The following is a 144,179-nucleotide window of genomic DNA, read 5'->3' on the forward strand; positions in this document are numbered from 1 at the left end:
ACCTCGGGGAAGATCAGTTTGGATTCCGTAGAAATACTGGAACACGTGAGGCAATACTGACCTTACGACTTATCTTAGAAGAAAGATTTAGGAAAGGCAAACCTACGTTTCTAGCATTTGTAGACTTAGAGAAAGCTTTTGACAATGTTGACTGGAATACTCTCTTTCAAATTCTAAAGGTGGCAGGGGTAAAATACAGGGAGCGAAAGGCTATTTACAACTTGTACAGAAACCAGGTGGCAGTTATAAGAGTTGAGGGACATGAAAGGGAAGCAGTGGTTGGGAAAGGAGTAAGACAGGGTTGTAGCCTCTCCCCGATGTTATTCAATCTCTATATTGAGCAAGCAGTAAAGGAAACAAAAGAAAAATTTGGAGTAGGTATTAAAATCCATGGAGAAGAAATAAAAACTTTGAGGTTCGCCGATGACATTGTAATTCTGTCAGAGACAGCAAAGGACTTGGAAGAGCAGTTGAACGGAATGGATGGTGTCTTGAAGGGAGGATATAAGATGAACATCAACAAAAGCAAAACGAGGATAATGGAATGTAGTCGAGTTAAGTCGGGTGATGCTGAGGGTATTAGATTAGGAAATGAGACACTTAAAGTAGTAAAGGAGTTTTGCTATTTGGGGAGCAAAATAACTGATGATGGACGAAGTAGAGAGAATATAAAATGTAGACTGGCAATGGCAAGGAAAGCGTTTCTGAAGAAGAGAAATTTGTTAACATCGAGTATAGATTTAAGTGTCAGGAAGTTATTTCTGAAAGTATTTGTATGGAGTGTAGCGATGTATGGAAGTGAAACATGGACGGTAAATAGTTTGGACAAGAAGAGAATAGAAGCTTTTGAAATGTGGTGCTACAGAAGAATGCTGAAGATTAGATGGGTAGATCACATAACTAATGAGGAAGTATTGAATAGGATTGGGGAGAAGAGAAGTTTGTGGCACAACTTGACCAGAAGAAAGGATCGGTTGGTAGGACATGTTCTGAGGCATCAAGGGATCACCAATTTAGTATTGGAGGGCAGCGTGGAGGGTAAAAATCATAGGGGGAGACCAAGAGATGAATACACTAAGCAGATTCAGAAGGATGTAGGTTGCAGTAGGTACTGGGAGATGAAGAAGCTTGCACAGGATAGAGTAGCATGGAGAGCTGCATCAAACCAGTCTCAGGACTGAAGACCACAACAACAACAACATGAGCTGGAATGAGCACATGAGTTTGGTGATAGGTAAAGCGAATGCTTAACTTCATTTTATTGGAAAAATTTTGGGAAAGTGTAGCTCATCCTTAAAGGAGACGGCGTATAAAACTCTATTGTGACCCATTTTTGAATGCTGTTCGGATTAAAGGAAGACATCGAAGCAGTTCAGGGGCATGCTGCTAGACTTGTAGATTCGATCAGCACGGAAGTATTACAGAGATGGTTTGTGAAGTCACTAGGCACTGTAGTGGGAAATTAGAGAACATGCATTTGAGGGTGTCTGTAGAACTGTTTCTGCCTCCGCCACCATACATTTCGCGTAAGGGCCACGAAAATGTGAGAAATTATTACGAAGATTATTAGATAGTCGTTTTTCACTCTCTCTGATTGCAAGTGAAACGGGAAAGGATTGCGCAGCCCCTCCCGCCACTCGAGTCCTCTCTCGGGCACGGGTGTGTGTATTGTTCTTAGCATAAGTTAGTTTAAGTAGTGTAGTGATGACCTCAGCATTTTGGCCCCTTAGGAATTCACACACATTTGAACATTTTGAGAAACTTCGAATTGTTTAAGAACTGCCACCCCAGGTGTTTAACAACTGGTTAATGTTGCTTAACTTTTACTTCGAGGAGAGATTGATGACTTGCTAAAAAATATGTCATTGGCCAGCACTTTTCAGAGCCGTTGTCATTGAGGTCCAAGAATTGCGCAGACTTACAAAGTTCAGAACGGTCTTTTTTCCTGAGAGAGAGAACACTTCCTCGGTTGTGGCGAGAGAGAGGCCGCTTCTGGTCGAGGCATGGTGCAGGGCAGATTTATATTCGAAGGCTAGAAGAGAAGACTTGACTTGAGGCTCCAGTGGATGCGTTGCTGTTTGCAGTAGATCATGGCGCCCACTTCCCTTCCACTCCCGAGAACTGAATACGATGAGAAATCGCAGTGTTGGTGAGTAGGATGCGAGAATTCACGTGCATTTATCGGCACACTGTTAGGAACAGCCATATTTCAGAATTAAATGCTTTCGAGAACGTCCGCAGGTTCATTATAAGTCAATCGGAAACGTTAGTTGCATGTGTAATCCTTTCAATCTTCTGGCAGACACAGGTAATAACTGCACGAACATCGCAGATTCACTTCTCCATAAATCATGTGCGTATTCCAGTCTTCTCCCGTCCACCTAAATTATCCAACCTTCGTTGAGGATTTCATTCGTTAGATCTGTATTGAACCTTCTTAAAAATTGAAAGTTTCCTTTTTCCCTACATTGCTTGTCGTTGAACTGATCCTGTAATAATTTGTGATTCATGTATGTCTGCAGAGAACTTTGTGATAAACAGGGATGAATGTGAACAATCGTTTTATTTCATAGCTGGATGAACACCCTGTTTGTTATCTCTTGTGAGGTACAGCATACACGTCTCATCTTTGCTAGGGCCACGTCTGTCTTGTTAGTTATCCAATCTGCAACACCTTTTTCATTACATACATGTGAGCCCGTGGGGCGCGATATGAATAGAGGGCAGTAGAACTGACATCCACGAGGGTGTGTTGAAGCATCAGCCACACCCCCACACAGGAATATGGTGATGATGTGGAGCCCATTTGATGTCTCCACGTGAATTCCAATCTCAGATACATGATTTGCAGTGCGACACATGTGAGAACTGAATAGCTGTCTATGGAAACTGCACAGATTTTCAAGTGGAATCTGACAGAGAAAATCAGTGGAGACGTGTAGGACATGAAGGTTGTACTTTTTTATTGTAGTCAACGTGAGGTACTTGGTTTTCTTTTCATAATTCCACAATTTCATTTTGTTCTATTGCACCGTGATTTATTTATTTATTTACTAGCGATTCATCAAGAACATTAACACATTTAATTACACTATTTAAGCATCGAAGTAGTTGCCAGGGAGTAACTGATGAAATCATAACCAAATTCCTGTTAACAAATGGGAGTTTCATTCACTTTAATAGTGCCTAAAAGAATTTTCGTAAAAGAAACATTCAAAATTATAATCAGAAAGCACCCTCTAAATATCAAAGTTACAATTTATTCAGAGGCAGAACGAAACAAGTTTTGACTGTATGAGCTTTCGCCGCTCCCTTTTGACACGACCGTAGTTACGACCGCTCACAACAGTCTCTGAAAGACCACACTGGTGCAAATCTGCAACAATTTACACAAGCGCACAAACTATGCACCCCCCGTAGGAGGGATGGAAATGATACAAAACACTAATAATTAAAATATTAACCTTGCCACTGAAGGTGCAACTTGATTTTAACTTCTAAGAAAAATCTTACGGTGAAATGGTGGCAACTTTATATACTAAAATGATCATTTAAATAAAAGCCCATGAAATGCAATCTTATATAAAATTCTACAAGGTTGGCCAAACAATAGTCAAGATGCTCTACAGTGCACAGATACCGCCTCTCAAGATCATAGGCAATAATATCAAAGTTTCCAAAGATCAAAACATATTTCAGGTATTAGGCCGTTACACTCCAAGCAATAAATTCGTTAACACACCAAATCCGACAAACATGACGGAGGCAGCTACTAACGTACGGTAGATTGATAGGGAGATTACCGAACAACCCGAACCGCAGGTTGCTCTAACCCGCCTCTACTCCACAAGGGAAAAACGGACCACCCAATTTATAAACAACCACCTTCCCGCCGTTGGGCAAACGGGGAAGAATAGTGGGACGACCCCAAAGCAAAACGGCTGGTGGGTTGGGTTGTGTGGGGGAAGAGACCAAACAGCTAGGTCATCGGTCTCATAGGATTAGGGAAGGACTGGTAAGGAAGTCGGCCGTGCCCTTTCAAAGGAACCATCCTGGCATTTGCCTGGAGCGATTTAGGGAAATCACGGAAAACCTAAATCAGGATGGCCGGACGCGGGATTGAACCGTTGTCCTCCGGAATGCGAGTCCAGTGTGCTAACCACTGCGCCACCTCGCTTCGTAAAACGGCTGGTGGCCTCACCAAGAAAACAAGTAGAATTTAACAAGAGGAAATCAAACAAGATATAACGAATCACTTAACTTCTAATAAACTGCGATTTCCGGTAAGACCTGGTGCTGCACCCCCAAATCACTCTCCCGAACCGTCCGCTGCCAGCCGCTGCAACGGGCGCAGGAAGGCGCGCCGATCTCCCGTCTCACGGCTTCGCAGCTCGCACCGGCCAGACTGATGTCGTGGGTTGACTCCTGTTACTCTCGTGTCGACCGCGAAGTCACTACCCCTCGCTATAAGCCGCGGCCCACTGGACTCACGAAGCGACCTCACATGCGCCGACACTCAAGACGGACAAGTCATCTTGTGTCTCAGTGCGCGACCGACCAACCAATCGATCCAACCGCCAATGACCATCGCCTGAGCAAACTCGAGCAAACTGGCGGCCTAACGCGCAAACTCAGATGCAGGAACTAAGCCCCAACCGGGCGACCACTCGCTGAGTTCTCTTACTGGCGGAGTGGAAAGGTTGATCGGAACGGCAGACATACTAGCACTCCGAACGACAGACAGACACTAACTGCCTAACAAATGCAGACGAGAGACAGGCTAGCAAGCTGGGGACGAGAGACTGACCCACTGGCGAGCTCATAGCGCCCCTTAAATGCACATGAACAGGCAACCTTTCTCCTTTCCCACCAGAGGGAGACACCAAAGCTGCGATTGCCACATCGGCGCCACCGCCAGAAACGGAGGGCGACTGCTTCACACTACGCACTGCGGCGCGCTCTTCCAAACAGCAATTTTTACCACGGCTCATCTATATTCATAAATAACAAAGATGCAGTTTTTTGTAGTGACCAATAATAATAAAGGTACAGTCAAGTATCTCAACAGGTAACTGATAGGGGACTTTGTTTTTTTACTATTTCGGATTTCTTGAGTCTACTGGATTGAGTAAGCCAGAATACGTCAGTTAACAACATGCAGTCCGTCCCACAGAAAGAACAAGTGGTCTTGTTTTTCAGCCATCGTTATGATGCTAAGGGAATTTCCTAGTGTTTACAGCATGATAGAACGGTAAAGGCATGTAACACAGACTACAGGCTCGTGACGGTCTTTACGTATGTGATGTACAAAACAGTTTATAAATAAGTATTTGTTACACCGAGCGTCCAACAAGCGAACAAACAGCAGTAACACGAATGGCATGTCATTCATGCCACTGTATAGATGTGTTCAACAGTTGAAATACATTATTTGGAATTTTTTGTATTTTGGGTTAATATCCTTCTGTGATCGTTTGAAATTTGGAATATATGACGAGAAACCCTGTACATTTGCAGCAACTGACCACAAGTTCCCGTTATTCTACAAACATAGAGATAAAACTTTGAAAATAGTTATTTAGTTGGTTCTTGGTAACAGTTTTACGAGTACATTCAATAAGCTGACATATGACAGGTAATTAGCAGTACAATGTCGTTTCGATTTCTTCAGTCACAAAAGTCTTTAAGATAGATCTACAATGGAGACTATCGTTGACAAAAGTAGCTTATCTTGAAACGGCGACTACGTTTGGAAGAAAATTTAATACTTTCGTTCCCGAAACATTGAAAGCTGTCAACAAAGATGAGATAATTTCTGTACGTGTGGATTTCCGGAAGGCTTTCAGCACGGCACCACACTGTCGGCTGATAAAGAGAGTGCTTTCGTATCATTTACCGGCACTGATAAATGGCTTGCAAAGACGTACTTGACGTGCACAACTCAAATGTTATCTTAAGAAATAACTGTCCGTGTGAAACTCAAGTCACGTCAAACACACCAAAGGAAGTCGTGATTAAGTCTAGCTTCTCACTGGGGCCAAAGATATACATTACACAATTACTATCAGATCGTTAGCATGAAAGGCTCTTACTGGCGGTGAAATATTACTACCGGAAGCTTATTTCAGTGATTACGGTATCATGAAGGAAATTTCCATTCAGTTTTCTGCATCAGATACAGATAAATGCAAAATGCTTGAATAAATATTAGGTAAACTCAAGTTGCTTATAAAAGCAGCAATCAGTATATTTATCCACGTGGATGGACAAACTATTGTTGGTAGCTAACGTGCTAAGAAACGGTCTAAACTGGGAATATCACAGCACGTTTCGGTTAGTTAAAAGATGTCTAAGAAAGCGCAAATTCTTTTCTAAAATACAAATTTGACAACTTCTGCAGCAGCGGTGAACTAGTGACTTACATGGTTACTAGAAAGAGACTGAGCTATGTTTTGCACAGGTCTAACAGTGGACTTTCATTGCACCGCCAGTTTGGTTCATCTTTCGGTTCACTCATCCTGATTTAGGTCGCTCGTAATGTGAGAATCTGTGGAAAATGTCATAGTGGTTACATGGGCAAGATATCGGGTGAATTCTTCCAGACCCCGGTAAAAATATAGCTACTTCTCTGTCAGTTACAGATTCATTGTCGACGATATTTCAGATTATGATTCCGTATTTCGTTATTTCTTTGCATTATCTGACATCATATCGAAATGCAAAGATCAGACTCCCACTACTGAATACATGTGCATACCAGGTAATTATTAAGAGAGAATCTACAGAAAGATTACAAATGTACAGCACAGAATTCCAATTCAAGCTATGTCAAGATCGGGTTCTGTAGAGTTTTAAGTAGCATATTCAACGTAATAGTTACTCAGTTGAAACGAAAGACATTTTATATGAGGAATGGTTTCGGTGCAGTCATGGAAAAACACCGTCCAGCATACTCATTCCTCCAGCCCAAAATAATGATCCTGAAACTACTGAGAGAAACTGGAGGCAAATTGAAGCTCTGAAATGAGCCTCGTTCTGGTACGGATGGCTTGAGTTACTGTCCAAACTGTACGCAAAGGAACTAAAATAAGGAAAACTAAAACAAAGTTACAACCATGTTAGAAATTGCTTAGGAGCGATTCTGACGATAACACGAATTCTGCAAATGACGCGTCACCTAAGCCTCCATTCTCAAAAATTTGGCTACAATGACATATTTTCTGAAAGAATTTACCCTTGTTCAGTAATATGAATCAGATATTTTAACATTTTTTCCTCAGCTTACTTTCTTCTATCAATACACTTACGTCAGAACAGATTCTTAGATTAAAAAGGGAACAATGTAAGATTACTTTAATTTCATTGTAAGAGTTGTTACCCATCCATCATCATCTGCAACAGAGAAACGAGAGCTGTACCAGATTATTAGCACAAACTTGAATGCTGTAGCACAAACTGAGGTGCGATTCCATTGGTAACTTTGCTCAGTCTCTCTCGTATAAATTCGTATTGCGTAGTAGATGCCTGCGATAAGGGTTTGCGCAGTGTGCGTCTACATATGAGCGTGAAAGAAGCCATGTATGGTACCACCTGTAGAACAGCATCAAGATGGCTACAGAGCTTAACGTATGTGTCCGAAAGAGGGATGTCTACAAAACATTCTCTCATGACCACTGTCCATGAGGTGATACGGAGGAGCTGGCGATTTCATTCGGGTCATCTGAAAGTAATTTGACGATCGGACTATTCCGTTCGTTGGGGATCTCGACCTCAAAGATGGATAAAACTAGGAGGATTGAGTGAACAACACGGTCTAGTAGTAACGGCGTCCTGAAACGATTGATTTTTTTTTTAAAGTGTGTGCTTGTCCATAGCCTCAGCAAGCTCAGTGTCAGACGGTAGCATTCAAAGTATTGAATTAAAGTTTCCACACAATTCCTATGCCATTATGCCTTTGGCAAGACTGATGAAGAATGGAAACGAGATAGTGACAACTAGAGAAATCGTAGAAGAAAGACAGTTAAATGAGGTAAGTACCCTCTGTGCAACAACTATGTGCAAAATGTGGGTGCTAAGCGAATCTTAGTTCACCTTCCATTTATCTTTGATGACTCTCGTTCGATATAGACGTGAACGCGATTAAATTCGAATCTCCATGCGCAACAGATATAATTACACAACATTAGCAATTGAATCTTACTCGCTGCAGACGTATCGCAATATCAGCGAGCGACACCAGAAAATAATGAAGTAGATGTTTCCCTGCTGTCAGTTACTGAATAGTTCAAATGGCTCTAAGCACTATGGGACTTAACATCTGAGGTCATCAGTCCCCTAGACTTAGAACTACTTAAATGTAACTAACCTAAGCACATCACACACATCTATGCCCGAGGCAGGATTCGAACCTGTGACCGTAGCAGCAGCGCGGTTCCGGACTGAAGCGCCTAGAACCGCCTGGCCACAGCGGCAGGCAGTTACCGAATGTTGTGAAAATAATATCACCTAAGACATGAAAGGGTACATTTAGAAGATAGTTTTCATGTCGAAAGTTCCCTTTCTGATTAATAAGCTAGCGGCTTTTCCGCTCGAAATAGATTACGTACGTAATTACCTCATGATAGCTGTATCATGTATGACGTAATAAGTTTTAATATATCTCTGAGCGGTTTGCCACTTGATTGGTTGTAGTCTCTGGGCGATTTTATAGACCCTTGCATTGGTTTATTGTATCTGGAATTGTGATTTTAATCCAATTTTTTGACGGATCTAGATGAATGCTGTGACGATATTCAAATTACACAACACTTAACATATTACGTAACGAGCGTAAAACATTTTGCATCTCAGAAGACTAGGATTTTGCGACAACTCTTCTATTTTTAAAATAAGAATTTAAAAAAGCTTGATGTAAACTAGCTTTTATCGTTGACAAGTACGATTCATCTTATGGTCACATTCGTCAAACCCCGAACAGCGTACATAAGACAGTATTTATAGAAGGTACAGTCACATTATGTGACCAGCTATCAAAAGCCTGAATAACAATCTCTTGCAGTGAGAATGCGCAGGAAGAAACTCGCAGAGATTCTGGAAGGTACGACAGGGATGTGAAGCTTGCCGAATCCAGTGCTGTGGCCATCTGCGCTATGTATCTCGGTTGAGGATCTACATCTACATACATACTCCGCAATCTACCATACGGTGCGTGGCGGAGGGTACCTCGTACCACAACTAGCATCTTCTCTCCCTGTTCCACTCCCAAACAGAACGAGGGAAAAATGACTGCCTATATGCCTCTGTACGAGCCCTAATCTCTCTTATTTTATATTTGTGATCTTTCCGCGAAATATAAGTTGGCGGCAGTAATATTGTACTGCAGTCAGCCTCAAATACTGGTTCTCTAAATTTCCTCAGTAGCAATTCACGAAAAGAACGCCTCCTTTCCTTCAGAGACTCCCACCCGAGTTCCTGAAGCATTTCCGTAACACTCGCGTGATGATCAAACCTGCCAGTAACAAATCTAGCAGCCCACCTCTGAATTGCTTCTATGTCCTCCCTCAATCCGACCTGATAGGGATCCCAAACGCTCGAGCATTACTCAAGAATAGGTCGTATTAGTGTTTTATTAGCGGTCTCCTTTACAGATGAACCACATCTTCCCAAAATTCTACCAATGAACCGAAGACGACTATTCGCCTTCCCCACAACTGCCATTACATGCTTGTCCCACTTCATATCGCTCTGCAATGCTACGCCCAAATATTTAATCGACGTGACTGTGTCAAGCGCTACACTACTAACTAAGTATTCAAACATTACGGGATTCTTTTCCCTATTCATCTGCATTAATTTACAGTTGCCTATATTTAGAGTTAGCTGCCATTCTTTACACCAATCACAAATCCTGTCCAAGTGATCTTGTATCCTCCTACAGTCACTCAACGACGACACCTTCCCGCACACCACAGCATCATCAGCAAACAGCCGCACATTGCTATCAACCCTATCCAAAAGATCATTTACGTAGATAGAAAACAACAGCGGACCTATTTGGGAACCAATCCCATATGCTCGTACCTTAGTTAGGAGTCTGGAGTGGGGCACCGAGTCATACGCTACCCATGACGCGAACAATCCGATTGAGGTGGTCCCACAGGTTCGCGATTGGGTTTAAGTCCTATGAACGTGTTGGTCAGGGGAGTTCGGTAAAATCATCCTTGTGCCCTTCGAACCACGTACGTTCACTGTGAACTGTGTGACGCGTTGCGTTGTCCTGCTAGTTGATGTCATCGTACCGAGGAAAAAACAAACTGCATGTAGGGGTGGAAGAGGTCCCAAAGGATAGATGCTCACTTTTGTTGATCCATTTTTGCTTCCAGAACGACGAGGTCACCCGGCGAATACCACGAAAACGATCCCCAGACAATAGCGCTCCCTCCTCTGCTCTGGATCCTTGCCTTTCAGGCATTTTACGCCGTGCAGGCCAACGCCCATCTGTCGGATGGGGCTTAAAACGTGATTCATCTGAAAAGGCCGCCTGTCACCAATCTGTTGACGTCCAGTTGGGGTAATGGTGTGCAGATTCCAGTCTTCGTCGCAGATGAACAGCAGTCAGCAAGGGTGCATTAACCGGGCGCCTGCTGCGGAGGTTCCTACGCAACAATGTTCGCTAAACTGTGGCTACCATTGGTAGCCCCATGCTTCATCTGGGCGATCAGCTGCTTAACACTTGCACATCTGTTCGCCCGTATACTTCACCGCAGCCGTCGTTCACCCTGTCATCTAGGGCCCGTGGTGTGCCACAGTTGCCTCGGCACCCGCTTTGTATAGCTCCATTTTCTCATGCATGGTATATACGAGGGTCACTTCAAAAAAAAAAAAAAATGCACACTATTTTTTTTAAAATCCATCTTTTATTCTACATGTTTGAAAGTTTTACAGTGCGTAGATACATCCTTTAGGAACAATATTTTCATTTCTCCACATAATTTCCATCTCTCTCAACTGCCATACGCCATCTTGGAACCAGCGCCTGTATACCCGCACGGTAAAATTCTGGACCAACCTGTTGGAGCCACTGTTTGATAGCGTGCACAAGGGAGTCATCATCTTCAAACCTTCTTCCACGAAGAGAATCTTTCAGTTTCCCAAAGAGAAGATAGTCACATGGAGCCAGGTCAGGACTGTAAGGCAGGTGTTTCAGTGTTGTCCATCCGCGGTTTGTGATCGGTTCCATGGTTTTTTGACTGATATGTGGCCGTGCATTGTCGTGCAACAGCACAACATCCTGCTTTTGCGATGTGGTGGAACACGTCTCAGTCGAACTTGAAGTTTCTTCAGCGTCGTCACATATGCATCATAATTTATGGTGGTTCCACTTGGCATGATGTCCACAAGCAAGAGTCCTTCGGAATCGAAAAACACCGTAGCCAGCAGAAGGTGTGGTTTTGAATTATTTTTTTCTTCTTGGGTGAATTTGCATGATGCCGCTCCACTGATTCCCTCTTTGTCTCTGGTGAGAAATGATGGAGCCATGTTCATCACCTGTCACAATTCTTCCAAGAAATTCATCTCCATCATACCGTTTTTCTTGTTTCTTTATGAGCCACTGTCAACATTCTGGGAACCCACCTGGCACTAACCTTTTTTAACGCCAACACTTTCAGTATTCTGCAAACACTTCCTTCCCCTACCCCAACAATTCGTTCACTGTGATGCGTCTGTCAGCAGTCACCAATTCGTTAACTCTCTGCACATTGTCTGGAGTGTGTGCAGTACGAGGCCTGCCGCTGCGAGAACAGTCCTCAATATTGCCGTGCCCGCTTTCGTCACGTAACCTGCTTGCCCACCGTCTAACTGTACTGTGATCGACAGCAACATCTCCATACACCTTTTTCAACCTCTTGTGGATGTTTCCCACTGTCTCGTTTTCACAGCACAGGAATTCTATGATAGCACATTGCTTCTGACGAACGTCAAGTGTAGCAGCCATCTTGAAGACATGCTGTGACGGCGTCACTCACTGGAACAGGTTGAACTAAGTTTGAAAACAAGCGGGAAGGATGTATCTACACACTGTAAAACTTTCGCACATGCAGAATGAAAACTATATTTTTAAATTTCTTTTGGAGTGAGTCTCGTAATAACCACGGCAGCATGCCAACAGTTTACAAACTTAGCCGTTTCGGAAACGCTTCCACCCTTGGCCCTTAAGCCAATGATTATAACCTTTTGGACGTCATCTAAATCGCTCCGTTTCCGTATGACGACAACAACAGCATTGTTTTCCGCGTCCTCCCGTCTTCGACATGCTTTATATAGCCTCCCTGGCCAGTGCTACCACCTGACGTCTGTGAGTAGTTATTCACGTTGAAGTCGAACCTTGGCGATGGTCACGTTATTGTGACGAGACCCGGTCGTGGTTCATGGTTCACAAATCCCATTTGAGGCTAAATGCCTTCAACGGGCACAAAAATTTTATTTCCTGCAACTATTGTCCGCATTTAAAAGTTTAAAATCCTCTTATACTCTCCTCATTAAGGGGAGACGGAAGGTAATTTTTATCCTTATACTGCCAATGCTATTTTACCCCTTGAATAAGAACACTTTTCAAAAGAACCATAAGTGATAAAACAATGAAATTTTTACTGCATATATATAACATATATGCCTCAATTTACAAGTAAAATGAACATAATACCTCCCATGGTTTTGAAGAAAAAAAATTTTATTCTTTCACTACTAAAATTTAACTTTTTGTACGTTAATTATTATAAAACAGTTTCTGATTGTTTGGTGGTTTTCAATTTACTTGAAATAACTTATTACCATCTGTAGTACAAATTGACCAAATTTCATGTTTCTAACCCCATTAGATTATCAAATAACGCTACCTGAAATTTAAAAAAATGTAGTTTTGAGAAAAATCCATGTAAAGTTTGCAATTCTAGTACAGTTATTGATGAGAATTACTTACCACTAAAATTTTCCTGCACGATACTGAGCATCATCTGAATCTCACTGTTCTTCTTTTCTTCTCTTGGTCCCTCTTCTTTTCCGTCTGGCTTCTTTTCTGCATTTTAAATTAGCAATATCTGCTTCGCGGTTTCTTTCTTTATCTATTTGCACCTACGATTTTGCAGTATTTCCACTTGATTTAATGCCCAATAATTCCAAAGCATCTAGTTTCCTAATTACACCTTCATTGAAGCATAAAAAGGCATCATAAACATCAAATTTGAGGGCTGTGAGCTGAACGAATACAGTTTTCGGTAACCGGTTCTAACTGACAGAATTCACACATTCATTTCAATTTTGTGTTTTCCCATGAAGACATTTCTTCAACAAGGTATCTTTACAAAGGTCTCTAAATATGGGTTTAATTTCATTCATTACTGATGCAGGTAAAGAATATTTGTCATCATATCTGGCACTTCTCCTGTACTTGCACCAAGTGCCAGGATCATTCGGGCAAAGACCGTGCGTCAGCAAAACCATCATATCTCACGAAAAAATGGTCGTATATATATAAAACAAAAACTGTTTCACGCAGGAAAGATCAGTCATATCGAATATGATAAAACCTAAAAATCGAATTTTGAAGCCTTCCGTCTTCCCTTAAAATAGGTATAATCTTATGTTAAGGATTTCGTACAATAAAACAAATATTATGGCTACAAACGGTGTATATGCCTTAAGGCAATGCAACTTATTGCGCGCAAATACTCAGATTAAACACTTGAGAATGATAGCACTTAGCGACTTCCAAAAAACTATAATAACAATTTGAACCTTTATAAAAGTGTTTCCCACTGACACTCCCACAAAATAATGAAGGGAGAAAAGTTTATCGTTTACTACATTTTCGTTGTTCTCGCAGTGAAACTTCAGCATCAGGCATGCCGTTTTAATTTATTGCTTCATTACTACTAGCTCTGTTCCCAACAAATTATCCAGACAGTATCCACGCATACCAGTCTATGTACCTGCAAAGTTGTATCATTGTACGACAAACAGTTCGGGAGACACTACGTCATAAACAATGAGATGTGTGAAAAACTGGCTATTGCTTAAAATGGAGGGCAAATTACGAAGATTACTTTCAGCCATTGTTTATCAGCGGAAAAATGCTCCTGCCGGAGCACAAAAGAAGCGAATACGTTCCTCTTTAAAAGAGTGACATGAAAATAGGGGAGACAGCTGCCTCAATACTTATTCCACCTTCCTCGCCAAAAATTTTGTCATGCGATCATATTTGCGCTCTTTTAGCATAGAACATTCTAAATCCTGTCGCCCATTCTCTCTTCGTAGTTAAGCATTCATACTCAGACTCCCGTCTCACTACCGCTGAATTGCAGTATTTTCCACTACCACTGTCTCCTCTGACACTTAACAATGCATCATTTTGTCTTTCTCTCCCTCTGCCACTTTCTCCATCACACATCGGCACTCAAAAATTTGGGGGGGGGGGGGGGGGGGGTTAAACTTATTTTTCCACTTAAACCTACTTGTTCAAAATTTTGGTCCAAAATGCGCTCTCCTCTATGCTTACGTGTTAAAGTTCTGGGGGCGTCCAGACCCCCCAGGCCATTGTATGGTCCCCAATCATCTCCATTTCTCATTTCCACAGTCTCCTCTCTCTTTTGGTCTCACTGCCATTGTCTTCATCCATTTCTCTTTCTCTTTCATTGTCATTATTCTTCTCTCACCGCCCTTTCTCTTTCTCCTCCACTAGCACTAACTCCTCTTCCTTCAACCGTCGCTGTCTTTCCTCTACTCTCTCTCAGCGCAAGCGAGGGAAATATGTCCGCACGCCAAATTTTTTTGGTGATGAAGACAGAATGAGAACTGAGGCAGTTGATTCCCCACTTTTCTGTTGGATTCTTTCCACCCCGCAACTGTACACCAGGGTCAGTCTGAGCTTGGAGTCTGTGCCTAGAGATTTTTGTTTGTCACTGTCCATGCGCCACCGCACATATACAGCACGCTGCCATCAATGTACCCGAAGAGCCAAAGAAACTGATACACCTGCCTGATATAGTGTAATATCGTGTAGGGCTCCCGCGAGCACGCAGTAGTTACCGCAACACGACGTGGGATGGACTCAACTAACGTCTGGAGTAGTGATGGAAGGAATTGACACCCTGAATCCTGCAGGGCTGTCCATATATCCGTAAGAGTACGAGGGGGTGGAGATCTCTTCTGAACAGCATGTTGAAAGGCATCCCAAACGTGCTCTATAATGTTCATGTCTGGGGTGTTCGGTGTCCAGCGGAAGTGTTGAAACTCAGAACAGTGTACCTGGGGCCGCTCTTTAGCAGTTCTGACCGTGAGGAGTGTCGCATTGTCGTGTTCGAATGCACAATGGACATAAATGGATACAGGTGATCACACAAGATACATATGTGTCACCTGTCAGAGTCGTATCTAGACGTATCAGGAGTCCCATATCATTCCAACTGCACATGCCCCCACCATTACAGAGCGTTCACCATCTTTAACAGTCCTTTGTTGACATACAGGGTTCATGTATTCATGCTGTTGTCTCCATACTCGTACACGTCCATCCGCTAGACACAATCTGAAAAGAGACTCGTCCGACCAGGCAATATGTTTCCACTCGTCAACAGTCCAGTGTCGGTGTTTATGGGCCCACGCAAGGCTAATGCTTTGTATCGTGCAGTCGTCAAGGGTACACGAGTTGGCCTTCGGTTCCGAAAGCCCATATTGATGATGTTTCGTTGAATGGTCCGCACGCTGACACTTGTTGATGGCCCAGCACAAATCTGCAGCAATCTGCGTAAGTGTTGCACTTCTGTCAAGTTGAACGATTCTCTTCAGTCGCTGTTGGTCCCGTTCTTGCAGGCTCTTTTTCCAGCCGCAGCGATGTCGGAGATTTGACGCTTTACCGGATCCCCGATATTCACAGTACACTTGTGAAGTGGTCGTACGGGATATCGCCACTTCATCGCTACCCCGGAGATGCTGTGTCCCATCGCTCATGCGCCGACTATAACACCACGTCCAAACTCACTTAAATCTTAATAACCTGCCATTGTAGCAGCAGTAACCGGTCTAACAACTGCGCCAGACGCTTGTATTCTTATATAGGCGTCGCCTGTTTGTATATCTCTGTATTTGAATACGCATGCCTACACCTGATTCTTTGGCGCTTCAGTGTAAATTCAGAACTGAGTGAGACCTAGTGGACGACGGGTGTTCGAAGTTGTGAGATATTGTTGTTCCTTGAAATTGACACAAATATTTTTTGAAGGCTCGCTGTGACCTTGAAATATACATCGTTTAAATTTTCTGTCGCTGAGTGCGAAGCACATTTACGTGAAAATGGCAAGTAGAAATGATATTTTACTAACAGAAGAAGCTATAGGGGAAGCGTTGTTAGAAGAACTCAATCGTGAAAGTGACGTAGGTCACTTTCCTGACGAAAGTGATTCTGAAGCTGACGCTGCCTCAGCAGTTATAGACATTGCCGACACTGATCAGTCTGCCGAATCTTCAGAAAGTGATGAGGAAAATACAATCGTCCACAGTAAGAATGGTCATTTTTGGAACACAGCTGTCTCTAATAGAAGAGGCAGACCTGTTGCCGGTAAAGTTTCAATCCGTTTTCCAGTTGTTGAAGGCAATGCAAATAATGTCAAGTCAGAAAAGAAGCGTGGAATTTACTGATAGACCAGTCATTTGTGGAAATAATTGTCATATTCAGCAATCAAAACATTTAGGGTGCTAGTGTACATGGTTCTGTTTAGAGCTTTACTCATGTTACGACTCAGGATGAGATTCTTGCTATCAGAGGCTCACGTTACGCCGGGAGACTACCCAAAAGCAGTAAAAACTGAATGTGATTTATGGCACGAAGATGCTCGGATAATAAAGTTTCGTGCAACAATCAGCCTAATGCGCTTCAAATTTCTCACAACTTACCTTAGATTCGATGATAAAAGTACAAGGGCAGAAAGACAACAACTACATAAACTAGCTTCTGATAGGGAATAACTGCAAAACATTATATAATACGCATGCTTACTGTAATGTAAATGAGAAAGTTGTAGGTTTTTGAGGCCCTTGTCGCTTCAGGGTGTGTATCCCACAGAAACCAAATAAATATGGCATGAAAATTGTAATGATGGATGATGCCACGGCATATTATATGGTAAATGGTGCAATGTACACTGGTACAATACAGAAAGAAACAAATGAATCTGTACCGGAAAATCATGTGTGAGAACTTTCTCAACTTATTTCACGGTACAAAGCGAAATCTGACCATGGGCAACTGGTTCACGAATGCACCAATAGCAGATCGTATGCTCGTATCTTACAAACTGACAGTTTTGAGCACGCTCAGAAAAACAAAGCGAAACACTGTCTTGATTTGTTTCTAGAAAAACCCGAGGGAACATGTCTTTATGGTTTCGATCAGAAGAAGACCCTCCTGTCTAATACATCAAGAAAGAATAAAGTAGCCCTGCTTTATTGGACCATACCCGGACACATCACTACTGATGAAGAAACTGGAAAACCACAGATGATGGTTATGTACAACATGACTAAAGCAGGAACTCATACCTTTGACAAGCTATGCAGCACGTCTTTCGTGGTGAGACAAACAACACGTTTGCCGCTTCGCCTGCGGTTCGCCATAGTGGACCAGGCAAGTATCACTGCAATGATTGTGTACAGAATGGCCAATCTCTGTTGTAAGGATTCGAGACAGCAGTTTCTGAAGAATCTCTCTCTAGCTCTGTGCAAACCATTCGTCGAAAAGAGTCCCACCTCGAGGTACGCAAATAAGAGCGACGAGAAGAATTTTTCAAGTTTCTAGACACTTCTGAAACTTCATGTATTGTAATTTCAAAGTGCAATGGGTGTTTCCATACACCCATATGCATAGGACAGGAAAAATCATTTGGTACGCAGTAAATGCAACAAATCTTTCCGCCCTCAACACAGTACTGAATTATACGAAAAGTGTGGAAATAATAAACGAATGAATGAATGGATTTATTAAAAATTGAAAACATCTTAAAATATTTGTGTAGAACGTGTATTTTATTAAACGAATAGCTCTTCATCCACGTAACCTGCAAATAAAATCATTAGAGCCGGATCAGTTTCAAGTTTCATTATTGAAAGGCTTCTACGACAGTTTCTTTCTTTGTCACGAATTTCGGATGCATTAATGCTAACATTGACTGAATAACTCCATGGCATACGTGAAATAAAATGGGTTTAGTATGTGACAGGCCAGTTTCATTACAAAACGTTCTATGTTCAGGCAACTGCTGCAGCAAATAATTGAGGATCAGTGTGAATTTAGTGCACAGCTCGCGTGACAGTTTCAGATGTGTACACTAATGGGGTTAAAAAGGAACATATTCGCCTATACGAGGGTTGGAACTTAAATAGTGGCAACTATTTATTCACAACCGATACAAAAGAGTCACATGTTTGCACCTGTTACTGTCCTTCAAAGTAGTCACCAGCGTTGTGTAGAAGCCGTTGCCAGCGATGTGGAAGGTGTAATATACCGTTAGTAGAGCCTGTTGTGTTGGTGGTGCGAATGGAGCGGCCTACTGCCTGTCGAATCTCTGGACCAATTCCGAAGCGAATGTCGTGAAGTGATTCCTTCATCTTTGGAATCAAATCCGAAACAATCCGGGGAGTATGGTGGATGGTACAGTACTTCCCAGTCCCATCGACCGAACAGAGCAGCCACAGCTTGCGCTGTATGTGCCCGCGCATTGTTGCGCAAAATGATGGGTGGGTTGCGCAGAAAGTGTCGCCGCTTCTTTCGCAAAGCTGGTCGCAGGTGATGCTCCAAAAACGAACAGTAACAATGTGCATCGCTGGTCTGCCGTGGAGGAAAGTAATGCGTTAGGATAACACCATCACAGTTGTACACCATAATTACCATAACTTTAGACCGCTCCATTCGCACCATCAACAGAACAGGCTCTGCTAACGATATACTACGCCTTCCACATCGCTGGCAACGGGTTCTACACAACGCTGGTGACTACTTTGAAGGACAGTAACAGGTGCAAGTCCTTTGTATCGGTTGTTAATAAATAGTGCCAATATTTAAGTTCCAACCCTCGTATTTTGTTCCGACAGCTGCATTTTTTTCGCTGGTTCCCTCCTTTTCTCTTCTACAGCAGGGTGTGCTGCTTATGTAAAACGAATCCTATAGGTCAGCAAAGTTTTGACAGTTTATTTACATACATCTACATATTTAAATATTTTTTTACGCATTAAACACGAATAAGTGCGAGTAATACAAGCGTAAAACGAAATCGTTCGCTTTACATTTTTTCCTGGTTGCTCATCGGAAACTCCCGGCTTACGATTTGTACTTTAAAAGAGGAAAAAATGTTGTTGGATATATTTTACAGCGTTTTCAGTCCTTCCAGTTTTACACAACTTTTGGCAGTCATTTTAAGTTCTTTTAAGGCATGTTAAGAGCCTTTTTAGCCCATTTCTTGTCACTGTGGTACCACTTCGGGCGTATTTATAAAGGCGTGAAAAGCCCATTACACACAGACAGCGCGTCGTAAAGTTTTATTGGTGAAAAGTGCAAACTAAGAACATAGTTTGGTGATCTCAGAACCCTTGTGATGAACCTAGAACCCTTGCCATGTGTTTGCTACGTCACTTAAAACTACATTTTCGCCTCAGACAGCATATTATGTGCATATTTTGCGTCATTAATCTTCTGGGTCTAGGTAACGGATTACAGCATCCGAGAAGACGTCATCTTAAGAACATATGGTAAAAATATCGGCTATTTGCCATGAACAGAACTTACAGAAACGCTCATCGCCACATTGCGAGCTTTTGGTACCCAGAAATAATGGTATTTAGGGGTATCTTGATAACGGATACAGATTTTCGAAAAGTTTAATTTCTAAAGAACGTACAGTTAAAGCTTGAGCCGTTTGCTATGGGTAGACAATTGCGACCCACGGTGTAAAAACGGTTAAAACAGTTTTTTGCAGTACTTCATAAATACGGTAAGTTTGAAACTCTGGATCTCGGTAACCGATAATGATTTCGAAAAAAGTTTCTAATTTACCCTATAACATAATCTTAAGAAAATATGATAAAAATTTTGACGATCTCCCATGAATAGAAATTACAGAAATGGCCATCGCCACGATTGTTACATTTCGTACCCAAAAATTGTGTTTTTTCGATTTTTTTAAGAACCGACAATGAACAGTGTTGCTATCTATAAGACACGAATGGTCCATCCAAGACCGCACCCAAAGTAAGAGGACCAATCGATTTTCTCAGTTTGCCATTGGGGCTTACTGGCACTAATATACACTGATGGGAAAAAAAATTGGACACCAAGGAGGATTTGCGCGACACATAAAAAGTGGGTAGGCATGTTTCGACATTCTAAAGATGATGTCTATTCAAATTTCGCATCAGTCGCCAGTATGAAGATACAAATCGGTTTGCTTTAAGTACACGCTATAACGATCGTGAGTTACTTACCTTTGAGATTGGACGTGGTGATTGACGTTAGTAGGAACTGCCCTTAAGGTGACAAAGACGTCATTATCAACGCCTCACTGTGTTTAAACGAGGTCGTGTAATGCTCTACTAGAAGAAGAAGATGCCGTGTGGCTAGGGCCTCCCGTCGGGTAAGCCGTTCGCCTGGTGCAAGTCTTTCGAGTTGACGCCACTTCGGCGACTTGCGTGTCGATGGGGATGAAATGATGATGAAAGTCACACAACACCCAGTCATCACGAAAGGGGATGTTCCTTCTGCGATACTGTAGAAAGACGTGGCGGGAATAATAGGCACTGTAAGTGATTGTTGGCAGCGGTGGCCTCGGGAATGTACGGTCGCAAGGAGGCCGTGGTCCGGACGGCCAGGTAGCATTACCGAGAGGGAAGAGCATCCTATTCGGCGGTGGCTCTGGAGCATGGTACTGCATCTACAGCAGCAACATGAGCAGCAATTGGCACCACAGTGACACAACTAACTGTTACAAAGCGGTTACTTCAAGGACACCTCCGAGCCAAACTTCGTGTTGCGAGTATTCCACTGACATGGCGTGCAGACGATATATATATATATATATATATATATATATATATATATATATATATATATATATATATATATATATATATTTCCTCAGTAAAAAAATATCTAACCTCTGCTTGAACAAGATGTATGGTGTGGTCAGCTGTCTGAAAAGAGCAGAAAATGAATAATACTCTAACGAACGTTATTCCCATTCCTGTAACTCAGATCTTGGGTCTCGCTTAGCTAGCGAAAATATTGATCCGTGCTGACAACAACCTACAGCATTCAATAACAGCGGATAGCTGACTATTACTTTCAAAAAGGCTTCCTAACATTGGAATTTATCTTTGATGTTAGCATGATTATCTTGAGAGAAAAGCTGTCCTTGCTTTTGGCAGTCTACATTTTATGTCCGTTTCACTTCTGCCGCCACCAGATCGTTCTTTAATACCTATATAGCAAACCTCCCCTCGCCCTGCATCGCCTGACTTAATTCAATTACAGTTTATTGTCCTCCTGTTTATATCTATACATCAAAAGAGCGAAAAGTTTCATCTGCACATAACATTTACTGCGTGTTAGCTCAGGAAGCTTCGCCAATAAATGCGAACAGCGTCTGGTGAAGGAAGTTTTCGATCTGCAGTGCACTTCAGACAGCAAGAAACAAAATAATAATATTAAGTACACCAGGATAATCTTCTTGAGCGTAGGTATGGTTCACGCAGTGCCCAGCCTGATTGCTCATAAAGGCGTTATTAGTATGAAAATATTGGATACTCATATGAGTATTACTGTTGAACATACAGGATGTTACAAAAAGGTACGGTCAAACTTTCAGGAAACATTCCTCACACACAAAGAAAGAAAATATGTTATGTGGACATGTGTCTGGAAACGCTTACTTTCCATGTTAGAGCTCATTTTATTACTTCTCTTCAAATCACATTAATCATGGAATGGAAACACACAGCAACAGAACGTACCAGCGTGACTTCAAACACTTTGTTACAGGAAATGTTCAAAATGTCCTCCGTTAGCGAGGATACATGCATCCACCCTCCGTCGCATGAAATCCCTGATGCGCTGATGCAGCCCTGGAGAATGGCGTATTGTATCACAGCCGTCCAGAATACGAACACGAAGAGTCTCTACATTTGGTACCGGGGTTGCGTAGACAAGAGCTTTCAAATGCCCCCATAAATGAAAGTCAAGAGGGTTGAGGTCAGGAGAGCGTGGAGGCCATGGAATTGTTCCGCCTCTACCAATCCATCGGTCACCGAATCTGTTGTTGAGAAGCGTACGAACACTTCGACTGAAATGTGCAGGAGCTCCATCGTGCATGAACCACATGTTGTGTCGTACTTGTAAAGGCACACGTTCTAGCAGCACAGGTAGAGTATCCCGTATGAAATCATGATAACGTGCTCCATTGAGCGTAGGTGGAAGAACATGGGGCCCAGTCAAGACATCACTAACAATGCCTGCCCAAACGTTCACAGAAAATCTGTGTTGTTGACGTGATTGCACAACTGCGTGCGGATTCTCGTCAGCCCACACATGTTTATTGTGAAAATTTACAATTTGATCACGTTGGAATGAAGCCTCATCCGTAAAGAGAACATTTGCACTGAAATGAGGATTGACACATTGTTGGATGAACCATTCGCAGAAGTGTACACGTGGAGGTCAATCAGTTGCTGATAGTGCCTGCACACGCTGTACATGGTACGGAAACAACTGGTTCTCCCGTAGCACTCTCCATACAGTGACGTGGTCAACGTTACCTTGTACAGCAGCAACTTCTCTGACGCTGACATTAGGGTTATCGTCAACTGCACGAAGAATTGCCTCGTCCACTGCATGTGTCCTCGTCGTTCTAGGTCTTCCCCACTCGCGAGTCATAGGCTGGAATGTTCCGTGCTCCCTAAGACGCAGATCAATTGCTTCGAACGTCTTCCTGTCGGGACACCTTCGTTCTGGGAATCTGTCTCGATACAAACGTACCGCGCCACGGCTATTGCCCCGTGCTAATCCATACATCAAATGGGCATCTGCCGCCTCCGCATTTGTAAACATTGCACTGACTGCAAAACCACGTTCGTGATGAACACTAACCTGTTGATGCTACGTTCTGATGCGCTTGATGCTAGTACTGTAGAGCAATGAGTCGCATGTCAACACAAGCACCGAAGTCAACATTACCTTCCTTCAATTGGGCCAACTGGCGGTGAATCGAGGAAGTACAGTACATACTGACGAATCTAAAATGAGCTCTAACATGGAAATTAAGCGTTTCCGGACACGTGTCCACATAACATCTTTTCTTTATTTGTGTGTGAGGAATGTTTCCTGTAAGTTTGGCCGTACCTTTTTGTAACACCCTGTATAACACGTCATCCTCGGTTGCAAATAGAAACCAATCTTTACCTAGGTTTCAGCCGAAATAATTTGACCTTCAGAAGCTAGTGGCACTAAACTATTGCATGCCAAAGTTTGGCCATGTCAAGTATAAAACTGTAGCACCGTAGTCCCCAGTCATAAATCTACATTACTTAGCTGGAGAGAAGCAGCAGGCCCCATTGCGCGAACGAGCTCTCGCGGCCTATCGACCTCGTCTGCGCAGTGGAGCCTGATGTTTCTCTTCAGCTAAGTAATGTAGATTTATGACTGGGGCCTACGCTGCTATAGTTTTATAGTTGACATGGACAAACTTTGGTATGCAATAGTTCAGTGTCACTCGCTTCTGAAGAAGGCCAAATTATTTTGGCTGAAACCTATGTAAAGACTGGTTTCTATTTGCAACTGGGGCTGACGCGTTATATGTTTAATTATCACAATTGCTGACGGGGCTGCACGACGTTAAAAATTCTTAAATTACTGTTGAGGTCTAATCGTTGAAGTTTTGGGCTAATCTTAATTTCAGCCCATACCGAAAGGAATCTGAACTTCTCACACTTTTGCGTACTTCGTAGATTTCGTAAACATTACGTCGTCTGGCAGCCAGAACATAATGCAGACGTGCAGGAAGCACTCCATTGTTGTACAGCATCAAGTTCTTTAAGCTGTAGATTGTTCCTTACAGCGAGTCGAAAATAAAGAAATCTGAAATTTAGAGAGCACAGTTTCTGGCGCTAGACTGGTTTTCCGGATCCTGTCATGCAGGGTTCCAGCTACGAAAACTCGTTCTTCTTGTCACTAGAATAGACAAGACTTTACAACGTCTTAAGCTTTATTTACAAACTCTCTTGTCACAACAGTGATTTGTGCATGTGGGACTGATTCATCCTGCTAAATTTGCTTACATTTTGTTCTCATATCGATTAAACATTCTGAATCATTCCCGCTTAAGATATTACATTGAGTTAGTAAACAAAACTTTTTTTTATTCCAAGAAGCTCGTTTCATGCGTAAGGTAACCCTTTTCTCATCTCTCACGATGCGAGCCATCTACCTCAGCTACGATTATGGCCATGAGAGAGTGTTTACTGCAGTAATGACTTGTAGTCGGAGTTGTAAACTACTCACTTTTTTAAAACAGTAGCTACTTTCGAAATCAGTTCCAATTTTCCCCAAAAACTTACCTTATCACTTCCGTTGTCTAGCACTTGAACTGACCTGCTAATTGTCGCAAGTATTTGGCGAATGTTAACCTTCTGTGTCACCAATCTCCTGGGAACCTCGAGGTGCCGCCATAGTCGTCTGCTTCACGAATGCCAACAAAACAAGACAAAGTCTCTGAACAGATTCGAAGTAAATATCAGTGACAGGAATCTGTATTTTGTTCAGTTTCTCGGTATCAAACAAGTCGGGAAAATTACGGAAGCAATAAACAAGCTTCTTAGTATACGTTATATGTGATAAATCTGAAGGTGAAAAATGTGTGAGGGCCCACAACTGTGCTTTCGCCTATTTCTTCTGTTTCGTTGCTGCTTAGATAACCATACACTCAGTTTTTTTCTTGTGAATTCGCAATTTAATTTATTAGTGTGTGGCATCGATGTATTAGTCTATTAGCCATAATATTTCCACATTTTGTGTATGACACAAGATCGGAGGTAGATACAGTCTGTTGATGATGGCGATATTGTTAATGATCTTGGTGTAACTTCCATGTACTGCTGCTGAAGCTGACACAGCTTCGATTTATCAGAATCTGTCATGTTTAAATCCACTGATGGAAGATATTCACTTTCTTTGCTCGTTGTCAAGGTGGCAAAGCGCGCTACCCGCTACAGCATTCTCCGGGTGACACTCTAGCAGGTAAATTTTATTTGAATGATGGAGTAGCACTTTGCTTTTATTCTCGTGACAACCTAGGTGTCCAGACAGATAAACCGTTAGTCACACACACGGTACGCTATTCCGGGCGACGTGATTCAGGGATCGGCCCAGCCTCTTCCATGACTCTCCGTGCGGAATGTTAACGGAGCTGTAACCGGCTAGCTATTCGTGCTGCCTGTCTTGTGCCGTACCGAAGGGCGGCCGATACCAAGGTGACTTACCATCTACATCACGATCGGCCACAATTTAAGTGAAACTCACCCAAGCAGTGGGACTACCGGAGAGATATTAAGAAAGATAATTTAATGTGTGCTTGTAGATCCGTGATAGCCTTAAATAGCATTTCTTTAATAAGGATCAATGGATCAGACACTATGGATGTCATGGTTTCAACCGATACTGCATCAGTACCCAAACGTAAAACCTTCAAAATTCTCTGCCGACAATGTCAAGCGTGAAAAACACTCGATTACACTGTCAAAACTACAAATAAAGCAACAAGTTTCGAATATATAAACTCAGACTTTAAAAAATATACAGATGATATTGTAAAGTTCAAACTATATCTCCAATTTTTAAAATTTTTTTGATAGGGTAGCACTGTCAATCAAAGGTGGATAACTGCAAAAGTAATACCAATCTATTAATAAAAAATGATGGAGCCAAATGCGATAACTTTGGAGAAATAAGATTAAAAATTCCAGCATTCAGGTACTATGCTGAATTTTTTAACAGCAGGTTTCATCATTAAATGAAACAATAGTCATAAAGGAGCAAAATCGATTAGAAAAGATCGTTCTTAATCAGATGATATTTTCTTTGTCCAATACGCAAACGAAAAGCACCGGGATTCTATTAAAAAACTGTATTTGACATTCCTTTGCTAGGAAAATACCTTTTAAAGTTAAGTATATACATAGATATAGAAAGTTAATTACATATATAGATAATATAGACTTTGGAAGGTTATCAGATATCGAAAGAATGGAAACAGGGGTTTCAAACATAGCAGCGATGTGCAATGAAGAAAATATAGTGCTAGAAATGGACACGCATAGACTAACAGAGACGATACACGCGAAAAAAGATAAAGATGCAAACTTACAAGTGCTGTTTTCAATACATATTCATAAATTGTAAAACAATACACACTAAAGTTACAAATATAAACAGCCCGCAGACTATTAAAATATTTTACTGGGCGATGCGAAAATTATACTGCAAGGATCAGATAACGGTCTTCAAGGAGCACTCACGTTATGTCCTGAACATCATTGCTACGCATAGACTAAGAAAACCACGATGCTCTCTTTCCACAGAACAATAATTTTCACTGCTCACTTGAACTGGTATAACACATTAATAAAACTTTCTGGACAATATTTTACAAAATGCAAACAGAAAATCTGCAAGCAAGTTAGTCTCATATCCATCAACCTTTGCAGTTCCAGTCCTTAGAAGTAGGTGTAAGAAATGACTATCAAGAAGAAATAAAAATACAGTCTGCTGAACTATCATTTTTAAGAACAGTCAGTGGATTTACAGGAACAGGCCGTATTAGAAATGAAAACATTCACAAAATGTTAAATGTCAGACAATTGATACACACTGTACAAAATATAAATAAAAATGCTGCTCCCATCCTCAAAAAATGTAAGAAGAAGCCCGAAATATTTAATGCGACGCCAACCAAGAGGCAAAAGAGATGTAGGTCGACTAAGAAAGCAATGGGCATAGGAAGTCGTAGTCTTATCTAATCTATAATTGGAAATTTATGACGATGAACAAAATATATTTTTGCTATGGGTATTAAACAGATTTAATAATACGTACATAACACTCGCCTCAATATACATGTTTTCAGAACTTGGTGTTTCATTGTCCAGATTTAGAGGTATTTAACAGCCAATGTAACCTCGGCGGCACACAAATGATACATGTCTTATGACCACTGCTGAGTACGGTGAAGATGTTGGACGTCCTACATCATCCCCTTTATGACCTCTCAGTGAATGTGGACTGCCCTTGTTCTTGCTCCACTCTGTGGATGAAATTCCCAATTTGTTATTGTATCCGTATCTGCATCTGTTCTCTGCAAAACACTGTGAAGCGCGTGGCAGCGTACCTTACCATTGCAGCATAAATTAGGGTTTCTTCCCGTGGCATTCACATAAGGAGGGCAGGAAGAATGACTGTTCAGACACATCTGTGTGCACTGCAACTGAATCGCCACATGCTGGAAGGGCCTTAGTCATTCCAATCTAGTTTCGAGAAAACTAATAAAAAGTAATTACCCTAAAGCCATCCATTCTTTCTTTTCTGCTAAAAAATATCAATAATGTGAAATATTGGTGTGAATATCAAGGTTTGTTTCACAAAAAGTTAGAAAAAAAGTGGACGCAAAAAGTTTTAAACTCCCATGACTGAGGTCGTTTTAGCACGTTTCAAGATTTCCTAGAGTAGAGACTGTTTTCTCTCTTAATAACTGCGTTCAGAAGTGGTTTTAATAATAGCCAATAATTACAAATTATTTGCCACATAAATTTTTGACCTGTGCTGAAATGTATTATGAGCTTGGCTAGTTCGTATATCGTATAGAACCTGTCAAGTTTTCCAAATTCTCTTTTGATTACGCTGAAATCCCTGTTACAAAGGAGAAACGAAAGATATCGTTCAATTTTCCCAAATCGGTTACACGTCAGTCAGTGCCACTGGCATTCTCGATACAACACATTTTTTGTTCTGTCCTCACAGCCCTCGGAATATTAGTTTAATTCAGTGACTAATGGAGGAACGCCCTGCAAAAACTTATAAACTGCATACTTCGTTGGATCCTTGATTTCTAATGCCTCCACGACACATACACAAATGTGACAATGTTTTAAATGTCATGAATGCAAAACAAATCAGTTGTCACCTATCGCAGATAAAATGTATCCCGGACAGGAATCCGTGGGATTTGGACATTTTGCACGTACCAGCAACTACGTGGGGCTGGCCTGCCCCTTCGGTTTCTTCTGCATGCTTGGTATATACTTTTTGGCTCCTTGTCTTGTGAGCCATTGCCTCTAGAGTGGCACATCGTTTTACAACATCGTTTATGTGAGAGCTTCAAATTTCACCTTCAGCTCTTCATATGTGCAGCAACAGTCTATTTGAGGACGTCCGAAATGCAAATTGAATTTTTCCTTGAAAAATGTTGCATAAGATGACCTTTATCTTGTAATGTTTCTCCTTAAATAACTCATACATTACTAGAATGTTAAGTCTGGTATCTAAATATTTTATATCCTTACCAGTATAAAGGCTTTCCTTTTGTGGAAAACTTTCAGTGTGTTGCCGGACAGCTCCTATTTTTTTCTGTTGGAAGGGCTCCTTTGAAATGCTAGAAGAGCTTCAGTCACATACTGAAGTCCCTATAGTCCATAACATGATTTCTGTAGCATCTTTTCCATCATAATTAAGCATCTGACTGAGTGCCTGCTACCATTAAAAAATTCGGCTACATTAAAAAATTCGGCTACACTTCAGCAACACGTCAAAATGCTTAACTCCATTTTGAGTATTTCCTGAGGCCCATTTAGCATGTTGCGATTCAATTATCCTAATCTTACCTTCACGGTCTCTACAGAAGTGGTACGTAGAGAGCTGTACTACAGTGCTAGATTCTTCGTTTAATACTGTTTCTTGAAACTCTGCAATAAGGATTCTGCAAGATAGTTATCGTCTCCCTTCAAGCGTGTGCCTGTTCAAGTTTTTCACCGTTTTCCATGACCTTCTCCAGTGGGTAAAACAAACCTGTGACCTTTCGTGCTTTCTTTGTATACGTTCAGTATTCATGTGAGTATTATTTAGTATAGGTCCTATACACTTGAACAGTCTTGAGACTGGGTCCTTCGAGTTTGTGTAAGCAACCTCGTTTGTAGACTAACTGCGTTCATGCAGTATCCTATCAATGAACTGAAAACTGCACCAGTTCTACTTACAGTCGACCCAGTGTGACCATTCCATTTCATTGTTGCGTAGAACAATTATTTATTCTCTTTATTTTGAAATTAATTTCAAACAGCTGTGATTGGTGATATTAATTTATCACGATCGATTTCGACGCTCTGGTGGCTCCCATAATCAGGAACCTAGTCATAAGAGTTTCATATTCAAGCGGTTCAAATGGCTCTGAGCATAATGGGACTTGACATCTGATGTCATCAGTCCCCTAGAACTTAGAACTACTTAAACCAAACTAACATAATGACATCACACACATCCATGCCCGAGGGAGGATTCGAACCTGCGACCGTAGCGGTCGCGCGGTTCCAGACTGTAGCTCCTAGAACCGCTCGGCCACGCCGGCCGGCGCTTCATATTCGATGGTAATAAATTAACATAACAAAATACAACTATTTGGGGTTAATTTGAAAAAAAAGGAAAATAAATCGTTATTCCACACAACAATAGTATAGCAGCTGGTGCTCTCTCCTCTTCAGCAAAACAAGATGAAAGATTCGATTTCATACCCTCACAAGTTACTACTCTCAGATTTTCGTGTGATTTGACTGTTTCCACCTTTGAATGATTAATATTGTAGTCGTGGGATACTACTTTTCTGGCCATTCCGAATCTCACAGATATACGTTTCTGAACATTTAAAGCAAGACGCCAATCTTTGTACCATTCTGAACTCTAATCAAGGCTTCACTGGATACTTGTGCAACTTTTTTCCAGATTACGTTTCTTAGTAGATAGCTTCATCATCTGCAAAAGTCTGAGGTTATCATTAATATTGTGTCGCAGGTCAAAGAAGAACAGCAAAGACCCCAAAAACTTCCGTGGGACACTGCTAAAGTTAATCCTACACATGTCGATGACTCTTCACCCAAAATAACGTGCTGCGCTTCCTTACCTAGAAATTCTCTATCCACTTGCAAATTCAGTTTGATGCCCTAAAAGATTGTACTTTTGGAAATAAGTATTGGTATCGTGCCGAATTAAATGCTATTCGGAAGTCAAGCATTGTGTATACACTAACTGGTTTGATTCATTGCTTTCAGAAAGTCTTGTGAGAAAAGCGCGAGTCTGGCTGCACAAAACTGATGCTTTCGGAATCCAGGTAGGTTGCCACGGTGGATCTCATTCTGTATCTCATTACGCCTGAGCTCAGAATATTTTTTAACCAACATTTTAAAACAGATGGGTTCCAAAGATATCGGACGAGAGATTTGTGGATCACCTTCTTGTAGGCGGATGACGGATATAATGCGTGCTTTCATCCAAGTACAGCGCACAGTGTTTTGTTCGAGAGATTCACAGTATATTTTTTGAGAAAGAGAGGATAGCTCAGAAGCAGATTATGCATAGAAAACGATGTAGATTCTATCAAGGCCTGGAGTATTCTTCAGTTTTAGCGATTTTAGCTGTTTCGCGACGCCACTGATGCTGTTATGTACCGCATCCATGTTTGCAGCGATGCGAGAACAGAACTGGGGTGTATTCCGCAATTTTCCTTTGTAAAGCAAAACTGAAAAACGGAGTTCACCATTTCTGTCTTTACTTTGCTCTTGTCAGTTTCACTGTCTACGTCATCCATGAGTGTCTGAACTCCAACTTTGTTGCCACTGATAGCCTTTATGCACGATTAGAATTTATTTTGGTTTTGTAAGAGATCTCTCAGTAAGATTCCGTTGAAGAACGTACACCTCTTCATCTCGTCTGATGGCCAAATGCATTTAATTTATCATCTCTCTGTACAGAGTGGAACATTTAAAACTGTTTTTAGAAATATCTGGGAAACTATAAATCGGGTTAAAAAAGGGTATAAAGAAGTTGTTCGTCTCCAAGGCGGATATCCAACGACAGCAAACTAGACCCCTTCCCTCCTGTTACGCCCACAGGGGGTGGAACGGGGGTCAGCTTTCAGTCTTAAAGAGGAAACAGAATTTTTTATTGCACATTCGGATTCTCCGCAACAAAATTCGTAACTTTTGTAGTTAGCATTGTTCTCCTTGCGTGATGGATGACGCTCTAATCACTAAAAAATCAGAATGGGTTAAAAACCGTTGAAAAATGTCGACTACAACGAAATCAGTGTTACATCTAAAATGTATGTACTTTTTCCCACAAAATCCGAATCCGCAATAAAAATGGTGTTCCTATTTAAAATTTCAAGGCTTCCCCCATCTCGTTGCCTGGAGGTGGGGTAGAGGATCGAGTTTGGTGTCATTCGACATCCCCCTTCGAGACGAATAACTTTTATTACAACCTATTTTTAAATCGATTTCTAGTTGTCCAGATATTTCCAAAAACAGTTTTAAATGCCTCATCATGTATCACCCTATGATCTGATTTTGACCTATCGTACAGTACTCGTTGTCTGTTTAGAAATTACTTTACAGAGCCTATGTACCAAGAAGTCTGGGGGGCGCGGACCCAGACTGCGGTTCGCGGGGAGTCCCAGTTTATTATTGTCTTTTCAGAGCCCTCGCAACATATTACTTGCTGTCGCCCTCGCTTTTAACGTCCCGCAAATGTGTTCGATTTTTATAATGACAGCAACAAAATATATAAAATATTTTGATACAATGATAGTAAACTGTTTAATTCCTTTACAATATTTTAGTGTAGTGATAATATTAACAAATACTACTATTATCTGTTTATTTATTTACATCAGTGAATAGTACAGTGCAAGAAACTGCAGTTCAGAAAAGTGTAACCTTTCAAAAGAAGACATAGGAAAATTTAGGAAGTACATGTGTCATGCGATTAATTTAAGAACTAGAGTTGCACTAGTCTCACCCGACTTTGATAACGTCATAATTTACACATCATAAAATCGAAGCGTGCACTTACAGTTATCAGCAGTTCAGTAAGTTCTACGATTTTAAACATTGGTCCGCAAGCTAAAGGTAAACAAGCGTTAAATGGTGGGGAATGCTGTTTCTTTCATCCTCTTCCGTGTGCGTTAGGGAAGGCAGCTCTCCTGGATTTTGTTTCTTGATGTTGTGTCGTCCCTTAACTACCTGTAGTTTGCTTGTATTCCTTGAATGAGGAACCTTGTCGGGTTTGTTTTTGACAACAGGTAACGTCAGGCAAATGCTTTGTGATCAGGCAGCGTTTGAATGTGCACCGTTACCTGTCCAAAAGGTTCCCTGCCGGCGGCCAGGTCGCAAGCTCTTCCATGTGGGCTGGTGTTCGCTCAAGTAACTGACAAATATTCGATTTTAAAAATCGCTTCTAATTGCCGGCATTTCTTGCCAATTTCGAGGCTTATTTTTCAAGCACTTTATTCTCAGAAAGTGAGATGTGTGATTTGGAAACTGATATTTGTAGAAATAAAATCGAAACGATCGATTTATTACCTGCTGCGAGACTCAGGCTTACCCTCTGCAAATACGTAGGAACCAGTACCAGCTGGTGAGGAAGTGGAGGCAGCCATCAAGAAGCTGAAGACCTACAAGATCCCTCGAATGGATCTAATACAAGCGTAACTCAATAAAAATGCAGGAAAGGAGTTTGTGAAACATTTCCACAAGCTTGAAGTTAATATCTAGATAGGTGAAAGGTTCCCTGATGATTGGGATTAGATATCATACCCGAAACACGTGAAAGGCGATACTATGATGTGCTCTGACTATAGAGTAATTCGTCTATTATCTACAGCATATAAAATATTCTAAGACATGCTTTTTTATAGGCTTACACGCTATGTTGAAAATGATGTTGGTGACTATCAATGTGCGTTTCGTCAGGGAAGATCTACTGTTGATCAGATCTTCACAATAGAAAAATACAAAAACATCTGAATTGATACACATCACCTCTTTATAGACTTCATATCAGCCTACTACAGTATTGACAGAAGGGAACTGTATACAGCAACTGGAAGAGTTAGACATTGCTAATAAACTGATCGCCTTAGTGAAAGGTACTATGGAAAGCTGACGGAGTCTAGTTAATATACAGAACATGTTATCAAGTGCTGCGATCGCAAAAGAAGGAGTAAGATAGGGAGACGCTTTACCTTGCCTTCTGTTCAATATAGCCTGGAAAAGGTTATAAGACATGCGGGTATCAGTACAAGAGGGACTACCCGGTATAAATCAGTTCAGGTGCTGGTGTATGCAGACGATATAATTGCAAGAAAGCCAAGACCAATGAAAGAAGCCGTTACAAGTCTTGGAAGAGCTGCTAGAAAGATGAACCTACAGATAAATGAAGGGAAAACTAAGTATCTGCCTATATGTAAGAAAAATTATCCTAATGAGCCCCCATACATAGAAAGTGAGTCATATAAGTTTGATGTCGTGTGTCGTTTCACTTATCTCGGATCAGAAGTAAACTGTAAGAACAATGTTTTCTCTGAAATCCAAAAACAAATATTGTCCGCCAGAAAGTGCTACTATGGCCTCAGAAAATGTCTGAAATCTAAGTTGCTGTTCAAGAAAACTAAAGTTAGGAAGCATAAAGTTATAGTACATACAGTGCTGAAACATGACATTAACAAAATATGATGACAAGCAACTGGGCATATTTGAAAGAAAGACCTTCAGACAAATTCTTGGGAAATTGTAAGAAAATTGCGTCTGGAGGTGGAGTTTCAACTATGTATTATATAATCCGTACGCTGAACCAGCTATTGTCAGCTACAATAAGATTAATACTCTGGAATGGGCAGAACATGTACTGAGAGCAAACTACGGAATGATTAAGAAGATATTCAGAGCAGTGCCTGAAGGAACCAGCAGGCTAGGAAGACCATAGCTAAGGTGGCAGGAAGGTGGCAGAGAGGACATAAGGAAAATTGTAATTCGAAAATGGAGGACTTCCACACTAAACAGGGAAGAATAGATTAATCTTCTACAGAAGGCCAAGGCTCACAGAGGGCTGTTGCCCCAACATTGAAGACGACAATTAGACTAAGTCTGGGTTTGTTCGGGCCCTCTAGTGCAAGTATTTCTATTTGACTTCACTTCGGCGATTTGCGCGTCTTTATGCTGAAGGTGAAATGAAATGATTTGTTCGTCACAAATACGCTGTCCCCGAATGAAGAAAGTGTTCGGCTCGGTAAGAAATCCCATCCAGGACTCGGTGATCAAGAGGCAACGATGCTAACTACTAGATACGACCTGAGGACTTCAGAAAAACATAAACGCTTCTACTAACTTTCTGTGGGAATGGCTCCCAAGGCCCCCTTTCTTCCTTCCTTCCCCCACTCCTGCCAATGGATCATCAACCGTAAATATCTCTCTCAACATGAACTGTTGTACTATTAGGTTGGTGCATAAATTTGTAGTTTTTTGTTTTGGATGTTGGTTTATCGGTTGCTACGGGTTTATTTATCAATTGTCGCTTTTTATTTGTAGTTAAATGTTGCTATTTGAGTATACTTTGTCACTTCGCCATTTTAAGATCGTGAGTGGAGGTGTAGACGCTAGAAAATCGAGTGACAAGTAGAGAAATCGGAACATTCCCGCCGTATTCTTATGTTTGAGTTCAATACAGGGTGTGACACTAGCAGAGGCAGCCGGAAACACTTGCGCCCTCTATGGGAATAAGCTGTTGAACAGAGAACGGCAATAAAACTGTTTTCTCGTTTTAAGGAGGACCGTTTTGACATTAGTGACTTTGTACGTCCAGGACGACCTTCAGGGTTTGATGAAGGTCGTTTAAACGCATTAAACCACAATGGTTTACGTCAGTCTATTCGAGAACTGGAAAATGTGCTGTAATCATTCCACCTTCGTGCGAGATTTGCGTGCAATCGGGAAAGTTCAAAAACCAAGTATGTGAATACCGCACGTTCTAAGCCAAAACCACAGAAAACAGAGGGTGACTTTATGCGCATCTGTGCTTGCTCATTATCAACTGGCTTGCGAAAAAAATTGACGATTCCTATCTTGTATCGTTACTGGTGATGCGAAATGGTATCTTTATCTTAAACATAAGGGAAAGAAACGCATGGTTGAGCCCAAACATAGCGGCAACTAGCGCGAATCCATAAATGATAACGCTATGCATCTGGTGGACACAGAGACGGTGTGCTGTACTAGGAATTGCTTCCCCGTGGTGTAACCATCACTGCTAACATTTATTTTTAAAACTGAAACGTCTTGCAGACGCAGATCAAGAACTACAACCAGAAAGACTATGCGAAGTGACGCTACTCGATGATAACGCCCGCCCGAATTCTGCTAGACGACAGCAAACACTATACAGGAGTTGGGTTGGGAAGTCATTCCACACTCACCATATTCACCTGATCTTACGCCCTCAGGGGTTCACCTTCTCCGCTCCCTATCGGACAGCCTTAAAGGATCTTCCTTCCCGGATGAAAATGCTCTTCGTACATGGCTCAACGAGTTCTTCATCTTAAAATCTGGTGATTTCTACAGTCGCGGAATGGAAAGCTACCCCGGCGATGACAGAGTGTTGTAAATAGGAGAATATTGATGACTAGAGTCTCTGTTACGTGTATCTGTTGTGTTTATTAAGCTCATGGAAAAACGCTACGAACTTATGCACCAAACCTGTTACATATCTGTCCAGTGCTTGCTCAGCTATTCTCTACGCTTGAGGAACAGTTCCTAAATACGCTCCTGTCCAGACCTAAATGCTTCGAATTCCTCCTTGTGGTATGACGCTGCTGTCTCTTTATCTATAGTCTACTGGAGATGTAAATCTTTCTAACTGTACTCTGTAACATGTGTATGACTGTGGTGAGTACTGGTGCACTTCAGTGTCGTGTTTGCGATATTGTAGTACAGAATGGAACAAAATGAGTGGATAATGGGAATCCCGCTGGAGGTATGTCATCTGTTTCTCTCGAATAGAATCGAGGGCGCGTAACAGCCCATCTAACAGCTCACATGCTCTTACTTTTTACAGACTGATCAAAGTTTTGAAATTTACTCCGGGACATTTGCTCACAGTGTGGATCGTTATCGTTTCTCCACTTTCCGGCCAAGTGCTTGTGATGAAAATTATATCGCAGCTATCTACCTACCGATCTGTCGCTAGAGCACTACCATGCGGGACCAAATCAGATGAAGACGGCTTATGACTGCTGAGATAAGGTTCTCGAACTTTTCATAATCATGACATTTCCATGACAGTCATTCTCTCATCTTTGTACACAATTTAGAAGGAAATCTCTCCAAGACAAATGTAATAATTACAGTTCCAAATAAGCAGGTGCTGACACATGTAGACGTTACAGAACTATCAGTCCAATAAGTCATTATTGTAAAATAATGACATGAACTGTTTACAGAACAATATGGAATGACTAGTAAAAGCCGACTTCGGGGAAGGTCAGTTTCATTTCTGAGAAACCTAGGAACACACAAGGAAATACTTATCTTACAAGAAAGAAGACAAGCTAGATTACAGCATTTGTGTTAGGAAAAGTTAGTTAGAAAAAGTATTTGGCAATGTTGAGTGGAATACTCTCTTGGAAATGCTGAAGGCAGTAGGGATAAAAAACGGAGAACGAAAAGCTATTTACAAGTTGCACAGAAATCAGACGGCACATGAAAGAGCAGCGGTACATGAGAAGGAGTGGAAAAGGATTGTAGCCTATCCCCGATGTTATTCAATCTGTACCTGTAGTAAGTACACTACTGGCCATTAAAATTGCTACACCACGAAGATGACGTGCTACAGACGTGAAATTTAACCGACAGGAAGAAGATGCAGTGATACTCAAATGTTTAGCTTTTCAGAGCATTCACACAAGGTTGGCGCCGGTGGCGACACTTACAACGTGCTGGCATGACGAAAGTTTCCAACCGATTTCTCTTACACAAACAGCAGTTGACCGGCGTTGCCTGGTGAAACGTTGTTGTGATGCCTCGTGTAAGGAGGAGAAATGCGTACCATCACGTTTCCGACTTTGATAAAGGTCGGATTGTAGCCTATCGCGATTGCGGTTTATCGTATCGCGACATTGCTGCTCGCGTATTCGAGATCCAATGACTGTTTGCAGAATATGGAATCGGTGGGTTCAGGTGGGTAATAATGAACGCCGTGCTGGATCCCAACGGCCTCGTATCACTAGCAGTCGAGATGACAGGCATCTTATCCGCATGGCTGTAACGGATCGTGCAGCCACGTCTCGATCCGTGAGTCAACAGATGGAAACGTTTGCAAGGCAACAATCACCTGCACGAACAGTTCGACATCGTTTGGAGCAGCATGGGCTATCAGCTCGGAGACCATGGCTGCGGTTAGCATTGACGCTGCATCACAGACAGGAGAGCCTGCGATGGTGTACTCAAGGACGATCCTGGATGTACGAATGGCAAAACGTCATTTTTCCGGATGAATCCAGGTTGTGTTTACACCATCATGATGGTCGCATCCGTGTTTGGCGACATCGCAGTGAACGCACATTGGAAGCGTGTATTCGTCATCGCCATACTGGCGTATCACCCGGCGTGATGGTATGGGGTGCCATTGGTTACACGTCTCGGTCACCTCTTGTTCGCAATGACGGCACTTTGAGCAGTGGACGTTACATTTCACATGTGTTACGACCAGTGGCTCTAGCCTTCATTCGATCCCTGAAAAACCCTACATTTCAGCAGGATAATGCCCGACCGCATGTTGCAGGTCCTGCACGGGCCTTCCTGGATACAGAAAATGTTCAACTGCTGCCCTGGCCAGCACATTCTTCAGATCTCTCACCAACTGAAAACGTCTGGTCAATGGTGGCCGAGCAACTGGCTCGTCAAAATACGCCAGTCACTACTCTTGATGAACTGTGGTATAGTGTTGAAGCTGCACATGGGCAGCTGTACCTGTTACACGCGATCCAAGCTCTGTTTGATTCAATGCCCAGGCGTGTCAAGGCCGTTATTACGGCCAGAGGTGGTTGTTCTGGGTACTGATGTCTCAGGATCTATGCACCCAAATTACGTGAAAATGTAATCAAATGTCAGTTCTAGCATAATATATTAGTCCAAGCAATACCCGTACATCATCTGCATTTCTTCTTGGTGTAGCAATTTTAATGGCCAGTAGTGTATTAAAGGAACGTAAGGAGAAATGTGAAAATGGAATGAAAATTCAGGGAGAGGAAATGCCCAAGCATCGATAGGAGTAAATGGTCATAAATATATTGCTTGTGTAGATGCCTCAATGAGTTAGAGTGTTGTTTTTCCAACGACCTACGAACATGAACTTGAAAACTTCGAGTAAATGCAAAAGCGAAAAATAACGCCGAATCGACCCCTTTTTAATGACATAACACGGAATAAGCGGCTTTTCTGGAAAGCTGTGAAATTGGTCATTTTCCTAGAGACCGTGTAAAAAACCATAACTCTGAGGACAGCAGTTTTCTACTATTGATAGCTCCTAATTATGTGGCACTGAAGTAGGATGAAAGCTCTTATTTTAAGGCTAAGGTTCGCGGACAACCACAAAATGACGGTTGATTTCTTGCGTTAAGAAATGAACCACTACAGTAGATGTGACAGCTGAAAATATCCAAGTTCCAACGACGTCATATTTCGTGACGCTTTAGCACATGAGATCGCAGAAAATGACGTGTTGTGGTGAGATCTCTAGTGCAAATCATTAATTAAACTGCGTATTTTGTACAAATCAAGTATAACCATTAACTATAGTACACTAGTTTTACAGACAAAAAAAAGAAACAATATGGCGCCTGCTCGGTTTGCATCTATCGGTTAATCACAGCACAGGATAAACCAGGTTTTTGATACAAATTATCGGGAAATATGGTTTTTGAGTGTAAAACTTTTACCTCTATTCTGAGTTTAAAAGGGTTTGAAGGTGTCTGCAATACTGTGGGAAAAGGAATTTTTGGCGATGAAACCAGAATGTTCCCGAAAACAGGAATTCTCCCATTAAAAATAAAAGAAACTACGAGACGTTCTGGATTGTGTAGTTCAACTATGGTTACGGCCACAGATCGACGCATGCCTGTGTTTAAAGCCCTAGGTAATTGTTTCAACTCCAGAATGAGAATGCTGACATGGCAAGCAGTTGTTTATGTGTACCTGGATTAGCAGGTCTCAGCAATATAGACATTCACAATTTACTAGAAGAGGAATTTTCCATACCAGTACGAAATGTGTACATCGTCATATGCTCGGTATTTCGCTGAATGTAGTGTTCCGTGTGCGAATATGTAGACTGTGAGTGGCTGTTTTCATAATGTAGTAATGAGATGATAGATCGGCTGCATAATGTGATGTCAATGAATATAATCGTGAAACATGGATCTTGCTGTTGATGGGGAGACTTGCGTGCCTCAGCGCTACAGATAGCAGTACAGCAGGTGCAACTACAACGGAAGGGTACCTAGTGAGAGGACAGACGAACGTGTGATTCCTGAAGAGGGCTAGCAGCTGTCTCAGTAGTTTCGGGGGTCACAACCTGGGTAATTGACTGATCTGGCCTTGTAACATCAAGCAAAGCGGCCTTACAGTGTAGGTACTGAGAACTATTGAAAACGAGGGGAAACTACAGCCTTGATTTATCCCGAGTGCATGCAGCTATACTCTATGGTTAAATAAGAATGGCAGCTTCTTGGGTAAAATAGTCCCTCATTCGGAACACGGGGTGGTGACGACTTAGGAGGATGTCGTCATCAGCAGAAACAAATATAGCGTTCTACGGATCGGAGCGTGGAATCTTAGATTCTTTAATTGCGCAGGTAGGTTAAAAAATTTAAAAAGGGAAATGGTTAGGGTGAAGTTAGATATAGTGGAATTAGTGAACTTTGTGGCAAGAGGAACAGGACTTGTGGTCGGTGAATATAGCGTTATATATACCAAATCAAATAGGGGTAATGCAGGAGTACGTTTAATAATGAGTAAGAAAATAGATATGTGGATAATCTACCATGAACAGCATTGTGATCATAGTATTGCAGCCAAAATTTACCGCAGTAGTACAAGTTTATATGCCAACTAGCTCTGTTGATGATGAAGAGATTGAACAAATGATGATTAAAAGAAATAATTCAGATAGTTAAGGAAGATGGAAATTTAATTCTGATGGGACTAGAATTCGCCAGTAGGAAAAGGAAAGGAAGGAAAAATAGTAGGTGAATATGGACTGGGGGAAAGGGATGAAAGATGAAGCTGCGTGGTAGAATTCTGCACAGAGCATAACTTAATCATGAAAGAAGATTGTATACGTGGAAGAGATCTGTAGACACCGGAAGGTTTCAGCTGGATTGTATAATGGTAAGGCAGAGATTTCGGAACCAGATTTTAAATTGTAAGATATTTCCAGGGGATGGTGTGAGATCTGACCACAATTTATTGGTTATCAACTGGAGATTAAAACTGAACAAATTGCAAAGAGGTGGTAAATTAAGGAGATGAGATCCGGATAAGATGAAAGAACCAGAGACTGTTGAGCGTTTCAAACGGAACATTAGATAACGGTTGACTAGAGTGGGTGAAAGGAATACAGTAGAGGTCGAATGGGTAACTTTGAGAGGCGAAAAGAGAAGGTGTGTGAATATCAAGCGCTCAGAAGGGGAACCTGAAAGGTGGAAGGAGTACATAGTAGTTCTATAAAAGGTAGATGAACTAGAAGGCATTGTTATAGAAATGTAAGAGGACGTAGATGAAGATGAGTAGGGGGGCATGATACTATGAAGAGGACTTGACAGAGCACTGAAAGACCTAAGTCGAAAGAAGACTCTTGGAGCAGATGACATTCCGTGAGAACTACTGACAGCCTAGGGAGAGCCATCTGGTATGGAGGATGAATGAGACAGACGAAGTACCATCAGATTTCAAGAAACATGTAATAATTCCAATTACAAAGTAACCAAGTGTTGACAGGTGTGAATATTATCGAACTCTCGGTTTAATAGATCATGGGTGCAAAATATTAATACCAATTCTGTATAGAATACAAGAAGAAACTGACAGAAGGCAACCTGGGGAAAGATCAGTTAGGATTCCGGAGAAATGTAGGAACACGGAGGCAATACTGACTCTACGACTTATCTTGGAAGATAGGTTAAAGGAAGACAGACCTACGACTGTAGCATTTGTAGACTTGGGAGAGAAAGCTTTTGATAATGTTTACTGGAATACTCTCTTTGAAATTCTCAAGGTAGCAGGGATAAAATACTGGAAGCAAACGATCGTTTAAATCTTGTACAGTGATCAGACGGCAGTTACATGAGTGTAGGGCCATGAAAGGGAAGCAGTAGGTGAGAAGAGAGTGACACATCGTTAATGTTATTCACTCTGCACATCGAGCAAGCAGTAAGGTAAACCGAAGAAAATATGGAGTAGGAATTAAAATACAGAAATAAGGAATAAAAACTTTGAGGTTTGTCGATGACACTGTAATACTGTCTGAAACAGAAAATGACTCGGAAGAGCATTTGAACGGAATGGACATTGTCTTGAAAGAAGGTTATAAGATGAACATCAATAAAAGTAAAAGGAGGATAATCGAATGTAGTCGAATTAAACCAGATGATACTGAGGGAATTATATTAGGAAACGATACACTTAAATTAGTAGATGAGTTTTTTGTTTGGGCAGAAAAATAACTGATGACGGCCGAAGTACAGAGAATATAAAATGCAGACTGGCCATGGTAAGAAAAGTTTTACTGAAAATGAGAAATTTGTTAACATCGAATATCGACTTAAGTATCACGAAATCGTTTCTGGAAGTATTTATCTGCAGTGCGGCCATGTATGGAAGTGAAATATGGACGATAAACAGTCTATACATGAAGAGAGAGAATATAAGCTTTTGAAATGTGGTACCACAGAAGAATGCTGAAGATTAGATGTGAAGATCACCTAACTGATGGGGAGGTACTGAACAGAAATGGGGAGAAAAGAAAATTGTGACACAACCTGAATATAAGGGATCGGTTGACTGAACACATTCTGAGACATCAAGGGACCACCAATTTAGTATTGGAGGGAAGTGTAGGGGGTAAAAGTCGTAGAGGGAGACCGAAAGATGAACACAGTAAGCAGATTCTGAAGGATGTAGGTTGCAGTAGTTATTCAGAGATGAAAAGACGTTCACAGGATAGGGCAGCATGGAGAGCTGCATCAAACCAGTCATCGGACTGAAGACAACAACAACAACAGTAGATGTGTCGCCAAACGAAAATATCCCAACTCCTACGACGTCACATTTCATGATACTTTAGCACATCTAATTGTACCGAAACGATGTGTTCTGGAGAGCTCTCCAGTGCGGAGCGTTAATGAAACTGCGAGATTTCGTACAAATCATGTAAAAATACGAAAACCACTAACTGTAGTACTCAGTTTTTCTTCAAGCAATAAAACAGTATGGTGTCTGGCAGATTTTCATCTATTCGCTAATCAAAGCACAGGATAAGTGGCGTTTTTGATAGGAATTAATTTGCAAAATTATTGGGAGGTATAGTGTAGATGTGTAAAACTCTTACCTCTACACCAAGTTAAAAGGGTTTGAAAGTGGCTTCATTATTATGGAAATAAGAATTTTTGGTGATGAAACCAGAAAGTTTCTGAAAAACATGAATACTTCAAGCAAAAATAAAGGGAACACCGAAACCCTTAGGTTCTTGTTGCAACTCCAGGATGGGAATGCTGACATGGCAAACAGTCCGTTGTGTACATCCGGAATAACAGGTCTCAGCAATGTAGATATTCTGAATGGGTACTGATCCCTTCAGAATTTACCAGAAGACGAACTTTCCATGCCAGCAAGAAATGTGGAAATGGTCAAATCTTTGGTGTTCTGCTGAATGAATTTGTCTTCCATGTGCTAATATATAGACTGTCTTAATACTGCCGTAAAGAGTTGACAGATTGAAGGCGTACTGTGATATCAATGAATATAATGTAATTGGTAAACATATTTCCATTTTCGATATAACACTAAAAGGGGAAAAAAATGTTCAAATGTGTGTGTGAAATCTTATGGAACTTAACTGCTAAGGTCATCAGTCCCTAAGCTTACACACTACCAAACCCAAATTATCCTAAAGGCAAACACACACACCCATGCCCGAGGGAGGACTCGAACCTCCGCCGGGACCAGCTGCACAGTCCATGACTGCAGCGCCTGAGACCTCTCGGCTAAACCCGCGCGGCAAGGCGAAAAAATACGTCAAAAATAAAGAACGTAGAGTCCTTGGAAAATCGGCACAAAAAACGGAAAACTGGAGCAATTAAAGTCAAAACTAGCAATAAAATAAAATAAATTTGCAAAAATAAAACTGAAATTGGGCATAAAATAATGATGTTTTTCTCTTCCTTGCTATCATTATTATATCCTCGTGCAGAGCTACTGTCGAGTAATTACGGGTATAGAAACACATGTGAGGCGCGTCCAGCGGAGCCTAAAAGTATATTATGAAATCTCTATACGACTCCACAAAGATTTAGCGACATATTGGGACTCAGATACCGCCCACACCTTTGCAGCGCTCCGATAATTCGCACTTCCGGCGCAGAGGACAGGAAGACATCTTTGCAAGCTCCACTGTGGCAACAGCTCTGCTTGGTAGTGAGACGTGGCACCGCCTGTTGTGACTCACCACGCAATCTATTCTCGTTGGAGAGGACCAGCGGCGTCCGAGCTGTGGATAACGGTCTCGCCCGAGGCAGCTCGCTCACCAAACACCACTCGCTATGCTTCTCTAACACGGCTGCATCACTGTCACCACTGTATGTGGGAGTACCGCGACACGGTGTCTAACAACGCCAGGTACAATGCACTTAAGGTCCAGTCGAGATGAGACTATAGAAATCTTGAGGGCATTAGTCGTAGCTTGCGTATGGATAATCTAACACATTTCCTGGGACCAAGTTGCGCGTGAAGTTTACACGTGTATCTACAACTATATCTACATGTCCATCTTCATCTGCAGCTATATTTTTCAAGTCACCTTACAGTGCGTGGCGGAGGGCACTTCCGGAACCACTATCTGTTTCCGCATTTCCTGTTCCAGTCACGAATGGCGCGTCGAAGAGATAACTATCGGTAATCGTCCACATTGCCTCTAATTTCTCAGGTTTTCTCGTTGAGATCATTTCGCAAGATGTATGTGGGACATACAGTGATGGAAAATAGTATTCATACACCGTTATTCATGTAGAATAACTATATTAATTAGAATTCATAAGCAGAGAGCAGAGCTCACAATTGATTCACCTCTTACTTTAGCAACAGGCAGAAAAAGGTCATTATTCACAATGTTGATAACGGCTGTGATGTGGAGTCTGAGTAGGTGAGTAGGGTACTGTCATGGGGGGGAGGGGGGGGGGGGGTAGGGATCAGTGCTGGGGCCACTCCCGTTCCTTATTTTATTTACATAAATGATATACCCTCTAGTATTACGTGTAACTCCAAAATATTTCTGTTTGCTGATGCCACTAGCTTGGTAGTAAAGGATGTTGTGTGTAACATTGGCTCGGTTTCAAATAGTGCAGTACATGACCTCAGTTCATGGCTTGTAGAAAATACACTAACGCTAAACCACAGTAAGACTCAGTTTCTACAGTTTCTAACACACAATTCAATAAAACCTGACGTTTTAATTTCACAGAATGGGCATTTGATTAGTGGAACTGAACAGTTCAAATTTCTAGGTGTTCAGATAGACAGTAGGCTGTTGTGGAAAGCCCACATGCAGGACCTTGTTCAAAGGCTTAATAATGCCATTTTTACTATTCAAACGTTATCAGAAGTGAGTGAACGTTCGACACGAAAATTAGTCTACTTTGCTTATTTTCATTCGCTATTGTCGTATGGTACTATATTTTGGGGTAACTCTTCTCATTCTAAAAGGATATTTTTGGCTCAGAAACGGGCGGTTCGGGCAATAAGTGGTGTTAGTTCACGAACCTCTTGTCGACCTCTGTTCACGAGTCTGGGTATTTTGACATTGGCCTCTCAATACGTATATTCTTACTGTCGTTCCCAAGAATAAGCAGCTTTCACTCGGTTAATACTCGGCAGAAATCAATCCTGCATTTGGATCGGACTTCCTTAACTCTTGTGCAAAAAGGTGTGCAGTATACTGCTGCATCCATTTTCAATAAGCTGCCACTCGAATTCAAAAATCTTAGTAGTAATCCACGTGCTTTGAAATCGAAACTGAAGAGTTTCTTCATGGATCACTCCTTCTATTCTGTCGAGGAGTTTCTTGAAAAATTAAGCTGATTTTATTGTATTGCTGATAGCGTTTACTTAAACTTATGGACTGACTTTTTGAGGTTCATGAACATTAATTTTTATCTGTCATTACGTTTATGTTGTAATTTCATGTACTGACACGTTCCATGACCTTGGAGATTTGCACCTCAATTTGGTCCTACGGAACTTGACGAGTAAATAAAATAAAATAAAGATGTTATTTGGTAAACTAACAACATGGCATTTTCTTCCTAATCTATTCACATAAAAGGATTAACTAAAGTAGACTTCGTCTGAACACGCCTTGGGGGCTTAAGGGTCATCCTTGGCCGACAGGTGTCACTAGTTACTGATATGGAGGTGCATGTGGTCAGCACAGCGCTCTCACGGTTGTTGTCACTTTTCGTGACCGGATGCGCCACTCCTCAGTCAAGTCGCTCCTCTATTGGTCTTACAGGAACTGAGTGCACCCGCTTGTCAGAACAGACGGTCACCCACCCAAGTGCTAGCCAGAGAGGAATTAGAGTTTTGCAAATGCTGCCCCAAATATTATTTTTTTCCGCACATTCGGATAAGTTTGGGTCAACATTTGTAAAACTCTAATTCCTCTCTCTCAAACCTCACCCTATGGGGAGAGAGGCAGATTTTTAGTTTTAGCGAACCAAAATCTACGAAGTAAATAAGTATTTTTTATTTATCCGTAACCATTTTCCTCGCAAAAATGAGAACATGGATTTTCTTGAATCGTAGTGGTCGCTCGGTTCCAGGCTGTAGCGCCTAGAACCGCACGGCCACTCCGGCCGGCAGAATCAAAACAAATGTTTAAGACAAAATGTACGTAGTTTTTTATGTAGAATCTGATTCTACAATGAAAAATGGGGGTTCCCATTTGAAATTTTAAAGTTGCCTCCCGCCCCACCCCCAGGGGGCTGGGGTGGCGGGCTAATTTTAGCACCAGCAGATGTCCCCCTCGAAAATAATCAACTTTGCATTCTACACATTTTTTCGTGTGAAGCTTATATTTCGAGTTACTCTGGTTTGTCAACTTAAAATTTAGATCCTGTATATTACTTATGCTTAACTGTTTCAGTATTTGGGTCGTCTCCACACCAAATGTCTGCCATCATTTACTACTATGTATTGGTAAATGATGGCAAACTTTTTGGTGTCTAGACGACCAAACTACTGAGCTGGATCTCACACACTTTCAACCAATAGTAGAACACTGAGGTGTATGAATTATGGTACGGGGATCTGTGGCTACGTCTGGCGTTGGGCAACCTGTTTTTGTTGAAGATAACATGGACAGATGTTAGTATTTAAATAGCCTAAAGGCAAATCTGCAAAAGACCGTTACTAGCTTGGGGCTAGGCACAGATTGCTACTTTCAACAAGACACTGATCCTGAGCACAAAGCGGAAATTTTTCATCTGTAGTTGTTGTACCATACTCTCCATGTACTAGCCTTTCCACCGCAGAACACAGACCTTAATCCATTTGAACATCTTTGGAGTACGCTTGGAGCAATTATCCGAAATCATGAAATACAAAGTAAGACTGCTCTGACGCAATGTCTGTGCCATGAAAGGCAAAATATTACCTCAGAGACTACCAAAACAGGTTCAGTCCATGCCAAAGATTTTAAAATAAGTCGTACATACAGGAGGAACGACTACAAAGCACAAAAATTGTCATTATACTTACGTACATTGTAATTTCCTTGGTACGTATGCATACATTTTCCCCCCTGTGTGACGGCAACCGGTACAGGATATTTAATTATTTTTTGGAGAAGGTTAATTTAGTTAATCTTTTTATATGTACAGATTAGAAATGAAACACCGTACTGTTAGTTTATCAGATAACATCTCTGGTTGTAATCCTTCGTTCTGCTAAATACAGTTACTCTACGTGAACAACGTGATATGAATACTTTTTTCCGTATATCTCCGTATGTTGTCGGACTCTTGCCGAAACGTACTGCCTCGAAATCTCAAAATTAGACCTCTACGTGATGCACAACTCCTCTCTTGTAGCATCTGGAGTTCTTTCAGCATTTTCTCCTCGTTAGATCTTTTCTGTCTCTCCCACTAATCCAACCCCTTAAAGGCCCCAAACTGATGAGTAATACTACAGAATCGGTCGAACAAGTATTTTGTAAATCACTTCTTTCATGGATGGATTACATTTGCTTTACATTCGGTTAAGACTATTCCTATAAATCTCTGCCTGACATCTGCTTTTCCTACAATTTGTTTTCCGTGGTTATTCTACATTAGATCGCTACTGATGGTTAAGTCCTGGGTATTTTACGATAGTTCCATTTTCCGGTGACTTGTCACCAATAGTGTAATCGTGTGGTAGTGAATTTCGTCGCCCAGTTAATCGCAGACGTTACATTTATTTAGTTTCAGTGTCAAGTGCCAGTCCCTGCACCAAGCATCATTTCTGCTGGTCTTCCTACGGATTGTTATAGTTTAACAGGCGTGTATGTGTGTGAAACCTAATGGGACTTAACTGCTAAGGTCATCAGTCCCTAAGCTTACACACTACTTAACCTAAATTATCCTAAGGACAAACACACATACCCATGCCCGAGGGAGGATTCGAACCTCCGCCGGGATAAGCCGCACAGTCCATGACTGCAGCGCCTGAGACCGCTCGGCTAATCCCGCGCGGCTTAACAGGCGTTGGTATCTTTTTAGAGACAACATCATCACAGTTTATCAGCAATTTCGCTTCCAAATTTTTCTTTAGTTTCATTCGCAGCTTGCTCAATGTTCTGATAAGTTTCTAAAACGCTTACAAAGACTGAATGATTTTGTAAATGGATCTCTGCAATGTGGATATTCTTCAGCATACATGACATGGGCTAGGCAGTTGCTTTCCTTTGCCAGACCGGAAAAATAGGCTTCCAAGTAAAAGCATTTCACAATCTTATCGAAAAACAAATTAGTTCCATTGAAACATACCCAGAACTATGAATATGATTTACAGTAACAGCACTAACAGGTGTTAACTGCATGCTGTATCCATGCAAAACAGCAGAGGAATGTGTCGTTATTCGATTACACCATTCTTTAGGTCGTTCGTAATAGCAAGGACCTTGCAGTATAAGAGATGTGTTCAACAAGAGCGAAGATGAACAAGTGCTCATGGCTCTTATAGTACACTGACGGAAAAAAGATCGCAGCGCCAAAATGTAATTAACGTAGCGTAATGAAATTTCGGGAATACATTTGTATAATTACCTTATTCAAGTGATTAACAATACAAGATCACAGATTAATGCAATCGCGAGATAAGTCATTCCAAATGTGAAATACTGTTACATTAATAACCAGTGTAGTCGTCAGAATGTTGAATGCAAGCATGCAAGTGTGCATGCATTGTGTGGCACGGGTGCCGGATGTCAGTTTGTGGATTGGAGTTCCGTGTCTGCTGCACTTGGTCGATCAATACAGGGATGATGAATGCTGTTTGTGGATGATGCCGGAGGTGTCGTCCAGTGACGTCCGATATGCGTTCTATTGGTGACTGAAATGCTGATCCAGCAGGTCAAGGCAACATGTTGACACTCTGGAGAGTATGAGCGAGCGTTATACTGATAGAAAACACCGCCTGGAATGCTGTTCATGAATTGTAGCCAAACAGCTCGAATCAACAGATTGCCTTACAAACCTGCAATCAGGGTGCCTGGGATAACCTAATGCTGTCATACGAAATCACACTTCAGACCATAATTCCATTTTTAGGCACACTGGACTCGCATTCGGAAGGACGACGGTTCAATCCCGCGTCCGGCCATCCTGATTTAGGTTTTCCGTGATTTCCCTATATCACTTCAGGCAAATGCCGGGATGGTTCCTTTGAAAGGGCACGGCCGATTTCCTTCCCCATCCTTCCCTAACCCGAGCTTGTGCTCAGTCTCTAATGACCTCGTTGTCGATGGGACGTGAAACACTAATCTCCTCCTCCTCCTCCTCCTCCTCCTCCATTTTTAGGTCCAGAGTGTCTAGCACGCAGACAGGCTGGTTGCAGGCCCTCAATTAGCCCCCTTGTAACCAACACACGACCGTCACTGGCACCGAGACAGAACCAGCTGTCATCAGCAAACACAACAATAAGCTCTCGCTTGACACCACTGAAGTCGCAAATGGCAGTGGTTTGGGGTCACGGCGACTGGATCTAAGATGTCCTTGAAGTGGCCGATTTATAACAGTTCGTTGTCTCACTGTGGTGCCAACTGCTGCTCAAACTCATGCTGCAGATGCAGTACAATGTTCCATAGCCATACGCCGAATTGGATGGGCTTTCCTTTCGTTAGTGCCATGTGGCCGTCCAGAATCCAGTCTTCTGCCGATCGTATATTCTCGTGACACCGCTGCCAGAAATCTTATACAGTGGCAACAATCCCGTCAAGTCTTTCTGCAGTATCGCAGAAGGAACATCCGGCTTTCCGTGGCCCCATTACACGACCTCGTTCAGACCCAATGCGTTGTTGATCAAGGCGTCTTTGTCGCCTAAAAGCATTCTTGACAAACATCAACTCACCACGTCCAGTCTCAAAGGTTAACTAACGCTCACGACCGTTACAAGGTGTATATAAAAGCAAACCTGACTTGGCTCCTCACGGTGGCGCTACTAACACCACTCTTATGCGACTGGTGCGAAATTTGAATAGACATGATCTTTCAGATGCAGAAATAGGCCTACCAACTTTCATTCATGTGGCACAACTCCTTGGTGTAGCGATTTTTTTCGCCAGTGTATACAGGGTCTTACAAAAAGGTACGGCCAAACTTTCAGGAAAAAATCCTCACACACAAAGAAAGAAAATATGTTATGTGGACATGTGTCCGGAAACGCTTACTTTCCATGTTAGAGCTCATTTTATTACTTCTCTTCAAATCACATTAATCATGGAATGGAAACACACAGCAACAGAACGTACCAGCGTGACTTCAAACACTTTGTTACAGGAAATGTTCAAAATGTCCTCAGTTAGCGAGGATACATGCATCCACCCTCCGTCGCATGGAATCCCTGATGTGCTGATGCAGCCCTGGAGAATGGCGTATTGTATCACAGCCGTCCACAATACGAACACGAAGAGTCTCTACATTTGGTACCGGGGTTGCGTAGACAAGAGCTTTCAAATGCCCCCATAAATGAAAGTCAAGATGGTTGAGGTCAGGAGAGCGTGGAGGCCATGGAATTGGTCCGCCTCTACCAATCCATCTGTCACCGAATCTGTTGTTGAGAAGCGTACGAACACTTCGGCTGAAATGTGCAGGAGCTCCATCGTGCATGAACCACATGTTGTGTCGTACTTGTAAAGGTACATGTTCTAGCAGCACAGGTAGAGTATCCCGTATGAAATCATGATAACGTGCTCCGTTGAGCGTAGGTGGAAGAACATGGGGTCCAATCAAGACATCACCAACAATGCCTGCCCAAACGTTTACAGAAAATCTGTGTTGATGACGTGATTGCACAATTGCGTGCGGATTCTCGTCAGTCCATACATGTTGATTGTGAAAATTTACAATCTGATCACGTTGGAATGAAGCCTCATCCGTAAAGAGAACATTTGCACTGAAATGAGGATTGACACATTGTTGGATGAACCATTCGCAGAAGTGTACCCGTGGAGGCCAATCAGCTGCTGATAGTGCCTGTACACGCTGTACATGGTACGGAAACAACTGGTTCTCCCGTAGCACTCTCCATACAGTGACGTGGTCAACGTGACCTTGTACAGCAGCAACTTCTCTGACGCTGACATTAGGGTTATCGTCAACTGCACGAAGAATTGCCTCGTCCATTGCAGGTGTCCTCGTCGTTCTAGGTCTTCCCCAGTCGCGGGTCATAAGCTGGAATGTTCCGTGCTCCCTAAGACGCCGATCAATTGCTTCGAACGTCTTCCTGTCGGGACACCTTCGTTCTGGAAATCTGTCTCGATACAAACATACCGCGCCACGGCTATTGCCCCGTGCTAATCCATACATCAAATGGGCATCTTCCAACTCCGCATTTGTAAACATTGCACTGACTGCAAAACAATGTTCGTGATGAACACTAACCTGTTGATGCTACGTACTGATGTGCTTGATGCTAGTACTGTAGAGCAATGAGTCGCATGTCAACACAAGCACCGAAGTCAACATTACCTTCCTTCAATTGGGCCAACTGGCGGTGAATCGAGGAAGTACAGTACATACTGACGAAACTAAAATGAGCTCTAACATGGAAATTAAGCGTTTCCGGACACGTGTCCACATAACATCTTTTCTTTATTTGTGTGTGAGGAATGTTTCCTGAAAGTCTGGCCGTACCTTTTTGTAACACCCTGTACAGTGGCCGAAGGATACTACACGGAGAAATAAAAATTTATTTTACTGAGTTTTTATTGAGCTATAACTGTACCGTCGCAGGTGCGGTCAGATTGTTAAAAATGTACTACCGTTTCTGGAAATCGACAAGATTTTGTATCACGTAACCACACGCACAAGTACGCTATGAACACCCATAGACGCTACGAATGTTCTTCAAGTTTTTCGAGATAATGGCGGTGTATTTAACGTCAGGCGCTGAGAATAACTGACGCAAGATTTCGATCATAGGTGGCATGTTTCGTTACTGGCCAGAAGAGCCAGGCATAGCGTTGCCTTGTGGCACGCGTCCCCTACTGATGTGCTGCCTCAGATAGCAACAGCGAACTCACCGCCGGGTGTCCCAAAATTCACTTCTTATTTTCTGTTCTGTAAGTAGTTTGCAGATATTCCATGCACAGAAATTCGTGGGAGAGCCGGCTATGACAAAACTATTCCACCAAATATGCAAGATATACGAGACACGCGAAATGTTATCAGATTATAAAACGAATTTCATAATTGCCAGTCCAATCAATGCATGTGAAGACAAGCGTGAATACTACAGAACCCTGAGTGTAGTAAATGATGGTTGCAAAATAGTAACATGAGTTATTTGCAGATTAATCGAAAAAACTGATAGAAGCCGATCTCGGGAAAGATCCGGTTGGGTTCCGGGGAACACAGGAGGCAATACCGGCCTTTCGAATTACAGATATATTAAAGAAAGGCAAAACTACGTTTATAGCATTTATGGGTTTAAATACAAAACAAACACAACATTTCCAGAATACAAGAGAACTCACAAGCTACAAAACTTACAAACACACTCAACAAACACACACAATGACAACACCACACAGAAAAGAACCAGATGGTACACCATAACGTACACACATAAATTAACACACAGAGTTGCAAACATCCTAAAGAGACAGGGATTCCAAATAGCGTACAAGACCGGGCAAACACTCCAATTACACCTAAGCCAACCAGCTACCGAGAGGAACAAATTCCAACAACCAGGAATATATAAACTTAAATGTCAAAGTTGTGATGCAGTATACATAGGCATGACATGCAGGAATTTTAAAACACGATGCAAAGAATATATCAGGAGTTTGCAGTACGAAACAAACCATTCCACATTTGCAGAACATTTAAAACACCGTGACCACCATCCTACAAACATGAAACAAGAAATGAAAATAACGAGAATAAGCAAAATTGACAAATGTCTTACACAAATTCAAGAAAACTTCCACATTCAGAAAGCCATCGCTCAAAACAAACATGTGATAAATGAACAAACACACATCAGCACAGGCTCTCTACTACACTTAACAAAAGAAAAGATAAGATAAAAATCGTCCCTCACACAACCAGAAAAAAAATCCCCTCCCCCCCTTCGCCTTCTGGACACATACACGCACACACACACACACACACACACACAGTCCACAATATATATATCACACCAAAACACACACACACAGCCCACATAAAAAATGCATACACTAACAGATCACAGGGACTTCAATAATTACACTCGAAAGTTGGCAAAGACATTCGATCTTTAGCAATAACATATGACAGTCGGCAATACAAACCAAAACAGTGCATCAGAACAAGTGTTCAGTTCCTAATGCTGTGAAATATGAGAAAAAACGGCAAATTGACATTTATAAGAAGAGGAACAACACCAAAAATGCAACAGGAGCGTAATATGTAGAAAATCGTCCTCGCAACCTGTAAGTACAGTTCAAAATATTACTACATAATAGAAAAAACAAACAACCAGAACTGTTTCAGTTGTAGTCAGACGGTCCATAAAGTAAAAATTATCAGTATACCGTAATACCTCTATATATTTGGGCTCAGAACATGTCCTGAAATTCTGCTAGAAATGGATGTCAAGGATACTGGACGGTAGTCTTATGGATCACTTCTGCTGACATGTTTATAGACAGGTGTGACCTGCGCTTTCTTCCTGCTACTGGCCACATTTGCCTGTTCGAGGGATCTACGATAGATTATAGTTAACAGAGGGGCTAACTCCATCACGAATTGGGTGTAGAATATGATAGGAGTTCCGTCAGGCAGTGGGGTTTTGATCAGTTTTATCTACTTCAGCCATTTCTCAGCGCCACCAACATTTATTTCACCTGTCTATTTTCGTGAGTATGAGACTTCAATCTGGACAATACTCCTGGATTTTCCTTTGTAAAGGAACATTTGAAGATTGGGTTAACAATTTCTGCTTTTGCTTTGCTACTCTCAATTTCTGTTCCATACTCGTCCATGAGTGACTGGACACTAACTGTGGTGCAACTAACAGCCTTTACATATGACAAGAATGCCATTGGTTTTTGTGAGAGATCATTTGACAACATTCTGCTACGGTAGTCACTGAACGCTTCACGCATTGCTCTCTTGACCGCTAAACGTGTTTCATTGAGTAAATCTCTATCTGTAGCCTCACGGTTTGCCTTATACCTGTTATGCATTACTCTCTGCTTCTTTCGAAGTGTCTTTACAGAGACTGTGTACCACAGAAGATCTCTTCCACTATGAATTGTTGTACTGGGTACATATCTATCTAGTGCATGATCCACTGTTCATTTAAACTTGAGCCATAATTCCGCTACACGCTCCTATCCCGAGCTAAAAGTTTCAAGTTGCTCATTGTGATATGGCGCTACTGTTTCACAGTCTAGTTTGCTGAACGTATAAATCTTCTTGCTTGTTTTAGTTGTACTTTTTGTTTTGATATTACTTGTTGCTACAATTGGCTCATGGTCACTGCCGCCAGTTTCCATGTGGACTCAATCAAAGAAATCAGGTCTGTTTGTTGCCGTCAGGTCTAATATTTATCCATTATGAGTGGGCTTCTGAACTACCTGCTCAAGGGAGTTTTCAGAGAAGGCACTTCACAGGATGTCTTGTCACGCCCGCCACTAACAAAACTGTAATTAACCCAATTGATTGTTTTATCATTAAAGCCTACTCCATTGATTACAGTATTTTCACAAGCACCTTCACGAAGCACACCCCGGTTTTGGCCGTTCTTGCATCTACACGTAATTTTGCTTCCGCGAAGGTCTCGTGGTAATATTAGTCTCTGTCCCTTCGCCGCTCTTTTTCCCCATGCTCAGTACGGATTCAGGAAGTATCCTCACAGATGAAACAATTCAGCTAGCATTTCTTAAGACTTTTGAATTGTGTGTGTGTGTGTACACAGTGACATGTATACATACGAACAGATCAATGTGACATGTTTAACCACGTTCGAACATTGAACCTGCCTTAGAATGACATACTCCTAGATTTGTTTTACCAAATACTTCACTTTACATAATATAGTGATATCTTTAGAATATTTATTAAAAACAGAAAGGTTGCTTTGCGACTGGCCAAAGACTACCACTAAATACAGGCTTTTCAGAATCAGGAGGCAATTTGTTTTGCAAAAGTGCGAGAAGGGCACCTAACGGTGGAAAAGTATCACAAAGTTCCGTCGCCGAGATACATGTAAGTCATAATGCTTATTTGTCGAGTAGCATTATTACTTTATGTACAAGTTTTAAATGATATGCTTGTATATCCACTCTCAGGTAGAGTCGCTCATTGGTGTGAATATACGACGTAGCCACAATGACAAATTGAAGTGAACCGTGCTGTAGTACGACGGACAGACAAAAAAAAAAGGCTAATCAAACTCTCCACTGGATTCTTCGTCATTAGAACGATCTACGCTACAGTCTAATGAAAATTAGATATGGAGAGCAGGGAGAATGCAGTGTGTATTTGAATGCCTAGCCCTAAAGGCCGCGCGGGATTAGTCGAGCGGTCAGGGCGCTGCAGTCATGGACTGTGCGGCTGGTTCCGGCGGAGGTTCGAGTCCTCCCTCGGGCATGGGTGTGTGTGTTTGTCCTTAGGATAATTTAGTTTAAGTAGTGTGTACGCTTAGGGACTGATGACCTTAGCAGTTTAGTCCCATAAGATTTCACACACACACACACACACAGCCCTAAAGGACGTAACATGTTGTCAGGTCCGGGAATTGTCTTCAGCCAATGGTGGCTGAAACATGGCCGATGACGATGTGATGACGGGAAGCCCCGCTGCCATCCCATGTATATTTTTAAATATGCGTGCAACTTCGTGAAAAACAAGATCCACAAATACAGAAACCAGCATATTTTTGTATAACTTTATTTGTGACAAGAGGTGTTTCGGGGTCTCACCCGTCTTCAGGTGACGTGACACATCATCTCTCCATCAACACAACTTTTTAACGACATTATTTTTAACGCTGCAGCTGTCCTGGACACATTAAATGTTCATTTTCCTACCACGTTTCTTAGGAAAGTTTTCTTGGGTTCTATATTTGAACGTTTAAGATGTCATTTGGGACAGTGCACTCGTGGGAATTAATTTTTTTTCTTCAGCTAGGTTCGTGCGCTTGCCTTTGTAGCGCAGGTGAAGTATTTCTAGGTTGTATTTGAGTCCAACTTCAGCAACACCTAAAGCAAAAGTAGATTCGTTTAGGTTTTCTCAACGTAGAGCATCCGTATGTACAGAATCGTATACTGAAATTTCTTCCTGTTTGGTCTATGTACAAATAACAGTACGTAAACTTAATATTAATTGAAAGTAAATAAACAACTCGGGAACTGTCATAGGCAAACGAATGATTATGCACAGGTCAGCTCCAGCGTTCAAAATGCTGTCGACAAAACAGGTATACAAATATATTACACCAACTGAAGATGTATGAAATCCCGAAGCGCTTCTTGGCGTAAATAAAGCTCCATAAAGTGGCTGGCTGCTGTGTGTTTGCAAGTAATTTAATTCACAGCAACGGAGCTCAACCACCATCAACATGGGTAAATTAATGACAAGTCTTCAATTATACATAAGAGATGTTTCGAACCATCCTATTCGTATATCAACCATGGCATGCTGATTTCTATCAGCTGGATTCACTATTTAAATGAAGAACGGCGAGGCTGCACCGTTCCGAATCACCAAACTGAACACCACGGTCCCAGATTTAAGTTCAGATCCCTCTGCAGTGTATCGCGACCTGATACCAAGCCGCCTTGCGGATGGTGACAGAAGCGGTCGTCTTACGGTCTTCGAGAAGCGTAACACAGCGTTTCGCTGTCTTCCAATCAATAAATCTCTGTAGAAGTACAAGAAGAACGCTACGTATGTTAACGTTATATAGTAATACACCACATTGTAGTGACATGTCAGAAAAGGCAACGGCTAATCCTGTACACAACAATGAAGTCTCGCTAGCAAAGTAGTATTTCATCCCAGTCAATCAGTCAGCAGAAAAAGTCCCTTATTAACGTGAAGCTAATTATGTAATATGTGTAGTTTTTCAGGCTGCGATATGTTGTTGCTGCATTCTTTCCCCAGTAGACTCTCTTGGCGCAGCTTTCCAAGACTGACTATTATCTCTGCAGATCTACTCCAACCTATACCCATTTGAAACTGGTTACTGTGGTCAAACATTGGTCTTGCTCTACAATTTTTACTCCCCCCCCCCCTTTCCAAAAAAATCTTCCCTCCATTACCATCTTCGAAATTCCTGGATGTCTCAGGGAGCGTGCTATCAACTCATCCCTTCCTTTAGTCAAATTTTGTCACAAATGTATTTCCCTCCAAATTCCATTCAGTACCTCATCATAAGTTATCCAATCCATCCATCCAGTCTTCAGCATTCATCTGCAGTATAACACTACAAAAGTTTTTACTCTATTCCTGCCTGAACAATTGGTTGCCCACATTTCACTTTCGTACATGGCTACACTCCAAACAAATTATCCTTAAACGACGTTCTGACACTTTACTTTATACTCTTTGTTAACAAATTTATGCTTTTCACATATGCCTTTCTTGCTGCTGCCAGCCTAATTTTTATATCCTCCCGATCTCGACCATCGTCAGTTATTTTACTGCCTGAAAAGCAGAACTCATCTACAAATTTTAGTGTCTCGTTTCCTAATCTACTTCCCTCGGAATCGCCTTATTTAATTAATTTTGTTGATATTTATTCACCTTATAACCTCTTTTCATGATACTATTCAATTTCATTCAACCGATCTTGCAATTCTGTTGCCGCATGTGACAGAATTGCAGTCCCATCGGCAAGCGTCAATGTTCTTATTTCTTCTTACTGAAATTTAATTCCCGTTACACATTTCTATTTGATTTTATTTGCTGCTTGGACAATGTACATATTCAATAACATCGGCATTACAATCCTCCCTCTATTCCTTCTCAATTACTTTATGCCTGGCAGGGATCTTAACTTCATTTACATCTCATTTCAAAGTTTTAGTTTGTTACTTAGCACTCGCAAATTGATTTCGACTCTGTGTGCGACCTCGTCGTGGGCCAGGAGATGTCTGCTATTACTTCACCGTCTTTCGTCTCAAGTGTTACGAGAACGTGCAGTCGTTGGTAGATCCCAAATCACGGAGTGAACTCACGCTTATGATCAACAGCGTAGAGGAAGATAAAATTTCAGTTGTACAGAATCTCTTGCTGGCCGGAGTGCCCGAGCGGTTCTAGGCGCTTCAGTCTGGAATCGCGGGACCGCTACGGTCGCAGGTTCGAATCCTGCCTCTGGCATGGATGTGCGAGATGTCCTTAGGTTAGTTAGGTTTAAGTAGTTCTAAGTTCTAGGGGACTGATGACCTCAGATGTTAAGTCCCATAGTGCTCAGAGCCATTTGAACCATTTTGAACAGAATCTCTTGAAATGACGTGGGAGCTTACCATCTTGTCATTATACGCAAGGAAACAGTTCAGGGGTACAGGCAGATTCCATATTCTCAGATTTCCGTAAAGTGTTTGGCATAGTGCCCCAACGCAGATTGTTAACGAAGGTACGAGCAGACGGAATGCTTCCCTGATACGTGAATGGTTAGAAGAGTTCTTAAGTAATGGAACCCAGTACGTTGGCCTCTACGGCGAGTGTTCTTCAGACAAGCGTATCGTCAGGAGTGCCCCACGGAAGTGTGGTAGGACCGCTCGTATTCTCTCTGTACACAGATGATCCTACACAACAATCTGCAGCTGTTTTCTGATGTTGCTGTGGAATACGGGGCGATGTCGTCGTTGAGTGATTGCAGGAGGATCCAAGACGACTTACACGGAACTCCTACTTGATATGATGACTGGTAGCTACCTCTAAGTGCAGAAAAATGTGTGTTAATGCTGATGAGTAGGAAAAACAATCCTATAATATTCGAATATAGCGCTGCTTGACATAGTCACGTCTGTTAAATATCCAGGCGTAACGTTGCAAAGCGATATGAAATGGAATGAGCATGTCTGTAGTAGGGAAGGCGAATGCTCTACTCAGGTTTATTGGGAGAATTTTAGGGCAAGTGGTTCATACGTAAGGGAGACCGCATGTAGGGCACCAGTGCGGCCCATTTTTGAGCACTGCTCGAGTGTTTGGCAACCTCATGAGATCGGATTAAAGGAAGACATCGAAGCAGTTCAGAGGCGAGGTGCCAGATTTTTTACCGAGGGGTTCGATCAACACGCAACTACTACGGAGGTGCTTCGTGAACTCAACTGAAGGGGAGACGATCTTCTTTTCGAGGAACACTCTTGAGAAAATTTAGAGAACCGACATTTGAAGCTGACTGCAGAACCATTCTACGGCCGTCAACGTATATTTCGCGTAAAGACCGCGAAGATAAGAGAAATTAGGGCTCATACAGAGGGATATAGCAGTCGTTTTCCTCTCGCTCTATTTCGAGTGGAACAGGAATGGAATTGGCTAGTAGTGGTTCAAGACACCGTCCGCCACGCGCCTTATGGTGGCTTGCGGGGTACGTATGTAGGTGTAAATTAGACAATGAACGAAAAATATAGGTCATAGGCTTTTGAAATCGCTACGTTGAAATCAGACTGAAATAATTTACGGAAACCTTAATCACAACAAAGAGCAGGTGAAAATAACCACACACCTCCAAGTTACTTGACCGCTGCCTACGACGCTGCCAGAGCCCTCTCTCGTTACCGCTGGAAGTAATCCGAGATATTGTACTAATTTGGGCACTAAAGTACCTCTGAATATGTGTATTAACTCACAAAGTAACAAAACAGAAATGTGTATTCCTGTCTCAGGACTGAGCGGTTCTGGATTTCTTCTACTACCTCCTGCAATGTAGATAACGATTTGCAGGTAGGACACACGAAGGAAAGAAAATGAGGATTATATTGTACATTCGGTTGACAAGATCGTCAGATAAGCGGAAGTCAGGGCTGGGGAAAAAAGAGAAAAATAACGGGCTCGAATGTGAATCCTTTGTCTTAACCACTTATGCCACTTGGCTCGGTACGAAAACATAGGAACTTACATTTACAAATACAAATAGGCATTGACAAGGTACTGCACGAATTTTAGCAACAGACGTTGTCTATAATATGACTGAAAATTAACTTCGGACTTAACTATTACTGGCAGTATGTGGAAGACGAGTTGCCCACATGATCAGCTGTCGGCGTTGCTGACCTTTGAAACTGCCACAACAGCTGTGACTCATCTGAGAGAGCTGCACAGTGATGAAGCTAGCTTTCTGTGCCCCGGCCGCGTGTACAAACACAGGAAACGTGCAAACACGAGATAATGGGTTGGACAAGGACTGTCCGCACGCTTCGGTGGCCAGATATAACTCGGAAAAGCAACCTACGGACCGGCACTGAATAAATATCTTCCACTGCTATGCGTATCAGTCTGTCAGGATGAGTTACTTTCTGGACATTTGTTTTATTATGGAGACACGCTCAATTCAACCATACAGTTTCTGCAGTTCAAAATCTTAGAACCATGTTCTGCTAAAGGGACAAATAACTAAGAGCTTGCCGGCCGGAGTGGCCGAGCGGTATAGGCGCTACAGACTGGATCCGCGCGACCGCTACGGTCGCAGGTTCGAATCCTGCCTCGGGCATGGATGTTTGTGATGTCCTTAGGTTAGTTAGGTTTAAATAGTTCTAAGTTATAGGGGACTGATGACCTCAGCAGTTAAGTCCCATAGTGCCCAGAGCCATTTGAACCATTTTTGAAGTAAGAGCTTACGTAACGCAACTCTTTTTTCGCAGCTGCTGCGTCTGTTTTCCTTTTTAATCTGTCGAGCTTGCAATGAAGCCGCCGTGTGGCCACGGGAGCAGGGTGGGAGTGCTACATAATGTGGCGATTGCACGAACACGTCCGCTACTGCTCTGTTAACTGTGTCAAATCTCTGGTACAGACCTGAATGTGAACCACAGTTTCGTTTTGATACGAGTGACGTCAAGTCAAAAAGTGATTCAACCGGTTGTTCACGACCAGTACGACGAGAAACGGACAACTGTAAAAGATCGTGTTGCGTCAGGTTCGGATTTACGCACGGGCTATCAAGGATTCGGCTTATGCGACAGCAGCACAAATGTTTTAAATAAAATATGTCTTCGTTTCATTACTGTGGTGGCTGCCCATCTTACGGTCGTAGACGAAAATATTTTGTGCTTGCGTATATGGCTGAATTTCTCAGCTGGTCTGCATTCAGTCAACATTCACTTCTCAAACCCCAGCGGTTTCTCACCTCAAATTCCCAGTGGCACCCGGTCAAACGAAGGCACCTCATTTGGTAAACTCCATAAGACTTGTAAAATAATAGTCAACGGAATTTTCGCGGTCTGGAGAGAGTTCGGTTTCGCGGATAGTCGAGTTCCCTCATATGATGATTTCAGCCAAAACAGAAGCCACAATTTTTTTATTTATTTGTTTACTTCCCATCGCCAGATACGGTCTCTAGGGCTCATGAAACTGGGCAGTAATGTTTTCAGATATCTTTCTTCGGCAGCAAGATAATGTGGGAAATGCACAAAATGCCTTAAGACCGACAGCGTCTGAAGAGACTTTATTGATGTCACGCGATCACCGTGAGCGATTTAGCGGGAAAAACAGAAGACAAATAAACAACCGCACTTTCTTTAATATAATTTTTGTTGTTGTTGTTGTTGTTGTCGTCGTTGTCTTAAGTCCTAATATGGTTTGATGCAGCTCTCCATGCTGTTCTATCCTGTGCAAGACTCCCCATCTCTGCTTAACTACCGCAGCTTACATACATTTGAACTTGCTTACTGTCTTGAAGCCTTGGTCTCCCTCTAAAACTTTTAGCCCCAACATGTTCTTCCATTGCTAAACTGACAACTCTGTGACGCCCCTGGATGTGTGTTAAAAACCGATCCCTTCTTTTAGTCAAGTCATGCCATAAATTTATTTTTCCTCAGTTCGATACTAACAAGAAATAACTCCATAAATTTATCAAAATCTCTGTTACAGAACTGTGACGTCTGTACTGGGAATTGCTGTGCGACTGTACCAGTCATCGCAGGCGAATAACAACAACGTAAGAGTAAAGTAAATTACCACAATTATGGTTTTTATGTTTTTCCGTGTAATGTGTTCTTATGGGCGGTCTAAAATACAAACTAATTCCAATAAAAATAAAAATAAATTTTAAATGTGGAAGTGCCAAACGCAATTTCTATACCTCAGTCGGTAAAAACGGAAGCCTTATAAGGATCACTTCGTTGTCTGTCTGTGTGTCATGTCAGTTCGACCGTTAAGAACCCCTTTATGTCAGGAACGGGTAGACGTATCAAGCTGAAATTTATGCTACATGCTAATGCAAATTCTTTACAGACGAATGGAAAAACTGGTAGAAACCGAACTCGGGGAAGATCAGTTTGGATTCCGTAGAAATATTGGAACACGTGAGGCAATACTGACCCTACGACCTATCTTAGAAGCTAGATTAAGAAGAGGCAAACCTACGTTTCTAGCATTTGTAGACTTAGAGAAAGCTTTTGACAATGTTGACTGGAATACTCTCTTTCAAATTCTGAAGGTGGCAGGGGTAAAATACAGGGAGCGAAATGCTATTTACAATTTGTACAGAAACGAGATGGCAGTCATAAGAGTCGAGGGACATGAAAGGGAAACAGTGGTTGGGAAGGGAGTGAGACAGGGTTGTAGCCTCTCCCCGATGTTATTCAATCCGTATATTGAGCTAGCAGTAAAGGAAACAAAACGAAAAATTCGGAGAAGGTATTAAAATCCATGGAGAAGAAATAAAAGCTTTGAGGTTTGCCGATGACATTGTAATTCTGTGAGAGACAGCAAAGGATTTGGAAGAGCAGTTGAACGGAATGGACAGTGTCTTGAAAGGAGGCTATATGATTAACATCAACAAAAGCAAAATGAGGATAACGGAATGTAGTCGAGTTAACTCGGGTGATGCTGAGGGAATTAGATTAGGGAATCAGACACTTAAAGTAGTAAAAGAGTTTTGCTATTTGGGGACCAAAATAACTGATGATGGTCGAAGTAGAGAGGATATAAAATGTAGACTGGCAATGGCAAGGAAAGCGTTTCTGAAGAAGAGAAATTTGTTAACATCTAGTATAGATTTACGTGTCAGGAAGTCGTTTATGAGAGTATTTGTATGGAGTGTAGCCATGTATGGAAGTGAAATATGAGCGATAAATAGTTGAGACAAGAAGAGAATAGAAGCTTTCGAAATGTGGTGCTACAGAAGAATGCTGAAGATTGGATGGGAAGATCACATAACTAATGAGGAAGTATTGAATAGAATTGGGGAGAAGAGGAGTTTGTGCCACAACCTGACTAGACGAAGGGATCGGTTGGTAGGACATGTTCTGAGGCATCAAGGGATCACCAATTTAGTACTGGAGGACAGCGTGGAGGGTGAAAATCGTAGAGGGAGACCAAGAGATGAATGCACTAAGCAGATTCGGAAGGATGTAGGCTGCAGTACGCACTGGGAGATGAAGCAGCTTGCACAGGATAGAGTAGCATGGAGAGCTGCATCAAACCAGTCTCAGGACTGAAGACCACAACAACAACAATAACTAAGGTCTATGACCCCTTGGCGATGTAAAGAAATTCAAGCTTCTACGTCAAAGCAATCAAAAGATACGGCCACTTATCTCACATTTTTTATACTCGCAAACTCACCCCCCAAAATCTGTAAGGTACTTCTCATTGATCTAGAAACATGAAATTTGGAAGAAGCGAGGTTTCACTGTACAAGTCATGGAAAAAAATCCTAAACGTGTTAATTAATAATCATATCAAATAAAAAAATTTTTGTGATTTTTTATCCATTTGATTAAATTTTCTCGGTTTAAAACCTACGAACTTTCGGCCGAGCTCTCCTCCGCCATTGTCAAGTGGTGGCTGTCGAATGACTGCTGCTGCCGTCCTTATATAGCCGGGCTGTCTTTAGTGCCGTCAGTGGTACTCGCTCCAGCGCCATATACGGAAAGGTTTTCATTGCGCGCTTGCCGCGCCCGCTTCAGCTTTCGGATGGCAGGGTTCCAAGCTGTGCTTAGCTGCAGGCTGCCGTCTTTATTGAGGGTGTTGTCAGAAACTTTTAACTCGGTCGCTTCTTTTTTAACACTGTCCCAAAAGTCAGTAGTCCGCGTAATAGCAAATGCCTCGGCAAATGCAATACGGAGTCCGTTTTCTTAAGCATGTTCTGCCACCGCTGATTTCTCGGGATACCGTTGGCGAGAACATCTCTCGTGTTCCAGACGGCGCTGGTCAATAGTATGGTACGAAACTCTCCACATCCACACGATATTTATATACTCCTGGCGTTGTGTTGCGCGGCCCCTCCCGCAGGAGGTTCGAGTCCTCCCTCGGGCATTGGTGCGTGTGTTGTTCTTAGCATACGTTAGTTTAAGTAGTGTGTAAGTCTAGGGACCGATGACATCAGCAATTTGGTTCCTTAGGAATTCACACACTTTTTTCTCTGGCGTTCTGAGGCCAACATCGGTTTCACAGGCCTCATTAGCTGTCGAAATTTAGCGGTGCCCTAAAAACCGTATCGATTTTATGCTTCTTTTGAAGCCGGTTAATCTTTCCTGTTAAAGAGTTACAGAAGCAAGATTACGCAAGGAGACTGTGGTGTGTGAAGAACAGTTTGGGCTCATGCCTGGAAGAGGAACGACTGATGCAATACATGCTTTAAGGTGGATAGTGCAGAGACACGGGGAGCTACTAGCCGATCTACATATGGCTTCCATTGATTTGGAGAAAGCATATGACAGAGTCCCAAGGGACGAAATATGGAGAAGCATGAGTGAAGGAAATGCACAGTGGAGCAATGACACAGGTGAGAAATTGTGTGGGCATGACAAAGGAGTTTCCAGTAGAAGTAGGGTTACTTCAAGGGTCTGCGCTTAGTCGCTACCTCTTTGACCTGGTTATGGATGTGCTGGCGAAAGATGTGAAGAAGGAAGCGCCGTGGAATATGATGTTTGCGGATGATGTTGTTCTTTGTGAGCAGAGCATCGATAGACTTGAGGAAAAGCTGGAGGATTGGAGGAAGGCACTAGAAGAAAGAGGGATGAAAATTAGCAGAACAAAGTCAGAATATTTAGCACTGAAGTATGTGCAGATGAGGTCTTGCAAGATCCAGGATGATGAGCTGAAATCGATCTGCAAATTTAAATACCTGGGGTCGTACATACAGAGGGACGGAGACTGGAAAGCGAGATACAACACCGAATAAATTGCGGTTGGAACAACTGGAGGAAAATGAGTGGAGTGTTGTGTGAAAAGACGGTGAGCATTGGGTTGAAAGGGAAAGTGTACAAGTCGGTGGAAAGGCCTGCTACAGGGTGTTTCAAAAATGACCGGTATATTTGAAACGGCAATAAAAACTAAACGAGCAGCGATAGAAATACACCGTTTGTTGCAATATGCTTGGGACAACAGTACATTTTCAGACGGACAAACTTTCGAAATTACAGTAGTTACAATTTTCAACAACAGATGGCGCTGCAAGTGATGTGAAAGATATAGAAGACAACGCAGTCTGTGGGTGCGCCATTCTGTACGTCGTCTTTCTGCTGTAAGCGTGTGCTGCTCACAACGTGCAAGTGTGCTGCAGACAACATGGTTTATTCCTTAGAACAGAGGATTTTTCTGGTGTTGGAATTCCACCGCCTAGAACACAGTGATGTTGCAACAAGACGAAGTTTTCAACGGAGGTTTAATGTAACCAAAGGACCGAAAAGCGATACAATAAAGGATCTGTTTGAAAAATTTCAACGGACTGGGAACGTGACGGATGAACGTGCTGGAAAGGTAGGGCGACCGCGTACGGCAACCACAGAGGGCAACGCGCAGCTAGTGCAGCAGGTGATCCAACAGCGGCCTCGGGTTTCCGTTCGCCGTGTTGCAGCTGCGGTCCAAATGACGCCAACGTCCACGTATCGTCTCATGTGCCGGAGTTTACACCTCTATCCATACAAAATTCAAACGCAGCAACCCCTCAGCGCCGCTACCATTGCTGCACGAGAGACATTCGCTAAGGATATAGTGCACAGGATGCGTGTGGGCAGCATTTGGTTTACTGACGAAGCTTATTTTTACCTGGACGGCTTCGTCAATAAACAGAACTGGCGCATATGGGGAACCGAAAAGCCCCATGTTGCAGTCCCATCGTCCTTGCATCCTCAAAAAGTACTGGTCTGGGCCGCCATTTCTTCCAAAGGAATCATTGGCCCATTTTTCAGATCCTAAACGATTACTGCATCACGCTATCTGGACATTCTTCGTGAATTTGTGGCGGTACAAACTGCCTTAGACGACACTGCGAACACCTCGTGGTTTATGCAAGATGGTGCCCGACCACATCGCACGGCCGACGTCTTTAATTTCCTGAATGAATATTTCGATGATCGTGTGATTGCTTTGGGCTATCCGAAACATACAGGAGGCGGCATGGATTGGCCTCCCTATTCGCCAGACATGAACCCCTGTGACTTCTTTCTGTGGGGACACTTGAAAGACCAGGTGTACCGCCAGAATCCAGAAACAATTGAACAGCTGAAGCAGTACATCTCATCTGCATGTGAAGCCATTCCGCCAGACACGTTGTCAAAGGTTTCGGGTAATTTCATTCAGAGACTACGCCATATTATTGCTACGCATGGTGGATATGTGGAAAATATCGTACTATAGAGTTTCCCAGACCGCAGCGCCATCTGTTGTTGAAAATTGTAACTACTGTAATTTCGAAAGTTTGTCTGCCTGAAAATGTACTGTTGTCCCAAGCATATTGCAACAAACGGTGTATTTCTATCGCTGCTCGTTTAGTTTTTATTGCCGTTTCAAATATACCGGTCATTTTTGAAACACCCTGTATGATATATGGGCCAGAGACATGGCCAATCACAGTAGCCCAGGGAAGGAAGATGGAAGTGGCGGAAATGAGGATGCTGAGGTGGATGTGTGGGGTAACAAGGAAGGACAGGATCAGAAACGAATTTGTTAGAGGAGCTGTGAAAGTGGGACCCATGGGGAAAAACATACAAGACAGCAGACTAAGGTGGTACGGACACTTACAGAGAAAAGGGGAAGAGTATATCGGAAACAGAGTTAAAGATATAAAGAGTGAAGGAGCGAGAAGGAGAGGAAGACCGAAGGTGAGGTGGAAGGATAAGATATCCCGGGACCTAAGGGAGAAAGGATGGAAGAAGGAAGAGGCAATGGAGGAGGAGGAGGAGGAGATTAGTGTTTAACGTCCCGTCGACAACGAGGTCATTAGAGACGGAGCGCAAGCTCGGGTGAGGGAAGGATGGGGAAGGAAATCGGCCGTGCCCTTTCAAAGGAACCATCCCGGCATTTGCCTGAAGCGATTTAGGGAAATCACGGAAAACCTAAATCAGGATGGCCGGAGACGGGATTGAACCGTCGTCCTTCCGCATGCGAGTCCAGTGGAAGAGGCAATGGATAGAGTACTATGGAGGAGAAGAATCCAAAAGAGCAACGCCGACCCTACGTGACGTGGGACAAGGAGACGATAAAGAAGAAGAAGAAGAATCTTTCCTGTTACTGAGCCACAGAACGGCAAGAACGCAAGCTTCTTCGTGCCTTCCTCGGAGGTCTTCTGCTTATGTTTCTTCGGCGAAATCTGGCGGTTGTGTAGTCGTTTTCTTTGAAGACTTCCCGTAAGTAGCTCAGTTTCTTCTCAGTATTCTCTCAGCATCTGAAACGGCTCACGCTCGATGCACCGATGTCCTCAGAACAGAACTTTTCCGCGAAGAGCGGTGACACCTGGTAGCATGCAGATTTCGGTATGTGTGGTGGGTTTCCGATAAACACTGTAGCTGAGACGCCCATTCTCTTTCCAGCGGGCGAGGACGTCTAGAAAAGGCAAGGCACCATCTGTCTCCACTTCCTTCGTGAATCTGATGTTATCCTGGATGCTGTTGATGTGGTTGAAAAATTCTCCCAGCTTTTCACGCCCGTGAGGCTAGACAACGAATGTGACGTCGACGTAACGATAAAAGCAAACTTAGGCTTTGCAGGAGCCGTGTCCAGAGCGATGTTCTCAAAGTACTTCATGAAGAGGTTGGCTGGAACTGGAGCTAATGGGCTTCGCATAGCCACGCCCTCCGTCTGGTTCAAACAATCTCAATCATACAAAAAGTACAATGATGGCAGAGTGTGCTTAAATTTTATCAATATATATCGCCGCGAAACTATGTATTCGTATATTGTTATGCATCTGTCTGTCCGTCTGTTACGAATCAGTTTCCTCCAGAACAGATAGTCGTATGAAGCTGAAATTGATGCAAGGCCGTGTTAAAAGTGAGGGGTGTTTGGAGGGGGCGATAGCCCCCACCGAGGGTTAAAACAAATGATATAGTAAATAAATTGCAGTTGTTTCAAAGAAAATGCCTTTTGTATGCTGCACATCGAAATTTTTATTTTTATTTACGCACCCAGACACGTTTCGCCTATTCACAAGGCATCTTCTGTGGGTGTCCTGAAATATTACGTGATTTGTCCTTTTTATACATAGGTTATGGTTTCAAATGTAGTTATAGATTCAAAAACAGTTCCTTAATGTTTTTTTCTTTTTTTTTTACGAAATAGAAAGGTACTTACAGGTAACAGGTAATTTACTGCATCAAAGCAAACTGATTTTTCTCATCTGGCAACCAGGTGGACATCCTGCAGTTCACTTTCAATTCACTGTCCTGCAGTTCACTTTCAATTCACTGTCTTCATTACACGTCACTGTAACTGCCATCTTTTTAACACAGAGGTTCATTTGTTTTTCTAAGTGTTACCAACTGTTTTGTGTGTGTAACGAAAACAGTGGGCTGAAAGTGAACTGTAAGATGTCAACCTGGTTGCCAGATGAGAAAAAGCAGTTTGTTTGGATGCAATGAATTAGAAGTTACCTGTACGTACCTTTCCATTTCGTAAAAAAAACGTTAAGAAACTGTTTCCAAATCTATAACCTACATTTGAAACCATAACCTATGTGTAAAAAGGACAAATCACGTAATATTTCAGGACACCCACTGAAGATGCCTTGTAAAGAAGGCGGAACGCGTCTGGGTGCGTAAATAAAAATAAAAATTTCGATGTGCAGCATACAAAAGGCATTTTCTTTGAAACAACTGCAATTTATATACAGCTGCTGAGAAAATGGCCACTACAAGAAACGTGTTAATGAAATGGTAATTTATGCTATCTGCGCCAAAGTTAAGCACGCGAATTTGGAGTCTTGTTCAGTTGATTTAGACATTTAATTCAGTATTCTCCAAGCCATCTTACTCTGTGTGACCTGCGATCCCCCTCCTGTTCGAATTGTGGGCGCCACATATTAGCAGGACGTCCCGATCTGTCACAGAAGCACGCTTTACAATTATAATTTTCAAAATATAAATACATTTACATTTGTGAACTGAACCAGCAAAAATATAACTGTCAACAAATTAAGAACTACAGTTTTAAAGGTATCTTATTCTAATCTCAATTTGTTTGCTTTTAATTTGCTTATCAACTCTGTGTCACCAGTAGGCTTATGAGCTTGTTGCTGTGTGTTAACAATTCCATAAAAGAAGTGAAAGCCACACAGTTCAAAAAATTTAAAGCTTTTTGGCTAAATTAAAACACATTTTTGCGATTTTTGATATTTGTAAGTATCAAAACAGCTCAAAACGGTAGTTTTTGAAGGTTTTTTCCCCTTCTGGGCAGTCGCTCCCACTAACATAACTTCATTAATCCGCCCATGAATTGATGTCACATACTAAGGTCTACAGTTCTTTTGCGGGGTAAAACATTCAAGCTTCAAAGTCAGTGCAGTCAAAAGATACGGCCGTTTATGGCACTTATGTTGCGAATTCAGTCATCAAAACCTATAGGGTACTTCCCGTTGACCTAGAATCATGAAATTTGGCAAGAAGCAAGCTTTTACACTAAAATTAATGGTAAAACTCCGAACATTGTTAATTTGTAGTTATAGCACACGGAAAAAATATTTTCTTGTCATTTTACCCGACTGCCTGTTACGGTCCCTTTTTCTCAGGAAGGGGAAGACGTAGATTCGAAGCAGGTTACTATGGTCGATGTGCAGTTCAAAGGGCAGGGCGAGCGTATTCGTTTGTTGGGAAGGAGAAACCGACAGTGCTTTTGCTCTCTTTCGGCCGGTCAGCAATGACAGACTCGATGCGCACACCCTGCAATGTTTCTCAAACGATTTTATGGAAACTATTTGATACAAAAAATCATTTTTGCTTTGCTTATAGCTTTATACAGTATATCAGCTTAATGGTGATGTGCCCATGCTTTCGGTAATGGTCACAGTTATTGTGGTAGGCTGCGCGAAATTCGAAAAAGTTTGCAATCAAATATTGGTGTCACTATGATTTTGCGGTTGGTGCACATATTACATAATATGTTGCTGCGTATGAAATTTAGCTAAAATATTGAATTTTTCTTTAGACTTCGCTGGAGGACTCTATCTGTCATGGATTGCGAGAAAACTGATCTGATGTAGCACACTCATTTGCTATCGCGCCGCGCCAGCGATAAAGCCAGAATGAAATATCCGCAACATTCCTCGTAGTTCAAAAATGGTTTGAGATATCGCAATGAGATGTTGATGAAGGATAACACGCAAAGAGGAGAGTATTTTGCCGTATGGTTACTAAGCAAAACTTCATTATCCATCGTGTTATTCCGCTGACTACAGGCTTTTTCTGTGAAAGAATATAATTTTTAAGGGCTATCCATAGCTAGTTAAGCGAGAAATGCCGAGTGTTTTGGAACAACGTAAGTGAAGACATTACACGTTTATTTTTCTACCGAGGATGTGGCCTTTCTTCCTCAGTTCCTCACTTAAAAAACATAATAAACCACTGTTTGAGAATTTTCTCGCAATTATGGCTGCACAACATGTTAGTGAGGTGACAAAGTGTAAATTCTGCTGTGTTTTGGCGAAAGAAGCAGATTTTAACATGGTTACAAGAGAAACGTGTACGTTTTACTCGTAATTCGCCACTCATAACGCTTCTGTAAAAGTTACAAATGTTGAACAAACCTGGCGAAAATAAATGGCTACTTTTGTTGCATTTTCAGCGGAATTCTTTTTAGATACTAACGTAAGCAGAAGTGGCACCTTTTTGAACGGTCGTCGTGCGGAAAATGTGAGGGCAGGCTTCAATTTAGAACAACACTCTCGCTCCAGGGCTCGGCGTTTCCCCTGCAGCGGTTGCCCGCAACCCCCACGTGTAGCGCTTTCCCCACGGGTGCCCTGTTGATTGCTCGTCTACCCGCCATATTGTTCTGCGCTGACTCTATAGAATCGAAATTTATGTCACATACTGATGCATACGGCGCCTTGTCAGTACAAAAAATTTAATCTACGTTAATGTAATCAAATGATACAGCCATTTATGTCCTGTATTTTGTTTATCTGCCAGTACCGATATCGATAACAGGCAAAAATCGTCGAAAATCTCGATTCCCGGGATGGATATTTTACATAATTAAATTGTATGGAACCCTCGGCTCCGTACGCTTAAAGCGTTAAAGTGTCATCAGTGCATTGAAGTGTCGCCAGATGTGACGTTACGCAGAGAGATTTGATTCCGACGGGACGGCTGTAGGCCGGTGCGAATGTTTGTTGGGCGACCAACAGTTGGCAGTTACTGCCCTTTGGACTGTCGCCAGCCGAGCTGCAGTGGACGAGGCGCTGGAGAGAGGGGTGGCTGGGTTTTCCCCGGGCGGAAAGAGGCGACCACGTGCGCGTTCCGGCAGCGTGGTCGCGCCTTGGGATGAGCTAAGATGGAGGAGTCCTGCCGCTTGAAATATTGCCACTTAGCATAATATCACGGAAGATGCGTAAAATGCCTTACACGCATGCTAGGAAAAAACTAATGGCAGCTTTGGAACCTTCTCAATGAGACAAGCTGATTGAAAATTGAACGATGTTTGTAACTACAACAATTAAAAAATTATTACCATTTCTTGTATTATTTTTTATAAAAATTGTAACAATTAAGCCCATTACGTTATTTACACTTAGGAGACACTAACTGAAAGCGGGTGATACCAGCAATCATATGAGCAGATCACTTTTCAAGTTAAAGTAGTATACAAAATGTTATTAACAGTTTAGTTAATTTTACGTAAATAGTGCCATAACTATGAAATCCTCCACAGATACACAAATTTCTGATTCTATCAGCATGAGTAGCTCCTTTAATTATCCAACTAGTTTCATTGCATATTCATTTATATTCGTGAGTTATAAAATAAGTTGGTGTTTCGACTAGAGGGCTGGATGTGGCGAAATGTGTTTAAGGCTTATTTGAAATTATTTAAACAATGCATAAAATGTTTTATTGAGAGGTCGTAAAGTGACGGCAAAATTTAAAGAATGAATTTACGTAAAATTATTGTGTAAATTGTGAATGGTGATCAGGGAATTAAGGCCTTTATTACGCTGAAAAAAACTTTGTCGAACGTCTTTTATAAAAGGCGTTTTGTAAAAGCTTTGATAGTGTAGTTTATGACATATTTCATAAAAGTTTGTGCTTGAATTTTGGCAGGGTAATAAAAATAAGGGGTCAAGACTGTTCGCTCGGCTTGGAGTCCGGAATCCCTGCGGCAGTAACAAATCTCGCCTGTGGTGGAGGTAGTTAGCGAAGGCGGAGCTGCGCAACAGGTGTCGGGACGCGATTCGCCGGTTCCCGGTACGGGGTGGTGTCGCTGGCGTCGCCAGTTCGGCGAACCGCCGGATCTCGCGCCACGCGTGAACGCACGGGGTGCTTCTCGTCGGCAGACGGTGTCCGGGCCATCAGTCCACCGTGAGTCGCGACAGGGTTTGCAGCGCAGCTCAAGGACACCTCAGCGACAGCTCGACTCCCAGCGCCCTCTCCGCCATGCGCACCACTCCTCCAGGCCGTCGTGTGGCGCCCTCTGACAACGCAGCCAGAGGCACCGGCCGCGGCGGGAATCGGTTGCGCCGGCTGCAGTCCCCCTCTGCCGTGCAGCGGAAGAGGGTGCTCGGGCAAAGAGGTGAGTCTGCGGCGCGGCTTTTTGCACGCTATACTTCGTTACTCTCTACTGACGAGGGCAAAGTAGGTGACTAGCGCTGCCGATACGCAAGCGACACAAACTTTTAAGTTTCTGTACTATGACGCATTACACTGTAATAGTTTTCGACGGATCATGTAAAAGTTAGGTTCGAACTTCTGTGTAGAAGATACGATAGAACTGCCCTACAATACCGTCACAAGTTTTATTAAACTTCATTTTAAGATGGCTGACAATGTTACTTAAGACTGTACTACAGGCCTTGCGAAATACGTAGTTACTGTCTTCTGATTTTGCTTTCTCCCACTCATTTCCCTTATTAAATACGTTCGTAGTCCCCCTCTGCTACGTTGACTGTCGCGATAAAAAAATATTGAGCGTGTAGCGCAACTGATAACAAGCATCATTAGATAGTGCCAGACGGCGTCTCATGTTGATAACGGCGCACCCATGCTGCTTCGCCCGGCAACAGCTCCACGTTGTGAAATCAGGTGCCATCTTGCCGCAGTGCTGCCAACGTGACTGCTGCCTTGGTGGGCAGACTGGGCCGCGCGGTGTATTTGCGCTGCTCGTTGCGGGCATTTGGACAATATTAGTTGCTTCTAAAAAAGTACTCCGTCCGCGTATCGAAATTTCTTTTGCTCGAGATAGGTACGGAATTGTTCTAGATGTACTCTGCCCGGAGTGAGTGTTTGCCGTTGTACTAGTGGTACCGCCGCACGATTTAAAAAGACGAACCGCCTGTTCTGTCACTAGAATTAGACTTCAAATTTTATAAACACGACTTGTGCTTAAGAATTCTTGGCTCATGGACATGATACTAATAGTGATCTGTTCGTCGTATTTAAGTCTCTACTCGTTAATCTGTGTAGTCGATTTGTTTACATATTAAAGTGACGTTCCGATGTTGCAGCTAAATAGTATTAAAGAGGCAAAGTGTTATTAGCTGCTTTTCAGTTAATTATCCTCCAAAGTAGTCGTTACAGTACTTTTCATGTGGTTATTTGATTTAAAAAGAACTGGTGGGTTCCGTACGTAGCTAGTTTGGTAGCAAATGAATAATCCGCAGCTATTTCACTGTCACGTCTTAAAATATGCAAACATAAATTTTGTAACGTGCTTTCTATAAATATAGTTAATGCTGGCTGACACGTTAGAAATTGGGCTAATCGGTGTCTTCTTTGGTACAGTTTACAAAAATGATATAACCTATTAGCAGATTGTCCTCTCAAATAGTTCCAGGATCATATTGTACCGAGCTGTATTCTAATTTTGAATGTATTCTAAGGTATTTGCATAAATAGTCGTTAGCGACTACTTAATATGATTGGATTGCCTCTGCTTAGAAAGTATCGTGCCTGGCATAAACCTACCATCAGAGTTACCATAACAGGGCACAATTACGAACAGACATAATGCCAGGAAATAGTTGCTGTAAAATAGATCGTATGCTGAGCGTGTTAATGTCAAAACTAAGCTCTATTTCCTGTAATTGTCTAATAATAGTAATACATGCAGAACTAGTTCCGTTTCCTTTTTCAGTACGGTATTTAACTGAAAATAATGTAAGCTGCACTTTGATTCGTTGCCTTATCCTTCACTAACCTATTTTCAGTGTAATTACCACTCTCGTGTGCATGATACACCATGAATACAGCGTACATGTGGAGTGCAGTTCACGTTAGTTGTGGCTATACCGGCTACATTTGGGAACCGTGATTGTGGAACAATAAAGTACTTCAGTTTTCTGCTACTTTTGCTTCATGTTTAATATCTTGCAACGCTTTTAGATCATATCTTTCTAGTCCCCAGGCGTTCATACATACAGAAAAACAGTTAAAATGTCTTTAATATACCTTCCTGTTGTTACCACCTTTAGTGGTGGGAGGATGTGGGGGCAGTGGTTGGCGAGATATTGATAGCCAATAAATTGATTTTCCAAAATACCATAGAGGAATAAACTGCGTTGTTTTCTGCAGAGGATTGTCTTCTGTTTCTTGGCATTGCTTACTGAACAGAGGGCTTAGTTTTGACACATTAAATGTATTTTACTTATTTTTTATTGCCTCCGCGAATTTAGGTTCGCCACTGACACTGGAGGTAACCAGTAAAGTTTGGTAGGATATATTGATCTCTCTCTCTCTCTCTCTCTCTCTCTCTCTCTCTCTCTCTCTCTCTCTCTCTCTGTGTGTGTGTGTGTGTGTGTGTGTGTGTGTGTGTGTGTGTGTGTAGTGCTATAAACCGTATACCTGTTCGTATACCTGTTGCCATAACGGGTCGACAGAAGCGTCAGATCCCACGCGTCGGCTTTGACCCGTGACGTAAGGGTGTTGTCGTGTGACGTCATGACGGCGCGGAGTTTGGTTTGTGTGGCGTTTGATGTTGTGGTTTGTTGTGCTCTCTGGTGGTATGTTCAGGGTTTTCGTTTATGTTGATATTGGTATCGGGAGATGTTTTTGAGCTATATGGGTCAAGGGAAGTTTGATCCTAGTTTATGGGATCGGGAGGTGCTGTTGAGCTATATAGATCAAGGAAATGTCCGATTCCAGAAGATATTGTTTAGTGATATTTGGGGAGTTTGGTGATGTCGGTTTTTTCGTCATTTAGTGTGGTTTTGTATGGGGGTGGGTGTCTAAATTTGTTTGTATTTAGTTTGCCCCCCACCTAAAAACACCCCATTTCCCGCGCTTGCCCCGTTAGTGTCATTAGGGTTTTTGTGGAAAGTGTGTATGTTTTTCGATGTATTTTCGTCCTCGTCATGTGTACGTACCGACTTCATATGCGCCATATTGGAATCGTGGCTTATGGTCGTTTCCACCATATTTGTGAAGTCATGGGTCAAAGCAGACGGGCGGGATCGGACGCTTCCGTATTTCCGCCATAACTGTCTCCCTGTCGCAGACCGCCTTATGTAATGTCCTTTGAGTGTGGTAAAGTTTAAGGTGAAAAATAATAGCCCTTTGTTAACCCAGAACGAATTTGATGCATTTTATAGGGATGGTAGGCAATCAAAACATCTTAACTGCAGCTGTCTGTAAAGGTTCGTAATCTCTGTAACTGATAACGCCATAACCAGAGAATTGAAAGTGCATACGTTTTTCTAATCTGCCAATAACTAGGCTTCTACTAGACGTTTTACACACGCGCGCGCACACACACACACACACACACACAGCAACTTTCTGCGTCGGTTTATTTTTAAAAAACGTTGTTCATCTGCAAAATTTAATGAATGGACTTTAGGTTTTCATTGCCTACCATAGATAACCACTGAACAATGAACTTAAAATTTCAAGGAATAGAGGGAAAATACTGTAAGGCACACAATCGTACTGGGGTGTGTACAGCAGTTTAACGTTCGGATTGACGGGTATAAATCAATACAGAGACTTGGGATGTCAGCAAATCAGAAGACAGAATGAGAAAAATGAAATTGGTTCAGTAGCGGACAGTTAACAATCGACTTTTAAGTCGCACGCTAGACGACTTGATTTTACAAAGTTCAGAACATAGTCTGCGTAGTAATGAGACAGTAAATGTGCTTCGGTAGAACAGCACTGAACAACGGTTTAATCTCTAAGGGCTCGCCGCAAAGGTCTGGCAGAGCATGATTTGGCAACTAGGCTAGACACGCAGTGGTGAAATAAGTGTGAGTCGGTCTTGTTATCGGCCATCAGTGACGCCTCGCTGTGGTGATAACGGACCGTGAGGCGGCAACGCGTATCGGGGCAGACGCTGCGCTCGCATTGCTTTGCTTCGATGCTGTGTGTGTGTGTGTGTGTGTGTGTGTGTGTGTGTGTGTGTGTGTGTGTGTGAGCTGCAGAGGTCACGGCCAGAGTGTTCGTCAAACGCAGTTTCTGCTTATGTCTGTATATTTCAGTCATGCCTTCTCCAGCTGCTGCTCAAGGCATCAACTCGACGGCTGCCAGCGACTTGCTTGTTGACATTGCGTGTCGTGTAGCAGAGGATGCTGGGAAGGCAGCACAAATTGTCTGGTGTATGAGCGGAATAGTTAAAAATGTGTAAACGTTACATTTATGTGATTTACTGACGCAATTCCAGGATAATAAGGGAGAGTTAACCCTTTTGTTTTCCACACTGATTCCGTCTTTACATTCGGCGTTTAATTGCAAGCTGTCTGCAATACTACTCAAAAACGGAATTTGACTAACGTCCCCCATTAAACAGCTTAAAAGTAACGTTTCCGTCAATGCGAAGCGTGCAAAATGCTACACAACATACCTGCGTCCTGGGAGTTGACAGACCAGCCCGTGATTCTACAGTTTGACGTAGACGCCAAACAGCGTATTTCTCTGAAGTAAAGACCAGCGACTGTCAAATACTCTCGGAAAAAGCATTTCGTTTGAGACGGTGATTTACTTGTAATTTCTGTTGACACAATCACGTTGTACGAAGCAGCGATTTTGTCAACAAACAAAATTACAGTAGAAAATATACCAGCATCGACTTGAAGCGAAGTCAGAGATTTGGGATTTGTTATTCACTTACCCCTTCATTAACTGAGGTATTAAACATAGAAGAGGATGTACCCGCTGAAAATGAAATACGAGCGAAACTTGTGTAATTAAAAACCCATCATTCGAGAAGGGAATATTCGCATCAACAACTTAGATGGTAGCATACTCTTCAGGCGTACAAGACGTTTTCATCAAAGCGTTACTTCTAATCTGCAGAAAAATGTTAGGTATCTTTTAATTAGCAGAGAATCACTGCTTTAGGCAGTTCCTAAATGAAGGGCAGTAGTGTACTACGTGATTAGGTCTCTACAGTGCTTAGTCAAGTACGGATTTGCGTTTCATTGGCTTGTGTGAGCCAACTTGGATGTTTTCGGTGTGCAGTTTAGTGCAAAATACCTACAGGTCGACTTGAATTATTAAAAGGTGCATGAAGTTTCGCCAGATTTGTCCTACAGTGCTACAGGACTGTTAGCTGCATTTACACGGCGTGCTTTACATTTGCTATTATCATTGAAGTAGGCCACACAGTAAGACGTGATTCATAGGAAACATAATGTGAACGCATCTCCGAGCACGCAGCGTTAAAAGCAGGAAAGCCCGTGTCACAGCTTTTGTTCTTGATGTCTAGATATACAAAATTACTTCCTCGCAGTGCTCCTATGTTCACAGCATTCTCTACGCGAATCATTTCTTAAAGTACGCTACCGGTAGTGCGTACCTTGTAATAAAGTATGTGTAGGTTAGAGCGTCTGCCTTCAATGTGGTGATACTGCCAAATAGATAACGGTATTCTCATCACGTCGCGATCTATAGCTCTTTAAATCAAATGTCACTGGACATCCCAATAAACATAACAAAACTATTGTATTGTTATTCGGATGCTGCCAAAGAGAAATCTTCTGGAGTGATTAGTGTCGTCTGCAGTATGGTAAATAACTTTGACGTTGAATTGCTACCGTCGGTTCTTGCATTAGCGATTTAAAGTTATGTAAATCTTAATTTTTGAGTTCTCAGAGGAAAGACCTAGCTTGCCTGGTCGGTTGGAGGACGTCTAGGAAGGCGGTAAGTTCTGTCTGGACGATAAGGATCTGCTAGCACGTTCTCTCTTCAGAGAAAGTAACTTGCTTACTGAAGAAATAGCGCCTCTGTTAAAAAAAATTAACTCACATTATGCCACTGCGTGGTGGGATATTTTGGAAAAATTGGTTATAAAATGCCATTATCCGAAGCAAGATTAGGAAAGTAAAATTTTCCTTACACGAAATTTAATGTCTTTCTTCGGCGGCTCCAATTCTTTGCCATACTGCAGAGTAAATGTCTGGCATTCGATCTCGTTCTTTCCACTGTTCCCCTGTTCACATGAAAAACAGTTGCACCTTGGTTCTGAGTTCACGTCAAACTGTAGGCCCCCTGCAGCTGACAGGTTATCAGTTCGAAGGATGCAGGGTAATTGCGTACCGACTCTAGGTACGCCTATTAAAGCTCTACTACGCTGCAACAAACGTTCGGGTTGTCAGCTAAAATTCTTAGTGTCATGGAAAATGAGCGTACGCTTGAAAACATTACTTTTCGTATTGCAGCTGGGTATATTGAAGACTCACGGACTGGTAAATTTTAGTACTGCTACCATCTTTGGAACCTGAGTTTACAGGGACATGAGCAATAAGCAGTTAAGTGACTCATTGGATACATTCGTAGTGTGTATTAAAAGATACGAAAGCCCACCAAAATACAGGTGACATACGGTTAACTGAGATGGGTGAAAATAATTTGTACAGAAAGAGTACAGAGTGTATCTATCTCGAAATTTGTAAGATTGCTGGGTATTCTGTCACTTCAGACAGAATGAGGTCGTCGATCATAGTATTGATCTCGAAGTCTCCGGTTTTGGAAGTTCGGTAGCGAAGGTCGGTGTAGTCCGTATCGTGGATTCGTCTGTTATTTATGCACTGATCACAGGAATGGATAGAAGACAGTTCTGTTTTTGTAGTGGCATATGCTGCTTAGAGATAGTCACGGAGTAGAAAATCGGGTTTAAATTATGTTTCTAATCAGTGAAACATTGAACGTGTTAAAACTAAAATGTTCAGCTCAATTATTAATAATCGCTTTACTTCGCCTAAACAGTTTAAGTGCGTGTAATTAATGCATACACAAGCGACCTTAACTGCTAAAGCGGATAAATGTTGTGCGCAAGACGAATCTCATTACTGCAGGAATCAGGTATGCCAGACGAAGAAAATCACTATTTCCTAAATTGTGGTAGTTTTTCCCGTTCCCTTGCTGTTAGTATAAGATTGGTGTACACACAACATCCTCTAATCGCCTCAGTAAGCTTCCACCCGGAGCAAAATAAATTGCCGAGGCTTTGGTAAGTCTTCCGTGGTCGTGTCAAGATTGTTCAAGATTCACGCATGCATCTGTACAAACGGGTGTAATGGCTCTGTAATGCAGTGTATTTGTTGTTTCTGTGAATTGCAATCCCAGTATCGGCACATCTCAGACGAATCTTAGGAGGGGCACAACTTCTGTTAAGAACTAGTTACACACTAGCAGTGACTGCCAGAAGTAAAAATAAAATTTTCGGAGATCGAATACTGGCTTCTGAAAGGCAAGAAGTACAGCACGACCAATTGACATGCCATGTTAAAGCCGACCTTCAGGTTGGTGACGTCTGCACCCTCATGTACACGCAGTAGCAGCACAGTCATGTATCTTGCTGTTACACACAAGCTGTAACTGCTCACGTTTGTGCGGTGTTGCAGACATCTAGAAGTGACAGGTTAGCTGCGTTTAGTAAAAGCCAACTACGAGGGCCTGGCGTACTGCCTTTCAGCCACGAAGAACGGTTGAAGTCCCCCTCGCTCGTCTTCGTATAGGCCAGTCCTATGACTCGTGGCATCTTGCTCCGGCGAGAGGACCCTCCTGTGTGTGGTGCTTGTGGCGTTCAGATCACTGTGCGCCAAATTTTGGTAGGCTGTATTTTCGAACAAGAGGGCAGCGGCTAGCTGCCCTCTACTTCAAGTGACGTTCAAACGAATGTAGTGAGGTTTCTACAGTTTCATAATTTGTCTCCGAAAGTTTTAGGGAGATGTTCTTAATATGTTGAGTGTGACTGGCTTATTCATATTTCTTTTCAGTTAAATTTCCCTGTACCTTTCTTTCAGCTCTTGTATGACTCTATACCTGTTGTAATACCGAGCGTAGCACTTTCCGCCCTTCCTTAGTTGTCTTCAGGCGTGTAGCTCATCGGGAGTTACATGGAGTGCCTGGCTGCCGTTTTATAGATTTTTCTCCTCCCTGTGTGTGTGTACAACAGTTCCTGAAATTTTATCCACATTAGTTTTTCATGAGTGTAAGGGCGCTGATAAGCTCGCCGTTGAACGTCCTTAGACCCCCAACACACACAAACTGGTGGTAGAGATTTCTTTCTTGGAAAGAAAGACTGTAACCTTGGTTGTTAGCGTGGAAGATTTCTCGGTGTACGTAAGATAGGCGCGGTGCCAACACGGCACCCGTCCGGCTTGGTCCACACGGCTTGTGTACATTGCGCGCTCAGCTGTGGCTGCCTACAGGTGTTCTACTGTTCTGAAAACATGGACGTGAACTTACAATCACAGCGGCATTATCTAAAACAGTGGAACCTCAGCAACATATCGGTATGCGGGTGTTTAGAGTAGGAAGTAAACGTTGTTACTTTGTTCGATGTTTCTTGTTCCTGAATAACCTCTAATATGAAGTACCCTGCTACTGTCAGCCACTGTAATTAGTTGTAGAACGATCCTTAGAACCGCTTCCTTACATGCCATGTTCTAATATGGAGCTAGGCTGAATGACTTCCGAACATGGCCGAATCTCTTAAATCTGCTTATCCGGCTTGAAAAAAGCAATATCGATAGTAAGAAGCATCCAATACATTGCTTCTCCTGGAAACACTAACCAAACTTAGGGAATGGCAACCGTCTTCCAATTTCCAATTAGGTTCTCTGAGGAGCGGACGGTTTCCGTTGTACAGATGGGTTGTAATACTGACTGAATCAAACATATGGAGCATACATGGAAGAGGTGTGGCACGTTTAGCGCTTCTTACAGTGCCACGCTGCACTATTCTGCACCATATTTCCGGAAGGTCTGTGGCTTTCAAAGCGAAGTAGTATGTGTGCGAACTAGTAAGATTGGGTATTGCTAGATTTCTTTCTAAATCTTGCCTAACGCTTGTGCAACTTGTAACTGCAGGCACATAAGGGAGAAAATTACGGACATACCTTAGCGTAATACATAAAAAATATTATGTTGGTCGTTTGTACCCTTATTATACACCGGCACAGAATTTTCACATCTTGGACTTAACGTAACCATGTGAATTCATTTTACGGAAGATTACGCACTATAGTGTACCATGCCTATGTTTTGACTTCCGAAAACATGATTGAGGGTTGATGAATTTACTCCATCTCGTCCCCGCGTTTTCTCTCTTTGGCCGGAACATAATCCATTGAAGTCTCCGTCAAGAGCGACTTTATGAGGGTTACTAATGCTTGGACTCAGGAATACGTTACCACTGCTTGGCGTCGGTTGTCTCCTCAACATATTCCCGACAAATCGAAGTTGTGTGTAGATCTACAAAAGACGCTGTATGCTAGATTTCAGTTGACAGCCTCTTATTAAAAGCCGGCTCGGGACAATGTATAGTAGTACCAATCATGTAGCACTCGGATTGAATCATCGCACCCAAAACGTGTAATAATTTCGATCTGGTTCTCTTAAAAGGTTATGCCAGCGGATCTTCCCAGAGAACTAAAGTGATGCAACCTTTGACACATGAAGGGAAAAAGTTAAAAACTACAGGAAAGATAGTGTAGCATGGATTACTCGGCGTAGAGGTGGCAAGTCATCCGTACGAAAACTTATTCGAGGTATGTGAGCCTAGAGTGGCTACATATGTGTACCTAAAGTAAGGTATTAGAACAATTCCAAGAGTAGCGTAGTAAAGGAGGCCTAAACGTAACAGGCGAAGAGTTGAAGCACACAGATTAGCGAAATGTCAACTAGATATAACTGGCGCGGGGAAAAGAGGAGCAATGTTAACTCTGCACGGTGCCCATATGATGCTCATAGGAAATAACTCGATACGGTAATAGCAGAAAAGCATCAAAGCAAGTAACGTTTAACAGGTCTGAGTGTGACGCCGATTCCCCCTTGAATGAGACCACAGGGAAGCTAGAATAATATTTGTGACATTGTCAAACTGTAGCAGCGGACATTCAGAAAATACGAGCGACACTTGTAGTTTCGCGGGCGTAAATTTTCGCCTTCGCATTTAATGTGTCAAACACAAAGATCGGGTGAAACGATGGCAGTAAGGAAAACTTCAAGAGCTCATTTGTTACCTGAAATGTAATCACTGTTAATGTGAAACAAAAGTTAGTTTCCCTTCGGTTATCGATATAATTTAGTAGTTTGAAGATGACTTACGCGAGAGCCTAATAACCACTTACTGCAAATGTACGCAAAGAATCGCTAACAATAACTGGCTGCAGGAAGATGTCGCTCTAGCCATGGGTCGCACCATATCAAATACAGAAATAGTGCTAAGCTCAATGAATACGAAACGTTGCTCGAAAATAAGTTAGGGGCCCCACAACAGCGTGGTTATAAGCGACCAGGTGTACAGTTCTGACACTGGTGTGCTGCTAACACAGAGGCGGCAGAGCGAAGTTCCCAGCGTGTCGTTGAAATGTGGGTAATTCCATTTCAAGGCCACGTAAGTTTATGGAGGAAAAAAAGAATGGAATGACGGGTAAACTACAGAAAGTAAACAAAACGTCAATGTTTAGAGAATCTGGTATACCGGAAACAGTAAAAACTGTTACGTGATTTGATGAGTAAAGCACTTTCTTTACGACATACTGTAGCTGTGCACTTAGGCTTCAATTTCTCCACGGGCGTTGAAGATTTATAAATTTTCTGTGCTGTGGCAGATGCCCATGTTTTGAGAAAGGGATTCAGATTTAGCGTCATGTTTCTGTGGCGGTGACAGTGTGGTAAGAGTACGCAGTAAGATCTTACGTGAAAAGTGAACGAGTAGCTGTGGACCGAATGCAGTGTAGCGCAGCGCTTCTACGTAGAGCGGTGTCTCGCGTCTATCCTTGACCCACAAACCAAACCAGATCTGACATGGCCTGAAGGATAGCTCTAATGGTCCACTGTGGCTGGAATTCAGCCAGCTGGTACTCCTCGAATAAGTGGCGTCAGGATTAAAAATGCCGATGTATCTCATTGGCTTTGTAAATGTTGAGAGCACATACGCTAGTAGGAAAAACTTCCTTCAGAGCTCAGTGGTGTCTGTTTTCAGTCCGCTGCGACTGAGCATATTCTTCCAGTGCACTGTTCGGTTGTAAGACACGACCTGCTTAGTTATCGCATGTCTACTCACGTAGCGTGATACGAGACTACTCCATCCAGGAGAATTTTTAGTCTGCTTGTTAATAATCTAGACTGCATCACCGAGAGTAATCGGACAGTAAAGTACCATATAGCCTTTTATCAGTGCTGATGAAGCAAATGAAGTAGCATTTTCTCTTAAGGTATCGGGATCTGAACAGCCGCTGTGAGAACTAATTTGCTGGTGGTGTCTGATACTCCCAAAGAATACAGTATTATTCCCCATAACCTGTGCAAACATCTCTGATTAGTGTTCATATGCGAAAGGAGGAAAGATTGCCAACTATGAAGGTCGATCGTGGTTGCTTTTTAGGATGGCCTAAATGCTTACGGTGGTTTCACACAGATCGGTATTCAGTCTTCCTGGCAAATTTCATGTGTCATCACACCAGCGTCACACACAATTCGGTATAACATCATAGAACGACCTCAATGAAGCTTGTAAGTTTTTCGCAACACGCACACGTTTCCGGAGTTTACGTCGTAGTCTAATTTGGAAACTGAGAATCTCAGCGCCTGAAAACCTGCGCATGTGTAAAATTGGTTACTCAGTTGGTGTCATGTTTCGTATTTACTGAAGATACTGCTTTGCAGCTCTCCATAATTACTCTCTAGCTGTTGACAGGTGTCCTTCGTGGGTCCGCCATCACAATGTAAAGTGGCCATAGGTTCGTTTGAACACTTGCCAGACAGGCTGTACTGCACATGCGCAGCTACGATGACGTAGGCAGCCCGTGTTTGATGCTTGCTCTGCTCATACGCTTTTCGTCTCACTTCCGTGTGGAATTTCGTGCGTGGCGAGGCATAACGTGTCCATGTTGTTTAGAGGACCAAGGGAGTTGTACCCTGAGCAATTGTTTCATCAATTCTACCCAGATAAGGAATGCGAAAAGTTTGCAGTTCTTGGCATTTCAAAACTAGACTCCACAGCTCAAAGCACCATAACATTTTGCTATGTAGTGACTTCGACAGATTTTTTCTTCTAATTCGTACTCTGCAATAATATGTAGCATTTCCAATCAGGTTTACTTCTACACAGCACTGCAAAAAGCTAGTAAGATGGAATATAAATGTCTTGCAAATACGTTTCTTGTGTACTGTACACCAGAATAAAGGACGATAAATTTCATGGCTATTTCAGAATGTGTAAAAATTAAGTTTTCTGAGGGGCAAAGAAACTGTAAAACTGACAGTTTATATTCTACTCTAGGAATAAAGCCATGTGGGGAGTTCAAACAATAAAACACGGTATGCTGCCAGTCTACAATTCAGCATAGGGCATTCTATAAATTTAAGATGTAAACACAAATTGAGAAATGAATTCAGGCCTAGAGGAACTACTAGACAAGTGCCTTGTGATCGGAAAAGTTTCACAGAAGGCATATTTGTTAAAGTCTGCTACAGCTGTCAATATATTTGACACAAAATATTTAGTTCAAAACTACTGACCAAACTTGCCTACTTAGTCAGCTTAGTCAATGTTTACGTATGTTCGTACGTATATAGCATTAAGAGATCTTAGTGTCATATAAGGAACAGGACATCAGAGACTACTCCAGCAGCGTCGGAATTTCGTAAACACTATTAAAATGCTTCATTCCGCTCTAACTGCACATCTTTGTCCAGATGCACTCTGAAGTACCTGATATTCAGCTTTTATGTGTGGTTTTTTGTGATATTAATTTTCTTGGAGGTCCAGTACTGTATTCTCATGTTTGGTCCTTCATTATCGTATGTCGTTCGTCCCATAAAATGAAAATTTACACTTCAAATTGAACGAAGTTGAAAGTAGCCAATAGTGCGGAATGAAACACTTAGTTTAAAGTAAACTGTCTCAGCGGGAAAAATTAATAGAAGCAAATTTCTCTACGAACTGACAGAAATAGCTTCATTAAGACATTAATGGCTGATTACTAATAACGTGGAAATAATATAAAATCAGAAAATTGAATCCACTAACTTACTTTGGTCTTTCATGTTTATGAGAATGTATATTAATTCACGTCATGGCTCCGGGCCACAGAAATGTTTTGTTTTCATTTGACGTGAGAGCTGTAAACGAAGAGACAAGCAATATCACGAAACATGCACACGGGTCACGTGGAGGACGCCCCACCATAACTCAGCTCGCTCTGCGCATGCGCGAATCTGGCAGCTTGGGCGCGCCGGAAAAAATTTTCCGGGTAGCATCTGGCTACTTTCTGCTTCTGCTCATACGGCAGACAGCCACGCCTCAAGTAGCCAGAAGCGGGAGAAGGCACTACTAATACGCCAATTCAGCTCTGCGCATGCGCACTAGCCCGCTGGCAACTGCTCAAACTAACCTCGTGTGTAGTTGATCAGTTTAAGACGTAATCGCAGGAGGTAGATCGTAGCACATAGGTATAGGGGTTCCATGACCATGCCGAGGTCACTGTCAGTAATTCATATGAATGAGACGGACTAACATAGCCGGTTTCTTTTCTGTAACAGCTCTTGATCCAAACCGCGTCACATTCTGCAAATCTCGGTACATAGTACTGGAAAACTGGCCAGTCTTGATAGGTTCAGTGTTTCACCCGGTGCCCGACAACAGCAATGAAAAGAAACTGGGTAGAATGGTAACAGTGGAGAGTTAAAGCAGGAAGATTATCTACTTGAGCTAATAAACTTTTGGCCGCGTGCAGAAAGTAATAGGCATCCTTATCTTCCAACAACTTCCAACTATAATTCCGTTAGTGTTCTGTATGAGGCGATAAAACGAAAGGTGTACTGTTAGATTCAGTTCAAAAAATGTCACTGAGGATATTCGTGTCTTCGAATAGTTAAATGAACATTTAAAACAGAAACATATACACCAGACTGAAAATCCCACCTTGATTAATTTAGAGCCCAATCTTCAGTCATTGGGTGGAAAGGGCGCACCACCACCACCTACAGTACAGAAAGTCTAGTAAATAACCATAGTGGTAAGCACTCAGTTTTTGCATGGTTTTAGCAGCTGTACTCCAGTGTGCGCTGATAGGTTCTACTTAAGTCAGTTACGGATCTGAGAGTTATTAAGTCTCGACGCTGCCGGATTATAGTGTTTGCTCGAAGCTTAGCAATCGTGACGTCCCGCGAGCTGAAAATTTGTCGTCTCAAGTCTGACAAATCTACGCACCCAATAATAAATACGAAACATTTAGAAGCTTTAAAATAATTGTAGAAACATTGTACGTCTGAGGCTTCTTCGTGGTTAACATATGCCGCTGTCTGGCTACTGTTGTAGACTCAGTTTAGTAGCCTAGTTTTTCGGACTACTCGAAACGGAGCTCTCCCAGGGACTGTTTTATGGTAGGGACCTTTAGTGCCGAGCGGAACGTTTTGCGAAGCCAAAAAGGCCTTAGCATAGGGCCCTGAGAAAGAATGTCCCACAGCTTAAGGAGAGGGACGACTGCTTTTCCCCAGAGCGCCCCGTCAGGAGCGGCTGGGTACGGGAATGACGATACCGTATTTCCAAACCGGATACGAACCAGCGCTACATCACCTGCCTAAAACTCTGCGTATACCTCAGGGACCATCGAGAGGCGCGGCGGTGGAACATTGTATATTACGAAGAACGGGATCTTGGCTTCACCGCCTGTACAGCTGATGCTGATGATTCCTTTGTAATCGAAGGAGTAGAGGGAACCTTCTGGAAGCTCCCCTCTTCCTACGTTCACAAGACCTTGCAGTGTATGGCTGGGTCCTTGAAAACAGACCACTTCGTAATGTCGCGTCAGACCGAGTATCTAATCTTCTGGGATGCAAGACTTTGTGTACAGAAAAGGGTACCTGCTCAGACATAATGCAGATGGACGCTGTGGAAAAATTTGGGCAGAGTCAATGGCACATTGGAAAAAAACAGCAATATTTATTCTAACATTCAACACTCTATAATTACCTGTACATAGTCTTGCAGGCGTAATTCATTTTAAGGTTTGACAGTTTGTTACCAACCAGCGCGATACTTCAAATGTGAATTATTTGGTCACGCCACTGACATATGAAGGGAGGGTTACGTGTGGAAGTGCCCCGCTCACAAATAAGGCGACTTACACACTTCCTACGAAATGTATAGACTGCTCCAGACGCTGCCCTGTATGGAGCAGCAAGTGAGAGGTTCATGACGAGAAAAGGAAACCTGGGAGTGGTAAGGGAAGCATATTCAGTAGTGAAACTAAAAAGGCTTTCAAAGCTATGTAACGTCTGGTATTTGCTACTTCTGTATTGGCCCTTAATTAGTTTCATAGGGCATTTTAGATTACGGCTAGATGGCGACACCGTGGTTTATGAATAAGCCCCTATTTCCTACCTGATATTACGCGCTGCCCACCATGAGAACATGCGGAGACTGACTGGAGCCTATCGCGCAAGCCCAGTTCAGTCTGCGTGCAGAGGATGGTGAACCAAGAATCCAAATTGAGCAGCGCTCCCTTTTGGCTCGACAAGCTGTGAAAATGTCAGCGTTGCCTCAGTCATCGGTGTTTAGTGCGGCGGTCCATCCCAATTTTGAGCGGCTATTCAGGAATCTGCCTCGTGCGACAGTCATTTGGGATATGTGCTACCTACTGCCTAACGGACCTGGACACATCACCCAAGGGTGGAGAAAACTGCCACCTTGGCGGCTCTGAGCACTATGGGACTAAACATCTTAGGTCATCAGTCCCCTAGAACTTAGAACTACTTAAACCTAACTAACCTAAGGACATCACACACATCCATGCCCGGGGTAGGATTCGAACCTGCGACCGTAGCAGTCCCGCGGTTCCGGAGTGCAGCGCCTAGAACCGCACGGGCACCGCGGCCGGCCGCCACCTTGGCGTTGCAGAACCCCAAAGTGATTTTACGCCTGATTCAGAAAACTTGCATTCCAGACGTTACTACAACTGTTTAAGACTTAAATACGTATCACAGTTCTGTCGTTGCTTGTACGGATGGCTCCCAGCAAGAGGGTGCTCACAATTCTTGTTTTCTCTGATATGGTTTTCAAATGCGCTTTCTTGAGCAATTCCCAAATTTACGCGGATTTCCTGGCATTACAATGGCTCTATGGACTGACACACGTCACACAAGGTTTCTCGTCTGTTCACTCGCTCATTGCGCTACAAGCGGTCAACCAAATTTGTAAGACCAGTTGATTCATCTCGTGGCTTACTGCAGCTCCACGACCGTGGTACGGAGGTTGTCTTGTTGGGGTACCTAGACACATGATACAGGGAAGCGACATGGCCGACAAAGCAACCAAAGAAGCATGTGGGGATGGCGTTGTACGTCGATGTGCCGTCGCCTTGCATACCGTCATCTCATGTGTCAGACGAATCAAGCGTCAATGGAAAACAGTGTTTGGTGGTGCCGGAAAACAAACTGCGGTCTTTCAAATAGACCACACAGGCACGGCGCAATTCATGCCAACCTCACAGCAGTTTGGAAGTGCTGCTCAAAAGATTGTGCGCATGACATAACCCGTTAACACGCGGTTTTCTCCTCGGGCTAGAGGATCCGCCAATCTGAAGTTTCTGGTGTGCTGCTTCATGTTCGGCATATTCTGACTACGTTTCATACGTATTGCCATTAGCACAACCTTTTGTTTGGCTGGAGATCTGCTCACCATCCGCACCGACTTCAACAATGCTACGCCTATTCTGAAATTTTAGCTGTCTGGCCTCATCTCTAATGTGGTGGGGAGGGGGGGCGGACTTGATGCATTATAAACTACTCTGCAATTGGGGCAACCGTCGTCCCCACACCGCCATGAGAATGGCATGCTGATGCTGACCTTTCGTCAGGGCACTGATAACCATGATGTTGAGCACTCCTATCATCCAAACTGAGTCTGCTACCCACCTAAAAAGCAAAATCCATAGCTTTATTGTAAGCATTACCTAAGCTAACTCAAAAATACTTCGTTCACATTCTTTCGCACTCCGGTTTCGCTGTTGTGTAACTGCACGTAACAGTCCTATGTCGTACTGTGTAGCTCACATGCTATGATACGGCTTAGTTACAGAATACTTGTAAAATGCAGGTGTAGAACTAAAGGCGGCTATATACAAAACTCCAGTGCAAAAAGATTCAAATCGGGAAAAAACTCTGAGATCCACAAATTAAAATTGTGGTTCCACTTGGAGTTAGACATTCGTACTCCATCTTCCATACTTCAACCTCATTACAAGCAATTTCAGAGCATTTGATACTACCATAAAAACAGATTAACACGTGAGATGGTCATTCTAGTGTCCTTGCACACAGATTGAAATGGTAACTAAAGTGCCCCTCCCACGAAAAACAGATCTTTGTCACTACTGGATTTTTAAAAATCAGCTTTTCACTACCTCAATCAGAATTTGAGTGTCATTGGGTAGCTGATAAGGTGGATAAAGTAGACCACTGGTAGGGTAGATATCTAAAGTGAGAAGTAGAAATTGTACTCCGCTAGAAAAGCGTTTACTCATCCCAGTATAGAAAATTTATCTGTATAGTAAGTGCTCCTCCCATACCTCTACATTTATACTCCGCAAACAACCTTGTGGTGTGTGGCGGAAGTTACTTCTACTACAATTACCCCTTCCTTCCCCTTATAAATCGACGAGTTCTGCGTGGAAAGAAAGATAGCTCAACCACAGTATGAGCTTTAAATTTTCTCGGTGTGCTCCTTTTGCCAGAAGTCGGCCTACGTGGAAGTGACATTGCCTGACCTCTCCTGGAGCGTACTGTCGGGACTGCAACGGTTAATTGCTCCGCGATAGACAACGCATCTGTTGTAGCTTGTACCACCGGAGTAACGGAACGAGCCCGTCTTTCAATTTCCTTTGCTATTAAGCCAACCTGGTGAGTCATAAACTGATGAGCAGAACTGCAGAATCGATCGAACAAGTAGTCCGTTAGCTACTACCTTCGTCGACCAATTTTTTCACATTATCCCACAATGTGTGGATCTGCTTTTCCTGCCGTTGCTTAAGCGTGGTCCACTTCAGGTCGCTGCAGAAGTTTACTCCAAGGTATTTCACGGTATTTGTTTGCAATGAGACATTGCCGATAGTGTAATGGAATAGTATTTCTATTCGTCTTTCTATGTACGAGGGCAGTTCAATAAGTAATGCAACACATTTTTTTCTGAAACAGGGGTTGTTTTATTCAGCATTGAAATACACCAGGTTATTCTCCAATCTTTTAGCTACACAACACTATTTTTCAACGTAATCTCCATTCAATGCTACGGCCTTACGCCACCTTGAAATGAGGGCCTGTATGCCTGCACGGTACCATTCCACTGGTCGATGTCGGAGCCATCAATAACTTCATCATCCGCGTAGTGCATCCCACGGATTGCGTCCTTCATTGGGCCAAACATATGGAAATCCGACGGTGCGAGATCGGGACTGTAGGGTGCATGAGGAAGAACAGTCCACTGAAGTTTTGTGAGCTCCTCTCGGGTGCGAAGACTTGAGTGAGGTCTTGCGTTGTCATGAAGAAGAAGTTCGTTCAGATTTTTGTGCCTACGAACACGCTGAAGTCGTTTCTTCAATTTCTGAAGAGTAGCACAATACACTTCAGAGTTGATCGTTTGACCATGGGGAAGGACATCGAACAGAATAACCCCTTCAGCGCCCCAGAAGACTGTAACCATGACTTTACCGGCTGAGGGTATGGCTTTAAACTTTTTCTTGGTAGGGGAGTGGGTGTGGCGCCACTCCATTGATTGCCGTTTTGTTTCAGGTTCGAAGTGATGAACCCATGTTTCATCGCCTGTAACAATCTTTGACAAGAAATTGTCACCCTCAGCCACATGACGAGCAAGCAATTCCGCACAGATGGTTCTCCTTTGCTCTTTATGGTGTTCGGTTAGACAACGAGGGACCCAGTGGGAACAAACCTTTGAATATCCCAACTGGTGAACAATTGTGACAGCACTACCAACAGATATGTCAAGTTGAGCACTGAGTTGTTTGATGGTGATCCGTCAATCATCTCGAACGAGTGTGTTCGCACGCTCCGCCATTGCAGGAGTCACAGCTGTGCACGGCCGGCCCGCACGCGGGAGATCAGTCTTGCTTGACCTTGCGGCGATGATGACACACGCTTTGCCCAACGACTCACCGTGCTTTTGTCCACTGCCAGATCACCGTAGACATTCTGCAAGCGCCTATGAATATCTGAGATGCCCTGGTTTTCCGCCAAAAGAAACTCGATCACTGCCCGTTGTTTGCAACGCACATCCGTTACGGATGCCATTTTAACAGCTCCGTACAGCGCTGCCACCTGTCGGAAGTCAATGAAACTATACGAGACGAAGCGGGAATGTTTGAAAATATTCCGCAAGAAATTTCCGGTTTTTTCAACCAAAATTGGCCGAGAAAAAAAATGTGTTGCATTACTTATTGAACTGCCCTCGTACAATACGTGATATTTATTTTTGTGATTTAAAATGGCGTGCCAATCGTCCTAAAACGACACTCCGATCGCAGCAGCTTATTACTCAAGCACAAGTGGTCAGATTCGTTTGCATTATTTAAGAGGCTTCACCGCCGTAATTAGCAGCGTGACGCTAGAGTGCGCACGCGCGTCAGGGGAGCCCGGCAGCCCGTGGAGTAGCGGTTCATTGCCTGCACACCCATAGGAGGAACAAGTGTCTGCCAGCGTGCGGGGGGGGGGGGGGGGGGGGCGGGCGGGCGGTCAAGGAAGGGGAAGGGCTGAGGGGCGGGAAGGCAGGAAGTGAAACGCTCGCCCGAGCGGCGAGGAATGTGTAGCGGTGGGTAGCACGAGGCGCTGCTCGCTCTCTGCGCACCACAGATTGCGGCCGGGCAATTGGTCTGGCTGCGATAAACGGCCCAGGCGGACTGCCGACACTTTGCTGTTAGGAGCCGGCCCTGCTTGCTCGCCGCAGAGCTGAACGTCAGCGCTTCTGATAAAGCAGCGTGCTTGTTGCGTACATATCACTGCGCCACATTTTCCTGGAATGTATTTTATTTTCAGACCAGAGGTCAGCGGCAGATTTGCCCTTTAAGTAACGCTGAAGCGACTGTGGTTATTAGGACTTTACGGTTTCGTGATGTGGCCAACTTGATAACTAAATTTTTTCGGGATGTTCTTAGTGTGATCACATGTTTTCATAAGTTCACCCTTCTACATAAAGACCTGTGAGCAAGTGATTGTGTCACTGCGAGTGAGGTGGGGGTCATTTCATAGGTTTCCTCCTCAACTTGCGACTGTAATTTTATCCACATTAGTTTCTTTTAATATGCGTAAGGGCGCTTATAACTTCGACGCTGCGCACTTGTAAGCTACAAAAACACTCTGAAAGTTCCCTTAGTTACAAATAGTGACAGTACTGATAGAAGTGATCGAACGTGCATGTTCAGTGTCTTGTGTGCAAATGATGGGAAGGACACAAGACAGAGTGGTTAAAGTACTCTCTACCTCACCATATTTTGAGATCAGGACGAAGGAAACGCGCGTAGCAACAAGGCCAGCACTCCACTGAGCTGTCATCTCATTGTTCATGCCGAGTTAGGTTCAAATTTTACCACCTTAACCTAATTAGTGGCTTCGTGTCATACGGAGTAGTTCTACATGCACATATACTAGTGGTGTTACATGGCCACATGTTTGTTCACCAGGACTTTCCTGAACTTCCTGGGGTTGTGCAGGTATATTATCCGTACAAAATTGATATTTCAGTAGAAATCGTAAGTGTTCGGACTGTCTTAAATTGATAGTGAAAAGATGTATACTTGGCGTGGATTGTTACTAATCTTTTACGTAAGTACTCGGTGGTACTAACAAAACACTGGATCAAGTAAAGAAACGCATTGTACTACCAGAATTTTTTCGAGCTAATGGCTGCAAAGGACGAAAGTTCATAACCTATCCCCAATTCCCTAATTTTGGTACTAAAGAGGTGACGACCATCATGAGGTAGCAATATGCACTCAGATTACGATAGCATCGCGTACACGTGGTATAACGCGTCAGTGCATTGGAGAAGCTGTCACCTGTGCTCAAATGATTCATGTGAGGGTCATCCCATTTCGCTAAACTCGAGGAAATTCAATATTTTGAGATCCACAGTGTCAAGAGTGTGCCAAGAACACCAAATTCCAGGCATTACCTCACCATGGACAACGCAATGGACGACTGCCTTCACGTTAGGACAGTGCAGCAGCATTTTCCTAGATTTGCCAGTGCTAACAGACAAGCAACACTGCGTGAAATAACCACAGAAATGTACGGAGAACGTATCCGTTAAAGCAGTGCAGCGAAATTCGGCGTATTGAGCTATGACAACACACGACCGACGCAGAGTACCTTCGCTATAATTGTAGTTACGATGGCTGTCGAGTTAAGACTTGTTCGCACCTACGTCAAGTATACTTATACAGCCAATGGGCATTCAGTATCCCCTTTGTGCCGCAGCTAATGCGAGCATTAAACGTGATCGCGGCGAGTTGTACAGTGAATTTAGATTACACTTGTTGCGAGTTGTCATCGCTAGTTCTGGTGACAAAATCTGCATAAGTGAGACAGAATTTGCAGGATATACGCTGCTTGAAGTGGAATGCACCCGCATGCGCGTACCGCAACTGTCGCTGAGAATCTTCAACAATGCAGTCCCCGTCCGTTCTTAGACTTGAGCAAACCGTTATCGTTCGTGGATCGGAGCATAGCAGCACATCGCCTGCAGCGCGTCTCCAGGGCTCGTGACCGTATCGGTCGGACCCTACGCGACTAGAACACAGTGGCCTGGTCAGAGTAGTCCGAATTTCAGTTAGTAAGAGATGACGGTAGGTTTAGTGTAACACACATCACGAAACCGTGGAGCCCGGTTGTCAACAAGTACTGTTCAAACTAGTGGTAGCTCCACGAAGGAAGGTGTGGGCTGTTCACTTGGAATGGACTGGATCCTCTTGTGCAACTCAACCGATCATTGACTGGAATGGCTACTTGGACTACTTGCTGCCATTCATAGACTTCACGTTCGCAAACAGCAATGTCTAGTCACCTCACCATAATTGTTAGATTGGTCAGACAAATATCCTGGACAAGACGAGCAAATGATTTGGTCACCCGGATCGCCCTAGATGAATCCCATCGAAAATTTATGGGACACAATAGAGGTGATTTTGTGCACAAAATGTTGCAGAAGTAACACTTAAGTGGTTATGGACGGTTAGTCAGGTATGGCTCAATTTCTCGTTCGATCTGCCAGATACATTTCACAAAGAACAGATGAGATTAATATAAATCACAATGAACGTTTGGAAAAAACTACATTATTACATTAAATGGAACAAAAATCACGAAATTGAAGACAATTACACAGTAACATTAAGATTATGGAGCCATTTCCTGCCGTTGTCCGTTAACAGAACAGTCTCTGAAACCATGAATGTTACCAACAAGATGGTCCATTGTTTGTACCTCGCCAGTCACAACGCGAATCGTCTGTATAGGCCCATTTGGTTGTTTGCTGTCTGCATCGTCCAGCTCCCGTGCGGAACCTGTTTAGAGCGGACCAGTGTTTCCTGTTGAGATTGAAGCCTTCAACCCTTTTGGTTGGGTCGTGGTTTAGGTGATGGTTTTCCACGACGCCTCTTCCCAGACCCTGCTATGCATTCTCCCATCCAGCATCGAGACCATCAATATTTCTGCAGGGGGCTACCAAACGAGTTGGCTCCGTGCTACGTAGTTATTGCAATACACCGGTCAAAAGGAGGGCTGACATGGTGTTAGGAAGGCCCATGACTTTTGTGACGTTGCTTTATTCTCCGCTCGGTATTGTGCTAAGGCCGGTATTACACTATCAAATTTCTTTGTCAAAGATTTGATCAAAGCTGTGATCAAATATTCCGTCAAATATATTTGACAAAGATCTTTGACGTAGCGCTAGGAGGGGTATTACACTGGCATCATATTTTCAAGATGGCTGACAACTTGTTATTAACCGCAGCAGTTGCATGTACCATAATTGCAGTGTGTGCACATGCGGAAGAGAAGCGGGAAAAAAAGGAAACATACCTGGGTGAAGCCGTGGGTTTTACGACGACACAATTAAAGCGTTCAACAAAACTTGTTACGTGAGCTTATAGTGGCGGTCGTCAAGTCGTACATAAATTACTTAAGAATGGATGAGCATACATTTCTGTATGTGCTCAATGTAGTGTATCTTCGTATCACAAACAATATTCACTTAAGAACTGCTACATCTGCAGAAGACAGGCTCACTGTAACACATTACAGAAGAGGGTTAGGTTGGGTCAGGTCAGGTCTCCAATCTTTGTAATCTATTTTTGTATTCAGCGTGCCTCACGTTGTAAAGCGGATCAGCTTCATACATCTCTATTAGTTTTGTAGTTGTCGGCACACACCAATTGTATTTACTGGCAATGTTTATAAAGCACTACAGACGACAGAACGTAGCGATGCTAGCGCTCCATGTGGTAACACGTCACTAGATTAGATTAACTTTCATTCCAATTGATCCGTAGTGAGGTGGTCCTCCAGGATGTGGAACATGTCGGAAAACAATACATGACAAATATTTACAACTCAAACAAATAAGCTAATGTACCATTCCACAGGTCCCAAGTAGAATGATACGCATTTTTTGATGAACACTATATGCAAGTCATTTTACAAACACTATGCACTGAATTTAAAGTAGTTTATTTACTTATAAGGTAATAAACATGTAACACAACTACTATAATAATTATTTACAATGAACACATCGCTGCACTGAAATGGTGCAGAAGTTTGTACTTTATACACACAAATCAGTTGGTTGTACTGAGAAATTCATCAATGGAGAAAGAGTTGGCCACCAATAAATCTTTTAGGCTTCTCTTCAACTGAATTTCATTGGTTGTTAAGCTTTTTATGGCTGCTGGCAAGTTATTAAAAATGTGTGTTCCTGAATTGTGCACACCTTTTTGTACAAGACTAAGTGACTTTAAATCCTTGTGAAGATTATTCTTATTTCTAGTATTGATTCCGTGAATTGAGCTGTTGGTTTGAAAAAGTGATATATTTTTAATGACAAATTTCATTACGGAATAAATATATTGGGAAGCAGTAGTTAGTATACCTAGTTCCCTAAACAGGCTTCTGCAGGATGTTCTTGTTCACACCACATATAACTCTTACTGCACGTTTTTGTGCCCGGAAAACTTTAGCTTGGCTTGATGAATTAACCCAAAAAATAATCCCATATGACATTATGGAATGAAAGTAAGCATAGTATGCCAGCTTTTTCATAGGGGATCTACGTCTGACAAAATTCGCATTGCAAACAGATTTCAGTGAGCAGAAGGCAAGCGACTTCTTTGATCAAATCTACAGCGAGTCCCTAGATTTGATCAAATATTGGACAACATTTGACAAAGTTCCCTATTACACCATCAAATACCTTTGACAAAGATATTGGACAAAGAGATTTGACAAACTTGATAGTGTAATACCGGCCTGAGCAAAGTGGGGAGTTGATGTTCCAACATTTGAGGTCATGATCAGTTCAGTTGACATCTAATAAGAACCGAGCCGTAATTGGCCCCGTCGCGGCCAGCAGAATTAGCCTACAGAGGCTGCAGAGCGGCGAGCGATGGTGTCAGCCGGTGAGATAAGAGCGCGCTGCGATAGCCCGCGGCCGGCCGCTGAGAGCGCGGCGGTGCCAGCGTGACGGCAGCGGCAGTGGGAGGCGAGCGGGCGCAGGCGGCGGTCGGTCTGCGCGGACGAGCATCAGCTGATGGCAAAGTGGCGCGCCAGGGCCCGCGCCACCACCGGCGCCGAGATGCCAACAGGTCGGTGCCCCGCGCCGGGCCGCCATATTGGCCGGCCGTTAACAATCTGTCCGCGCTGCGCGCACAGTGTTCGCACCTTGACGATCGCGAGTGCCGTGCAATAAAGCTTCGGAGTACAGTGAAGAGATGGCAGCGTTCCGGAGTTACGGCGGACGTGATGGTCGTTGCGTAACTATTAGGCACTACAGCTGAACACTGCGAGAGGGTGGAAGGTAGGAGGGTTAAAATACGGTTCGCCATCTGTGCTGCCCCGTTTGACCGTGCGAAGTATCCTCACACGCAAACGAGCGCTCTAGCTCGACACGGAAGTCATTTCTTCTTTGGGCTGACGGGTGTTGACAGTTAAATCTCCTACCAGAACCTTGTCACTGTTGAAGCAAAAAGACTTACATGGTTAAAGTATTCGAAATACTCTTGTACCCTTTCTCTCATACTCGAACATCCCCTGTAAGAGAATGATACTCTTTGACTACATCTGAGCCGGCCGGGGTGGCCGAGCGTTCTAGGCGCTACAGTCTGGGCCATGGATGTGTGTGATGTCCTTAGGTTAGTTAGGTTTAAATAGTTCTAGGTGACTGATGACTGTAGAAGTCCCATAGTGCTCAGAGCCATTTGAACTACATCTGACTCTACATACTTTTTTTCCAAAATGAGCTGAACCTGTTCATTTAGGTAGCATAACTGAAAGTAGGCACGGGAAAATTGTGTTGTGATTAGACGTGTTGACAGAAGTATTCTTCCTCGGCGACGTCTTCAGGGTGTAAGTCGAAGACACTCCAGTAACCACTAGTTAAGAGCGCAAACGCCCTTCCCACATTTTTACAATGGGCTCCAAAATGCGGCTTTCGTAAATATTTCCCCAGTATCGCTTCTCATCGTTGTTGAACTGTCTTTAAAGTACTCTCCAGTATACATTTTTTGAAATAAGCTTCTGGCTACCGGATTTGCTGGTTATATAGGCGCCGTTTTTGGAAAGTGCTTCGGGTATCATATTCCGTGTTAAATTTAAAAGTGTCGGTTAATCGGTACGCAATACTTTGTGGAGCGAAGTAGTATTGGTTATCCACTTCGTATATTTAATCGAAAAAGACAGCCGTCGTGCTGACTCAATCGGAAACTCGAACAGCTTATTTCGGGATGCTTACAGTGAAAAAAATGGGAAACTAGATTTTTCAGCGGGATAGCAAGACGTGTAAAAACGTAATCTAAAACCTGCTTTCGCCGTTCGGAAGTAACAAGTGCTAGCAACAGAAAACTGTCATCAAATGAGTTGTCTAAAAAGTTTGTTACAAATGGTGAGATCGACTATTCTGTAAGGCGAATTGTGCGCACTTACTGTGTTACGAATTACAATTTTCGGTTACATGAGAACTCCTAAGAGGGCTTAATCTTCAGATTCTGACCGTTAAGATATTTTTAGAAATCAACCAGAACGAGATTCGATAGATGACGCTCTAGTAATAGAAACGATGGCGTTGGCGATTAGCGAACGGCCTATGTGTACTTCAAGCGTGTTTTTTTATATTTGTGTGGAATAATCTGTAGCTGTAGCTTTGAGTTCATCGCATATCGTGCATTAACAGCAAGAGCTGCCGCTATTTGCTTGCGGTCGTGTGAACGTCAAGAGTGTTATCAGTTATTTCTTGTCGTTGCTAACCGGATACTATCGTGCGTGTGTGTGTGTGTGTGTGTGTGTGTGTGTGTGTGTGTGTGTGTGTGTGTGTGTGTTACACACACGCAGAGATTCCAAACGAAGCTGTTGTGACGTCGTAAATGAACTGGATAGCACGGAGCCATGTTCCAGGGTGTCTTCGTGGTCGGTGAAAGCGGCGCTGACCGATGTGCCCGTTACCGCCCGTTCGCTGTGTAGCGCCACGCTTGAACGTTTCGACACGTACCAAAATTGTGAAACAATGTCGGGCGGGGCATCTGCGCAACTGCTGCTAGCAAAGTTATCTAAGGGTGCGTGTGCACTTGCGAACAACATTCTCGCCAGCTGTTCGCGTGCTGCTGCGGGCATAAAAACCTGCGCAAAGCGGAGAACCTCGCCTATCATTGTAAGAGCCACATAGCTCACGGAGTGCGTAAGGGTTTCGAGCGGCTTTGAGCTCGCTGAAAAAAAAAAAACAGCGCAAGTGGCTTGATATCGTTGCGTGCACACTACCTGCTCTCGAGCGGTTCGTGCATAGATTTTAATGCACGGTCTACACGATGACTAGAAATTTGAAAAGTCTGTATAAACTGCTGTAAAAAATGCTCCTTGCTGATATTCACTTGTAATTATCATTAAATCATATTTTAACATAGTAGAGATAGCAGAGGCGTAGGGCATCTACTCTGTGGCCAGTATTAACACTAGAAACGGTTTGGTTTAATATCTTTCGCCTCCTCAGTGGCTAACATAATTCAGCAGAAAGCGTTTGAAGACTTCACTCAGTAGGAAAGACAGGCAGCAGTTAAATATGCACCGTAATGTGTCTGAATACGTGGAAATCTAATTCATACGTTACCGTCTAATTTTCCTACGTCCGTGTATCAAGACTTTAGACTGAAAAATCATAGATCCTTCAGAGAAAGCTAATGAGCTGTCTCTAGAAACGGGCGATTTGATATATTCCAGTAGACGTCGGGCTCCCTCTGTCCGTAACTGTACATACCTTCGGTTGCAACTACACTGTCTGAATGTGGCTTTTAGGAAAACATGCCTTGGTTCAGAGACAAATATTTGAACTGTAACTAGATATTTTCAGTAGGACATAACCGTAATTGTTTCCATCTCGCTGTAGCACGACTTGAAAAATATTAGATTCGAAAATGCCTTGCTCTTAATTGGGTAGTTGGGCGAACAGTCGGCGAGCTTAATGAAGACTTGTCATATGTACTACTCTGATGATACAAAGGCAATCTTTCACCCTTTTTGCTCCTTGTGAGGAAACCACTTCCAGTATGCTGGAATTACCAGATGTGAACTGCAGTGGTTTGAATGGTGCGGTTAAAAGTAGTGGATGGTGTTAACGAGGCTTAAGCTAGTCTGATACAGCGAGTCAGGACAGAATGTTTTCGTTGCTCTGGTGACGCGGTCCATACACCCACTGGTTGTGTACGGCTGTGCGGTTGCAGTGGAGCGCTTGCGACACGGGCAGAGGCACGCAGCACAAGCTGTGGTGTGATCTTGCGCAACCAGCTGCCCCTCCCCCCCTCCCCCTTTTCCCTGCCCCTCGCTTCCCCCTCAACGTTTCCCTTCTGTGTCGCCGGCAACACCAGATAGACAGGATGACGCTCCGTCCTGCATAGCGTCGACGATTCAGTGCCTATCCGTATCCCAACTCCACAATTTGTTTCGAAGCGCGGTCTGCTATCTTTAACTCATTCCTACTGTCAACGATCGAATATCCGACTGCCACGTCTAATTCTTTTTGCCATATGCACTAATTTATCTGTTGACCGATCGACAAATTTCGTAGCAGCCTACACAAGTCCCGACTGACCGCACTTAGCTATTACAGCACCGCCCTGTTCCACTTATGTTCATTGAGTGTATGCTCTGAGAACCCACTTGGTTTTGCACAGAAACAGGGCTCTGCCTTGGATGTTAAAGAGATAACAAGACTACAGAAAGCAACGAGAAAGCTGTGAGCGAATTAGTGGCTAATGCAAGGAAAAAATTAACTCGCGCTGTTACTTCAGCGGCTGGGAGCCCATTACTTTCTTAATTAGCAGTGGATGATTCGTGCAGTTCGGAACGTCAGCAGATCACATTTGACGCAAAAGATCTCATGATAAAGGTAGTAAGCTGCAACGTGAGGTTATGAGCTACATTACTTTTTTCAGCCACTGGCAGAGTTTGACGACCACGAATTCAGTGCTGTTGTACCCCTACAATTACTCAGGAAAAAGAAACCTGAAACCAGCAACAGGCCTGAGGAAATATCATGGTAAAGCAAAATACACGTTCGTGTAAAAGTTTTTAATTTATGTACCTGTAAGTTCAAGAAACGCCGTTTAAATTAGGACTAGTAAACAGTGGTGGTGCTAATCATCTAATAAATATCAGGTACATAACAAATGAAATTATTCAACAACTGTTGGAACTGTAGTAAAAAATCTGACTCTTTGCTATTTATAACAGAGGGCTTGAATATAGGCTGAACTTCAACACGTAAAACAATGAAAAATCGTGTTTTATGAATTAACGTCCATCTAGTCTAAATGTGAAGTATCATTTTGTTTCGATGTGACTATCATTGTGATGTGGCAAACATAAAACCGGTAATAAATTTCTTCACCTTTTTTTTTCAGCAAATCGGGCGCAACTTGTGCAACAGCAGCGAAGACTCGATTTTTCGGGCCGAGTAAATAGTTTTTTAGGGGAGAAACATGCACTCGGTCTTCAATGAAGCCCAAGTGAAAGAAATTTAGTGTAAAGTCAGGGGAGGGAGGTGCTCATGCGACTGGCGCTTCGCGACCAATCCATCGATCCATCTACCTGGAAAGCAATTGTCGAGGTTGGGGAATGGGGACCGGTGCACTATGTAATCAAACTTGAGGCTGTTTGCTACAGATTCTGTAAGTTCTCAATAAATTTCCATATTTTTCAAATGAACACATCGCCATTAGGTTGTATTGTTTAATTATGACCCAAGGTTTCGGCCTTGCATGCCATTTTCAAGTGAGTGTCATTTACATATTGCAGGACATAAAACTCTAAATTGGCAATAAGCTTTGTCTTGCAATATATGTTTGGCATTAATCCAACCACTAGAAAATGGCAAAAAGCCCGAAACCTGGTCGTAATTGAAAGTCAAATTGCGGTGTGTTCATTTAAAAAGTATTGTAAGATTGGTGCTTGGCAAAATAAAAATTTCTATATTATTCCGAAGTTGTAAGTCCATTTTGACTCTCATTTGTAATAGAACAGCGTTTAATTCCGCGAGCGGTGACAAAATGCCAACATCTGTCTAGAGGTTGGCACACCGGCGCTACACACGGCACAGTTCATTGGGTGGAGACCTTGGCTTCGGTCAGTCGAAACCCCTACACACATCAAATTTGTCTAAAGGCTTCAGATTTTAAGTCAGAGCCACTTTCCATAAAAACTTATTTTGCAGGCCAGTATTAGCTCCTGCACAAGTAACTCTATGCGAAGAGGCCGGGATGCATGAGGTAAAGGGGAGGGGAAGCCTTGAGTGTCTTCATGCTTTCAAAACAAGGTTTCAATAGCAGTATTTTCCCATACATAAATAACCTTAGCCTCCAAGAACCATGGAACAAGGAGGGGTGGGGTGGCTTCTCTACCCTTACTATACGGTGCAGCTCTGATTTGACTCAATGGCCTACCAATGAGAAAAATATCGCGGGCGTAATCTGCCCCGTTCGGATCTCCAGGTGAAGACCTGTCGAGAGGTCATCAGAAAGAACAGAACTAAGTGAAAGCAAATAGGGAAAAACCCTGCACTAAGGGAAAAAACTGAAACAGCATACGCGCTTGTATAGCCATAGTTTCCAGCAGTTTCCACAATTGTAGTGCTTCTTCACACTGTAATGCGCATGTAGATTTTATGTTGAGTAAATTGACATTCTCAGTGTGTTCGTTGCTCTTAAAGTTCTCACATTGACTCGTGTACGTCTCAATTTCGGGTATGTACTTTTGGAAGGATAGAGTTTTCTGAATTAGAATTTCTTGGGCGATACTGATGTCGACAAATTACTAGACCTACACATCAAAATACTGTACGTAAATTTAATAAACTTACATAGTACATGTGTTGCACGTCAGTGGAGATCGTGAGGGCAAGTGGGGAGCCGGAGGAGATGATAGTAACACTGCGAATCCTCCTCGACCCAGAACAGATCTACAGAGCCGCAGGTGACTGAGCCTCGGTTCATAATTACGGACTCTTCGCTGTAAGAGGACTCGTCCCGGCGGCTATAGTCTTCGCTACGGCAAATGACACTGTTTAGTGCATATACGTACTGTAAACGTAAAGTTAACAGGTATGCCATTGAGTCTGAAATAGTTTAAATTTAAGCTCTTAAGTAAATGCACTATCCGCACACAATACTGAAAGGAAATGTTTGAGAGACCGAAAAGAATGACCAAAGATCTTACCCTCTTCAGGCTTCAATCGAACAAGCTATTCTCGCCACCTACCGCGCCAGTCTCCATACCAAATACTTAATCATACTATGCTTCCATTTTGACCTACAGTGTTTTCTGCTTAACAAACATCCAGGAGAAAAGATAGTCCCTCATCATAGTTTCTTAAAAGTTCCTCTCGCTCTTACGTGTATGCCTTCACCTACATACTCCGAAAGTCACCATATGGTGCTTGCATTATTTTCCTTTCGTGTAATTTGGCAGGAGCATCATTAAGAAAGGTAGCTTAACTGGGTTGGCATTACGTGATATTTAGAAAAGTTAAATGTGAACCACAAGAAGAAAATCTTGAACCACATTGTTGGATAATACGAAAAATTCAGAATTAAAGAAAACACCCACCGCGGCGAACCATGTTTGAGGATTAAACTAAATACGCAATTTTGTTGCAAGAAGGCGAGGCCCTCAACAGCTTATCGATAAGATACTACCGTTTAGAGATATTCTAAAGTGAAAACAGTAGGAGAAATGTAGATATCCTGCAACTTTGTCGCAAAGCTTAAAGATGGATCTTGTTCCTCATGACTGCATTAGTTTTTGAGCTGTGGGCCGTCACACTAACGGTCTAGTGACACCTAAATGTCTCCCGGCGTATGCAGTATCAGGTAACTTACGAGAATTCACGGTAAAGCTGTTAAAATGACAGGGTGTGCACCTGTCGAAATATCGGAGGTTGTCGACTACGTCACTGGCGGGTCCAAATAGTGGAGCAGATTATCGCATGGGTGCGACGGCCGTACCTTCTTTGCCCTCTTGCGCCTACCTGCGCTGCTGCTGCTGCTGCTTGCTAAGTGGGAGCAAATTGCGTGGTCACAGCAGAGGCGGTCACGTGACTGGGTGCAATATATATGGTTCTTAGACGCACTGGCTGCTGCATCTTAATCAGCCGCAGCGATGTTTATGGCGTGCAGAAGTGACTCGGTCTGCTAATTCACGGACGCCAGTTAAGATTCCGCAGACGGGACTTATTTATAAGAGTACTTGTAATAAATGTGGACGCTGCATAAACTGGTTGCAGAACTATTGCGTCAACTAGTGGAAGAAAACCGGCAGTAAGCGACTTGGTGGAATGCAGACGGATGACGTCTTTGACAACCGCCGATATTTCGACAGGTGGATAGCCATTTTGGAGGCCTTAAATTCCATAAGGATGACTTTCACAAAGGCAATGTTCCGCAATAGCAACTTCATGTCCTCAAGGCTGGATCGTTATAGTCTCTTACCGCGGACGAGGACAACCAGCGGTTGTGCTGAAGCAAGATTATACTCAGAAGATCGGTAGTTGACCAGCTGATGGAGCGAATAGCAGATGGTGCCGACCCGGCTACGTGAAGTCCTTTGGAACCACGTAAAAGAGTTAGTGGTGCATTCAGACATCGGTTCTATTTAACATTGTTGGAGAATATGTTAAGAGAAAGGCTTTGAGGATGGACTGGTGGAAACCTGTTTGGAGGGCGGAGAATCAGTAACTTAAGATTTGCTGATGACACCATACTGTGTGCAGAATCACAAGTGGAAATAAATTACTGCATTGAGTTCAGAGAAACGTGGAATGTCCATTAATAAAGACGGATATAATTGACAGGCGAATCGCTACCAGCTGCTGATATGCTATCAGAATATGAAGTTGGTCACTTCATCTGCCTGGTGGCTCTACCCAGGGAATAAGCCGTAAGATTGTTCTGGGTAGGGATGCTGCATTGGCGCTGACAGTGATTCGGAAGACAAAGCCCTAAAGCGTCTTTCTAAATCGGGAGACCTGAAATCTCTGTTATTTCGTTTCCTTCTATTGCGTTGAAATGTGGACGGTAACTGAATCTGACCTCAAAAGAAATAGATATGTGGACGTAGGACGTTGCCGAGAATATCATGGATGAGCAAACGTACATAACACAAAAAAAAAAACTTCTTGGCGTGAAGTTTGGAAGGTAAGAAGACGAGGTACTGAAGCTATGGGCGAGGGGTCGTGAGTCGCGCTTGGGTGTCAGCCAGTAGAGCACTTGCCCGCGTAAAGCAAGCTGTCAGAGACAGTTTTAATCTGCCTGGAAGTTTCATACCAACGCACATTCTGCTGCCGAGTGGAAATTTCAGTCTGGCAACAAAAGAAACCTTAACGAACTCAGCGGAGAAGAGGTTGTCCTGTATTTGTTTCCAACGGTTTCTGCAGGTCTTTCGTCCCATAATTCGACGACAGGATAACTCGAGAATGATCGTCCCAGACAGTCGAAGGAGAAAGATTGCAGGGAAGACCACCTAGACGATGGATAGACTAAAGAGAAAACACACCATTCTCAGGACCAGCTGCAGAAGACCGGGAAAAATGGACACACTGTTAAGAAATTGTCATGGGTTAGATTAGATTAGTTTTTCGTTCCATAGATCCGTGCTGAGGAGATCCTCGTAAGTGTGGAACAGGTCATTTTTTAAGCTAAAATAACAATACTGATAGTACGAATATATAAATCATGTTTCTATTAAAAAAATTCAACAGAGTAGGAGTTGGCCACTAGTAAGTCTTTCAGGCTCCTTTTAAACTGATCTTTATTTGTAACTAAATTTTTGTTTGCTGGCAAACTATTGAAGATATGTTCCTGAGTAGTGGACCCCTTTTTGAACTAAAGTGCTATTAAGTCCTTGTGCAGATCATTTTTGTTCCTGGTATTGTATGTATGAACTGAGCTGTTGGAAAAGATATATTATTCAGGACAAATTTCATTAAGGAGTAAATATACCGAGAGGCAATGGTTAATATACCCAGTTCTTTGAAGAGGTTTCTACATGACCTCTGTGAATTGACTCCACAAATATGTATTACACGCTTTTGGACTCCGAAAACTTTTTACTTGAAGAGTTACCCCAAAATATTATACCATATGACATTATGGAATGAAAGTAGGCAAAGTATGCAAGCTTTTTCATTTTTATGTCTGCTAACATTCGAATTGCAAATACAGATTTGTTAAGGCGTTTCTGCAGTTGTGTGGTGTGTTCCTCCCAACTGAATTTATCAAGTTGTAATCCCAGGAATTTAAGACTGTCAACCTCTTCTATCTGCTCTTCATACTTTATGCATATGCTGGGTGGAAACCTCTTCCAGGTTCTCAATTGCATATAGAGTCTTTCGAAGTTTGTCAGTGAGTTGGCTTTAAACCATTTATTAATACCCATGAAAATATCATAAGCAGATCTTTCTAGAACTACACTCGACATACTATTTATTGCAATACTTGTCATCTGCAAACAAAACGAACTCTGCTTCTGGCAGTGTAACTGATAAGAAATCGTTAATTTACACAAGAAAAAGCAATGGCCCTAAGAAGGATCCTTGTGGGACACCACATGTAATTTCTTCCCATTCTGATGATCACTGATGACTTAATTCACTAGTCCCTTGCACTGACACCCTTTGTTTCCTGTTAGCGAGGTATGACTTCAGCCATTTTGCAGCACTGCCCGTGATACCATAGAATTCTAATTTATTTAAAAGGATGTTGTGGTTCACACAATCGAATGCCTTTGACAAATCACAGAAAATACCTGCTGCTTGTAACTTGTTATTTAATGAATTGAGTACATTTTCACTGTAGGTGTAAATAGCCTTCTTGGTATCAGAACCCTTCAGAAATACAAACTGTGTTGTTGATAGTGTTATTTGTGGCCAGATGGTTGAGAAGTTGCCTGTACATAACTTTTCTAAAATTTTTGAGAATAAACACCAATTAAAGTATCAAAGGCAGAAAGGTCCAGAGGAAGACATAGGAACCTTGTTGCAAGATAGTATTTTAGACTTTTAACTTGAATTATGGTGTCCCTCGTAGATTTGGGAAGGAGGGGGTGGATGGGCGGGGTTTGCATATTGCAACATGAAATGTCAGTTCGTACTAGTTTCGGAATTTGTTTCTTAGTGCGCCCAGTCAGGGCCAGGGACTGCACCACCAGCGGTCAGCCGGCCTTCCGCGAGCACTCGAGCGTGTCGGCCGTACCTGGTCGCGTGGTGCGCTGTTCGCTGGCTGCAGGTCACGCGCCACGTTGCCAGATTTGCGGCCACGGAACCTGTAGCGGGCAAAGCTGTGAGTGAGGGGCCAGGAGGGGGAGGGAAAGACAACACCAGCCGCACTGATTCGCCAAGGGCGCCAGGAATGCCGCCGCGCGAAGCTCGAGATTCACGCCTCTAGCGGCCACAGCTAGAGACTAGCCGGCGCAACTGCTACATGTCCGAGTGTACTCCCGTTCACTTCTAACGCAGGATGTGGCGGCAGTGTAATTTTGCGCAGCGGTCAGTCGCGTCATCGAGTTATTTGTCAGATATTTTGAGGCAGCCGTGCATTTAAATTTAAATCTACATACATACTGTGCAAACCACCGCGAAGTGCATGGCAGACGGTACGTCCCAGTGTACCAGCTATTTGGGTTTCTTCCCGTTCAACTCGCGTATGGAGCGCCGGATGAATTACTCGAATGCTTCTGTGCGTTCTGCAGTTACAATGTCATCACGACCCATCCTGCGAGCTGTACCTAAGGGGTTGAAGTACATTCGTAGAATCGTCATATAAAGCCGTTTCTTGAAACTTAGTAGACTTCCTTGGGATAATTTCCGTCTACCTTCGAATCTGCCACTTTTTCAGCACCACTGTAACTTACCCATGGGTCAAACAAGTTGCCATTCGTGCTGTTATGTTAAATATCCTTCACTAGTCCTATCTGGTATGGGTCCCACACTCCGTTTCAGAATGGGCCACACGAGTGATGCGTAAGCAGTCTCCTTCGTACATTGATTTGCACTTCCACATTACTCTACCAATAAACTGAAGTCTGCCCCTTCTCTATACACAGCAGTCTGTGGTCATGCCATTTCATATCCCGACAATGATAAACCCAGGTACTTCTATAAGTTAACAGATTCAAACTGTGAATCACTGATACATAGGATACAAAGTTTTTCGTTTTGTGGAGTGCACAGTTGCCAGTCTTTGCACTACTTTCAAATCTTACCTAGATTAGATTGAATATTTATGCAGCTTCGTCCAGACAGTATTTGACTATACATAACGTCATCTGGAAAGTCAGTTACTATTAATACTGTCTGAAAGGTCATTAATATACAACATGAACAGCAAGGAGCCCAGTACCTGAAGTTATTACATGTGACAGTGACTGTCCATCAAAAATAACATGCTGCATCCTCCCTCCCAAAAGACTGTAACAAAATTGATTCCCCATGTGGTTGAACTTTCGACAATAAGTGTAGGTGTGGTACTAAAATGTTTCCTGTATGTTAAATACTTAATCTGCCTGACTACCTTGATGGAAAGCTTCCAGTAAGTCATGTGACAAGTGAAAGTGGGGTTCAACACAATCGGTGTTCTCAGAATCAGTGCTGGTTGGCATGGAGGAGCTCATTCTGTTAGATCAGTTTCAAAGCAGTGCAAAACATTAAACCAATAAATTTTAAAACATCATTAAAAACGAGAAACAAGATGGTTTAAAAATAGTTGTTGGTAGCTGTTTGAAAAGATCACTTCGGAACCATTTAGCAAATAATACCGCTCAAAAGAAACATTAATGGCCTATGGTAGTACATACTCAATTCTGTTATTACAGCAGGGGAGCACGGTAACAAATCTCTGAAATGAACACGCACAGGATTGTGAATTTGTTGGGCAGGAGTGCAGGCAGGTGGGATGTTGATGCTCGGTTTCTTCGTGAGGTGGGAGCATCAGGTAAAAAGTTTGATTTAGCCCAGACCGGTGGCCACTTGTGTAGCCATCTGAACATCTTACTGTGGCTGTGTTATGGTAATCTGAGGGTTGGGCAATGATCTGAAACTGAATTGATTCCTTTTGCAAAAGATTCTAATCAGGCTGAAATTAGTACTCAGCTAATGTCACCATATGTATGTCAACTGTTGTGATCTTACGTTCTGAAACAGCCACCCTAGAACAACTCTTGACTGGAGTGAGACTTCTGGTTCAAATGTCCACCAGTGTGTTGGACATTGGTCTAAGATAAGTTTGAACTGTTTGAAAAACTCCAGCTTCATTTGGATTTCACATGTAAAAACGTTGAGCTGGGTTTTTTGAAGTGATGCTTCTGTACATCAGAATTATGCAAATCAGTTCAAATTTTGTAGGAAGTGTCGGTGGTTGTCCTATTTTGTGAAAGCTTCGTCTGTTGCCACAACATAAGAAACACGGTTCAAAAGACAATAAAAAGCCTATACTGGATCAGTCATTGCCTGAGTCAAAAATGTAGATCAGGTGTGAAGCTATGACAGTCTGTTAAAATTATGATAGAGTAAAAGTTGTGAAACATGAAAAATGCTATCACAACACACACAAGTTGACTATCCCCTGGGCAGATCTAAAAGAAGGAACTAGCTTTTTCACTTACCTGGAAGCTTAAGATATAAGTTAAAACATCTTGACATTCATGCATTTTTGGGTGTTAAACGTTATTCCATAACATAGTGGGCTCTGACCCACCCTGTTAAATGTATTGTGATTTGTCTGAGAACATAAAGTTTCTGGGCTTCTAGAGTGGAATGCATCTAAAATAGGAAGTATCAATCCATGTATCATATTACTTTGTGATACAATGTGTTATTACATGACATGGGTACTAATACTAACCAGTAATAATAAAAATGTTAAGATTTTCTGATTTAAATGTCTTTGAAGCTACCACCCCAAGCTTAAAAGCTATTTCCCTTCTTTTACATCCCTAACTTTGCCAAGGATATGTTTGCCTTTCTTTGTGCTACAATAAGTGTCCTTCATTTGGTTTTAAAATATTGATAAAGTATGTGGGTCCTGTAGTAAACAGGGTTAAGGAGGAAATTGAACATACACAAAGACAAACATAAATGGACAGTTTTTAAACTCCAGAGACATTTAGACAATAGAACTCACACACTCAGAGCTAAAAATTAGCCTCTGTAAGGCAGCTGAAGTGAAACGCCCAGTGTAAAGTGGAGATTAATAAATAACATTAAAGCCCCTGCATCTGTCACAACTGCTACAGTTCACTTTTGGTGGCTGCAGCTACTTGGATTTGTTCATCGTTGTTGGCTTGTCCATTCTAACACTGAAATGGCAAAGAAATTTTATCATTGTGATTACTGCTGACACAAGCTTCCTAACTAAAAAGTGTCTGCAGTGTCTTTGTAGAGTAAGGACAGAAAACTCCATTGACTCTTGTCAAATTGTGTAGGGTTGTTAGCCTGCCACTTCCTGTGTTTTTTAAAAGAACAGAATGAGAGAGGACTGGCTGGGACACTCTCCCCTCTATTGCAGTACACTACAGCAGCAATACACACTTTGCTACTCCTAAAATTCTCTTCAGTTTTTTACAAGAAATCCTTTGAAGTTGCACTCATATCTGGGCCCACTAAGTGCTGCTGAATGTAGCAGCCTTGTTCCAACAATAAACACCTTATTTCACTCAACTTTCTTAAATGCTGTAGCCATTGTACTGCAATGGCCACTCTTGGCTGTGGCATGATAGTGTCAAGATGGAGCAACTTGTAGCTCTTGTAAAACACTGGACAATGTGTGGTTTAACAATATGCACGAACTTCAGTACTGCGTAATTCAGAGTTAAGAGTGAGAGGTGTTAAACCACTCCCTTACTTTTCCCTGTTAGTAGTTGCTCACTGTTTATTAGTACAGTTGTGCCTTACTCCAGCAGAGGTCTGGCATACCAGGCATTTTACAGCACTTGCTAATCTATATAATAACAATCACATGAATGGGAAACTAATAAGCTAATTTTTTGTTACAGATTACAGGCGAGGTTATTTCAGTCGTTTTGCTGCACAGTTGTTTGCAGATCCATTTGGCAGCAACAGAAAGAAGGCTAGACAGCCTCAGAAACCAAAGACAATGCCATTGTACAATTCTCAAATGGATCTTTGCAGGTAAAGTTTCATAAAATTAGTTTTGCTGACATTAACTATGTTGCAAAGTATAATACAAACAAAGCTTCGTAGTATTTTGCTCAGGAGGATTGAAAATATTTGATATTTGTGACTTAAATTAACAGCTTGGTGATAGTTTTAGTGTAATTGTTTATTAAAAAGATCTGTAACTCTAGTGCAGGTAACAGACCTGTAAAGAAACTTTTGTGTGTATCTGGTAACTTGACGACTAATAAATTTTTCTTATTACTCCCCTTAAGACTGTTTACACACAACTTTTAACCAGCTTTTGAGACTATGGGATCACTGCAGAATATTTTTAGTCTTTTTCATCAGTGCAAATTACTCCAAGGCAACCTCCAGTAACTAAATCGTGTCAAGTTGCTAAAGGGCTGTTCACAACTAAAATTTGTAGTGAGTTACATGCGTGGAGATACAAAATTAATTTATGTGTTTATTGCTCTTCATATTGCTTGTTTGAATTTTACACATTCTTCTTAGGCTATCAATATTTTCGGTAGTTAACACTGCTCTAATTAGTAAACACTTCTTACTTTTTCATTTCATAAGCTAATTCCCAAAGCACAGCCTTGTTAGATTTCACTACTTTCCATTTCATCTTTTGTTCATTATACAGGGTGTCCCACTTAAACCTCCCCAATTTCAAAGACCCAGGAAAAAACTGCAGTAGATAAGACAATGAAAAATGCACCACACTGTAGAGCATGTCAAGAATTTTTTATCATACACACACATCTACATGTGAACCATCTGTAGCATGAAAAATATTGAGTCTATATTCAATTTTTTGCCAAGTTCTTTGTAACATTTCCTCTGTTATTGTTGCAATTGCATTAGTGATATGATGTTGCAACGTAGGAATATAGTCCATTTTGGTCACACACATGGTCCTTCACAAATTTGCACATGAAGAAATCAAGAGGTGGAAAGCCAGGTGAACATGGTGGCCAGGCAATGAGTTCTGTGTCAGATCCAACAATCAGGAAATTTCCTCTCCAGAAACTTGCAAACAGCTGCTGACCAATGCAGTGGAGCTCCATATCTTGTTGAAAAATATTGGATTGCAAGTCTTGCATTAGAGGGTAGAAAACTGCTAAAACATGTCCAGATACACTGACTCATTGCAAAGAACGGTTCAACAATCCTGTCGTGCATTAACCCCACCACACGTTTAGTTTAGGGCTATCACAAACATGTTCAATGACAACATGCAGGTTTTGCTAACCCCAAATCCGGAAGTTTTGCCTATTAACCCTTCCTGATAGATGAGAGGTTGCCTCATCTGAGAATAAACATCTTTCCAGGAAACTGGCACCCATATAAATACACTGCAGTATATCCGCAGCAAACTGTTGCCAGTGTGGTTTGTCCTTTGGTGTCAGATGTTGCAGAATTTGCACTTTGTAAGTGCACATATGAAGATACTGGTGAACTAAACAATGCAATGTTGTTCAAGGCACACAGTTGCCTTGATGCTTCACGAATTGACTTATGTGGGCTTCTGAGAAACGTTTCTGTGATGCTCTCCACTGTCTCTTCTGAAACTCCCTAACGTGCCCTGCCAGAAACTTCCTATACCATTCCTTAATTGTTTTCACATCAGGTGGATCACATTCATACACACAACAATAATTTGCACAGTAATCAGGGATTTTGTTTCTGCGAACCACACTACTGCTTGCATGTGCTGCTGTGGAGTAGCTATTTTCACTTCATGCAACCATGCTGCACTCTGGTGGTGATACTTGGCACTTCTGATGTGAGAATATAAAGTCTTAGAAATGCTCTACAATGTGGTGCATTTTTCATTGTCCTATCTGCTGTGGTTTTTCTCTCCTGGGTCCATGAAATTGGGGAGGTCTCAGTGGGATAGCCTGTATAACTCCTTTAGACACTGCCCATGCCATCAGCAATCCATCAGTTATATTTTTCCTGCTCTGTAATACCCTTTTGAAATTTCTGAATAAAATGTTTTTACATGCATCTGTTTCCATTTCAGGGACATGCGCAGCTTAAGTATTTCGGACATCAGTGCTGCAGATTTGAGTTTCTCAGAGAAAGGAGACTGGGATGGAGAAGATGGACTAGCAATGCAAATACTGACAGCAACATGGTTCGATGATTTATCATATAATGATGACAGTGGCTGTGGCAGCAGCCGAAGCAGCAGCATCAGCAGTGGTTGCCGTACAAGCTCATGGGAGTCTTTATCAGCAATATTCACTCCTCCAGCTCCAAAATTTTCTTTTGAGTTACCGGTAAGTTAGCTTGCTTACCCCCACACCCTCCCATGATACCTTCTGTACAGGGTGTACATAAAGTCTGGGAACAATGTTATTTATTGCACAAGAACTAAACATTGTACATGTCATACATATTGCGTTTTGAAGAGAGACTCTTAAAGTTCTTTTTACAAACATTCGCTACATGAACCAGCAGCGTCAATACAGTAACAGTTCTGGATATACCCATTGCAGTGTGGCATTGTTGACTGTGGCAGTCACTTCCCTTATTTTCTCCCAGAGCTCTGCTACATCATGTGGCAGAGGTGGTATATACACAATATATTTGTGTCCCCACACAAGTCACTGAGATTGAGATCTGGCGATTGGGGGAAGCAATTTCATGAAACAGCTGTCCCCTGCTGTAGCACGGCTACTCCATCGAGCTGTGTGTTCAGGTACCCACGTACTTCACAGTGAAAATGGAGTGGAGCCAAATCTTGCTGAAATATAAAGTCTGATTGCATTTGAGGCATCAGCCATTGCAGCAACATGTCAAAGTAGGAATATCCAGTAGTAGTGCTCTCAGCGAAGAAGAATGGCCTGTACAGTTCTCGACATGACGAGGCACAAGACATTTACCTTCAGGAATCATGCTCAGATTAAATGCATTCATGTAGATGCTTTGTATTCCAGATTTGACAATTATGCCTATTCATTTTCCCATTAGTGTGGAAAGTGGCTTTGTCACTAAAAATTAAGTGATCAACAACACTACCCCATCCTTATTCAAATGTTGCTACAGCAAAGAACTCAAATGCTTGTCTTTGTCATGGTTGTGGAGCTTCTGCACTAGCTCAAATTTGAATGGTTTCATAGATAGCTTGTCGCAGGACTTTACGTGCTGTCATCGGAGCCATTTAGAGTTCATGGGATGCAAGACGCTCAAATTTCTTTTGACCCCATATGAATGTCTCATACCTGCTCCATTCAGTTCCATCACACTTGGATGTCTGCTTCTCTTTGCTGGCCACAAGCAACCCATTGTAACAAATTTGTTGTCAGTGGTAAATGGCCTTCCTTGTTGATGACTTCTTACCATACTTAGTTCTCAACACCAGTTGAACAGCTGTAGCACACTTGTTTTAGTCGAACTCCAACACAGAGAAAGCTAGTGCTGCACTTGAACTCACCATGTTTGTGAGAAGTGCTGACTTATTGGCAAATCACTAAACTACGCTGCGGTGGTATACATGGAGAAAGGGGGAAAAAATTATCAGGTTTTCTTTTCAGTGACATGAATAATATTGGTACAATGTTTTGTTCTTGTGCAATAAATGAGTTTTCGTGGACTTTATGTACACCCTGTGTTTATATTGTCACAGACAAGTTCTAAGTGTAAAAATTGGCTACAGTAAAGTTGGATGTTCCTTGATCAAAGCATGGCTGTTAAATGTTAGTCAGTAAGAGTGAAAAATTACAGATGCTAATGAACTGCAAAAATACTTGACAGTGCAGTCAAGATACAAAGTTAATCCTCAATTAAGATTATAACAGCAGTTTGTGAGTATATAGAAATTATTGCTTAAGCATTTCCCGGAGAAATTGCCATCTTTCACAGTATCTTGTATAGTTCCAATAGATTCAAACTGCCTTTGGCTGTTAAAGGAGTCAAAATCGTATGTCTTAATTGTCCAGATTCTTTCTCTGCAACTTCTTTTTCTCTTCAGTGTGATTGAAAGAGCTAAATTCTGTGCACTTTCTTTGATGTTCAGAAGTAAATTTTTAAAGTGTCAGCAGGATGAGTTACTGCAGAATAAGGAAATTTAAATCTGGAAAAGTTCTTGGCTATAATACACAATGTAGAAGTGTAAAAGTTCAAGAAAAATTTCCTATGGTCTGTGATAACATTTTCAGATCTTACCTGGATGTCACTTCATTTTAGTGAAAACTGGTATTAATTTTGAATTAAGTTACTACATTTTCTAAAATTGGGTTTATGCCAAGTGGAAATTAGTTCAGTAAGACAGCAGTAATGAAACCTGGTTACACTCTTGCCTTAACATTAGAGAAAGTGAGAAATTAGGCAGGGAAAGAAATGGAGGGGAAAGTGAATCTAGAATGATAAAACTGTAACATAAAACTGAAGTTCAAAGTATCTGTAAAGATAGTTTCATGTTTCTACTTGAATTGGTGAATAAGCAAATTTTTAGAAACCTACTTGTTTTTACAGGAACCCTCTCAAGGACTGGACATAAAAATTGACCTGGGTACTTCTATCCAGAATTTTCAGACTGCAGTGTTACCATATGGAAACATTGATATGTACATGCAGAATCGTTCACAATACCACCGACTTGCCCAGGCTGATGATGACAAAGAAGAGTTTAAACAGGTATGGTACAAAACAGCTATAATGGTTCATTGCATTGCTCCTGACACATTCCCATATTCATGTTTAAATGTGAACACTAATAAGATTCATTCTTACAAAATCCTAATATTAATAACTGGCAGCAGGTTATTAACGTAAAAGTGTATTCCGTGTAATGGAGAAAGTGTTGCCACAGTATTTACACTTGCTGATGGAGTCTTAAACGGCATATAAAATATTCTGCTGACAAAGTGAAGAACGTATAAGACTTCATCAGATGTCAGTGTAACTTGTGCACATACATCCCATTTGTATGTTAGTAATAATTTCCTGTGACAGATAGATCAAATAGCATTACTGTTAATGTTTATTACTAGGCCTGGTAGTTTATGAGGACCATAAACAGCACCAGGTGTTAAGTGATCACCGTGAGAACACAAGGGTGGAGCATATTTGGAGAGTGTTAGCAGGACAAGTGAGTGTAACAGGGGCTACATAGTCCCCATTTGGCTGGCAGGTCGAATTGTGCGGTATAAAGATTTGTGGGTTGTTCAGATGTGATGGTGACCAACTTCTGAATAGCATTGGGACCTAAGGGCAAGCATACTCAAGGTTCAGGTTGACCATGTCTGACGCAAGGGAGGATTAATGTATTGTGCAACAAGCACATTGTAACCTTCACACCTGTGCATGTGCTCAGAGAAAAATTAATGGACATTCTGCAGCAGTCATCCTGCACAAATGTTCAGTCAGCAACCAAAGTAAGGAATTACTGTCCCATTTGTAGTGAGTCTTTAATGCAGTGCTGCAAAAATCTGTTTAGTGAGACTGGGAAGCATGTAGTTTGTTGAAGCAATTGTAGTTCAGGACTACCTGGGATGATGGTGACCTGGGGACATCACCTATTTTGGAGAGGCTCAGTGGTTAGTCCTGGTATCATGGTGTGGGAGCCATTGAATTGAATTGAGTTCTGGACACGATTGGTTGTGATTGAGGGATTCCTGATGGCACAATAAGTCACTGATACCCTGCATCCCCATGTGTTACCTTTTGGGTGAAGTATTCCAGTGCACAACTTAAACAAGGCACTGCTCCTCCACACATGGCACCCCTCTATGAACTGTCAGCACTACAGTGAAGCACTCCAATGGCCACCAAAATCTGCAGATCTGTCTCCAATAAAAATCTGTGGAACCGGCTCGCACATTAATATGCCCCAGAACTAATATGTGGGATATTGAGAACCAGTTCCAGTAATTCAGAACCAGCTTGCTTTTGTAAAATATGCTCCCTGCCTAGGCTCCAGTGACAAGATATACCCCAGCTTAGTTATTTTGCAAATATGGTCTCCTTTACCCGGATAAAATCAGTTTGAATGTACCCTCTGCCCTTCCTTGAATATATACTTTTGTCTAAGTTTACATACATAACATAATTACTGGTTCAATTTCTTCGATATTGGTTCTGCATTGAGTAAAACACATGCAATCATGGTAGATGCTTTTCGTAGACTGTAATATTGTCAATTTATTAAATTTCACCATTATCTTATTATTCAACAAAACAAATTTATCTGGAGTGAAATACAGTAAGAATGTACTTCTGCTTCTTTCCAAAAACATGATTATCAAAGGCCTTTACATAATTTGCATAGCACTATAATTTTTAAATAAATTTCAGTTCTGATATTCAAAAACAGTACTGCTTGATGATTTCCCTCTTTAAACAGTGTGTACTTGCTTACTTCCAGTATATAAATTTGTTGGTTGTTCTCAAGTATAAAATTCTGACAGCACTCAGAACTGTAAAGAGTGAGACAGGGATCAAAATTACATGAGAACTCATTCACTAATCTGTCAATTGTGGTAACATTTGAGCCATCTGAAGCAATTCTTAATATGCTAGATGAACTTACAGCTCATAGAAAAATCACTTACAAAAAACATTGAATAGGAAATACAGTGAATACTGGAGAGAGAATACATGTAAATGACGGGAATGATTTTGAGAAGAATTAAATGTTTTGTTTCAATATAGTGTCCCAGAAGCAGTGGTAAATATTTAGGGGGAAATAACAGGAATGATCATTTCAAGCAGACTAGTAAAGTGTCTAAAATGCATACCTTAGGAGCTATGAGTACTGTCATATCTGCTGCTATGAAGCATGTCACTTCCTCTGAAAAAGTTCATAGCTCTTACAGTATGCATTTTAAGGCCCACATTCGCTATTTCTGTTGCTTTCAATGACAATTGCTGTAATGTCCCAGAACATTGACCATTCCTTTTGGGACAGCCTGCATGAAAACAAAAAGCTTACGTGAACTGTGAAAGTTTTGTACTGTTCAGTTAGTAACATGAAATCCTTGAAGTGTTTCTTCTTTTGGCTGGAAAGTTAGCAGTTCACTGTACTAAAGTGTTTACTGTAATTCTGTTGCATGTAACTATAAACTTATAATTATTTGGACTGTCTTAATAAAAGTAGTCTTCAGTTCAAGAAGCAAAATGAAAAATCTAAAATTATAAAAACTGGTCATTTAAATTTAAAATTTATAAAAAAGTGGTGTTAACTCAGAGAATCTTCTTTCCAGGTGAAGTGTTCCTGCTGCGGCTTCATGTACATTGTGCCAGCGGATCAGTAGAAAATGCCGAGTGATTGTTAAATGTGATTTCTGAGGCTGTGAGCTTGGTGTTGTAGTCTCCGCATTAAATTTTGCAGTGTTGTGAACGGACTAGTTTATAGTACAAATTGTATTTGTAAGGTGATTTAAAGAAAGAAATAATCACTGTTTTATGTGACAGATTTTATAGTTTAAAATTGAAAGGTATTTTTGTTACCAGTATTAAAACTAAATTTTCTTGTGCTGATTGTGTGATGCAGCCTGCAAAAATTAGAAATCAGTGATTCAGTAATGGAAGAACAATCAGTAGTGTAGCTTTAGTTTTGTGGATTACAATCTGGAAGTATCAATTCATATGGTGCCAAAATCTTCCAAACTGTCTAGTGTGTCCACAATATTTGTGCTTTCAGTAACTCTTAAAATGCATTGTGTTCAGAGTTTGTGTTAACTTAAATGTTTATTATTCATACATACCACAAACATTAAAGCAATTCCAGCTTTGTAAATTCATGTCATGTATGAAATTGCTGCATAGACTACCTGATATTCGTCTATTTTCATAGTAGTGTGCCAAATAAAAAGGAAATAGGTTTTGGTATTATCAAACACTGACTGATAGTTGATAATTTCATTTAGTCTTTGCAGCGAATACTATAGTATTTAGTGAAATGCTTGAGGTGCAGTGCAATGACATTGCTTGTAATACTTCCCAGAAACATATGAAGTGTCATGAAAGGTGTTTGAGAGTCTTAAGTCTCAGATCATAACCACTGGAGTATTGATTTCCAAAAAGACTTAATACAAAATGACATCATTAATTTTGTATTGTTCCTATTTATATCATTGATGACCTAACTTTTACAAAGTTGTTAAAGTCTGAATCTCTGTCACTCAGATTTGTGGTTTGTTTGTTCAATTCTATAGTCACAATTTTAGTTTATTATTGTTTTATAATAGCAAAAATTTGCAAGCAGTTCTTGCAAGATATTTGCATCGTGCAATACCAAACAACCTAGTATTACATACATACATTCCTGTTTTTTGTTCAGTGTATAGCTTTATTTTAGAATGGATTGTTTTTAGTGCCTGTACTATTACATAATGTATAACAATCAAATGGATTTGGGGCATTTAAAGGGTTGTGATGACCAATTTCCAAACAAGAGCAAATATTTGTGTTTTCATTAAAGCAGGATGCTCTGGCATTGTGTAATAAATAAGGTACTATAGTTTTATCCACTATGCTCAACAGCTCTGTGATATAATTTATATAAATGTTAAACATTCACAGACATGACATGTTACGGCTTTGCAGTTCATTGCACTTAAAATACAGGAAAAAATGCAAGTCTGTGGAAATACTCATATCTTGCCATAATTTGATCTTTCACCTTAAGGATAAAGTTGAAGTTGACTCAGTGAAGAAACTTCTATAGTGTGGCTTTACCCTATCTATTCCAAATCAGATCTGAAATGCCAAATAATACTTGCATTTTCTTCTGATGTAATTTTTCCATATGACATTTCTGTTCTGTTTTATCCACTGTTGAAGAAATAACTGTTAAATGTGTAGTTAGTGGAATGTCATAGGGAATCTCATTGTCTCTAAATTTGTAAATGATCTCATGATGAAAACAAATTTTTAATTCAAAGCCACAAGATGAAATTTGACAAGAGGAATATTTTTTTACAAATTTAGTCTTAACGGATGTTTATGGCATCTACCTTTGTCATATGGACATGACTGAAGAGTTACTCTGTAGTATTATGTGTGAAGTAAATTTTATAAATATTTGTAATTGAATACTTGCTTAATAAAGGTATAAATGGAAATGATTGTGCAGTTAGCTTACGTATTAACAAGTGTCACTGTCCTAAATTGAATTTCCAGTTCCATCTACTGTACATGCAATACTTACTCCACATAAGACTGTGTAGTTGCAGATGTTTCTACCTACTGCAAAATGTCTATTTCTTAGCAATGAAAGACGAAATATAGTCACTGTGGCCACCTAATGTAAAATCGGTTATAAATGAAAAGCCATTCATACTGCTCACATCATGTCACGGTTGGCAACAATAGTGTCTTATGTGTTAAGTTTTCAATAAATTATGGGTAATTATGCATCCTAAAACTGATATCAGTTGTAAAAGATTGACATACCCAAGTAAAATTCATAAGCTTAGAAAATGAAGTATATTACATATTTGTTTCCTACATTCAGAGCTCGTAGGTCTCTGGAGGATGAGAATCTGCTTTGCACTATCACTTCAAACGTTTCCCAATTTTTTTGTGGTAAAAATGACTGTTTCCACTTCACTGCCTTCATCAATTCTGCTTTTGGTCTGAGGTATTTGGGAGTCCAAGTCGGTGAACGTTGTCGATTTGTGAAAAGGTTTCACCTTTGTCAAGAAGGGCTACACCATTCATTAATTTGAACACTGATAGGTAAGACTTTCATTTCTTTTGTCATGTTGTTTAACTTCTTCACATGCACTGCCGGCTCAAATTCTGCATTAATCTTATCACAAGCTTCAGTTTCAACGACACAGCTAGAGCACTGGCTGCACGATTTGAGGCATGTGCTGCATGATCAGCCATAGATACAGCAACTCGATCAACAGCTGCTATGGAAATGGGCTACCTCCCTCTCCCTGCCGCACCAACTAATTCATCTGTTCTCCAAAGTTCTTGATCATATTTTTTGGCGAATTTATTCCCATGGGACCTCTATCCATCTTTGTGTGAGTGATATTCCCACAATGCAGCACTGCTATTGCTGCCATTCAAATAAAAGTACTTATTGGCAGTGTTCAGTCTTTCTTGGCAATAGCCATTACATTGTGTATGGAAAACTTACACCTTTTTACCCATTTACTCAGTCATTTCGCAAATGAAATACTCATCAGGGGGCAAACAGCATACCAACATCAAAACAGGAAACTTATTTCATTCTGAATGCTTGTAGTGCCACATTTTCACCTGCTGACAGAATGTGGTACCATTGTTTCAGTGTACTCCACAAGCAACCCACACTGCAGCATTTGAAACATCAGTTCAGTTATATTAGCAAGTGGAGCATCACAAGACTGTAAATGTCAAAAATGATTGGTTTCACTGATAAATTCTGATATTGGAAAAATCAGATTTTGGTGTTGGTAGCCCAGCATAATCAGCTATCTGACAAAGATGACTCATTTGTTGATAAAACTGATAATGGTAAGTGATGAAGACATCTGTGTTCATTAATAGTGATGGCAATGAATTGAAAAAATCTACAGCAAGGAGAAAGGTAAGAAGTAACAGTGTCCAAAGTAAAACTTTTGACACCTCACCATCCCAAGATCGCATTTACAGCCTGCGTTTGTCCACAGTATGTTTTGTCAACTAGCTGCATGTGACTGTGTTAGAACATGCCCTATGAAGATATATAAATTACTAAATGGCTAAAGTGGTCACCCAGTTGTACTTGCAGGTTGCCTGTCTAATGGCCTCCAGGAGCAACAAAAACCTCATTTTCAAAATTTTGAGAGATTATTGACCAAATTTAAAATGCTGCCATAATTAATTTACTCATAAAGAGGTATAATCTTACATTAAAAGTTTAACAGACTAAGTATTGAAGTTAGAAACAATGTATATGCTCCGAAGCAGTGACTCACAGTATGCAAACTCAGTATTTGAGAATGAGAGCACCTCATGACATCTAACAGTTTTTCCATAATTTGTGAATGTTCCTTTGCTTACAGATCCACAAAATAATAAAATGAAAGCAATTCATTACTTACTAAATGTTTACTGTTCATTTGGTAAAACTTCAGTGTCAAGCATGCTGTTTTAATTTATTACTTCCTTACTACTATGTTTGCTACACACTTTGCATACAGTGTCAACATCTAAAATTGAAGAGACCTACAAAATGCTGTATACATGGGAATGTGATTCTTTAAAGAATCGAGGGGTGGGATTGAACATACAGTTTGTCAGATTTCGCACACTAAATTTTAATTTTACAGTGGAATACAAAAAGGCAATACACAGTAAACCGTTTGTCCATTGTACCTCGGTTTATAGATATTGATAAGATTAGTTGCAATGTGTAAAATAAGAAATTTCATCAGTTACTACAGGTTCAGAGGTTTACCACAATGAGCTGAAATATTTTCCATTCTGATAGTACTGTCAATTAACTTTACTTAATGGAATTTGTCCATGATTGTAAGTAGACATCAAAAAATTTGTTAAATGACAAACTGATTATTGATTATGAACTTTTTCTTTTAGCTTAAATTACATTTGCTGACAAATTGTTGCAAGGCTCCTGCTATGCACTCCACAGTCGTTGAGAATATACACATAGATAACAAGCATAAAGGAAAATTCTAAGCCACACACAGTTCAAAAGTTATGAGACTGTTAAATTTGTGCTGCTTATTAGATTTTATATTTTCTCTCTCAGCAAATTCTTAAAGCTCATTTGTGCCAATTATTGACACACACTTTTGTGTTATTCATAGATAATGCCCTTTGAAGTGTGGTTTTAAATTAGCAAATTTCCTATCAACCAGCTGTGATGTGCATGAAATGTCAGCTTTGATGTTAATTATAAACGAAATGTTGTAAGGAAAGGGGTGACATAGTACAAATATCAATTTTGATGACCTCCGGAAAGACACACTGTAGACTAAAAGAATTAAACACCGTAAATGTGAGAATCTTAGCCTGGTGTCGGATTTTAGTTCTTATGCTGGCCTGGCACACTGTGTTCAGTTTTACTCCTGAATTTTTGAAGCAGGTACTGTCAACACCCATTTACAACAGTAGTTTCTTCTGCCACCTAGTACTTTAAAATATTTGACAAAATATTTTACTATGATAAGTTACTAGATGATAGACTGTCTTTTTTACCTGTGGTTCTGGGCTCATAATTTATTTGCACAATGAACCCCAAGTACAAAACACATTAAAAGAAGAATAAGCCAGATAAGAGGGTAGTTTGTTGAAAAGAGCCAAATCTTCAGTAATGACACATGCTGAGAGCCTTATGCCTTATAATGATCACAAAAATCAAAGATAAAGTTATCCCCAACACACAGTTTCCTTGTAACCCTATAGTGCTTTACTAGGTGTGAACTTGTTTGAAGTAATGTGCCCCAACTGTCCTCCAACCTTTGAACCGACTGGCCTAGCCAGTACAGGGAGGAGCTATTGTAAACTCCAATCCATGTTGCAACTGGTATGTTGATGAATTACTGGCAGAGACGAAAGAAGGGATACGTGACAGATAAAAATCTTTGGACCAGTTCTGGATGATACCCTAAACATTTGGACATATGAGGCTGGTTTTATAAGTCTGGTAAGAAAGCAAGTCCAAATGTATATTTTGTAAACAACTGACCTTGTATCTTGGCATAATCTCCTTTGATGGATGTACACTTTGTCCCATGATCCTCCAGCTTTTTCATCCAATTGGTAAAATAGGTTCATCAGACTGCAGAATACTGACTGACTGCTACTATCACCTCCTCATTTGCTGAAAATTTCTTCCCAGTAAGACAAAGTATCAAGTTAGGAAACAGGAAGAAGTCACTTGGGGCTAAGTCCAGTGAATAGCATGGATGAGGAATCGATTAAAAGCCAAATTCATGCACTTTCACCATTGTTATCACTGATATGTGAGGTGGTGCATTATCCTGGCGAAAAAGCAATTTTTTCCATGCTAACCTTGGAAGGATAATAGTCATCAGTTATGCTTCTGCTTTTTCCTAAGTAACCAATGAGGATTATCCCTTAGGAAACCCAAAAAACAGTGGCTATCAACTTACCAACTGACAAAATGGTCTTGCCCTTCTTCAGAGCACTTTCACCAGCCTTTGTCCATTGATTTGACTACCTTTTTGAAATTGGTGTGTAATGATGGATCCAGGTTTCATCAAGAGTCATAAATCAGCACAAAAAGTCATGTGGATTGCAACTGAACATTGGCAGATGTTGTGTTGAAATGTGCACAGGTGTGTTTTTGGCTGACTGAGCAACTGCGGCACCCACCTCGTACACAGCTTCTTCATTCTCTGTGCAGGATATTAAGCACTCACTCAGTTGACATGTAATATCATAAATTGTTATTCAGCGGTCTTGCATTACCAAATCATGGATTTTGTCAGTGGCTTCCTTGGTGGGACCTCAATTGGACTGTCGGAGCATGCTTCGTCTTCAGGACTTGTCCAACAATGTTTAAATTCATTAATACAAAAGTAAATGATCTTCAATGATGATGCATCAACAGATTAGTTAGTAAACTTACATCATGCACGTTTTTTATTATTAGAGGGTCTTGCATGTTTGCTGTCAAATAAAATTTCTGAGAGTTTCTTCGCTAACGCTGAAATGCAGTTCAGTGATAGAAAGTACATCATATTTTCACAGAATTCATATTTCATTATATTCTTCACAGTATCACAGATGTTAATGTTTAATAAAACTTTATACATATCTTCAGTGCGTAATTGTTGTAAGCACCTCAAAACTGCTTGGGTAAAGATACTGGAAATCCATTCCTTCTCAGGACTGCAGACTTCCTGAGAATACCTACGCTCTGCACCACTGTCTATATGACTACATTATCCAGAATTTCCATTATCAACATGGTTAATTTCCACCACTACCAATGTTAATGGTACAAATAATACTTTTATAAAGAAAGAAAGAAAGAAAAAATAGTGCTATCAAAACATAAAAACTAAAGAAGAAGTATTCTAGTGCTAGTTTCAACAAAGTAATAAGCAACTATGACATTGTGCTTTGTGCAGGAATTATTTAATGATCCAAAATAAATATTTTCCTTTATATTTGATTCTCAGTGTGGCTCAGTAGCTCAGTGGTCAAGTACAATACATGAGGTCTCAAGGCCTAGGATACAATCTCTGATCAGTCCTAGGGTTTTTCTCCATCAGTTGTCAGCTCTTACACCTTTGGTGATGTTCATTAATGTGAATAATGTTGAAATACTACATGGTTTGGGGTCCAAATTAAACTGTATCTCCTTATGTCTGGCCAGGTAAGTCAATCCGGAGTTCAGGTCAGTGACAGTTTTACCTTTTTTAATTGCATTAAGTTTGAATTTAAACAACAAATTTTCTCAACAGTATGCAGTAAGAATATCGGATTATAGACTCCGTGACCGAGCGAGGTGACGCAGTGGTTAGACACTGGACTCACATTCGGGAGGACGACGGTTCAATCCCGCGTCCGGCCATCCTGATTTAGGTTTTCTGTGATTTCCCTAAATCGCTCCAGGCAAATGCCGGGATGGTTCCTTGCAAAAGGGCACGGCCAACTTCCTTCCCTAATCCGATGAGACCGATGACCTCGCTGTCTGGTCTCCTTCCCCAAACAACCCAACCCCCAACTCCATGTACTGGCGGATCAGTAGTTTCTGTCTATACTGTGATGAAGCATCAGTACGTCCTGCCTGTAGTTTGGCGGATACATACAGACTAAGAATATCAATAAATGAAGTACACAAACGTATTTTATTTCGAGTACTTGGTTCATTTCTTGCTGTTTATGTCAACAGAAAATTCTGCTGTATAACAAATACCTACAAGTGCGTGCAATACTTCAGCAGAAATCAGTGGCAGCTCGTGAGTATACATTCCAGGTGTACGTAAATATTTAGATTCAAATAAAATTGAGAGCGTGGAATTAATAGCAACTGCTGTATAACAGTTACGCCTATCAACAAGTTTATAAAACTATCGCCACTGGCAGTAACAACACTACTACTACTACTACTAATAATAATAATAATAATATGTATAATTTATCTGACAAAAGAAAGAATTGTTTTTGTGGAACTTCGTTGTTTTGTACATAATTAAGGCAATAACGAAATAATGTGTAAGTTTTCGCAAATCTCCAGTTAGCATTTTTGTGTAACTGGGAGTTTTCGTGCTTTTCCATTTTTTCAGGCAAATGTAGAAAATCCCTAACAGATGTATTAGTTCAAGAATTTACTTCCGGGCCGAAAATGGGATATTCTTACGCTGCATCCACGCAACTTGTGCTAACAGTACACTTCCTTTCCTTGTTAAATGTTCGCTTGCAGTCACGCTTATTTGATTTCGTGACTCTCTCAATCAAGGATCTGTTCTCGGAGGCCCTACTAGCTCCTTTGCCGCTAACGTTTCCTGGTAATTTACTTTTATGTCCCTGGAATCAGATTTTCATTCTGCAGCGGGGTGTGTGTTGATATGAAACTTCTGGCAGATTAAGGTTTTGTGTCGGACAGAGATTCGAACTCGGGACCTTTGCCTTTCCCGGGCAAGTGCACTACCGACTGAGTTATCCAAGCACGACTCACGACCCTGCCTCACAGCTTTACTTTTATGTTAGCATTTAAAATAGATTCAACGTAGTTCATAGTTACACTGCAAACGAAAGCCGATTACCGCACAGTAAACAAAGAACTCCAAAAAGTCCCATTTGTGGAAGCGATTAAACTCAATTAGTAATGTTTACCAAGTTGATCACTTGACTAGAACACAAATAAGGCGCTGAGATCCATAAGGGCCTAAAGCACACCGCCATCGATCCCACATTTAAGTAAATATCAGAAAAACCAGTGATACAGCTTTACGTGAATTTTCATATGTACAGTGCTGGCCTACAGCACAGATAAACCTGACTCACCATAAGATCAACAGATTTCAGAAGCATGAATAAATGCTACAATCTCACAATCGAGGGTAGTGTGCTTTAGGCCTTTATGATTCTCACAAAATGGTTCAAATGGCTCTGAGCACGATGGGACTTAACATGTGACGTCATCAGTCCCCTAGAACTTAAAACTACTTAAACCTAACTAACCTAAGGACATCACACACATCCATGCCCGAGGCAGGATTCGAACCTGCGACAGTAGCAGTCGCGCAGTTCCGGACTGAAGCGCCTATAACCGCTCGGCCACCGTGGCTGGCCGATTCTCACAATCCACCCCTTCAGATTTAGTGGTAAGAAGGCCCAATGAATACCCTGTCAAAACCTGAACACAGATCAAACATGAAAACAGGAAGAAGGTGTACTGAACTGTGAAAAAAAAAGTAGAAACAGTGAATGGTTCAAGCTTAACAAGTCCACTATTGAGTGATCATAAACAGCTGCGGCGTCATGGTTAAGTGGTCATGGTGTTGGATTGTTTAGTGGGCGAACTGTTAGAAACCCACACGTGGCATTTATTATTATTTTTTCACATTATGAACTGTCCATCCGGTCAATGAAATAATTGTTCTGTTTCTGTACTCTTGCCGTTATATATTGGTTATAGAATATTAGTCATGTGGTATTAAGAATACGTTACCGTCGCAAGTAACGTGATGAATAGTGAGAGCAGGCGAGATACCACATAGACGTCTCACAGAAGTGTGAGCTATATTAGAACTAAAGAATTCAAGAGTCAAAACTTCCAAAACGCAACTTCAAAAAGTTTAAAGGTATATCTTTTGAAAGAGCACAGGTAAATTGTGTGATTATGAAACTCTTGGTTTCATTCGTTGCCGCTTATACACTGAAGAGCCAAAGAAAGTAGTTCTCGTAACATGCAAAGATCAGCACATCCCTCAAACTGGGGAACTATTAAGAATGGGGTTCCACAAGGGTCAGTCTTGGGTCCTTTGTTGTTCTTATTATATATTAATGACTTGTCATTCTATATTCATGAAGAGGCAAAGTTAGTTCTCTTTGCTGATGATACAAGTATAGTAATCACACCTGACAAACAAGAATTAATTGATGAAATTGTCAATACTGTCTTTCAGAAAATTACTAAGTGGTTCCTTGTAAACGGACTCTCACTGAATTTTGATAAGACACAGTACATACAGTTCCGTACAGAGAATGGTATGATGCCATTAATAAATATAGACCTTAATCAGAAGCATATAGCTAAGGTAGAATATTCCAAATTTTTAGGTGTGTCCATTGATGAGAGATTAAATTGGAAGAAACACATTGATGATCTGCTGAAACGTTTGAGTTCAGCTACTTATGCAATAAGGGTCATTGCAAATTTTGGTGATAAACATCTTAGTAAATTAGCTTACTACGCCTTTTTTCACTCATTGCTTTCATATGCCATCATATTTTGGGGGAATTCATCACTGAGGAATAAAGTATTTATTGCACAAAAGCGTGTAATCAGAATAATAGCTGGAGTCCACCCAAGATCATCCTGCAGACATTTATTTAAGGATCTAGGGATATTCACAGTAGCTTCTCAGTATATATACTCTCTTATGAAATTTGTTATTGACAACCAAACCCAATTCAAAAGTAATAGCAGTGTGCATAACTACAATACTAGGAGAAAGGATGATCTTCACTATTCAAGATTAAATCTAACTTTGGCACAGAAAGGGGTGAATTATACTGGCACTAAAGTCTTTGGTCACTTACCAAATAGTATCAAAAGTCTGACAGAAAACCAACAAGTATTTAAGAAGAAATTAAAAGAATTTCTGAATGACAACTCCTTCTACTCCATAGAGGAATTTTTAGATATAAATTAAGAAAAAAAAGAAAAAAAATATTTAAAAAATAAAAAATAAAAATAAAAAAATTAAGAAAAACAAAAAACAAAAAAATAAAGTTGTTATATTAACTTAAGTATGTTGTTAAATTAACCAAATTATGTCATGTATTAGAAAATTCGACTCGTTCCACATCATTACGAAATATCGTATTCATGATCAATGGAACTAGTATTAATCTAATCTAATCTAATCTAATCTAATCTGGTATATACCTGCCCAATATCGCGTAGCGGCCCCGCGAGTACGCAAAAGTGCCGCAACACGATGTGGCGTGGGCTCCACTGATGTCTAAAGGGAGGGAATTGTCACCACGAATCTTGCACGGCTGTCCATAAATCTGTAAGAGTACGAGATGGGTGGAGATCTCTTCTGAACAGCGCGCTGCAAAGCATCCCACAGATCATCAATAATGTTTATGTCTGGGGAGTCTGGTGGCCAGCGGAAATGTTTAAACTCAGAAGAGTGTTCCTGGAGCCACTCTGTAGCAATACTGGACGTGTGGTGCCTCGCATTGTCCTGCTGAAATTGCTCAAGTTCGTCGGAATGAACAATGAATATAAATGGATGCAGGTGGTCAGACAGGATGCTTACGTACGTGTCCCTTGTCAGAGTCGTATCTAGACGTGTCAGGAGTCCCATATCTCACCAACTGCACTCACCCCACACCATTACAGAGCCTCCACCAGCTTGAACAGTCCCCTGCTGACATGCAGTGTCCATTGATTCATGAGGTTGTCTCCATACCCGTACAGGTCCATCCGATCGATACAACTTGAAACGAGATTCGTCCGACCAGCCGACATTTTTGCAGTCATCAACAGTCCAATGTTGGTGTTGACGGGCCCATGCGAGGCGTAAAGCTTTGTGTCGTGTAGTCATCAAGGGTACACGAGTGGGCCTTCGGCTCCGAAAGTCCGTATCAATGAAGTTTCGTTGAATGGTTCACACTCTGACACTTGTCGATGGCCCAGCGATCCAGCATTGCAATCTGCAGCAAGTTGCGGAAAGGTTGCACGTCTGTCACGTTGAACGAATCTTTTCAGTTGTCGTCGATCCCGCTCTTGCAGGATTTTTTTTTTTTTTCCGGCCGCAGCTATGTCGGCGATTTGTTGTTTTACCGGATTTGTGATATTCATGGCACACTCGTGAAACGTTCGTACGTGGAAATCCCCACTTCATCGCTACGTCGGAGATGCTGTGTCCCATCGCTCGTACGCCGACTATAATACCATGGTCAGACTCAATTAAATCTTGATAACCCTCCATTGTACCAGCAGTAATCGATCTAACAACTACGCCAGACACTTGTAGTCTTATATAGGCGTTGCCGACCGGAGGGCCGTATTCTGCCTGTTTATATATCTCTGTTTGAATACGCATGCCTACACCAGTTTCTTTGGCGCTTCAGTATATGACAAACTATTATGTTTTCATCATTTCCTTGAGTGTGATCACATCACATTCAAACGAACACCTAATCTGGGCAAAGAGGCATATCTCGCCAAGTGTTCAAATTAGGTGCGTCGGTAAGAAATTAATATCATATGACACCTGTGCTGTCACTAATGCCGTGTATGACACACCAGACGTGTTTTCCAGTGGAGCATTCGGTTTACTTGTCGCCTTGTCATCAAGGGTTTGCGGTTCCCGCCACTTACGGACGTTACACCACGGCACAGACACAAATTTGTATACAGCGAAAAAAAAAAAAAATTCGTACGGGGGAAGATTGAACTCAGCTCTCCTGCTTGGTACTACAACACCGTGACCATTTAACCACGGCGCTCTTGCCGTATGAGGCCGCTCGAGACTGGAGTTTTTGTTCTTGGACCGTTCTCTGTTTCTATTTCGCTTTTTTCAGTACACCTTCCTCCTGTTTTCGTGCTTGATCTGTGTTCAGGTTTTGACGGGCTGTCCACTGGGCCCTCTTACCACAAAATCTGAGTGGGGTGCGATGGGGAGTTTGCCTTATCAGCGCCTCAAATTGATTACTGTATGAAAAAACTCATAACATAATATATAATATACTACAACTGATTCAGAAACCCACAAAATAGGTTTACTGTCAGTACAGCTATAACACATACTGACATGCAGTCTGATTTTATTACAATATACAGGGTGGTCCATTGATCGTGACCGGGCCAAATATCTCACGAAATAAGCGACAAACGAAAAAACTACAAAGAACGAAACTCGTCTAGCTTGAAGGGAGAAACGAGATGGAGCTATGGTTGGCCCGCTAGATGGCGCTGCCATAGGTCAAACGGATATGAACTGCGTTGTTTTAAAGTAGGAACCCCCATTTTTATTACATATTCGTGTAGTACGTAAAGAAATATGAATGTTTTAGTTGGACCACTTTTATCGCTTTGTGATAGATGGCGCTGTAATAGTCACAAACATTATGGCTCACAATTTTAGACGAACAGTTGGTAACAGGAAGGTTTTTTAAATTCATGTATCACATTGGAACAACGGAAATAAAATGTACAAACGTAAATGTGATACATGTACCTTTGTGAACTTATCATTTCTGAGAACGCATGCTGTTACAGCGTGATTACCTGTAAATACCACATTAATGCAATAAATGCTCAAAATGATGTCCGTCAACCTCAATGCATTTGGCAATACGTGTAACGACATTCCTCTCAACAGCGAGTAGTTCGCCTTCCGTAACGTTCGCACATGCATTGACAATCCGCTGACGCATGTTGTCAGGTGTTGTCGGTGGATCACGATAGCAAATATCCTTCAACTTTCGCCACAGAAAGAAATCCGGGGACGTCAGATCCGGTGAACGTGCAGGCCAGTCCACCTGTCATGAAATATGCTATTCAATACCGCTTCAACCGCACGCGAGCTATGTGCCGGACATCCATCATGTTGGAAGTACATCGCCATTCTGTCATGCAGTGAAACATCTTGTAGTAACATCGGTAGAACATTACGTGGTAAATCAGCATACATTGCACCATTTTGATTGCCATCGATAAAATGGGGGCCAATTATCCTTCCTTCCATAATGCCGCACCATACATTAACCCGCCAAGGTCGCCGATGTTCCACTTGTCGCAGCCATCGTGGATTTTCCGTTGCCCAATAGTGCATATTATGCCGGTTTACGTTACCGCTGTTGGTGAATGACGCTTCGTCGCTAAATAGAACGCGTGCAAAAAATCTGTCACCGCCCCGTAATTTCTCTTGTGCCCAGTGGCAGAACTGTACACGACGTTCAAAGTCGTCGCCATGCAATTGCTGGTGCATAGAAATATGGTACGGGTGCAATCGATGTTAATGTAGCATTCTCAACACCGAGGTTTTTGAGATTCTCGATTCTCGCGCAATTTGTCTGCTACTGATGTGCGGATTAGCCGCGACAGCAGCTAAAACACCTACTTGTGCATTATCATTAGTTGCAGGACGTGGTTGACGTTTCACACGTGGCTGAAAACTTCCTGTTTCCTTAAATAACGTCAGTATCCGGCGAACGGTCTGGACACTTGGATGATGTCGTCCAGGATACCGAGCAGCATACATAGCACACGCCCGTTGGGCATTTTGATCACAATAGCCATACATCAACACGATATCGACCTTTTACCAATTGGTAAAAGGTCCATTTTAACACGGGTAATGTATCACGAAGCAAATACCGTCCGCATTGTATTAAAAAAAAAGAAATCTTATAAATGTTCACACATTCATAAATGCTTACGCCTTAATTTGCGATGTGAATGTAAAATGACTTGTTCCACATCATTACAATATATCATACAAAATGATCCATGGTATATGAAAGTAACTAACGAACTATCAAATAGAGATTATGTGATGAACAATGAAAAAAGTCAAACAAGGTTAATGAGCGTAACTGTATTAAGAAGCAATTAAGTTAGATTATAAGAAAAGAAAAGTAGTATATTAGCTTTACTATTTCGCCAGCAAATGAATAAGACAGTTGTAAAGAGGTATTAAATGCAGACAGCAATAGCAAGAAAAACATATCTGACAATTTTTTAACATCAAACACGAATTTAAGTTTAGAATGGATTCTCTGGAAGGGTTTGTATGGAATGTAGCCTTATCTGGAAGCGAAACATGACTGATACAGACAAAAAGAAAGATAGACATAATTAATGAAGAGGTGTAAATCCAGATGTGTTTACTGCAAGCATTTTATACTATATATCAGAATGGAATCAACAAAACTGACAGATTACTGTCTGATGTAGAAACAGAGACCAAACAAAGTAGACGTGGGGAGAAGTTTCATTATGGAGAATTTTAAAAATCAGATAAGAAAATTACATGTTGAAATATATTAACTAATTCTTTAAGCTGCAGTTTCTTGGCTATGTACTCCTCTTATATTGTAAGAATCTTTTTAACAAAAACAATACACTGATCAAACGTGAGAAATGACTGCTAATCAACACATGAACCATGCATGTAGTATCAGTCAGTATGCTGTCTGGGTGTAGAACTGGCAAGGCGCGCGATCTGTCTGAGGTCAGATTGTGATGGCACAGAGGGTCCGCAAAAGCATTTCGGAAACTGCATGAATTGTCAGTTGTCTGAGGAGTGCTCTGGAACGTTTCTCCGGCATGTATGGAAACCACATCCAGACATCGTGGGCTGGGTGACCACCCCTCGTTACCGATGTCAGATGTCGTAGCCTGGGCAGATAGGTAAAACACGACAGGCAGCGAACTGTTGTGGGACTAACATCAGCCTTTAATGCTGGGTAGAGTACAAGTGTGTCTAAACACACACCGAGCGAGGTGGCGCAGTGGTTAGCACACTGGACTCGCATTCGGGAGGACGACGGTTCAATCCCGTCTCCGGCCATCCTGATTTAGGTTTTCCGTGATTTCCCTAAATCGTTTCAGGCAAATGCCGGGATGGTTCCTTTGAAAGGGCACGGCCGATTTCCTTCCCAATCCTTCCCTAACCCGAGCTTGCGCTCCGTCTCTAATGACCTCGTTGTCGACGGGACGTTAAACACTACCCACCACCACCATCTAAACACACAGTGCACCGAATACTCCTAACGATGGGCCTCCGCAGCCGACGACCCATGCATGCACCAATTTTACCACCGTGACATCGGCAACTATGATTGCAATGGACATTTGAGCACCAGCGCATGACCATGGATGTTGGCGCAGTGGCAGAGCGTTGCATGGGGTCATGAATCTCGATAACTCCTTCGTCAAGTCGACTGGAGGGCGCAAATCCATTCTCTTCTAGGGGAATCGCTCCTTGACAACTATACTATGTGACGGAGACAAGTTGGAGGCAACTCCATTATGCTCTGGGGAAAATTCATATGGGAATCCATGGGTGCAAGACATTACGACAGCCGAGGAATATCGTACATTCGTTGCAGACCACGTACATCCCTTCTACATCTACATCTACATCCATACTCCGCAATACACCTGACGGTGTGTGGCGGAGGGTACCTTGAGTACCTCTATCGGTTCTCCCTTCTATTCCAGTCTCGTATTGTTCGTGGAAAGAAGGATTGTCGGTATGCCTCTGTGTGGGCTCTAATCTCTCTGATTTTATCCTCATGGTCTCTTCGCGAGGTATACGTAGGAGGGAGCAATATACTGCTTGACACTTCGGTGAAGGTATGTTCTCGAAACTTCAATAAAAGCCGGTACCGAGCTACTGAGCGTCTCTCCTGCAGAGTCTTCCACTGGAGTTTATCTGTCATCTCCGTAACGCTTTCGCGATTACTAAATGATCCTGTAACGAAGCGCGCTGCTCTCCGTTGGATCTTGTGTATCTCTTCTATCAACCCTATCTGGTACGGATCCCACACTGGTGAGCAGTATTCAAGCAGTGGGCGAACAAGCGTACTGTAACCTACATCCTTTGTTTTTGGATTGCATTTCCTTAGGATTCTTCCAATGAATCTCAGTCTGGCATCTGCTTTACCGACGATCAACTTTATATGATCATTCCATTTTAAATCACTCCTAATGCGCACTCCCAGATAATTTATGGAATTAACTGCTTCCAGTTGCTGACCTGCTATATTGTAGCTAAATGATAAGGGATCTTTCTTTCTCTGTATTCGCAGCACAGTACACTTGTCTACATTGAGATTCAATTGCCATTCCCTGCACCATGCGCCAATTCGCTGCAGATCCTCTTGCATTTCGGTACAATTTTCCATTGTTACAACCTCTAGATATACCACAGCATCATCTGCAAAAAGCCTCAGTGAACTTCCGATGTCATCCACAAGGTCATTTATGTATTTGTGAATAGCAACGGTCCTACGACACTCCTCTTCGGCACACCTGAAATCACTCTTACTTCGGAAGACTTCTCTCCATTGAGAATGACATGCTGCGTTCTGTTATCTAGGAACTCTTCAACCCAATCTCACTATTGGTCTGATAGTCCACATGCTCTTACCTTGTTCATTAAACGACTGTGGGGAACTGTACCGAACGCCTTGCGGAAGTCAAGAAACACGGCATCTACCTGTGAACCCATGTCTGTGGCCCTCTGAGTTTCGTGGACGAATAGCGCGAGCTGGGTATCACGACGATCATGACGATCGTGTTTCCCGACAGCAGTGGCATTCTTCAACAAGATAATGCGCCATGTCACAAGTCCAGGAGTGTGATAGAGTGGTTCGAGGAGCACTGTGGTGAGGTCCAGTCGATGTGCTGGACCCCCCAACTCGCCAGATCTGTACCTGATCGAACTGTGGCACCACCTCCCTCCAGCGACCTGACAAAGACTGACTGCTCCCACGCCATGTTGTGCCGTTGCTGTTATTCGTGCCAAAGGTGGACGTACTGGCAATTAGGTAGGTGGTCATAATTTTCTGGCTGCTCAGAGTATGAGCTAATATATAAAATCGTCAGGAGATCTTCAAACCGTGTAGCTGTCTCACTGAAACGAAAAATACAATACTCTTCACATAAATTCTGAGTTATGGGATTGCATATAAGTAAAAAATATTTAATTTTGATTGTGCAGAATTCAAAAACTTTATACACTCCTGGAAATTGAAATAAGAACACCGTGAATTCATTGTCCCAGGAAGGGGAAACTTTATTGACACATTCCTGGGGTCAGATACATCACATGATCACACTGATAGAACCACAGGCACATAGACACAGGCAACAGAGCATGCACAATGTCGGCACTAGTACAGTGTATATCCACCTTTCGCAGCAATGCAGGCTGCTATTCTCCCATGGAGACGATCGTAGAGATGCTGGATGTAGTCCTGTGGAACGGCTTGCCATGCCATTTCCACCTGGCGCCTCAGTTGGACCAGCGTTCGTGCTGGACGTGCAGACCGCGTGAGATGACGCTTCATCCAGTCCCAAACATGCTCAATGGGGGACAGATCCGGAGATCTTGCTGGCCAGGGTAGTTGACTTACACCTTCTAGAGCACGTTGGGTGGCACGGGATACATGCGGACGTGCATTGTCCTGTTGGAACAGCAAGTTCCCTTGCCGGTCTAGGAATGGTAGAACGATGGGTTCGATGACGGTTTGGATGTACCGTGCACTATTCAGTGTCCCCTCGACGATCACCAGTGGTGTACGGCCAGTGTAGGAGATCGCTCCCCACACCATGATGCCGGGTGTTGGCCCTGTGTGCCTCGGTCGTATGCAGTCCTGATTGTGGCGCTCACCTGCACGGCGCCAAACACGCATACGACCATCATTGGCACCAAGGCAGAAGCGACTCTCATCGCTGAAGACGACACGTCTCCATTCGTCCCTCCATTCACGCCTGTCGCGACACCACTGGAGGCGGGCTGCACGATGTTGGGGCGTGAGCGGAAGACGGCCTAACGGTGTGCGGGACCGTAGCCCAGCTTCATGGAGACGGTTGCGAATGGTCCTCGCCGATACCCCAGGAGCAACAGTGTCCCTAATTTGCTGGGAAGCGGCGGTGCGGTCCCCTACGGCACTGCGTAGGATCCTACGGTCTTGGCGTGCATCCGTGCGTCGCTGCGGTCCGGTCCCAGGTCGACGGGCACGTGCACCTTCCGCCGACCACTGGCGACAACATCGATGTACTGTGGAGACCTCACGCCCCACGTGTTGAGCAATTCGGCGGTACGTCCACCCGGCCTCCCGCATGCCCACTATACGCCCTCGCTCAAAGTCCGTCAACTGCACATACGGTTCACGTCCACGCTGTCGCGGCATGCTACCAGTGTTAAAGACTGCGATGGAGCTCCGTATGCCACGGCAAACTGGCTGACACTGACGGCGGCGGTGCACAAATGCTGCGCAGCTAGCGCCATTCGACGGCCAACACCACGGTTCCTGGTGTGTCCGCTGTGCCGTGCGTGTGATCATTGCTTGTACAGCCCTCTCGCAGTGTCCGGAGCAAGTATGGTGGGTCTGACACACCGGTGTCAATGTGTTCTTTTTTCCATTTCCAGGAGTGTAAATACTGCAATTTTAAACGTAAATTAGTGATTGTAGTTCAGTGAACTTCTAAACCCTTAGGATGCAACAGCAAAATTTTCGAATTGGTTGCTTTGGTAGGATTTCAGTTATGGCTTTTTATGAAAACGTAACGAAAGATTTAAAATTAATGTTTCTCACAAAACACTAATAATCGGAATTTTGTTATATTTTCCCTTAAATACAGCTCTCTTCCATAGCACGTGCAAACGTTCGGATCTCCTTACCTTACTAACCACAGATACTACAATACATGACAGGGATCACGACGTGTACTGTGCAGTGAAAAGGAGCGCCGCTGACGTAAGAGTTGCAGCAGTGTGAATATTTGTTGGTGAGAAAGTAACCTCCGATTGGTCACAGTGCGGGTTGTGGGGGGAGTAGCGACGCCATCTGTGCGTTCACGCACTCAACAGGTCAGTCGGCATCAAGCGGTGGTCGAGTGAACGTCGTACCTGCGCTAGTTTAGTTTTTGTGGCAGTTTGAAATGTGTGCTGCAATAGAAAACCCCGCCAAATGTGAAGTGCGTGCTGTCATAAGGTTTTTTACAGCCAAAGGATATTCTGCAGCAGCTATTCATCGTGAGCTTTTTGCCGTGTACGGACCAAGAGTTATGAGTGAAGGAGTTGTCCATGAATGGGTACGTTTATTTAAAAGTGGACGAGAAAACGTTCATGATGAAGAGAGGAGTGGTAGACCATCATTGGTGACTGACGAACTCGTTCAGACAGTTGACGCAAAAGTTCGTGAAAATCGACGTTTCTCAATGTCGGAGTTGTCTACTGGTTTTCCACAGATTTCTAAGACTCTCTTGTACGAGATAGTGACAGCAAGATTGGGTTACCGTAAGTTCTGTGCACGATGGGTGCCCAAAATTCTTACCGACCACCACAAAACTCAAAGAATGGCCTCTGCATTAGACTTTCTGTCACGTTATGAGGACGAAGGAGAACCATTGTTAAACAGAATCGTGACCGGTGACGAAACCTGGATTAAGTACGCGAACCCTGAGACAAAAGAACAATCAAAGATGTGGGCACATTCAAATTCGCCTACCAAACCAAGAAAAGCCTCGCAAGATTTTTCTGCCAGAAAACTGATGGCAACGGTGTTTTGGGATGCCAAAGGGGTGTTGTTGGTTGAATTCATGGAACGTGGTACGACCATTAATCAAGACGTGTACTGTGAAACAATAAAAAAGTTACGACGGGCTATACAGAACAAACGCCGTGGTATGCTGACTTCCGGTATCGTTTTTTTGCACGATAACGCCCGTCCTCACTCTGCTCGCAGAACAACGGCCCTTCTTGAGTCCTTCAAGTGGGACGTTATCAACCATCCACCTTACAGCCCAGACCTGGCGCCAAGTGATTATCACCTCTTCATGCATTTGAAGAAATGGCTCGGGTCACAGCGGTTTGATGACGACGAAGAGCTCAAAGATGCGGTCACAGGCTGGCTCCAGGCACAAGCGGGTGATTTTTATGCAGAAGGAATTTCAAAGCTTGTGAAGAGATACGATAAGTGCCTCAATCGCTATGGAGACTATGTAGAAAAATAGTGCAAAGATGTAGTTGTAAGATGTATATATTAAAATATTTTAATTTAACTTGGCGTATTTTTTTAAATCAACCGGAGGTTACTTTCTGAACGGCCCTCCTACAATCGCCAGTTTGTACATACCACAGCAGACAACTAAGGAAGTTAGGAATTAAGTTTGATATATTTACTAAAGAGAATGGGACGAAACGGAATTGAACAAGTGCTTGTAAACGTGCCGATTAGTTCTGAGTTGAAAATCCTCATTTCTACTCAACACATTTCACTGATTCAGATTATGAAAGAGGTTTTTAAAGTGAACTATTGAATATTCCTTCGAAACGCAAGATGGAAACTGATGCTGTTCCGACTCTAAATCAACCACACTTCAGTGGTGATTTAGGGCATAGTTACGAGTCTAATAATGTGAGAAATATTCAGAAACAAAAACGAGCTACCATAAAGATGTAGAATATGTTTTACAGGTAAGTATATCAGCCACTAATGAAGAAATTACTGTAGACACAACATAAACCATGAAAACAAACACAGCTGTAAATGCGATAATGCGTGCTTATGCCAACAACTAGAAATAATGAAAACAGAAATAAAAGACATTAAGCAAAACAATACTGATTTACAAGATCGTCTCTCTCGATATAGGGCTGAGTACATGAAATTAAAATATGTTCAGAAAGTGATTCAGGATTTTTTTTTCTGACTGTCAACAACGCATGATTATGAAAGGAAGGTGTTCTAATACGTAATTGGAAAATATTGCGAAGGCTATCTTTAAAGATTTATCTTTTGTTAGAGACACATTGAAATATTCTCTTCCTAGTGAAACCACGGCTAGAAACAAGACTTAGACAATATAGTGTTCCACCAGGTTTCGTTGATTTAAGCCTTATTTGTTTGAAAACGCAAACTTATTTACAAAATTTGAGAAAGACGTATTCAGAGGCTTTACACTAACATTTCACTGACCACAGAATAAAACTAGTCCAACTAATATGAAGCTTAATAATAATAAGAGTAACAACACTACATTAAAATCTGGAAAATCTCTATTACATTCATACCTGCATATGAGTTAGACACAGGTGTGCTGTGTGCCTAAAGCTTCTATGCATAGTGGCATGGCAGGAGTGTTCGTGGTGACGTCACAGCTCATAGTCAGCCTGCACGTGACCCCTACCATGTATTCTAGTATTCGTGTTACTAACCTCGGTTATACTGATTTTGAAAAATGTGTTTACATTTTCAGCAACAACCCCCCTTAATTAGGGCACATTGATCAATTTGAAGCACTTTAGATGGTGTAGCACCACTGACGTAGAGGACAGTGGTGAAGCGGTGCATATATGCCAGTTGGTTATATGGAATCAGCGCATTTAGACAGGCCGACGTCAAGGCGTGACAGGATACATAGTGTAGGACAGTTGGTCATGAAATGATCCTTATCGACGGAGAGTGGAGAGGTCATAGCTTATTAGTTCAGTCGGTTTGAAGCCCAACAGAAATTGCTGCCGTAAGTGAATGCAGGTCGACTTCACGAGTTTACGAGCGAACAACATGCAATGGACAAGTGGAGTTGGGTACTTTGCAAAGGGTGTTGCTCACAGCGACACATAAAGCTGCATGTCTTCAACTGCCCCAGCAAGACAATAGGAGTGTAGTGCGGTCTGCTGATTTACAACTTTGCCTCTTTTCAGTTGCCGCAAGATGTCGAATTGCCGAGAGCAGTTTGGGGTGTTCTGTGAAGTTTTGGAAGTGTTTTTCGTACCATGGCTTGGGTCCACTCATTCAGGTTCTAACACACGTGGTCTATCTCCCTACCACAGTTGCACAAGGACGCTCTGTGAGTGTTTGAGGAATCTGGTGTTGAACCTATGGCCTGCAGGGTAGGAAGATACCATCTCACACATGCAGAGTTCAGAAGAGTGCAGCAGTACGGGCAGTGATGTAATCAGACAATGATCTCAATGTCGGTTGCACTACACTCCCTGTAAAAGAAACGTTATTGCTAACAGAAGTTAGTGTATGGGTTCAGGCGTAACTATATGTTAGCAAAAATAATGAAAATCCTAGATTTTCATTATTAAGGTTTATTTTTACTCTAAGTATGACTTCATGACATAGTAATGTTAACAGAATTACGTACAGAATGGTGAAATTTTGATACTGGGTTTTCACAACTGTGAAGCGAAATTCCTAACTATTATAAGCGCCTTTAATGGTAAGATTGCTGACGACTGTGTCTGGGGGGATGAGAATATAAACATATTAAATACAGTTGGGGCCAGGGATATCAATTACGCTAAAGTGCACAATGAAAATACAAAAAGTTGAATGGGGGTCAGTAAAGAGCAATGAAAACGAAGTACACAATTAAAACAATTCATAACTCTACAGTGGCTGATCAGTCCTTTTCGTTAGATCGGACATCTCGCATTTCTGCTTCAGTGAGGCCCAACAATCGTGAATATGTTTAGCTACAAGACATGGTTGAATGAACAAAAAAAAAACAACATAAAATAGGAGAAACGGAGACGACCGCAGTTCTGAGTGCTGTCAGTGCGAGCTGTGAGCCTGAGAATCTACTCTAAGTCTCTCTCGACTGTTAAAAACCAGTCGGATGTATTTCCTACTTCTTCGCTGAAGCCGACACTCCTAGTTATTCCCTTGCTAAGTTAACTGGCATGGCACACGCTATTTGGCTGGATTAGCGCATATGTCGTTGCCCTCATATCGCTCACAAATGGTTAACTGTCAGCGCTTGGTGCGATTCCCAGTACCAGGAGACTTTGCAGTCTAACTCCTTACGAGTTAAGACGAGCCTGTGAAGAAGTGTTCACATAATCACTCTCACAATCGTCTCAGCACACCGCGAGTCGCCTTGCTCAAACACTCAAAGATTTTCTGCAAGAGCAGAGCCAATTACTCAGTCTGCTATTTGTCTATACCAAAGCTGGTGGCCACGTGCTTTCTTTCTGGCCAATCAGGGCGTTCATACTTGTTATAACTCCACCCACCACAGTTTTTACAGCCTGTCACAGGTGTCGTTTCTTTCGTAGGGCAAATTTTGACTTCTGCTACGTAATACTGAGATAAACAGCTTTTTCTTTCACGCGAGTTTTAATGCAGGTGGCTTCAACGAGTCACCAATGTTTTGAATTGGTTTCTCCGGACGTTTTATTTTGGCTCTCCCACCATGTTTCCGTAAAACGGCTTTCCGAAGGGTCATCATTAAAAGCAGGGATAAGGACAGCTTTTGCTGGTGGCCTACGCAGTGGCAGCAGTATCTCATTGTGTCTGCTAGGTATCCTGTGGCGAGAGCTTTTTAGCCGCATGGGACGGCGTGCCATCATGAAATACTCCTTTCCCTCAAAACTGTATCTTGTAGCTCGGGTCATGGAAATTACTTGCGTGTGTGAGCGTTAATGGTTTATATTCTCAAAATGCTAACTTAATAAATAATATTTAATATTACTATAATATTAATTATTATAATTAAAAATTATATTAATATATATTAAATATAATATTATTAATATAAATTATATAAATAATATAAATTATAAATTATAAATATTATAATATATAAATTATAAAATAATATAAATTGATATAAATATAATAATATTAATATATATTAAATATTATTATATTAATAATATTACATTTAATAATAATAACATCTGCATATTAATAAAATTCGTTCAGTTTCACGTAACTATGTCGTCTGACATATCGTGTAAACGAGACTTGTTTCAGGAATTCAATGTAAGTTGTGTTATTTGCTTGACACCTTACAAGATAAGCGTGAGTATGCCCAAGGATGTTCACTTATAACATTTTCGGTGACCGAAGTGTTGCTATTTCTTCTCCATTTCATGATGAGTACACTGAGGGACTTTCTGCTTCCAAGATGGCAACACTGGGTTTGCAGGACTACACACATATGTTCCCAGTTTAACAAACATTTAACTGCACCATGACAAGTCTGTTAAATCACCTGATCTTAACCTCTCGTAAACATGTCTGACTTTTTGTAATAGTGAAACATAGCAATCAACACACCCACAATTTGTTAGCTGTGTAAGATGTAATGATCAATGAGTGGTTTCAGCTGGACATGGAATACCTGAAGAATCTTGTGGACTATCTTTCTCCCAGAATTGAGGCCATTATCACAGCTAGACGAGACGTTACACAGCATTAGTG

At 42.1% G+C, this 144,179-nt stretch overlaps 2 protein-coding genes across 2 annotated transcripts; both read left to right on the forward strand.

The window, feature by feature from the left end:
• The first annotated feature begins 65,082 nt into the window (after nucleotides 1-65,082).
• Nucleotides 65,083-65,490, forward strand: LOC124593820. The gene has a single exon (XM_047132168.1). The coding sequence runs from the start codon at nucleotides 65,083-65,085 to the stop codon at nucleotides 65,488-65,490; it is 408 nt and encodes a 135-aa protein (XP_046988124.1).
• Nucleotides 65,491-73,109: 7,619 nt separating this feature from the next.
• Nucleotides 73,110-121,186, forward strand: LOC124595980. Its single transcript, XM_047134924.1, has 5 exons — nucleotides 73,110-73,307; nucleotides 111,983-112,118; nucleotides 114,139-114,397; nucleotides 116,595-116,756; nucleotides 119,324-121,186. Exons 1-5 carry the CDS (start codon nucleotides 73,172-73,174, stop codon nucleotides 119,372-119,374), a joined length of 744 nt encoding a protein of 247 aa, XP_046990880.1. The 5' UTR covers nucleotides 73,110-73,171; the 3' UTR covers nucleotides 119,375-121,186.
• The last annotated feature ends 22,993 nt before the right edge of the window (nucleotides 121,187-144,179 follow it).

The sequence above is a fragment of the Schistocerca americana genome, chromosome 2 (genome assembly GCF_021461395.2).
Source record: "Schistocerca americana isolate TAMUIC-IGC-003095 chromosome 2, iqSchAmer2.1, whole genome shotgun sequence".
NCBI classification, from domain to species: Eukaryota; Metazoa; Arthropoda; class Insecta; order Orthoptera; family Acrididae; genus Schistocerca; species Schistocerca americana.

Coding starts and splice junctions, on each gene's coding strand:
- LOC124593820 (XM_047132168.1), top strand. CDS start 65,083: ATGACACAGGTGAGAAATTGTGTGGGCATGACAAAGGAGTTTCCAGTA.
- LOC124595980 (XM_047134924.1), top strand. CDS start 73,172: ATGCGCACCACTCCTCCAGGCCGTCGTGTGGCGCCCTCTGACAACGCA. Junction 112,119..114,138: donor TCTCAAATGGATCTTTGCAG/GTAAAGTTTCAT, acceptor TTTCCATTTCAG/GGACATGCGCAGCTTAAGTA. Junction 114,398..116,594: donor AATTTTCTTTTGAGTTACCG/GTAAGTTAGCTT, acceptor TTGTTTTTACAG/GAACCCTCTCAAGGACTGGA.